Source organism: Pseudophryne corroboree, chromosome 9 (genome assembly GCF_028390025.1).
Source record: "Pseudophryne corroboree isolate aPseCor3 chromosome 9, aPseCor3.hap2, whole genome shotgun sequence".
Taxonomy (NCBI): domain Eukaryota; kingdom Metazoa; phylum Chordata; class Amphibia; order Anura; family Myobatrachidae; genus Pseudophryne; species Pseudophryne corroboree.
The window spans coordinates 49,945,763-50,067,843 of NC_086452.1; the positions used below are offsets into that span (position 1 = coordinate 49,945,763).

General features: G+C 47.7%; 2 protein-coding genes and 1 pseudogene across 9 annotated transcripts in view; 2 read left to right on the forward strand and 1 right to left on the reverse strand.

Moving 5' to 3' along the window:
- The first annotated feature begins 9,812 nt into the window (after positions 1-9,812).
- TMEM125 (transmembrane protein 125) lies at positions 9,813-98,656 on the forward strand. Of its 2 annotated transcripts, none has more exons than XM_063939319.1 (2): positions 9,813-9,909; positions 91,276-98,656. In XM_063939319.1, the coding sequence occupies exon 2, from the start codon at positions 91,686-91,688 to the stop codon at positions 92,340-92,342; it is 657 nt and encodes a 218-aa protein (XP_063795389.1). In that variant the 5' UTR covers positions 9,813-9,909; positions 91,276-91,685; the 3' UTR covers positions 92,343-98,656. The 2 variants fall into 2 exon arrangements, with proteins under 2 accessions (XP_063795389.1, XP_063795390.1); XM_063939320.1 differs by lacking the exon at positions 9,813-9,909 and adding an exon at positions 59,989-60,128.
- Positions 85,101-86,023, forward strand: LOC134958709 (basic proline-rich protein-like; annotated as a pseudogene).
- An 8,100-nt stretch (positions 98,657-106,756) lies between the features above and the next one.
- The window catches only part of C9H1orf210 (chromosome 9 C1orf210 homolog), a 542,874-nt gene continuing 527,549 nt past the window's right edge, over positions 106,757-122,081 (reverse strand). For all 7 annotated transcript variants that reach the window (XM_063939312.1, XM_063939313.1, XM_063939314.1 and 4 more), the window contains one exon: positions 106,757-107,262. In XM_063939312.1, the coding sequence (XP_063795382.1) occupies positions 106,925-107,262 (338 nt within the window). In that variant the 3' untranslated portion in view covers positions 106,757-106,924. The remainder of the gene's footprint in view (positions 107,263-122,081) is intronic.

Sequence of the window (122,081 nt, forward strand, 5' to 3'; positions counted from 1 at the left end):
GATTATGGGGTGACACAGGGGACAGATTATGTGGTGACACGGGGCGGCTAGTGACACGGAACAGATTATGGGGTGACACAGGGGGGCAGCTAATGGACTGACACAGGGGACAGATTATGGGGTGACACAGGTGCAGGACAGGTTACATGTAATGAAGTCGCACGGGTGCCAAGACTGGGGACAGATAATGGGGTGACACTGGCGCCAGGACAGGTTACAAGTAATGAGGTCGCACGGCTGTCAGGACTGGGGATAGATAATGGGGTGACACAGGCGCCGGGACTGGTTACAGGCAAAAGGGTGACTCTGGTTCCACAACTGGGGACATATAACAGGATGACAGGTCTGGGAAAAGATATGTGGGCGACACAGTGTCTGGGACTGGAGACAGACCTGGGGGGTGATAACTGGATGACACAGGAGATGGGGACTAATAATAGGGTGACACAGGTGCTGGGGATGGATAATAGGGTAACACAGGTCCCAGGCCAGGATACAGATAAGGAGGGGATACAGGGGCAACGCCTGGGGACAGAGAATATGTTTACAAAGGGTTCAGGACAGACTGTGTCCGGGCTCGTGCTGCGGCCTGAGAATGGGAAGACGCAGGAGCCCAGGCGTGGTGATGCCAGGCTACGTGCCACATCCAGAGTCAGGAGTACGAGCAGAGAGGCATCCGGGGACAGAGAGGGGCAGGTAGGATGTGCTGGGGGCAGGAGGTCTCCCTTTACCTGCCCACTTGCCACCACCAGAGAGTCTGAGTCCAGGGTGACTGCTGGCAGGGGAATGAGATCTCCAAATAAAGGGAAAAACAACGGGAGCCAGAAGAAGATGGATGGCAGGACACAGCGGAGACACGTCACTGTCGACAGCTCCAAAGCTAAGACATCTCTGGAGGCGCTGAAGATCAGCATCAAGCAGCTGAAGTGGAGAGAAGTGAGTGATCGGCGCTTTGTGTCGCTCAGAGGTGTGACCAGGGGTTTGTGCTATTAGTATGGCTGCTGCTGGAACTGCCATCGGTGCCCTGCAACCGTCTCCTATCACGGACAGTAATGTGACTGACGGACACTATTGTGCGTTGTAATGTGAATTGGTACTATTCTGTGGTCACGCCCCTTTTCCATGAAACCACACCCCTACATTTTTGCATCTCTCCCTTTGATATATATATATATATGAGGGAGGGCGCCAATTTATTGTTTGCAGGAGGGCGCCGAACACCCTAGCACCGGCCGTGCCTTGGGGTCCCCTTGAATTTTGGGGCACTGTACGGGTGTGCCCACCCCCCCTGTTGCCGGGCCTGCTCGCACCCCCTATTACACTCCTGCGAGGACAACACATTCTTTTAAGTTCACCAGAAACATAACATCAAGTATTTTGTATTTAAATAAGATTTGTAGGAGCCGCCTGTCGAAGTCAAAAATATTACATACACACCACATACAAACTCACGCCCAACACCATTAACAGCTGTGTCAGGCTCATATCCAGCTATGAGAATTAGAGATGTGCACCGGAAATTTTTCGGGTTTTGTGTTTTGGTTTTGGGTTCGGTTCCGCGGCCGTGTTTTGGGTTCGAACGCGTTTTGGCAAAACCTCACCGAATTTTTTTTGTCGGATTCGGGTGTGTTTTGGATTCGGGTGTTTTTTTTCAAAAAACCCTAAAAAACAGCTTAAATCATAGAATTTGGGGGTCATTTTGATCCCAAAGTATTATTAACCTCAATAACCATAATTTCCACTCATTTTCAGTCTATTCTGAACACCTCACACCTCACAATATTATTTTTAGTCCTAAAATTTGCACCGAGGTCGCTGGATGACTAAGCTTAGCGACCCAAGTGGCCGACACAAACACCTGGCCCATCTAGGAGTGGCACTGCAGTGTCACGCAGGATGGCCCTTCCAAAAAACACTCCCCAAACAGCACATGACGCAAAGAAAAAAAGAGGCGCAATGAGGTAGCTGTGTGACTAAGCTCAGCGACCCAAGTGGCCGACACAAACACCTGGCCCATCTAGGAGTGGCACTGCAGTGTCACGCAGGATGGCCCTTCCAAAAAACACTCCCCAAACAGCACATGACGCAAAGAAAAAAAGAGGCGCAATGAGGTAGCTGTGTGACTAAGCTCAGCGACCCAAGTGGCCGACACAAACACCTGGCCCATCTAGGAGTGGCACTGCAGTGTCAGGCAGGATGGCCCTTCCAAAAAATACTCCCCAAACAGCACATGACGCAAAGAAAAAAAGAGGCGCAATGAGGTAGCTGTGTGACTAAGCTCAGCGACCCTAGTGGCTGACACAAACACCTGGCCCATCTAGGAGTGGCACTGCAGTGTCAGGCAGGATGGCCCTTCCAAAAAATACTCCCCAAACAGCACATGACGCAAAGAAGAAAATAAAGAGGCGCAATGAGGTAGCTGTGTGACTAAGCTCAGCGACCCTAGTGGCCGACACAAACACCTGGCCCATCTAGGAGTGGCACTGCAGTGTCAGGCAGGATGGCCCTTCCAAAAAACACTCCCCAAACAGCACATGATGCAAAGAAAAAAAGAGGCGCAATGAGGTAGCTGTGTGAGTAAGCTCAGCGACCCTAGTGGCCGACACAAACACCTGGCCCATCTAGGAGTGGCACTGCAGTGTCACGCAGGCTGGCCCTTCCAAAAAACACTCCCCAAACAGCACATGACGCAAAGAAAAATGAAAGAAAAAAGAGGTGCAAGATGGAATTGTCCTTGGGCCCTCCCACCCACCCTTATGTTGTATAAACAGGACATGCACACTTTAACCAACCCATCATTTCAGTGACAGGGTCTGCCACACGACTGTGACTGAAATGACGGGTTGGTTTGGACCCCCACCAAAAAAGAAGCAATTAATCTCTCCTTGCACAAACTGGCTCTACAGAGGCAAGATGTCCACCTCATCATCATCCTCCGATTCATCACCGTGTACATCCCCCTCCTCACAGATTATCAATTCGTCTCCACTGGAATCCACCATCACAGCTCCCTGTGTACTTTGTGGAGGCAATTGCTGCTGGTGAATGTCTCCATGGAGGAATTGATTATAATTCATTTTAATGAACATCATCTTCTCCACATTTTCTGGAAGTAACCTCGTACGCCGATTGCTGACAAGGTGAGCGGCGGCACTAAACACTCTTTCGGAGTACACACTTGTGGGAGGGCAACTTAGGTAGAATAAAGCCAGTTTGTGCAAGGGCCTCCAAATTGCCTCTTTTTCCTGCCAGTATACATACGGACTGTCTGACGTGCCTACTTGGATGCGGTCACTCATATAATCCTCCACCATTCTTTCAATGGGGAGAGAATCATATGCAGTGACAGTAGACGACATGTCCGTAATCGTTGGCAGGTCCTTCAGTCCGGACCAGATGTCAGCATCAGCAGTCGCTCCAGACTGCCCTGCATCACCGCCAGCGGGTGGGCTCAGAATTCTGAGCCTTTTCCTCGCACCCCCAGTTGCGGGAGAATGTGAAGGAGGAGATGTTGACAGGTCGCGTTCCGCTTGACTTGACAATTTTCTCACCAGCAGTTCTTTGAACCCCTGCAGACTTGTGTCTGCCGGAAAGAGAGATCCAAGGTAGGTTTTAAATCTAGGATCGAGCACGGTGGCCAAAATGTAGTGCTCTGATTTCAACAGATTGACCACCCGTGAATCCTTGTTAAGCGAATTAAGGGCTCCATCCACAAGTCCCACATGCCTAGCGGAATCGCTCTGTGTTAGCTCCTCCTTCAATGTCTCCAGCTTCTTCTGCAAAAGCCTGATGAGGGGAATGACCTGACTCAGGCTGGCAGTGTCTGAACTGACTTCACGTGTGGCAAGTTCAAAAGGTTGCAGAACCTTGCACAACGTTGAAATCATTTTCCACTGCGCTTGAGACAGGTGCATTCCACCTCCTATATCGTGCTCAGTTGTATAGGCTTGAATGGCCTTTTGCTGCTCCTCCAACCTCTGAAGCATATAGAGGGTTGAATTCCACCTCGTTACCACTTCTTGCTTCAGATGATGGCAGGGCAGGTTCAGGCATTTTTGGTGTTGCTCCAGTCTTCTGTACGTGGTGCCTGTACGCCGAAAGTGTCCCGCAATTCTTCTGGCCACCGACAGCATCTCTTGCACGCCCCTCTCGTTTTTTAAATAATTCTGCACCACCAAATTCAAGGTATGTGCAAAACATGGGACGTGCTGGAATTTGCCCATATTTAATGCACACACAATATTGCTGGCGTTGTCCGATGCCACAAATCCACAGGAGAGTCCAATTGGGGTAAGCCATTCTGCGATGATCTTCCTCAGTTGCCGTAAGAGGTTTTTAGCTGTGTGCGTATTCTGGAAAGCGGTGATACAAAGCGTAGCCTGCCTAGGAAAGAGTTGGCGTTTGCGAGATGCTGCTACTGGTGCCACCGCTGCTGTTCTTGCGGCGGGAGTCCATACATCTACCCAGTGGGCTGTCACAGTCATATAGTCCTGAGTCTGCCCTGCTCCACTTGTCCACATGTCCGTGGTTAAGTGGACATTGGGTACAACTGCATTTTTTAGGACACTGGTGACTCTTTTTCTGAGGTCTGTGTACATTTTCGGTATCGCCTGCCTAGAGAAATGGAACCTAGATGGTATTTGGTACCGGGGACACAGTACCTCCAACAAGTCTCTAGTTGGCTCTGCAGTAATGATGGATACCGGAACAACGTTTCTCACCGCCCAGGATGCCAAGGCCTCAGTTATCCGCTTTGCAGCAGGATGACTGCTGTGATATTTCATCTTCCTCGCAAAGGACTGTTGGACAGTCAATTGCTTGGTGGAAGTAGTAAAAGTGGTCTTACGACTTCCCCTCTGGGATGACCATCGACTCCCAGCAGCAACAACAGCAGCGCCAGCAGCAGTAGGCGTTACACGCAAGGATGCATCGGAGGAATCCCAGGCAGGAGAGGACTCGTCAGAATTGCCAGTGACATGGCCTGCAGGACTATTGGCATTCCTGGGGAAGGAGAAAATTGACACTGAGGGAGTTGGTGGGGTGGTTTGCGTGAGCTTGGTTACAAGAGGAAGGGATTTACTGGTCAGTGGACTGCTTCCGCTGTCGCCCAAAGTTTTTGAACTTGTCATTGACTTATGATGAATGCGCTGCAGGTGACGTATAAGGGAGGATGTTCCGAGGTGGTTAACGTCCTTACCCCTACTTATTACAGCTTGACAAAGGCAACACACGGCTTGACAAATGTTGTCCGCATTTCTGTTGAAATACTTCCACACTGAAGAGCTGATTTTTTTGGTATTTTCACCAGGCATGTCAATGGTCATATTCCTCCCACGGACAACAGGTGTCTCCCCGGGTGCCTGACTTAAACAAACCACCTCACCATCAGAATCCTCCTGGTCAATTTCCTCCCCAGCGCCAGCAACACCCCTATCCTCCTCATCCTGGTGTACTTCAACACTGACATCTTCAATCTGACTATCAGGAACTGGACTGCGGGTGCTCCTTCCAGCACTTGCAGGGGGCGTGCAAATGGTGGAAGGCGCATGCTCTTCACGTCCAGTGTTGGGAAGGTCAGGCATCGCAACCGACACAATTGGACTCTCCTTGTGGATTTGTGATTTCGAAGAACGCACAGTTCTTTGCTGTGCTTTTGCCAGCTTAAGTCTTTTCATTTTTCTAGCGAGAGGCTGAGTGCTTCCATCCTCATGTGAAGCTGAACCACTAGCCATGAACATAGGCCAGGGCCTCAGCCGTTCCTTGCCACTCCGTGTGGTAAATGGCATATTGGCAAGTTTACGCTTCTCCTCCGACGATTTTATTTTAGATTTTTGAGTCCTTTTTTTACTGATATTTGGTGTTTTGGATTTTACATGCTCTGTACTATGACATTGGGCATCGGCCTTGGCAGACGACGTTGATGGCATTTCATCGTCTCGGCCATGACTAGTGGCAGCAGCTTCAGCACGAGGTGGAAGTGGATCTTGATCTTTCCCTATTTTTGGAACCTCAACATTTTTGTTCTCCATATTTTAATAGGCACAACTAAAAGGCACCTCAGGTAAACAATGGAGATGGATGGATACTAGTATACTTATGGATGACGAGCGACTGCCGACACAGAGGTAGCTACAGCCGTGGACTACCGTACTGCGTCTGCTAGTATAGACTGGATGATAATGATATAAAAAATATATATATATATCACTACTGCAGGACAGGTATATATTGTATAATGACGGACCTGCTGGACACTGTCAGCACTGCAGACTCCTAAACTACTAGTATGAAGAAGATAGAAAAAAAAACCCACCACAAGTAGGTATACAATTATGGACGAGCGACTGCCGACACAGAGGTAGCTACAGCCGTAGACTACCGTACTGCGTCTGCTAGTATAGACTGGATGATAATGATATAAAAATATATATATATCACTACTGCAGGACAGGTATATATTGTATAATGACGGACCTGCTGGACACTGTCAGCACTGCAGACTCCTAAACTACTAGTATGAAGAAGATAGAAAAAAAAAACCCACCACAGGTAGGTATACAATTATGGACGAGCGACTGCCGACACAGAGGTAGCTACAGCCGTGGACTACCGTACTGCGTCTGCTAGTATAGACTGGATGATAATGATATAAAAAATATATATATATCACTACTGCAGGACAGGTGTATATTGTATAATGACGGACCTGCTGGACACTGTCAGCACTGCAGACTCCTAAACTACTAGTATGAAGAAGATAGAAAAAAAAAACCCACCACAGGTAGGTATACAATTATGGACGAGCGACTGCCGACACAGAGGTAGCTACAGCCGTGGACTACCGTACTGCGTCTGCTAGTATAGACTGGATGATAATGATATAAAAAAAATATATATATCACTACTGCAGGACAGGTATATATTGTATAATGACGGACCTGCTGGACACTGTCAGCACTGCAGACTCCTAAACTACTAGTATGAAGAAGATAGAAAAAAAAAAAACCACCACAGGTAGGTATACAATTATGGACGAGCGACTGCCGACACAGAGGTAGCTACAGCCGTGGACTACCGTACTGCGTCTGCTAGTATAGACTGGATGATAATTATATAAAAAATATATATATATCACTACTGCAGGACAGGTATATATTGTATAATGACGGACCTGCTGGACACTGTCAGCACTGCAGACTCCTAAACTACTAGTATGAAGAAGATAGAAAAAAAAAAAACCACCACAGGTAGGTATACAATTATGGACGAGCTACTGCCGACACAGAGGTAGCTACAGCCGTGGACTACCGTACTGCGTCTGCTAGTATAGACTGGATGATAATGATATAAAAAATATATATATATCACTACTGCAGGACAGGTATATATTATATAATGACGGACCTGCTGAACACTGTCAGCACTGCAGACTCCTAAACTACTAGTATGAAGAAGATAGAAATATAATGAATGACGGACCTGCTGGACACTGTCAGCAGAATGCGTTTATAGAATAAAAAAAAAAAACACCACACGAGTGTTTAGCTTTTTCAGGCAGACAATATACTGGTGGTCACTGCTGGTCAGTCACACTGGCACTCTGGCAGCAAAAGTGTGCACTGTTAAATATGTACTCCTGCTATAACTGCTCCCCAGTCTCCCCCACAATTAAGCTGTGTGAGCAGTGAGCACTACTCAGCACAGGCAGATATACATAGATGATATTATCATGCAGCACACTGAGGCTGAGCACAGATATGGTATGTGACTGTGTATCGTTTTTTTTCAGGCAGAGAACGGATTATATTAAATAATAAATAAAACTGGTGGTCACCACTAGTATAACTATCAGCAAAACTCTGCACTCTCTGAGTACTCCTAATGCTCCAGTAAATCAAGTGTCTCACTCTCTATCTAAACGGAGAGGACGCCAGCCACGTCCTCTCCCTATCAATCTCAATGCACGTGTGAAAATGGCGGCGACGCGCGGCTCCTTATATAGAATCCGAGTCTCGCGATAGAATACGAGGCTCGCGAGAATCCGACAGCGGGATGATGACGTTCGGGCGCGCTCGGGTTAGCCAAGCAAGGCGGGAAGATCCGAGTCTGCCTCGGACCCGTGTAAAAAGCGTGAAGTTCGGGGGGGTTCGGATTCCGAGGAACCGAACCCGCTCATCTCTAATGAGAATGGCTTAATTGCACCATACATTCATTATGTAATATCTCTTAATAATTAATTACACATTGTCATTTAGTCTGGCAGATGTCCTGATCTGGGGTTGGCATTGGGCATGTATGTGTGAAAGTCTCCTTGGCTGGCAGAGAGAAGGTATTTTAGTTATCTGTGCAGCCAGTCTATTCACATTTATATGACATTCCTCATCCAGCTTGTTATGTTGTTATTTACAGAGCGTCTTATCTGATTCTATACTGCTCCACCCTCTGCACTTTATACAGTGTCCTGTAGCCATAATAAATCTGTGTCACATAAGTTTCTGTACAGTGAGATGTCTAGGTGAGAGAGGAAGGGAGGAGGGGGTTGAGGGGGGTGGGTAGAGGGCTACAGTGGGCAAGGGTAACGGGTGAGATTACATACAGAATAAGGTGGAGACATAAAAGGAAGAAGAGTGAATAGGACGAAAAAGAGGAGAGAGAGCAAGAGAGAGAACCTTCTAAACAGTGGAGACGTTGCCAAAATCAACCATGTTCTGGCTATCATTTATCACTTATATTGTATAAAATGCTAGCTAGAGTCTAATTGGTTCTATAGGCAACTTCTACCCCTGTCTTCTTTCGAAGGTTTGAACAGGACCATCTTAACATGTAGGCACACTAGGCAGCTGCCTATGGGCCCCACAATTCTGGGGGCCTCCGAGCAGGGACGGGTGGTGGTCACACAATCAGAGCAGCGAGGCGGCATTCTCTACCTGACTCCCATCCTGCAGCCAGACAGTGAATGGCAGTCACCATGCTGATTGGTGGATGTCTGGAGCTATCCACCAATCAGAGTGCTGGCAGCCCATTCACTGTATAGAAGCATGTGGATAGACTGCGCAAGACCGCTGCAGGGGTATGTTATGGATTTTTTTTTACTTGGTTCCCATGAATGGGCTGGTAAGGGCCCCAGTGCATTGCTTTGCCCAGGTCCTACACTGTTGTTAAGATGGCCCTGGGCTTGAGAAAGGAAAGAGGTAGATGGGAGAGAGTGAGAGAGAGAGAGATTGTTAGAGAGAAAGATGGAGACTGAGAGAGAGAGAGAAAGAGAGAGAGAGAGAGAGAGAGAGAGAGAGAGAGAGAGAACGAGCTCTGGGGAGACAGAGGCGTCTATTCATGAAGCAGTGAAAAGAGTGGAGAAGTGAGCCAGTGGAGAAGTTGCCCATGGCAACCAATCAGCTTTTGAAATAACATTTGTCAAATGCATTCTATAAAATTATACGTAGAAGCTGACTGGCTCACTTCTCCACACTTTTCACTGCTTCATGAATAGACTTGAGAGAGAGAGAGAGAGATGGGCAGAAAGATGGGGAAGAGAGACAGGTGGAACAAGAGAGAGGGATGGAAAGAGAGAATGAGAGGAACAAGGAAGAGTTAGTAGTAGTGAGACCTACAGTAGGCAGCAGTACACCGTGAGTCAGGGAACGCTGAGTCTCTGTGCTGCGTATTCATTGTACAGATGAGCAGGTGGAACAGATAGCTCACCTTGCATGTAATGTACCTGCCCTTCTCATGTCACTGCAGCCAATCAGTGCAGAGACGGCCGGGCAGGAAGAGATAGTGTTTCTACCTGTGAATAATAAACAAGTGCAGGGAATCCTGTAAACCAGAAAGGTGACTGCGGAGGAGGCGGCAGGAAGCGGCTTCCCACCTATCGTGCAGAGGCCAGTGCTGGCCGGACAGACCTGTCTCCAGGTAATGTGTGTGTATTACATAACATGTTGTATATGCCACAGCAGAGTGTTAACCCTTTCATGGTAAAGCACTGGGACAGGAAGGGCAGGACACCTGTGTGACTATTTGCAGGACTTGATGTGACTTGTAGTTCTACACCAGCTTGCCCCAAGCCTGTGGGATACAGCCAGGAGGGAAGAACAATTAGTGGTCTGTGCAATGCTGGAAACTTTCACACACAATACTCTATCACCGACTCTGTATAAACAAAGAACATTTTACTTGTATTTCCGATGGAACATTCAGCGGTAGATAGAGCACAAGATATATTTTGTTGGATTAATGTATCAGATTTTCCATCGGAATATTACTACTTCTCACTCGCTGTATATTTAAATGGTGGCTCCAAAAAAAACCCTGTACCTAGAGTTACTGTAGAAAGCTGTACAGTATACAGAACAGTCTGGGTGATCACTGGAAACCGACGTCACTGAAGGTGTAATTACAGATAATAAGGAACGGTACTAAGTCCAATTCCAGAGATGTAATTGTTAGACAAGGGCGCAGTCTTGGATAGTACTAAGCGCAGTCTCCGTTGTATCTGTGGACTGGTCTGATATATCGCACCTGATAACCTCCCATGTACTGAGTAGCAGTCACTACTGCAAGCATTATAGTTATTGTTAGAATGTATGTTTATGGCCTGACTCTGAATCCAAAGGCTTCGGAAACATCAGGAGACTGCGTATACTCTATGGAGAGCAATCGCAGACTGTGCATTATTAATAATAATATTATTATTATTATTATCCTTTATTTATATAGTGCAACAAGGGTTCCGCAGCGCTCAATTACAGAGTACATATGCACATAATCAAAACAGGAAAACAGTGACTTACAGTTGAAGACAATATAGGACAAGTACAGGGTAACTAATAGAGATGAGCGGGTTCGGTTTCTCTGAATCCGAACCCGCCAGAACTTCATGTTTTTTTTCACGGGTCCGAGCGACTCGGATCTTCCCGCCTTGCTCGGTTAACCCGAGCGCGCCCGAACGTCATCATGACGCTGTCGGATTCTCGCGAGGCTCGGATTCTATCGCGAGACTCGGATTCTATATAAGGAGCCGCGCGTCGCCGCCATTTTCACACGTGCATTGAGATTGATAGGGAGAGGACGTGGCTGGCGTCCTCTCCGTTTAGAATAGATTAGAGAGACACTTGATTTACTAATTTTGGGGAGCATTAGGAGTACTCAGTACAGTGCAGAGTTTTGCTGATAGTGACCACCAGTTTTATTTATAATCCGTTCTCTGCCTGAAAAAAGCGATACACAGCACACAGTGACTCAGTCACATACCATATCTGTGTGCACTGCTCAGGCTCAGGCCAGTGTGCTGCATCATCTATTATCTATATATAATATTATATATATCTGTCTGACTGCTCAGCTCACACAGCTTATAATTGTGGGGGAGACTGGGGAGCACTACTGCAGTGCCAGTTATAGGTTATAGCAGGAGCCAGGAGTACATAATATATTATATAGTGAGTGACCACCAGACACACAGTGCAGTTTATTTAATATATCCGTTCTCTGCCTGAAAAAAGCGATACACACAGTGACTCAGTCAGTCACATACCATATCTGTGTGCACTGCTCAGGCTCAGGCCAGTGTGCTGCATCATCTATATATATTATATATCTGTCTGACTGCTCAGCTCACACAGCTTATAATTGTGGGGGAGACTGGGGAGCACTACTGCAGTGCCAGTTATAGGTTATAGCAGGAGCCAGGAGTACATAATATTATATTAAAATTAAACAGTGCACACTTTTGCTGCAGGAGTGCCACTGCCAGTGTGACTAGTGACCAGTGACCTGACCACCAGTATATATAATATTAGTAGTATACTATCTCTTTATCAACCAGTCTATATCAGCAGCAGACACAGTACAGTGCGGTAGTTCACGGCTGTGGCTACCTCTGTGTCGGCACTCGGCAGCCCGTCCATAATTGTATATACCACCTAACCGTGGTTTTTTTTTCTTTCTTTATACATACATACTAGTTACGAGTATACTATCTCTTTATCAACCAGTCTATATTAGCAGCAGACACAGTACAGTGCGGTAGTTCACGGCTGTGGCTACCTCTGTGTCGGCACTCGGCAGCCCGTCCATAATTGTATATACCACCTAACCGTGGTTTTTTTTTCTTTCTTTATACATACATACTAGTTACGAGTATACTATCTCTTTATCAACCAGTCTATATATTAGCAGCAGACACAGTACAGTGCGGTAGTTCACGGCTGTGGCTACCTCTGTGTCGGCACTCGGCAGCCCGTCCATAATTGTATACACCACCTAACCGTGTTTTTTTTTTCTTTCTTTATACATACATACTAGTTACGAGTATACTATCTCTTTATCAACCAGTCTATATATTAGCAGCAGACACAGTACAGTGCGGTAGTTCACGGCTGTGGCTACCTCTGTGTCGGCACTCGGCAGCCCGTCCATAATTGTATACACCACCTAACCGTGGTTTTTTTTTCTTTCTTTATACATACATACTAGTTACGAGTATACTATCTCTTTATCAACCAGTCTATATATTAGCAGCAGACACAGTACAGTGCGGTAGTTCACGGCTGTGGCTACCTCTGTGTCAGCACTCGGCAGCCCGTCCATAATTGTATACACCACCTAACCGTGGTTTTTTTTTCTTTCTTTATACATACATACTAGTTACGAGTATACTATCTCTTTATCAACCAGTCTATATTAGCAGCAGACACAGTACAGTGCGGTAGTTCACGGCTGTGGCTACCTCTGTGTCGGCACTCGGCAGCCCGTCCATAATTGTATATACCACCTAACCGTGGTTTTTTTTTCTTTCTTTATACATACATACTAGTTACGAGTATACTATCTCTTTATCAACCAGTCTATATTAGCAGCAGACACAGTACAGTGCGGTAGTTCATGGCTGTGGCTACCTCTGTGTCGGCACTCGGCAGCCCGTCCATAATTGTATATACCACCTAACCGTGGTTTTTTTTTCTTTCTTTATACATACATACTAGTTACGAGTATACTATCTCTTTATCAACCAGTCTATATATTAGCAGCAGACACAGTACAGTGCGGTAGTTCACGGCTGTGGCTACCTCTGTGTCGGCACTCGGCAGCCCGTCCATAATTGTATATACCACCTAACCGTGGTTTTTTTTTCTTTCTTTATACATACATACTAGTTACGAGTATACTATATCTTTATCAACCAGTCTATATATTAGCAGCAGACACAGTACAGTGCGGTAGTTCACGGCTGTGGCTACCTCTGTGTCGGCACTCGGCAGCCCGTCCATAATTGTATATACCACCTAACCGTGGTTTTTTTTTCTTTCTTTATACATACATACTAGTTACGAGTATACTATCTCTTTATCAACCAGTCTATATATTAGCAGCAGACACAGTACAGTGCGGTAGTTCACGGCTGTGGCTACCTCTGTGTCGGCACTCGGCAGCCCGTCCATAATTGTATATACCACCTAACCGTGGTTTTTTTTTCTTTCTTTATACATACATACTAGTTACGAGTATACTATCTCTTTATCAACCAGTCTATATATTAGCAGCAGACACAGTACAGTGCGGTAGTTCACGGCTGTGGCTACCTCTGTGTCGGCACTCGGCAGCCCGTCCATAATTGTATATACCACCTAACCGTGGTTTTTTTTTCTTTCTTTATACATACATACTAGTTACGAGTATACTATCTCTTTATCAACCAGTCTATATATTAGCAGCAGACACAGTACAGTGCGGTAGTTCACGGCTGTGGCTACCTCTGTGTCGGCACTCGGCAGCCCGTCCATAATTGTATACTAGTATCCAATCCATCCATCTCCATTGTTTACCTGAGGTGCCTTTTAGTTGTGCCTATTAAAATATGGAGAACAAAAATGTTGAGGTTCCAAAATTAGGGAAAGATCAAGATCCACTTCCACCTCGTGCTGAAGCTGCTGCCACTAGTCATGGCCGAGACGATGAAATGCCAGCAACGTCGTCTGCCAAGGCCGATGCCCAATGTCATAGTACAGAGCATGTCAAATCCAAAACACCAAATATCAGTAAAAAAAGGACTCCAAAACCTAAAATAAAATTGTCGGAGGAGAAGCGTAAACTTGCCAATATGCCATTTACCACACGGAGTGGCAAGGAACGGCTGAGGCCCTGGCCTATGTTCATGGCTAGTGGTTCAGCTTCACATGAGGATGGAAGCACTCAGCCTCTCGCTAGAAAAATGAAAAGACTCAAGCTGGCAAAAGCAGCACAGCAAAGAACTGTGCATTCTTCGAAATCCCAAATCCACAAGGAGAGTCCAATTGTGTCGGTTGCGATGCCTGACCTTCCCAACACTGGACGTGAAGAGCATGCGCCTTCCACCATTTGCACGCCCCCTGCAAGTGCTGGAAGGAGCACCCGCAGTCCAGTTCCTGATAGTCAGATTGAAGATGTCAGTGTTGAAGTACACCAGGATGAGGAGGATATGGGTGTTGCTGGCGCTGGGGAGGAAATTGACCAGGAGGATTCTGATGGTGAGGTGGTTTGTTTAAGTCAGGCACCCGGGGAGACACCTGTTGTCCGTGGGAGGAATATGGCCGTTGACATGCCAGGTGAAAATACCAAAAAAATCAGCTCTTCGGTGTGGAGGTATTTCACCAGAAATGCGGACAACAGGTGTCAAGCCGTGTGTTCCCTTTGTCAAGCTGTAATAAGTAGGGGTAAGGACGTTAACCACCTCGGAACATCCTCCCTTATACGTCACCTGCAGCGCATTCATAATAAGTCAGTGACAAGTTCAAAAACTTTTGGTGATAGCGGAAGCAGTCCACTGACCAGTAAATCCCTTCCTCTTGTAACCAAGCTCACGCAAACCACCCCACCAACTCCCTCAGTGTCAATTTCCTCCTTCCCCAGGAATGCCAATAGTCCTGCAGGCCATGTCACTGGCAATTCTGACGAGTCCCCTCCTGCCTGGGATTCCTCCGATGCATCCTTGCGTGTAACGCCTACTGCTGCTGGCGCTGCTGTTGTTGCCGCTGGGAGTCGATGGTCATCCCAGAGGGGAAGTCGTAAGCCCACTTGTACTACTTCCAGTAAGCAATTGACTGTTCAACAGTCCTTTGCGAGGAAGATGAAATATCACAGCAGTCATCCTACTGCAAAGCGGATAACTGAGTCCTTGACAACTATGTTGGTGTTAGACGTGCGTCCGGTATCCGCCGTTAGTTCACAGGGAACTAGACAATTTATTGAGGCAGTGTGCCCCCGTTACCAAATACCATCTAGGTTCCACTTCTCTAGGCAGGCGATACCGAGAATGTACACGGACGTCAGAAAAAGACTCACCAGTGTCCTAAAAAATGCAGTTGTACCCAATGTCCACTTAACCACAGACATGTGGACAAGTGGAGCAGGGCAGGGTCAGGACTATATGACTGTGACAGCCCACTGGGTAGATGTATGGACTCCCGCCGCAAGAACAGCAGCGGCGGCACCAGTAGCAGCATCTCGCAAACGCCAACTCTTTCCTAGGCAGGCTGCGCTTTGTATCACCGCTTTCCAGAATACGCACACAGCTGAAAACCTCTTACGGCAACTGAGGAAGATCATCGCGGAATGGCTTACCCCAATTGGACTCTCCTGTGGATTTGTGGCATCGGACAATGCCAGCAATATTGTGTGTGCATTAAATATGGGCAAATTCCAGCACGTCCCATGTTTTGCACATACCTTGAATTTGGTGGTGCAGAATTTTTAAAAAAACGACAGGGGCGTGCAAGAGATGCTGTCGGTGGCCAGAAAAATTGCGGGACACTTTCGGCGAACAGGCACCACGTACAGAAGACTGGAGCACCACCAAAAACTACTGAACCTGCCCTGCCATCATCTGAAGCAAGAAGTGGTAACGAGGTGGAATTCAACCCTCTATATGCTTCAGAGGTTGGAGGAGCAGCAAAAGGCCATTCAAGCCTATACAATTGAGCACGATATAGTAGGTGGAATGCACCTGTCTCAAGTGCAGTGGAGAATGATTTCAACGTTGTGCAAGGTTCTGATGCCCTTTGAACTTGCCACACGTGAAGTCAGTTCAGACACTGCCAGCCTGAGTCAGGTCATTCCCCTCATCAGGCTTTTGCAGAAGAAGCTGGAGGCATTGAAGAAGGAGCTAACACGGAGCGATTCCGCTAGGCATGTGGGACTTGTGGATGCAGCCCTTAATTCGCTTAACAAGGATTCACGGGTGGTCAATCTGTTGAAATCAGAGCACTACATTTTGGCCACCGTGCTCGATCCTAGATTTAAAGCCTACCTTGGATCTCTCTTTCCGGCAGACACAGGTCTGCTGGGGTTGAAAGACCTGCTGGTGACAAAATTGTCAAGTCAAGCGGAACGCGACCTGTCAACATCTCCTCCTTCACATTCTCCCGCAACTGGGGGTGCGAGGAAAAGGCTCAGAATTCCGAGCCCACCCGCTGGCGGTGATGCAGGGCAGTCTGGAGCGACTGCTGATGCTGACATCTGGTCCGGACTGAAGGACCTGACAACGATTACGGACATGTCGTCTACTGTCACTGCATATGATTCTCTCAACATTGATAGAATGGTGGAGGATTATATGAGTGACCACATCCAAGTAGGCACGTCACACAGTCCGTACTTATACTGGCAGGAAAAAGAGGCAATTTGGAGGCCCTTGCACAAACTGGCTTTATTCTACCTAAGTTGCCCTCCCACAAGTGTGTACTCCGAAAGAGTGTTTAGTGCCGCCGCTCACCTTGTCAGCAATCGGCGTACGAGGTTACATCCAGAAAATGTGGAGAAGATGATGTTCATTAAAATGAATTATAATCAATTCCTCCGCGGAGACATTGACCAGCAGCAATTGCCTCCACAAAGTACACAGGGAGCTGAGATGGTGGATTCCAGTGGGGACGAATTGATAATCTGTGAGGAGGGGGATGTACACGGTGATATATCGGAGGGTGAAGATGAGGTGGACATCTTGCCTCTGTAGAGCCAGTTTGTGCAAGGAGAGATTAATTGCTTCTTTTTTGGGGGGGGTCCAAACCAACCCGTCATATCAGTCACAGTCGTGTGGCAGACCCTGTCACTGAAATGATGGGTTGGTTAAAGTGTGCATGTCCTGTTTTGTTTATACAACATAAGGGTGGGTGGGAGGGCCCAAGGACAATTCCATCTTGCACCTCTTTTTTCTTTTCTTTTTCTTTGCATCATGTGCTGATTGGGGAGGGTTTTTTGGAAGGGACATCCTGCGTGACACTGCAGTGCCACTCCTAGATGGGCCCGGTGTTTGTGTCGGCCACTAGGGTCGCTAATCTTACTCACACAGTCAGCTACCTCATTGCGCCTCTTTTTTTCTTTGCGTCATGTGCTGTTTGGGGAGGGTTTTTTGGAAGGGACATCCTGCGTGACACTGCAGTGCCACTCCTAGATGGGCCCGGTGTTTGTGTCGGCCACTAGGGTCGCTAATCTTACTCACACAGCTACCTCATTGCGCCTCTTTTTTTCTTTGCGTCATGTGCTGTTTGGGGAGGGTTTTTTGGAAGGGACATCCTGCGTGACACTGCAGTGCCACTCCTAGATGGGCCCGGTGTTTGTGTCGGCCACTAGGGTCGCTTATCTTACTCACACAGCGACCTCGGTGCAAATTTTAGGACTAAAAATAATATTGTGAGGTGTGAGGTATTCAGAATAGACTGAAAATGAGTGTAAATTATGGTTTTTGAGGTTAATAATACTTTGGGATCAAAATGACCCCCAAATTCTATGATTTAAGCTGTTTTTTAGTGTTTTTTGAAAAAAACACCCGAATCCAAAACACACCCGAATCCGACAAAAAAAATTCGGTGAGGTTTTGCCAAAACGCGTTCGAACCCAAAACACGGCCGCGGAACCGAACCCAAAACCAAAACACAAAACCCGAAAAATTTCAGGCGCTCATCTCTAGTAACTAAGCATAACTACACCAGTAAACAACATAGAGATAAGTTTCAAGGTGGCCAAAAAACTGCAGGAATTGGACAGTTGAGGATTATTGAAGTAAGAAAAGGATAAGCACATGAGGGAAGAGGGCCCTGCTCATGAGAGCTTACATTCTAAAGGGGAGGGGCAGACAGACAGGGATGACACAGATGGGGTAGACCGAGCATGGGACAGAGGGTTAGGATGAGATTTGGCTGGGTTTGGTAAAGAAGTGGGTCTTAAGAGCCCGTTTGAAGTTCTGTAGGGAGGTGGAGAGTCTGAGGGGGAGAGGTAAAGAATTCCAGAGAAAGGGAGCAGCACGAGAAAAATCTTGGAGATAGGAGTGGGAGGAAGTAATCAGAAGACAGGAGAGTCAGCGTGCATTAGCAGAGCGAAGAAGACGGGTGGGAGAGTAAAGGGAGATAAGGTCAGAGATGTAAGTGGGAGAGGAGTAGGTGACGGCTTTGTAAGTGAGTGTGAGAAGTTTGAATTGGATTCTGAAAGGGAAGGGAAGCCGGTGAACAGGACTGTCTTAACAGCAGTGTAGGCCCCTGGGCACAGCAATGCACTGGGGCCCCTACCCATCCTCCAGCGGTAGGGGTAGGGGGTGCAATCAGCGGCAGCTTTGATGTCCCGCGGGCGGTAGGGGGTGTTCTATCTTCCGCTCAGCATGTAGGACCTGGAGCAGTCATTTCTAATTACTCCTTTACTGTACAGATGGTGGAAGATGGGGCAGGAGGTGAACACTAAACTGTAGAAGGATGCACGGGGCTGAATGAAAGAACCCGGTACATGACTTCCAGGGTGGTAGGGGTTGTTTAATACGCAGGGGAGGGGCGGATAGTGGAGTGGGATTAATATTCATAATTTTGTGGTGGGAGGACAGCTTGCTTTACTGCAGATATTTTCCAGTTCCTGGAAACAGATTTAGTAGCTTTCAATGGGGTAAAACACTAGAGAGTCTGACCTTTCAGAAGGTGCTGGGGACTTGGGGGTTAGAGTTTAGGAGCCAGAGCAATCCACCAACGAACATATAAAACTGCATATTAGGTGCGTGGAGCTGGGGCAGGGACAGCTGGAAGGCTGATCTCTCTGGTTCTGAGCATAATAGAGACAAGCTGCCAGCATGTACCAAAAGGGAAGAGTCACAGATTTTGGAGTGTACCCTCAGAAAAACTCTACGTCAGACAGAACCCGAGATACAGTATCTGGCTGGGAAGAGAAATTAACAGGCTCGGATGGGGACCACCGCTTAGAAGTCAGATATCTCCTGTTCCCCAGGGACGATTTAAAAAAATATGGTACCCTTGGAAAGAGGGGACCCTCAGCTATCAGCTTAGGGCCCTTAGACTCCTGGGGCCCTTGGGCAAGTGCCCATTGAGCCCATACGAAAAGACAGCCCTGCCAGTGAAGGCCTTGTAGGAGAGGGGAGGTGGTTGTAGAGAGTTTGGTGAGGAAGATGAGCCGGGCTGCAGTACTGAGGATAGATTGGAGTGGAGAGAGGTAATTGTCAGGGAGGCCAGTTAGGAGGATGCTTAATGCACCGCATTAAGCATACGCACCATGACAGAGGACACGGATAGCTCCATGTGTGGCTGCTTCTCTCTCGTGATCTGTGCATTTACTGTGAGCACGCACAGATCAGATCCGTCCTGTGGGAGTATAGTGGGCCTATGGCCCAACTTCCGTGCTTGTTTGGGTCGTGCGGACGGAGATTGGACGCCTCTTGCAGGCAGATTTAGCTATGGGTACCGATACGAATGGCGGCGGCAACTGCGGAGGGAAAGACAGTGGACAGTGCGACCATAGGCAGGAAGACAGATACTTGCATTGGCGTAATGTGGTAAATATGGTTGCCGTGGGCTTTTGCACTTGCTGCCTCTTTGCGTCCAACTGAGAAACAGGCCCGTGGTCTATAGGTGAGCATAGTATCTTGGGCCTAATTCAGACTTGTTTGTAGATGTGCGAGAAAACATGCCGGATCCAGCCCCTCCGCAGACATGCGAGAGCATCCGATGGTGGCAAAGTTCTTGCATGTTTTGAGTAGCCCTCTGCCTGCACAGCCTAGCTGCGAAGGCAGACGGATACCCGCCATGTTAAGTCGTAAACGGTCCAGACACACCAGCGTTGTCTGGACCGCGCCCCTAAAATGGAGCATCGATGCTCACAAAGCGCGGCATCGATGCCGCGTTCCCGCCCCCATCCAGGTCTCGCAGTTTAGGACCTTACATAGCGATTTTTGCACATCAGCGACAGAGTCTGAATCGGCCCCCTTACTCGGTCAGCCCGAGGTCAGGTAAGAGTTCCATGATGACTAAAGGCCAGTACTCACGGCCCGATGCTGGAGAGATGTGTGCTGAGCGAACCGCTCAGCACACATCTCTCCCGGCGCTCAGCACAGCGCGATCTGTGCTGAGCGTGCGGGGGGAGACGGGGGGGGGGGGGGGGGGGGCGCTCACTTCACCCAGCGGGTGAAGTGAGCGACCCACTAGATTGGCCTGCATGCAGGCCAATCTAGCACCAGCGATAGCGATGCGCGGGGCTGCGCATCGCTATCGCTGTTAGGGCTACACACGGAGCGATCTTGCTGAAAATCTAAGCAATCTAGTCAGATTGCTTAGATTATCGCTCCGTGTGTACCCCCCTTAAGTGACAGTAGTCTCAGCAGTGTGGACTGCAGTTATCAGTGTTGGTTTAGGGTTTATGTTGGGTTAGAGTTTGTGATAAAACTGTGGTTAGTTTACTGTCTTAACTTTCCCAACTTTAACAAGCAAACGAAGCCACTAAATGGAGTTAATATACAGGGCCGGAAATGGGCTCTATGCCACCCTGTAATAGTCTCATTTCCAAACCCGTGATGTCATGACACAGCATCGGATCATCATTGCGACCAGTGCTGGCCTCTCCCTCCCCCCACCCAAACAACTTCAGCCTGTCAATCAAGCTGTCCTAGGACCATATCAGGCCTGTGCAATGCGGCTCCTGCACACGGCCAGATTACTAAACATGGGAGATTTACGTAAATATCGGGTTCACGTAAATCTCTGAATCAGGACGATAATACTAGATGTTTCTTTTTAATATAGAAATATAAAGTCCCCTTACTTTGTGCAGGGTTCACGTTTTCTGCCTGAATTTGTTGCAACTAAATATTTTGACCCCCTAGATATTTCAGTATTGAAAATGCATTTTTTTAGCCAAATGGAACCAAACACATGCGGAAAACCTTTATAAAACTGAACATCAAACAATTGTTTCTGAATGATTACGTCCTTAGTTATACAGTTTGTGCAACCAGGAAATCCGTGAATCAAAGTGTCTAAAAATAGCTCAGTGGTAGCGACAGAGACCAGATCTGTTGTGAAACAGTAAATAAGGGCAAAGGAGATGTCGTATCTGAACACATGGAAAACATAAGAGGACTAGAAGACCTCAAGATACAGGCGTAGTCATCGTCTACTGTACGTACAAGCCTGTGGCCAAAATCACATTACCAAAAATAATGATAGTATGAGTAGTCAACACTGATTTATGTGGGTGTGGTATGTTAGATAGACTAGACGTAGGTCGACAGTGTCTAGGTCGACCACTATTGGTTGACAGTAAGTAGGTCGACGTGGTTTCTAGGTGGACAGGGACTCTAGATCGACATGAGTTTTTTCGGTGGCGTTTTCTTCGTAGAGTGACCGGGAACCATGCTATGACCAGGTTATCGTTCCCAATTTTAGTCCACGTGGATCGTAAAGTATGAAAAAGTTAAAAAAAGTATAACATTTTTAAAAAAACCTCATGTCGACCTTTTGTCATGTCCCCGTCGACCTAGAAACCATGTCGACCTACTTACTGTCAACCAATAGTGGTCGACCTAGACATAGTCTTGTCGACCAAGAGACCGGATCCCCCTATGGATAGCCCTGTAGTCCGGATTGGTCGACCTAATTCTAGTCTATCTAACATACCACACCCATCCATAGGGCAGCCCTGCTTATACATCCAAACACATTAGCAGTGTCGGACTGGTCCATGAAGGGCCCACCAGAGAATGCAGTGGTAGGGACCCAAGCTTAAGGGGGTGGCTACTGGCTAGACAACAGAGAGAGTGTGGCCAGCCACCACAGAGGGACTTGGCCATCCATTATGGAGGACATACAAAGGACAGGGCCCCTTTATAAAGAGGGGGCAGGGGTGGGTGTGTCAGTACCACACACTTTGGAAGGTGGGCAAATTTTGGTGTAGTTCCATACAAATAAACCAAGCACCCAAGTTCATCCATGATCCTGCTTTACCAAGTTACTGAACCCTAGAGGAGTAGGTGGGCCACTCGAGCAGTGAGGCCCACCAGGGTTTTTTTCCTGTAGAGCTGTGGGCCAATGTGGCCCTGAATTGAGTCCCCAAAGTACATATGTCCTGGGTGCAGGCCTGTAATACAGCTACTATGCACCACAAAGGGGATAAGTCTCCTCCAAAGGCCAAAGCTTGCTGGGCCCCTAAAGCAACGCTGGGCCCAGATAAATAGCAGTCCTCCTCTTTCCTCCCACCCCTGGATATCTTTTATCTCTTACTGTATATCTGAATTACATAAGATGGCCTGATATAGTAAACTGTACCTACATAGACCTTACAGCTCAGTCTTCATATGTGGGGTAGATGAGTAGAAGGAAGCCTTTAGAACTAGATATGGATGCTTTAACTATACAAAAATGCTTCTCGGCCTTGGCAATGCAGTCTCTACTTTTCAACACAAATGTCTTATTCCAAATATGACAGCACAGTGGCTAACATTGCTGTCTCACAGCACTGCAGTTATGGGTTAATTTCTAAATGATAAATGTGGAGTTTGTACGTCCTCTCACTGTCTGAGTGGTTTTCCTCCGGGTACACCCCATTGTCCATCCACAATCCAATAAGGGGGGTCATTCCGAGTTGTTCGCTCGCAAGCTGCTTTTAGCAGCTTTGCACACGCTAAGCCGCCGCCTACTGGGAGTGAATCTTAGCTTATCAAAATTGCAAACGAAAGATTAGCAAAATAGCGAATAGACACTTCTTAGCAGTTTCTGAGTAGCTCCACACTTACTCGGCATCTGCGATCAGTTCAGTGCTTGTCGTTCCTGGTTTGACGTCACAAACACACCCAGCGTTCGGCCAGACACTCCTCCGTTTCTCCAGCCACTCCCGCGTTTTTCCCAGAAACGGTAGCGTTTTTTTGCACACACCCATAAAACGGCCAGTTCCTGCCCAGAAACACCCACTTCCTGTCAATCACATTACGATCACCAGAACAAAGAAAAAACCTCGTAATGCCGTGAGTAAAATACCTAACTGCATAGCAAATTTACTTGGCGCAGTCGCACTGCGGACATTGCGCATGCGCATTAGCGACTAATCGCTCCGTTGCGAGAAAAAAATAACGAGCGAACAACTCGGAATGACCCCCAATATACTGGTATTAGGTAAACGATGGTTCTGGGTGATATAGGCAATTTCTCCAGGGTTCCTCTTTAGAAGGTTCGATGCATCTCCCCCAACGTTTTCGACTATGGGTCCATTCTGCGAGCAAGACAGCAGTTCGGTGACCTATACGACGCTAATGGCCAAGATCATATCTTATTGATCTGGTGTCTCATATACCACTTGAAACATTTGTGTCCAGATCACTGATTTCGATGCCAATGTGCTACTCCAAAATACAATGTGGTGGATAGTGTACTATGACGTATTAAGCGGGGAGTATCCTGGACTGTAAAACTTAGAGACCAGTTGTGATTCTTGATCAGCAGGAAGGAAATTACTCTTAAGGTGCATGCACACTTGCCAAGAAAATGAGCGACGTCACTCGTTTTCCCCCTCCCTGAGAGACATCGCTCATTTTCTCGCCAACTGTGTATGCCACCAGCGATGAACAATGCCCCCCCCAATGATCGTAGCTGTCGGCAGTGCATGCGTGCTCAATCTGGACTGTCGTCCAGCAGTTGCACACACGGCCGGCCGCTGCGTGGCGTCACTGAGCGATGTCAACGATCATATCGCTCAGTGTGTACGAGTGGCTGCTTACCGCCCGCTCCGGGAGGGGAAACACTAGATGACGTCTAGTGTGTATGGACCTCTAGGGAGAGTTCCTTGGAACCGGCACATTTTGGGTTTAAGGCCCACATTGTTTTGTGCTTTCATGAATGGCGTATCTGCTGGCGCAGATAAATATCAGAGAGAACAGACTATTTCCAGTATCACCTTTTGGTTCTTCACTGCAACCTGAAGGAATCACTTTGGGAAAGATATTTGCAAGATTATTCCATAGTCCTTGTTACTAGAGGTGCTGGTTTTATATACAGTATATGTTATATAAGTAGGTAGGTAAGACAGTATGTATGTAAGTATGAGTATATGTGTGTATATGTGTGCAAGTTTTTAGGTATGTATGTATGCTGTTATGTAAGTAGGTATGTAGTTATAGGGAGGCAGGTTCAGGGGAAATTTAAGGAAAAATTACTTCACAGAAAGGGTAGTGGATAAGTGGAATAGCCTCCCATCAGAGGTGGTAGAGGCTAAAGGGGGGTACTCACGGAGCGATATTCTAAGCAATCTGACTAGATTGCTTAGAATTTAAGCTTGATCGCTCCGTGAGTACCCCTTACAGCGATGGCGATGTGCAGCCCCGCGCATCACTATCGCTGCTGCTAGATTGGCAGGCCAATCTAGCGGGTCGCTCACTTCACCCGCTGGGTGAAATGAGCGCCCCCCCCGTCTCCCCCCGCACGCTCAGCACAGATCGCGCTGTGCTGAGCGGCGGGAGCGATGTGTGCTGAGCGGTTCACTCAGCACACATCTCTCCTGCATCGGCCCGTGGGTACTGGGCTTTAGACAGTAGAGCAGTTTAAACATGCTTGGGATAGGCATATGAATATCCTTACAAAGAATTAAGGTTCAAAAAGGGTTGAGATTACCTAAAGGATAAAAAAAAAGGGGCAGACTAGATGGGCCAAGTGGTTCTTATCTGCCGTCACGTTCTATGTTTCTATGTGTCTATGTTATGTAAGTAAGTAGGTGTGTGTGTGTGTATCAATGTGTATGCAGAAATCTGTTTATGTAGCGCCTGATTCATGTTTGTAAGCAAAAAAACAACACCAATAACAACAGTTAACTTTGTGTCTGGAACAAACCATGTTGCAATGCAAGGGGCGCAAATACATTTCTCTTACGTCCTAGAGGATGCTGGGGACTCCGTAAGGACCACGGAGAATAGACGGGCTCCGCAGGAGACATGGGCACTAAAAAGAACTTTAGATATGGGTGTGCACTGGCTCCTCCCTCTATGCCCCTCCTCCAGACCTCAGTTTGATACTGTGCCCAGAGGAGACTGGGTGCATTACAGGGAGCTCTCCTGAGTTTCCTGAAAGAAATGATTTTTGCTAGGTTTTTTTATTTTCAGGGAGCCTGCTGGCAACAGGCTCCCTGCATCAGGGGACTGAGGAGAGAGAAGCAGACCTTCTTAAATGCTAGGCTCTGCTTCTTAGGCTACTGGACACCATTAGCTCCAGAGGGAGTCGGAACGCAGGTCTCTCCTAGCTGTTCGTCCCGGAGCCGCGCCGCCGTCCTCCTCACAGAGCCGGAAGATAGAAGCCGGGTGAGTATGAGAAGATAGAAGACTTCAGAGGCGGCAGAAGACTTCAGATCTTCACTGAGGTAACGCGCAGCAGTAACGCTGCGCGCCATTGCTCCCACACAGGACACACACGGCAGGCACTAATAAGGGTGCAGGGCGCAGGGGGGGGGGGGGCGCCCTGGGCAGCAATTTAAACCTCTGGGACTGGCAAAAAGAGTATATATTCAGGCTCTGCACGGTATATTAGAGATACCCCGCCAGTTTTTGAACGGAATCGAGCGGGACCGAAGCCCGCCGCTGAGGGGGCGAAGCTTGATCCCTCAGCACTCACCAGCGCCATTTTCTCCACAGCACACCGCTGAGAAGCTGGCTCCCCGGACTCTCCCCTGCTGAACACGGTGACAGAGGGTTTGAAAGAAGGGGGGGGGGGGGCACATAATTTGGCGCAGTGAATATAATATAATAAAAGCGCTATCTGGGTATATTTTCCAGGGTCATTGGCGCTGGGTGTGTGCTGGCATACTCTCTCTCTGTCTCTCCTAAGGGCCTTGTGGGGGAACTGTCTCCAGATAGAGAATTCCCTGAGTGTGTGGGGTGTCGGTACACGTGTGTCGGCATGTCTGAAGCGGAAGGCTCTTCTAGGGAGGAGGTGGAGCAAATGAGTGTGGTGTCTCCGTCGGCAACACCGACACCTGACTGGTTGGATATGTGGAATGTTTTAAATGCAAATGTGAATTTATTACACAAAAGGTTGGACAAAGCAGAGTCCAGGGAATGTACAGGGAGTCAAACCCTGCCTTTCACTATGTCGCAGGGACCTTCTGGGTCTCAAAAGCGCCCACTATCTCAAATAGTAGACACTGATACCGATACGGATTCTGACTCCAGTGTCGACTACGATGATGCAAAGTTGCAGCCAAAATTGGCTAAAAGTATTCATTGTATGATTATTGCAATAAAAGATGTGTTGCATATCACAGATGACCCCTCTGTACCTGACACGAGGGTGCGCATGTTTAAGGAAAAGAAACCTGAGGTAACCTTTCCCCCATCTCATGAGCTGAACGAGCTATTTGAAAAGGCTTGGGAATCTCCAGACAAAAAACTGTAGATTCCCAAAAGGATTCTTATGGCGTATCCTTTCCCGGCTAAGGACAGGATACGGTGGGAATCCTCCCCAAGGGTGGACAAAGCGTTGACACGCTTATCCAAAAAGGTAGCACTGCCATCTCAAGACACGGCAACCCTCAAGGATCCTGCTGATCGCAGGCAGGAGACTACGTTGAAGTCAATTTACACACATACGGGTACCTTACTCAGACCGGCGATAGCGTCGGCTTGGGTTTGTAGCGCTGTAGCAGCGTGGACAGATACCTTATCGGCTGATATAGATACACTGGATAAGGAAACCATTTTATTGACCCTGGGTCATATTAAAGATGCTCAGAGGGACGTTGGCCTACTGGGTTCCAGAGCAAACGCTATGGCGATTTCTGCTAGACGAGCCCTATGGACCCGACAATGGACGGGTGATGCCGACTCGACGAAGAGGCATATGGAGGTTTTACCTTACAAGGGTGAGGAATTGTTTGGGGAAGGTCTCACGGACCTAGTTTCCACAGCTACGGCAGGTAAATCAACTTTTTTGCCTTATGTTTCCTCACAGCCTAAGAAAACGCCACATTATCAGATGCAGTCCTTTCGGTCGCATAAACCCAAGAGAGTACGGGGATCTTCCTTTCTTGCCAGAGGTAAGGGCAGGGGGAAAAAGCTGCCAACCACAGCTAGTTCCCAGGAGCAGAAGTCCTACCCGGCCTCTATAAAATCCACCGCATGACGCTGGGGCTCCGCTGAGGGAGTCCGCCCCAGTGGGGGCACGTCTTCGACTTTTCAGCCACGTCTGGGTTCACTCACAGGTGGATCCCTGGGCAATAGAAATTGTTTCCCAGGGTTACAAGCTGGAATTCGAAGAGGTGCCTCCTCGCCGATTTTTCAAATCTGCCCTACCGGCTTCTCCCCCAGAGAGGGAGATAGTTTTAAATACAGTCGAAAATTGTGTCTTCAACAAGTGGGGGTCAAAGTTCCCCTGCTTCAGCAGGGGATGGGGTATTACTCCACCCTGTTTGTGGTCCTGAAACCGGACGGTTCGGTCAGACCCATTTTAAATTTAAAATCCTTAAACCTATACTTAAAAAGGTTCAAGTTCAAGATGGAATCGCTCAGAGCGGTCATCACCAGCCTGGAAGGGGGGGATTATATGGTGTCCCTGGACATAAAGGATGCATACCTTCATGTCCCCATATATCCGCCTCATCAGGCGTTCCTGAGATTTGCTGTACAGGGTTGTCATTACCAATTTCAGACGTTGCCGTTTGGGCTTTCCACGGCCCCGAGGATTTTCACCAAGGAAATGGCGGAAATGATGGTACTCCTGCGCAAGCAGGGTGTCACAATTATCCCGTACTTGGACGATCTCCTAATAAAAGCGAGATCAAGAGAGCAGTTGCTGAACAGCGTATCACTTTCCCTGAGGGTGTTGCAGCAGCACGGCTGGATTCTCAAGTCACGGTTGGTTCCGACGACCCGTTTGCCTTTCTTAGGCATGATTCTGGATACAGACCAGAAAAGGGTTTATCTCCCGATGGAAAAGGCCCAAGAACTCATGAATTTGGCCAGGGACCTCTTGAAGCCAAAAAGGTTGTCGGTGCATCACTGCACTTGAGTTCTGGGAAAGATGGTGCCGTCTTACGAGGCCATTCCATTCGGCAGGTTCCATGCGAGGACTTTTCAGTGGGACCTTCTGGACAAGTGGTCTAGGTCACATCTACAGATTCATCAGATGATCAGCCTGTCCCCCAAGGCCAGGGTATCTCTCCTGTGGTGACTGCAGAGTGCTCACCTTCTAGAGGGTCGCAGGTTCTTCATTCAGGACTGGGTTCTGATAACCACGGACGCGAGCCTCCGAGGTTGGGGAGCAGTCACACAGGGAAGAAACTTCCAGGGTCTCTGGTCAAGCCAGGAGGCTTGTCTTCACATCAACGTACTGGAATTAAGGGCCATATACAATGGCCTTCGTCAAGCGGAGACTTTGCTTCGCGACCTACCGGTTCTCATTCAGTCAGACAACATCACCGCAGTGGCTCATGTAAGAGCAGAGTGGCAATGGCAGAAGCCACCAGGATTCTTCGCTGGGTGAAAAATCATGTAAGCGCTCTGACAGCAATCTTCATTCCGGGAGTGGACAACTGGGAAGCAGACTTCCTCAGCAGACACAATCTACATCCAGGAGAGTGGGGACTTCATCAGGAAGTCTTCGCAGAGATTGCAAGTCAGTGGGGACTGCCTCAGATAGACATGATGGCGTCATGCCTCAACAAAAAACTACCGAGGTATTGCGCCAGGTCAAGGGACCCTCAGGCGGTAGCAGTGGATGCCCTGGTGTCACCGTGGGTGTTCCAGTCGGTCTATGTGTTTCCTCCTCTTCCTCTCATCTCCAAGATATTGAGAATCATAAGACAAAGAGGAGTACAGACAATTCTCATTGTTCCAGATTGGCCTCGAAGGGCCTGGTATCCGGACCTGCAGGAAATGCTCACAGAAGATCTGTGGCCTCTTCCTCTCAGAGAGGACCTGTTACAACAGGGGCCCTGTCTGTTCCAAGACTTACCGCGGCTGCGTTTGACGGCATGGCGGTTGAACTCCGGATCCTAGCGGAAAAAGGTATTCCGGATGAGGTCATTCCTACTCTGATAAAGGCTAGGAAGGAAGTGACAGCAAAACATTATCACCGTATATGGTGGAAGTATGTATCTTGGTGTGAGTCAAGAAATGCTCCTCCGGAAGAATTCCATCTGGGCCGTTTCCTTCACTTCCTAAGTTCCTACAGACTGGAGTGAATTTGGGCCTAACATTAGGCTCCATTAAGGTTCAGATTTCGGCCCTTTCCATTTTCTTTCAGAAGGAATTGGCTTCTCTTCCGGAAGTACAGACTTTTGTGAAGGGAGTGCTGCATATCCAGCCTCCTTTTGTACCTCCAGTGGCACCCTGGGACCTTAACGTGGTGTTGCGGTTCCTTAAGTCTCACTGGTTTGAGCCTCTTAAAACGGTGGAATTAAAGTATCTCACTTGGAAAGTGGTAATGTTGTTGGCCTTGGCATCGGCAAAGTGTTTGAACCTGACCAAGTAGCCGCTCGGCAAAGTTGTAATGCGGAGACACCTCGGGCAGCCGCCCAAGAAGAGCCCACCTTCCTAGTGGAATGGGCCTTAACTGATTTTGGCAGCGGCAATCCAGCCGCCGAATGAGCCTGCTGAAGTGTTACAGATCCAGCGAGCAATAGTCTGCTTTGAAGCAGGAGCACCAAGCTTGTTGGAAGCATACAGGATAAACAAAGACTCTGTTTTCCTGACCCTAGCCGTTCTGGCTACATAAACCTTCAAAGCCCTGACTACATCAAGCAACTCAGAATCCTCCAAGTCCGTAGTAGCCACAGGCACCACAATAGGTTGGTTTATATGAAAGGATGAAACCACTTTCGGCAGAAATTGTGGACGGTTACGCAATTCTGCTCTATCCACATGGAAAACCAGATAGGGGCTTTTATGTGACAAAGTGTTATGCACACCAGTGCCAGCAGGAAAGTACTGGTGTCAGAACTGTTATGCACTCCAGTGTCTGCAGGAATGTACTGGTGTTTGAACTGTTATGCAAAACAGATGGACTCACAGACAAACTGGGGGATATGACATAACGTACACAGAAGGTGATAGGGTAACAAAATACACACAAAGTGAACAGAGAAGCCCAGAGGCTAAGGAACTGGGTATCTCCCTTGTATTAGAACTGCTAAGATGGAAAAAGCAAGATGTTGTGTTTTAATACGTAGAGTACCCGAAATGCTGTTGCTAAGGGCAACAGCAAAACCCTAAAGGGTTACCAACGGGTGTGGCAGTAAACTCCTTGGTCAGAGATGGAATGATAGACACAAGGAGTATCTCCACAATCCAAATTCTCACTTGCAGTGCACAGGTTTTAGCTTACTGCCACTAAACTGACCCCTGACACCTAGCACAGTGAGACAGGATTAGACAGGCAAGTCTTAGAATACAGCCGCAAACTTGCTAAGTTCACAGAGTAGTAACAGAACCCCAGCAAGCTAAACGACTGACTCCAGTCTTACTGCTAGGTCTGGATTGGCAGAGTGTAATACCAAATTCCCAGGCCTATTTGCAGTAAGCAACAAACAAATACAAAGCTACACAGTACTGGCTAACGTTCATGAACTGACTAACCAACAAAGATTCAGCAGCATCTGCTTACCCTGAAAAGAGGCCTTATAAAGCAGGTGCTGTCCACGCCCCACTCAGACCTCACAGACTGTGAGCACAAAAACCAGCACCGGATCCCCTGCCGTGCACAGAGCCTATAACCACTGCACAGCAAAAGACCCGAACCGGAGTATCAGCTGCGCTCAGGTTACTCCACTAGCACTTGTCTCCCGGTTGCCATGACGACGTGGCAGCACAGGGCAGGAGACCCTAACAGTACCCCCCCTCTGACGAGGGGTCAAAGAACCCCTACCACCGGGTTTATCGGGGAACTGCGAGAAGAAAGAGCGTATCAGTCTGGGGGCATGAAGATCACAACTGCGCACCCACGACCGCTCCTCCGAGCCATACCCCTTCCAGTGCACCAAAAATGACAGCCGACCCCGAACCACCTTGGAGTCAAGAATCCTTTCAACAACAAACTCCCTCTGGCCACGTATCAGAAGAGGGGAAGGTCTTCCACTGGTAGAAGGATTACTAATCGCCCGTTTTAAAAGGGAACAATGAAATGTTTTATTGATACCCAAAGAACGGGGCAGATCTAACTGAAATGCCACCGGATTGATAACCCTGGTGATCTTATAAGGGCCGATGAACTGGGGCCCTAACTTATGAGATGGCTGTCTCAACTTCAAATTCTTGGTAGACAACCAGACGAAGTCTCCTAATTTGAAGCTGCAGGGTCTTTTCCGCTTATCAAAAACCCTTTTGGTCACTAATGACACAGACACAAGGGCTTTCTTCACTTTCCGCCAAATACCTCTAAGGACCGAAACCACAGAGGAACCACCAGGCGTGGAGTCCACGGGGTCAAAAGAATTGGCCTTAGGATGATGCCCATACACACAAAGGAAGGGAGAGATCCCTGTAGCAGAGTGAGCCGCGTTGTTATAGGCAAACTCCGCCATGGACAGATGAGCAACCCAGTCAGTCTGACACTTGGAGACATAACACCTGAGGAACTGCTCCAAGGACTGGTTCACCCTTTCAGTCTGCCCATTAGACTGCGGATAGTAGCCTGACGACAAGCTGACAGAAATCTGGAGATCGGAACAAAATGCCCTCCAGAATTTGGCCACAAACTGGGATCCGCGGTCAGAGACCACATCAAGTGGCAACCCGTGGAGACGCACAACATGCAGCATAAATAATTCAGACAGGCGTCTGGCTGATGGCAGCCCAACCAGTGGAACGAAGTGCGCCATCTTCGAAAACCTGTCAACGACAACCCAGATGGCTGTCATCCCCGAGGATTTGGGCAAGTCCACCACAAAATCCATTGAAATGTGGGTCCATGGCTTAGATGGGATAGAGAGTGGATGTAATGGGCCAACAGGAACCCCTCTAGGAGTCTTATTTCGGGCACAGATGTCACATGCCCGAACCCACTGATCCACATCCTTAGCCACCGAGGGCCACCACACCGCCCTAGATAGCAACTCCCGAGTTCTGGCAATACCCGGGTGACCTGCCGACTTCTTGGCATGGAATTCCAGGAACACTCGCTGTCTTAACCTAGGAGGCACAAACAAAAGACCAACCGGAAGGTCTGGAGGAGCCTGCTCCTGTGCTCTAAGGACTAATGATAAGAGGTCCTGGGTAATGCCCACTTTAATACATGATGGGGAAACAATGGGCAACGGCTCCTCGGTGGTCTCCTGGATTGGAGCAAAACTCCGCGAGAGCGCATCAGCCTTGATGTTTTTTGACCCAGGGCGATATGTTATCAAAAAATTAAAGCGAGCAAAAAACAAAGCCCATCGTGCCTGCCTGGCATTGAGACGCTTCGCTGACTCTAAATATGCCAGATTCTTATGGTCAGTGAGAATTGAGACCACAAACTTAGCCCCCTCAAGCCAGTGTCTCCACTCCTCGAGTGCATCCTTAATAGCCAACAATTCCCGGTTACCCACGTCATAATTCATCTCGGCAGGCGAAAATTTACGGGAAAAGTAAGCACAGGGATGAAGGCGATTATCAGACACTCCCATCTGAGAAAGCACTGCCCCAATACCCATCTCAGAGGCATCCACCTCCACCACAAAAGGACGCTCTGGATCTGGGTGTCGCAGCACCTTGGCCGAAACAAATGCCCTTTTGAGACGGGCAAAAGCCGCTTTAGCCTCACAAGACCAGTGAGCAACATCCGCCCCTTTCTTAGTGAGTGCCACCAAGGGCGCCACTATAGACGAAAATCCAGCGATAAATCGTCTATAAAAATTCGCAAAGCCCAGGAAACGCTGAAGCGCCTTCAAACTAGTGGGCTGCACCCAATCCAGGACTGCCTGTACCTTGGAACCCTCCATTTGGAAACCTTCTGGGGAGATAATATATCCTAGAAATGCGATTTGCTGAACTTCAAATTCGCACTTCTCCAGCTTTGCCCCAAGCCGGTGGTCTCTGAGTTTCTGGAGGACTAAGCGTACATGCTTCCGATGTTCCTCCAGGGAATGGGAGAAGATTAGGATGTCATCTAAGTATACAACTAAGAATCTATCCAAATATTCCCTGAGCACATCATTCATGAAATCCTGGAAGACTGCCGGGGCATTACAGAGCCCAAAAGGCATCACCAAATATTCATAATGCCCTGAGTGGGTATTAAAGGCAGTCTTCCATTCATCCCCCTCTCTTATTCGGATTAGATTGTACGCACCGCGTAGGTCAATCTTAGAAAAAATGGTGGCAGTACGAAGCTGGTCAAACAAGACCGAAATGAGAGGCAGTGGGTATGAGTTTTTAATCGTGATACGGTTCAATTCCCTGAAGTCGATGCAGGGTCGCAACGAACCGTCCTTTTTACCCACGAAGAAGAACCCCGACCCAACTGGAGACTGTGAAGGTCTGATAAATCCCTTAGCCAAGTTCTCCTGAATGTACTCTGCCATAGCCTGAGTCTCAGGACGTGACAGGGAGTACAACCTGCTCTTGGGAAGCTTAGCATTTGGCAACAAATCAATGGCACAGTCATAGGGGCGATGGGGAGGTAGTACCTCTGCAACTTTTTTGGAGAACACGTCCGCAAAATCTGCATAACACCCTGGCAATCCTGGCAAACTTAGCTGCGAGAGCCTGACTGGAAGGCTCAAGCAACTCCTGAAACAATCAGTACCCCAACTAAGAATCTCCCCAGAGACCCAGTCAAATTGAGGATTGTGGGCCCTTAACCAGGGTAACCCCAACACCAATGGGGCAAAAGTACAGACAGTCACATAAAAGGACAATTTTTCAGAGTGTGTGGCTCCAATAAACAAAGAAATCTGGCTAGTGCAAGAGGTAATTTTACCTTGGGATAATGGTTCCCCGTTTAACCCACAAATCTCAATTTCCGATGCCAAGGGTACTAAGGGAACAGAGTGTTTCAGGGCGAATTGGCGGTCCATAAAAACCCCGTCGGCCCCACTGTCCACAAAGGCCTCAGTCTTGACAGTTTGACCGAGGATCTTCAAGGTCACCGGAATGATAAAAGTCTTCTTGGGAAATTCTGACTTCTGGCCTGACAGGATATTTCCCATCACCCTCAGGCCCTGAAGTTTTCCGGCTTTTCTGGGCATGATACTACCACATGACCTTTATTCCCACAGTACAAACACAACCCCTGCTGTCTCCTCCGCGTCTTCTCACGCGAGGAGAGGCGGGTAGCCCCAATCTGCATAGGCTCCTCAGAAAATTCCTCAGAGTCTGAGGTTCCCTTGGGAAGGAAGGAAATCTCAGTCTCCCTTTCAAACCTACGCTCTCTCAGCCGTCTATCCACCCGGATGGATAACTGCATGAGCTGATCCAAGCTATCAGGCAAGGGATATTGTACCAGTTGGTCCTTTATCTGGTTAGAAAGACCTCTTCGGTACTGGTGTCTCAGGGCTGGGTCATTCCACTGGGTATCATGGGCCAACCTCCGAAACTCCGTACAGTAAACCTCAACTGGCCTGCGCCCTTGCTTAAGGATCGAAATCTGAGCCTCGGCTGAGGCCGTCTTGTCAGGGTCATCATACAACATGCCCAGTGCCGTAAAAAAAGCATCAACACTTTTAAGCGACGGACAGTCAGGCTGCAACCCATATGCCCAGACCTGTGGGTCTCCTTGTAGCAAGGAAATCACTATGCCCACCCGCTGAATCTCCGACCCAGAAGACTGAGGCCTAAGCCGGAAGTATAGCTTGCAGCTCTCCTTGAAACAAAAGAACTGCGAGCGATCTCCAGAAAAACGATCCGGGAGATTTACTTTCGGCTCCTTAACCCCTGCAGGTGCTGCTGCTGCGGGAGCTCCGCCAGCAGCCTGGGAGGTGTGCATTTTAATGGACAAATCATTAAATTGTCGAGTCAGGACCTGCACCTGATCGACCACCTGTTGCAACGTATTTTGAGGGGTATGCTCCATATTCCCACAAAATTTCAACAGGAGTATTAGGCTGCTGAATATGTTATGCACACCAGTGCCAGCAGGAAAGTACTGGTGTCAGAACTGTTATGCACTCCAGTGTCTGCAGGAATGTACTGGTGTTTGAACTGTTATGCAAAACAGATGGACTCACAGACAAACTGGGGGATATGACATAACGTACACAGAAGGTGATAGGGTAACAAAATACACACAAAGTGAACAGAGAAGCCCAGAGGCTAAGGAACTGGGTATCTCCCTTGTATTAGAACTGCTAAGATGGAAAAAGCAAGATGTTGTGTTTTAATACGTAGAGTACCCGAAATGCTGTTGCTAAGGGCAACAGCAAAACCCTAAAGGGTTACCAACGGGTGTGGCAGTAAACTCCTTGGTCACAGATGGAATGATAGACACAAGGAGTATCTCCACAATCCAAATTCTCACTTGCAGTGCACAGGTTTTAGCTTACTGCCACTAAACTGACCCCTGACACCTAGCACAGTGAGACAGGATTAGACAGGCAAGTCTTAGAATACAGCCGCAAACTTGCTAAGTTCACAGAGTAGTAACAGAACCCCAGCAAGCTAAACGACTGACTCCAGTCTTACTGCTAGGTCTGGATTGGCAGAGTGTAATACCAAATTCCCAGGCCTATTTGCAGTAAGCAACAAACAAATACAAAGCTACACAGTACTGGCTAACGTTCATGAACTGACTAACCAACAAAGATTCAGCAGCATCTGCTTACCCTGAAAAGAGGCCTTATAAAGCAGGTGCTGTCCACGCCCCACTCAGACCTCACAGACTGTGAGCACAAAAACCAGCACCGGATCCCCTGCCGTGCACAGAGCCTATAACCACTGCACAGCAAAAGACCCGAACCGGAGTATCAGCTGCGCTCAGGTTACTCCACTAGCACTTGTCTCCCGGTTGCCATGACGACGTGGCAGCACAGGGCAGGAGACCCTAACACAAAGCCGCCAACTCTGACACACGCCTAGCCGAAGCCAAGGCTAATAGCATGACCACCTTCCATGTGAGATATTTCAACTCCACCGTTTTGAGTGGGTCAAATCAGTGGGATTTCAGGAAACTTAACAGCACGTTAAGATCCCAAGGTGCCACTGGAGGCACAAAAGGGGGCTAAATATGCAGCACTCCCTTTACAAACGTCTGAACTTCAGGTAGAGAAGTCAACTCCTTTTGAAAGAAAATGGATAGGGCCGAAATCTGGACCTTAATGGACCCCAATTTTAGGCCTAAATTCACTCCTGACTGTAGGAAGTGAAGGAAACGGCCCAGCTGGAATTCCTCCGTAGGGGCATTCCTGGCCTAACACCAAGCAACATATTTTCGCCATATACGGTGATAATGTTGAGCTGTCACGTCCTTCCTAGCCTTTATCAGCGTAGGAATGACCTCCTCCGGAATGCCTTTCTCCGCTAGGATCCGGCGTTCAACCGCCATGCCGTCAAACGCAGCCGTGGTAAGTCTTGGAACATACAGGGCCCCTGTTGCAACAAGTCCTGTCTTAGAGGAAGAGGCCAGGGGTCCTCTGTGAGCATTTCTTGCAGATCTGGATACCAAGTCCTTCGTGGCCAATCTGGAACAATGAGTATCATTCTCACTCCTCTTTTTCTTATTATTCTCAGCACCTTGGGTATGAGGGGAAGAGGAGAAAATACATAGACCGACTGGAACACCCACGGTGTCACCAGGTCGTCTACAGCTATCGCCTGAGGGTCTCTTGACCTGGCGCAATACCTCAGTAGTTTTTTGTTGAGGTGGGATGCCATCATGTCCACCTGTGGCAGTACCCACCGACTTGCAGTCTGTGCGAAGACTTCCTGATGAAGTCCCCACTCTCCCGGGTGGAGGTCGTGTCTGCTGAGGAAGTCTGCTTCCCAGTTGTCCACTCCCGGGATGAACACTGCTGACAGTGCGCTTTACGTGATTTTCCGCCCAACGAAGAATTCTGGTGGCTTCCGCCATCGCTACCCTGCTCCTTATGCCGCCTTGTCGGTTTACATGAGCCACTGCGGTGATGGTGTCTGACTGAATCAGAACCGGTTGGTCGCGAAACAGGGTCTCCGCTTGACGTAGGGCGTTGTATACGGCCCTTAGTTCTAGGATGTTGATGTGAAGGCAAGTCTCCTGACTTGACCACAGACCTTGGAAATTTCTTCCCTGTGTGACTGCTCCCCACCCTCGGAGGCTTGCATCCGTGGTCACCAGGACCCAGTCCTGAATGCCGAATCTGCGGCCCTTGAGAAGGTGAGCACTCTGCAGCCACCACAGGAGAGACACCCTGGCCCTGAGGGATAGGATGATTAACCGATGCATCTGAAGATGTGATCCGGACCACTTGTCCAGTAAGTCCCATTGAAAGGTCATCGCATGGAACCTGCCGAAGGGAATGGCCTCTATGTTGCCACCATCCTTCCCAGGACTCGAGTGCAGAGATGCACTGACACCTGTTTTGGTTTTAATAGGTTCCTGACCAGTGTCATGAGCTCCTGAGCTCTCTCTATCGGGAGATAAACCTTTTTCTGGTCTGTGTCTAGAATCATGCCTAGGAAAGGCAGACGAGCCGTAGGAACCAACTGCGACTTTGGAATATTTAGAATCCAGCCGTGTTGCCGTTACACTTCCAGAGAAAGTGCTACGCTGATCAGCAACTGCTCTCTTGATCCCGCTTTTATGAGGAGATCGTCCAAGTATGGGATAATTGCGACCCCTTGCTTCCGCAGGAGTACCATCATTTCCGCCATTACCTTGGGAAATATTCTCGGTGCCGTGGAGATACCAAACGGCAACGTCTGAAATTGGTAATGACAATCCTGTACCACAAATCTGAGGTACGCCTGATGAGGTGGATAAATGGGGACATGAAGGTATGCATCCTTTATGTCCAGAGACACCATAAAATCCCCCCCTTCCAGGCTTGCGACGACCGCTCTCAGCGATTCCATCTTGAACTTTAACCTTTTCAGGTATATGTTCAGGGATTTTAAATTCAATATGGGTCTGACCGAACCGTCCGGTTTCGGAACTGCAACATGGTTGAATAATAACCCCCTCCTTGTTGAAGGAGGGGAACCTTGACCACCACCTGTTGAAGATACAATTTGTGAATTGCAGTTAACACTATTTCCCTCCCGTGGGGGGAAGCCGGCAGGGCTGTCAGTGAGGGGGCATCTCCTCGAAGTTCAGCTTGTATCCCTGAGAGACAATATCTATTGCCCAGGGATCCAACAGGGAGTGAACCCACTTGTGGCTGAAATTTCGAAGACGTGCCCCCACCGGGCCTAGCTCCGCCTGTGGAGCCCCAGCGACATGCAGTGGATTTTGTAGAGGCCGGGGAGGACTTCTGTTCCTGGGAACTAGCTGTGTTGTGCAGCTTCTTTCCTCTGCCCCTGCCTCTGGCAAGAAAGGACGCACCTCGGACTTTCTTGTTTCTTAGTGATCGAAAGGACTGTGTTACGATCCTGATGCTCAGGACAGGGGAGATCTTATGTAGTGAGTCCTGAGTACCAAGACGGAATGCTGGGATTGGGAAATGGGAAGGAAATAGCCCCTAGCACCCTACCTCCGTTGTCTTACCCGTGTTATCAATTCACGCCTGAACGACTATGGTTTCTTGGGCTCATGGCAGCCGCGTTTGAAGGGCGGATTAGGTCTGCCCAACTCCGATGCCCCCTCAGGTCTTAAAGAGAGACAAGGCGTGAACTGAGACAGGGTAATAACAAGGGGACCTCTAACTGAAACAACCACGCTAGGGGCTATAAACTACCTAAAAACTAAACGTATGTGCGGCACGCCGCCAAAGGAAAAGAACTACAAAGAAACCACTGTCCACTCCCCTACATGGCACCGCCGAGTTCCGGGGAGGACAGTGAAAGCGGAAACCTCCGCAAATGCACCAATTCACAGTAAAGTAAACACTAAGCGGCATAGGCCGCAACACGCGGCAGCAGCCGCTACTCACGAAACCGGGCGAGAACCCCAGATGACAAACAGGTTCGCAAGGACTAGAAGGATTCCCAGGACCGGCTTCGGACCTCCAAAGTACCAAAGGGCAGGGAGCAAGATCCACCAAACACGGCTGACAGGAACAGAGTTCTGCAAGGCAGGAACAGCATACAAGAAGCTATCACCGGCGGGGCTGCAGTGTGCTGGCTCACATAAAAAGGCCCTGCTGGCCAATAACAGGAGGGCCAGCAGGACCAGCCCCCAGACCCTAATTACTAGTTGCCGTGCAGCTGCCCTGCTGCACGAGCAACCTAATAAACTATTCTTAGCAACGGGGAACGCAGTCCACCTGTGGCGTCCCCGTTGCTATGCACCCGGCGGCCCTGCACGCACGGCGTGCTGCGTTGCCAGGGACCCGGCGGCTATCGTGCGCACGGCGTCCTGGCGTTGCTAGGCGCCGTGCATGGGACAGGGAAGGAGAGAGGCGCAGCGGCCGTGACCGCTGCTCAGTCAGGGCACGGCCGAAGACCGCCGCGCCTAACAGTACCCCCCCCCCTTGAGGAGGGGTTAAAGAACCCCTAGAGCCAGGTTTCTGAGGAAACTCCTGAAAGAAAATCCTTTTCAGCTTGGGAGCATGTAAATCTTTATTCAACACCCAAGATCTTTCTTCAGGACCATAACCTCTCCAGTGAACAAAAAAATAGAGCTGACCCCGAGAAAGCTTAGAATCTAAAACCTTCTCCACCAAGAACTCTTGTTGCCCCTGAACATCCACCGGAGATCTACCCTGGGAAGTCCTCCGAGGAAATCTCCTGGAAGAAAAATACTGTTTCAAAAGAGAATAGTGAAAAGTATTGCCAATTTTGAGAGATCTAGGCAAGCGTAGCCGAAAAGCAACTGGGTTGACCTTCTTAATGATAAGGAATGGTCCAATAAATTTGGGTCCCAATCTTGCCGAAGGTTGTCGGAGCTTGATGTTGCGAGTTGACAACCATACCTTATCTCCCACCTTAAAAGTGCAAGGACGTCGGAGCCTATCAGAAAATGTCTTTTCTCGGAAGGCAGCTTTTCTCAAGGCAAGGTGCACCTTTCTCCAAATTGTTCTGGGATGGGAGGTTAAGGTCAACGAGGAGACTGGAGAATGAGGAAAAAAAGAGTTGGCTCTAGGATGAAAGCCAAAAACTGAAAAGAATGGGGACTCCTTGGTGGAAGAATGACAAGAGTTATTATAAGCAAATTCGGCTAACGGAAGAAATTCAGACCAATCATTCTGGAGTTTGGCCGAATACAACCGTAAATATTGTTTTAATGACTGGTTAACTCGTTCGGTTTGTCCGTTAGATTGTGGATGGTACCCAGATGTTAAAGAGAGTTTCATATTTAATGAGGCACAAAAACGTTTCCAGAAACGAGCAATGAATTGCGGACCCCGATCAGAGACAGTATCCCTGGGCAACCCATGGAGCCTGAACACATGACGGAGAAACAAGACTGCCAACCCTTGAGCAGAGGGTAATTGGGGAAGAGCAATGAAATGAGCCATCTTACTAAAACGATCTACTACCACCCAAATGACTCGAAATCCGGCTGAAAGAGGAAGGTCCACCACGAAATCCATGGATATATGTGACCATGGCCTGAGAGGAACGGCTAAAGGTACGAGTTGCCCGATCGGCAATGAACGAGGAACCTTATGCCGTGCACAAACCTGACAGGAATGGACAAATTCCCTTACATCTTTAGAAAGACTAGGCCACCACACCGAGCGAGAGACTAACTCCAAGGTCTTAGTGATACCTGGATGACCAGAGACTTTGTTGTCATGAAACTCAGCTAAAACAGTGCCTCTCAGAAATTCAGGGACAAAGAGACGATCAGCAAGAGTCGGTTTAGGAGCCTGCTGATGAAGCTGGACTAACTGAGTAAATAAATCCTGTGTGAGGCCTGCCCGGATGACAGATGATGGAACTATGGGGGTAGTAGCAGGATGGTTATTGTGAACCGGAAGAAAACAACGTGACAGGGCATCAGCTTTAGTATTTTTGGAACCGGGCCTGAAGGTGATAATAAACCTGAAACGAGTAAAAAACAAAGCCCAACGTGCCTGCCGAGCATTAAGCCGTTTAGCTGACTCAATATACTGCAGGTTCTTATGGTCAGTAAATACTGTAATAGTATGCCTAGCTCCCTCCAGCCAATGCCTCCACTCCTCGAAAGCCCATTTAACTGCCAGCAATTCTCGATTACCAACGTCATAGTTGGATTCTGCGGAGGAGAATTTCCTGGACATGAAGGCACAAGGATGTAATTCCTGAGACTCCGGATCTTCCTGAGATAGGATAGCCCCCACTCCAACCTCTGAGGCATCTACCTCGACTATAAAGGGGAGCTCCGGGTTAGGGTGCCTGAGAACAGGAGCCGAGACAAAGGCCTGCTTTAAGGCCCGAAAGGCAGACTCGGCTGCAGGCGACCAATTGGAAGGGTCCGCTCCTTTTTTAGTCAATGCTACTATAGGAGCGACCAAATCAGAAAAGGTATGAATGAACCGCCTATAATAGTTTGCAAACCCTAAAAAGCGCTGAATTGCTTTTAAATTTGTGGGTTGCGCCCAATTAAGGATGGCCTGGAGTTTTTTCGGTTCCATGAAAAATCCCTGGGGAGAAATAATATACCCCAAGAAGGACACTTCCGTGATGTGAAAATCACATTTCTCTAGTTTTGCGTATAAATTATTCTCCCGTAGTTTTTGAAGAACCAGACGCACATGGGTAATATGTTGTTCCATAGACTCAAAATGTTGTCTAAATAAACGACAACGAACTTTCCAAGAAAGTCACGAAGAACATTATTGATGAGGTCTTGAAATACCGCAGGAGCATTTGACAGCCCAAAGGGCATCACCAGGTATTCATAATGACCCGACTGTGTGCTGAAAGCCGTCTTCCACTCATCCCCAGATCTTATTCGGATGAGATTGTAAGCTCCTCTAAGATCGATTTTTGAGAAGATAACGGCAGAGCGTAACTGATCAAAAAGTACTGAAATCAAAGGCAAAGGGTAGGTGTTTTTAACAGAAATTTTATTCAGAGCCCGAAAATCAATACATGGTCTGGGCGACCCATCTTTTTTCTCAACAAAAAAGAATCCTGCACTCAAAGGAGATTTCGAAGGCCTAATGAAGCCTTTTTTCAGGCTTTCGTGGATATAATTGTCCATAGCCGTGGTTTCTGGCCCGGAGAGGGCATATAATCTCCCCATAGGTAAAGTGGCCCCGGGAACGAAATCTATAGTGCAGTCATAGGACCGATGGGGAGGCAGAACGTCCGCATTACCCTTGGAGAACACATCAGCAAAATCCTGATATTCCAGAGGAATAAGTTCTGGGGTAACTGCCACAACCCGGACAGGATGGGAAATACACTACTTAACACAAAAAGGACCCCATTGGGAAATCTCCCCAGACCGCCAATCTATGGTGGGATTATGAAAGGCAAGCCAGGGGTGACCCAAAACTACTGGAACTGCTGGACAATGTGTAAGGTAAAATTCTATTTCATCTGAATGTAGGGCCCCCACTGTCAGCAATACTGGAGGTGTGCGGTGAGTAATAACCCCATTGGAAAGCGGACCCCCATCCAAGCCGTGCATGGTGATACGTCTATCTAAGGGTATCAGTGGAACGCCTAAAGCCTTAACCCAAGCTAAATCCATAAAATTTCCTGCAGCTCCACTGTCGACGAAGGCCGACACCAACGAACTGAGGCTGCCAAAGGAAATCTTTACCTGAACTAATAGAGAATTATTAGAGGAGATTAACTGCAGACCCAAGTGAACCCCCTCACAATTCACTTGGTCAGAGCGTTTCTCGACTTGTTCGGGCAGTTACGTGCGATATGTCCCTTGCCACCACAATACAAACAAAGACCAGAACTTAACCTTCTGGTTTTTTCCTCTGGGGACAGCCGGGAGAGACCCATTTGCACGGGCTCCTCGACGTCCTCAGGAAAAGTATATACACATGGATTAGGCCTAAAAGTTGTTCCTCTTTCAGTCCTCCGCTCTCGGAAACGACGATCAATTTTAATAGCGAGCTCCATGAGTTTGTCTAGAGTCTCAGGAGCGGGGTACTGAAGGAGACTGTCTTTAATCACTTCCGACAGACCGAGGCGAAACTGACTGCGCAGGGCCGGGTCATTCCAGCCACAGTCGTTCGACCAATGGCGAAATTCAGTACAATACACCTCTGCTGGATTTTTGCCTTGCTTAAGGGCACGCAGGTGACTCTCAGCTGATGTTTCTCTATCTGGGTCGTCATATAAGAGGCCTAAGGATTTAAAAAAGGTGTCTACTGAATTGATAACAAAGCAGCATCATCCGCTCTTAGCCCAAACGCCCAGGTCTGTGGATCACCCTGAAGTAGAGACATCACAATCTCAACCCGCTTAGACTCAGTACCAGCGGAACCGGGCCTTAAACGAAAATAAAGCTTCCTTAAAATTAAAAAAATCCTTTTGGTTACCCGAAAAACGGTTAGGTAAATGCATCTTTGGTTCTGGAACCATACTCGGGGAGGCTCGCAAAAGATCTTCCTGCGATCTCACCCGAAGAATAAGGTCCTGAACCATCTGAGTTAATTCCTGTATTTGGTTAACCAAAAGCTGACTGGGGTTTGGCCCTAAACCTGCCGGATTCATGAGGCCGAATTTCTAGGCCCACCAATACAACGGAAAAAATTAAACCCCCTTTTTTTATGTGGGCCGGTGATAATGTTACGATCCTGATGCTCAGGACAGGGGAGATCTTATGTAGTGAGTCCTGAGCATCAAGACGGAATGCTGGGATTGGGAAATGGGAAGGAAATAGCCCCTAGCACCCTACCTCCGTTGTCTTACCCGTGTTATCAATTCACGCCTGAACGACTATGGTTTCTTGGGCCCATGGCAGCCGCGTTTGAAGGGCGGATTAGGTCTGCCCAAATCCGATGCCCCCTCAGGTCTTAAAGAGAGACAAGCCGTGAACTGAGACAGGGTAATAACAAGGGGACCTCTAACTGAAACAACCACGCTAGGGGCTATAAACTACCTAAAAACTAAACGTATGTGCGGCACGCCGCCAAAGGAAAAGAACTACAAAGAAACCACTGTCCACTCCCCTACACGGCACCGCCGAGTTCCGGGGAGGACAGTGAAAGCGGAAACCTCCGCAAATGCACCAATTCACAGTAAAGTAAACACTAAGCGGCATAGGCCGCAACACGCGGCAGCAGCCGCTACTCACGAAACCGGGCGAGAACCCCAGATGACAAACAGGTTCGCAAGGACTAGAAGGATTCCCAGGACCGGCTTCGGACCTCCAAAGTACCAAAGGGCAGCGAGCAAGATCCACCAAACACGGCTGACAGGAACAGAGTTCTGCAAGGCAGGAACAGCATACAAGAAGCTATCACCGGCGGGGCTGCAGTGTGCTGGCTCACATAAAAAGCTGCCCTGCTGCACGAGCAACCTAATAAACTATTCTTAGCAACGGGGAACGCAGTCCACCTGTGGCGTCCCCGTTGCTATGCACCCGGCGGCCCTGCACGCACGGCGGCCTGCGTTGCCAGGGACCCGGCGGCTATCGTGCGCACGGCGTCCTGGCGTTGCTAGGCGCTGTGCGGGGGACAGGGAAGGAGAGAGGCGCGGCGGCCGTGACCGCTGCTCAGTCAGGGCACGGCCGAAGACCACCGCGCCTAACAGACTGCATTTGATAATACGGTGCTTTCCTAGGCTGTGCTGGAATATAAGGTAAAAGATCAGAATTACCAGCTATAGCTGTGGAGACCAGGTCCGAGATCCCTTCTCCACACAATCCTCAGCCTTGTAAGGTAAACCCTCCATATGCCTCTTAAGTCGGCATCACCTGTCCCGAAATAATAATGACATTTTCTGTGTGTTTGGGGTCGTTATCTATGATGGATAAGTACCCGCCTGTATTTCTCAGCATTGAAGCACAAAGAAACGGGCAATGATGAGGGCCATAGATGCAGTGGCTGGCCAAGGAAACTTCACGCATCAGATGAAAGACACATCATGCTTACTTCCCTTCAAAATCGGAAGATACCCAGCAGTGCCATCAGCTCAGAACTGGCAGAAACCAGTGGGACCCAGGTACACCCATCTACTGTTCGGAGAAGTCTGGCCAGAAGTGGTCTTCATGGAAGAATTGCAACCAAAAAGCCATACCTTTGACGTGGAAACAAGACCAAGCGTCTCAACTATGCATGAAAACATGGGAACTGGGTGCAGAGACATGGCAGCAGGCGCTCTGGACTGATGAGTTAAAATGTGAAATATTTGGCTGTAACAGGAGGCAGTTTGCTCGCCTAAGGGCTGGAGAGCGGTACAATAATAAGTGTCTGCAGGCAACAGTGCAGCATGGGGGAGGTCCCTGGCCAGTATAGGGCTGCATTTCAGCAAATGGGGTTGGGGATTTGGTCAGGATTAATGGTGTCCTCAATGCTGAGAAACTGTATTGTTAATTGTGGAAACTGAAATCCCACGATACAAGAAAGTGTCCCAGCAAAGAGGCAACTTATCTGTTACTGCTCTGGGCCATATCACCGGAGCACCCAACCATCAGTCAGAATGATTTTATTAAATGACCACAATTCGCATTATCAGTAACGTATCGCTCTGTAGTCCTCTGAATGAGCCAATGGCTTTGTTCGATAAAGACACATTGGGGTTTATTTACTAAGATTCGTAATTTCCGTAAAAAGGTCAAAGTTCAATCACGAATGACATCGACAGTGTAAAACTGCAACTTTTTGAATTGATTACGATGGATTTACTAAGCTGTCATATTCGGGTTTTTCTTTGCTTCCGATGTCGATGTCATTCGTGTTTTTTTACCTAATTTTACGGCAGTGATTAGCAAAACACTGCCGTTTTTTTTTACAATCAATCTCGGCTGGATCTGTGTGATCCGTGCTGGGGTTCGTATTTTTTTAAAAAAAAATTAAACAATGTAAAATTCCCAAAAAAAATGCGTGGGGTCCTCCCTCCTAAGCATAACCAGCCTCGGGCTCTTTGAGCCGATCCTGGTTGCAGAAATATGGGAAAAAAAATGACAGGGGTTCCCCCATATTTAAGCAACCAGCATCGGGCTCTGCGCCTGGTCCTGGTCCCAAAAATACGGGGGACAAAAAGAGTAGGGGTCCCCCGTATTTTTAAAACCAGCACCGGGCTCCACTAGCTGGACAGATAATGCCACAGCCGGGAGTCACTTTTATACAGCGCCCTGCGGCCGTGGCATCAAAAATCCAACTAGTCACCCCTGGCCGGGGTACCCTGGGGGAGTGGGGACCCCTTCAATCAAGGGGTCCCCCCCCCCAGCCACCCAAGGGCCAGGGGTGAAGCCCGAGGCTGTCCCCCCCCATCCAATGGGCTGCGGATGGGAGGGCTGATAGCCTTTGTTGTAAAATAAAAGATATTGTTTTTAGTAGCAGTACTACAAGTCCCAGCAAGCCTCCCCCGCATGCTGGTACTTGGAGAACCACAAGTACCAGCATGCGGCGGAAAAACGGGCCCGCTGGTACCTGTAGTACTATCACTAAAATAATACCCAAAAAAAGACAAGACACACACACCGTGAAAGTATAATTTTATTACTTACATACACACATACATACATACATACTTACCTATGGCCCCACGCAGGTCGGTCCTCTTGTCCAGTAGAATCCAAGGGTACCTGTTGAATAAATTATACTCACGAGATCCAGGGGTCCAGGCTCCTCGGCAAATCCAGGGTTAATCCACGTACTTGCCAAAAATAAAAAAACGGTGTCCCGACCACGAACTGAAAGGGGACCCATGTTTGCACATGGGTCACCTTTCCCCGAATGCAAGAAACCCACTTTGCCTTCTGGCTAAGTGGGTTTCTTCAGCCAATCAGGGATCGCCACGTTGTAGCACTCTCCTGATCAGCTGTGTGCTCCTGCCTTCACTGACAGGCAGCACACGGCAGTGTTACAATGTAGCGCCTATGCGCTACATTGTAACCAATGATGGGAACTTTCTGCCCTGCGGTTGACCTAAAGTGACGTCACCGCTGAGCAGAAAGTTCCCATCATTGGTTACAATGTAGCGCATAGGCGCTACATTGTAACACTGCCGTGTGCTGCCTGTCAGTGAAGACAGGAGCACACAGCTGATCAGGAGAGTGCTACAACGTGGCGATCCCTGATTGGCTGAAGAAACCCACTTAGGCAGAAGGCAAAGTGGGTTTCTTGCATTCGGGGAAAGGTGACCCATGTGCAAACATGGGTCCCCTTTCAGTTCGTGGTCGGGACACCGTTTTTTTATTTTTGGCAAGTACGTGGATTAACCCTGGATTTGCCGAGGAGCCTGGACCCCTGGATCTCGTGAGTATAATTTATTCAACAGGTACCCTTGGATTCTACTGGACAAGAGGACCGACCTGCGTGGGGCCATAGGTAAGTATGTATGTATGTGTGTATGTAAGTAATAAAATTATACTTTCACGGTGTGTGTCTTGTCTTTTTTTGGGTATTTTTTTAGTGGTAGTACTACAGGTACCAGCGGGCCCGTTTTTCCGCCGCATGCTGGTACTTGTGGTTCTCCAAGTACCAGCATGCGGGGGAGGCTTGCTGGGACTTGTAGTACTGCTACTAAAAACAATATCTTTTATTTTACAACAAAGGCTATCAGCCCTCCCATCCGCAGCCCATTGGATGGGGGGGGACAGCCTCGGGCTTCACCCCTGGCCCTTGGGTGGCTGGGGGGGGGGGACCCCTTGATTGAAGGGGTCCCCACTCCCCCAGGGTACCCCGGCCAGGGGTGACTAGTTGGATTTTTGATGCCACGGCCGCAGGGCGCTGTATAAAAGTGACCCCCGGCTGTGGCATTATCTGTCCAGCTAGTGGAGCCCGGTGCTGGTTTTAAAAATACGGGGGACCCCTACTCTTTTTGTCCCCCGTATTTTTGGGACCAGGACCAGGCGCAGAGCCCGATGCTGGTTGCTTAAATATGGGGGAACCCCTGTCATTTTTTTCCCCATATTTCTGCAACCAGGATCGGCTCAAAGAGCCCGAGGCTGGTTATGCTTAGGAGGGGGGACCCCACGCAATTTTTTTAGCAAAAATAAGCACTTTCACACCCCTTCCCACTGATATACATGCACGGATCTCATGGATCCCTGCATGCATCTCAAATCACGGATAAAAAAAGCAGGTCTGTTTTTTTTTAGGACTTTTTTACGAGTTGTAATTTTTCACGGCAGTGTTTTGTGTTTTTTTGCTTTGCACTTCTTAGTAAATGACCGAGATTCATACTTAAACAGCCGCGTTTTGACCGATGGTGTATTCATTCGTAATTTTTTACCTGAACTAGCAAAAAATTACGAATGCCCTCATCACTGCCGTGATTAGTGTTTAGTAAATGACCGAGATTTACCGAGATGACACTTTGATGAAAAAACGGCATCTCGGTCAAAATCGGGAGCTTAGTAAATATACCCCACTGTCGTTAATTCGTTCACTTCTGCAGAGTTTCAGATACATAGGGCCAAATGTATAAATATCTGGCTTTCCTCTGTGCTGAGGCATCCTGCGTCGCCACTTACCACTAAAAAGAGGGGCGTAACGGAAACTCACCCCTCCTTCCATCTCTACGCTGCCTGTTTTGCACCATCCTAGTGCTGATGTCATACAGACTGACTCCCGCTGGGCACGCTGCGTAAGATTTTGCCAGAAACATGTTGGGCCAAATGTAATAGAGGGAGAGTTTCAAAAAGTGAGAGATTTGGTAAGGTTTTGGTGGTTTTTTTTTTTTAAAGTGGCAATCATTTACACAGCAAGATCAACCTGGTTTTGCAGTGTAAATGATTGCCACTTTAAAAAAAAACACTGAAAAACCTTACCAAATCTCTCACTTTCTGAAACTCTCACTCCATTACATTTGGCCCGATATCCAGAGCCGGCCATAGGCATAGGCAAACTAGGCAATTGCCTAGGGCATTTGATATGCCCAGGGGGCATCAACAGCTTCTGCTGATTAAAATGATATGCGGCATGCCTATATTCTGTGTGTAGAATTTTGTATGCAGATACAGCCACAGTCTCACACAGTATATAGGCATGCTGCATATCAGTTTAATCAGCAGAAGCTGCTTGTGCATCCTAGCCACATAGCAATGCAAATAAGATGCATTTTCATAAAAAAAAGGTATGCCCTGCGTTAGCATTGAGGCAAGATTTATGAGGACACATCTGTATCTAGGCAGACGCAGAGGTCACAGTGTTAGTGGAAGTGTGAGTGCTGTGTGCATGTGAGTGGGTTGGTTGTGCAGTAGTGTTCAGAATATGTGTAAGGAGCATTATGTGTGTCATGTAAAAATGCATTAATAATGTGTAACATATGTGTAAGGGGCACTATGTGTGTCATTATGTGTATAAGGGCATTAATAATGTGCGGCATATGTGTAACAGTACTACTGCATGTGTGTCACTATGTGTATAGGGGGACTAGTAATGTGCAGCAAATGTGTAGGGGGCACTATGTGTGTCATTATGTGTATAAGGGCATTAATAATGTGCGGCATATGTGTAAGGGACATTATGTGTTAAAGGGCATTAATAAAGGTTGTCACAATGTGTAAGGCGCATTATGTTTATAAGGACATTAATAAGGTGTCTCATGTGTAAGAGGCATTACTGTGTGGAATTAGATGTATAAATGCATTACTAATGTGTGGCATTATGTGTATAAGGTGCTCTACTATGTGGCGTTGCGTATAAAAAGGGCACTACTGTGTCGTCTTATGTGAAAAAAGAGCAATATGGTGTGGTGTAATGTGAATAAGGAGCAATTCAGTGTGATGTAATGTGAATAAGGGGCTCTACTGTGAGGAGTAACGTTTATAAGGTAAAGTGATATTACTGTGGGATGTAATATGAATTATAGACACTATCGCATGATCAATTGTGTATAAAGTTGCAGTACTGTGTGGTGTAATTTGAATTGGGGGTACTATTGTGTGGCCATGCCCCTTGCCAGCAAAAACACAACCCTTTTTAGGGCTGTGCGCCAAATGTGTGAACTGTTCCTATTTAAAATATAGGGGGTACAAACACCAAAATAAGGACTGCTGTGGGTGAGGGGTGATGGTGCTGGGAAAGAGGTGCAAGGTCAGAGGCGGAACCAGCGGTGGGGCTAGGGGGCACCAGCCAAAATCTTGCCTAGGGCATCATATTGGTTAGGGCCGGCTCTGCCGATATCTTAATGCCAGAGAAAGTGCGCATGCGAGGAGATGTTAGGAGCTGGTGGCAGGACTGGTAAATAACACACAGCGCCATCACCAGCTTTCCTCGTTTATTAGAAGACCAGCATTGTAAAGTTCTGCATTTCACCGCTTACTATGGGTCCATAGCGACGTTATAACAGAAGGTGAAGATGCAACACTGGTGAAATCTCTGATTCCTCCACTACCTGCCTCTTTATACACTAAGGGGGGAAGGGGTTGTGTAACTGCCTAATTCTGCAATCCTGTACGCAGTTACAATGGCTCCGGTGTCTCAGTTCCATCGGCCAGTCTGCATGGGTGTAGGGTTACTCGGAAGTAATTTGCGTTCGATGGATGTGATTTCCTGCACTAGCGGCAGATCTGCAATGCCTTCAGCAGGCGTCTTAATTAGAGATGTGCACTTGAAATTTTTCGGGTTTTGTGTTTTGGTTTTGGGTTCGGTTCCGCGGCCGTGTTTTGGGTTCGACCGCGTTTTGGCAAAACCTCACCGAATTTTTTTTGTCGGATTCGGGTGTGTTTTGGATTCGGGTGTTTTTTTCAAAAAACACTAAAAAACAGCTTAAATCATAGAATTTGGGGGTCATTTTGACCCCAAAGTATTATTAACCTCAAAAACCATAATTTCCACTCATTTTCAGTCTATTCTGAATACCTCACACCTCACAATATTATTTTTAGTCCTAAAATTTGCACCGAGGTCGCTGGATGACTAAGCTAAGCGACCCTAGTGGCCGACACAAACACCTGGCCCATCTAGGAGTGGCACTGCAGTGTCACGCAGGATGGCCCTTCCAAAAAACACTCCACAAACAGCACATGACGCAAAGAAAAAAAGAGGCGCAATGAGGTAGCTGTGTGAGTAAGATAAGCGACCCTAGTGGCCGACACAAACACCTGGCCCATCTAGGAGTGGCACTGCAGTGTCATGCAGGATGGCCCTTCCAAAAAACACTCCCCAAACAGCACATGACGCAAAGAAAAAAAGAGGCGCAATGAGGTAGCTGTGTGAGTAAGATAAGCGACCCTAGTGGCCGACACAAACACCTGGCCCATCTAGGAGTGGCACTGCAGTGTCACGCAGGATGGCCCTTCCAAAAAACACTCCCCAAACAGCACATGACGCAAAGAAAAAAAGAGGCGCAATGAGGTAGCTGTGTGAGTAAGATAAGCGACCCTAGTGGCCGACACAAACACCTGGCCCATCTAGGAGTGGCACTGCAGTGTCACGCAGGATGGCCCTTCCAAAAAACACTCCCCAAACAGCACATGACGCAAAGAAAAAAAGAGGCGCAATGAGGTAGCTGTGTGAGTAAGATAAGCGACCCTAGTGGCCGACACAAACACCTGGCCCATCTAGGAGTGGCACTGCAGTGTCACGCAGGATGGCCCTTCCAAAAAACACTCCCCAAACAGCACATGACGCAAAGAAAAAAAGAGGCGCAATGAGGTAGCTGTGTGAGTAAGATAAGCGACCCTAGTGGCCGACACAAACACCTGGCCCATCTAGGAGTGGCACTGCAGTGTCACGCAGGATGGCCCTTCCAAAAAACACTCCCCAAACAGCACATGACGCAAAGAAGAAAAAAAGAAAAAAGAGGTGCAAGATGGAATTGTCCTTGGGCCCTCCCACCCACCCTTATGTTGTATAAACAGGACATGCACACTTTAACCAACCCATCATTTCAGTGACAGGGTCTGCCACACGACTGTGACTGAAATGACGGGTTGGTTTGGACCCCCACCAAAAAAGAAGCAATTAATCTCTCCTTGCACAAACTGGCTCTACAGAGGCAAGATGTCCACCTCATCATCATCCTCCGATATATCACCGTGTACATCCCCCTCCTCACAGATTATCAATTCGTCCCCACTGGAATCCACCATCTCAGCTCCCTGTGTACTTTGTGGAGGCAATTGCTGCTGGTCAATGTCTCCACGGAGGAATTGATTATAATTCATTTTAATGAACATCATCTTCTCCACATTTTCTGGAAGTAACCTCGTACGCGATTGCTGACAAGGTGAGCGGCGGCACTAAACACTCTTTCGGAGTACACACTTGTGGGAGGGCAACTTAGGTAGAATAAAGCCAGTTTGTGCAAGGGCCTCCAAATTGCCTCTTTTTCCTGCCAGTATAAGTACGGACTGTGTGACGTGCCTACTTGGATGCGGTCACTCATATAATCCTCCACCATTCTTTCAATGGGAAGAGAATCATATGCAGTGACAGTAGACGACATGTCCATAATTGTTGTCAGGTCCTTCAGTCCGGACCAGATGTCAGCATCAGCAGTCGCTCCAGACTGCCCTGCATCACCGCCAGCGGGTGGGCTCGGAATTCTGAGCCTTTTCCTCGCACCCCCAGTTGCGGGAGAATGTGAAGGAGGAGATGTTGACAGGTCGCGTTCCGCTTGACTTGACAATTTTCTCACCAGCAGGTCTTTGAACACCAGCAGACTTGTGTCTGCCGGAAAGAGAGATCCAAGGTAGGTTTTAAATCTAGGATCGAGCACGGTGGCCAAAATGTAGTGCTCTGATTTCAACAGATTGACCACCCGTGAATCCTTGTTAAGCGAATTAAGGGCTCCATCCACAAGTCCCACATGCCTAGCGGAATCGCTCCGTGTTAGCTCCTCCTTCAATGTCTCCAGCTTCTTCTGCAAAAGCCTGATGAGGGTTAATGACCTGACTGAGGCTGGCAGTGTCTGAACTGACTTCACGTGTGGCAAGTTCAAAGGGCAGCAGAACCTTGCACAACGTTGAAATCATTCTCCACTGCGCTTGAGACAGGTACATTCCACCTCCTATATCGTGCTGAATTGTATAGGCTTGAATGGCCTTTTGCTGCTCCTCCAACCTCGGAAGCATATATAGGGTTGAATTCCACCTCGTTACCACTTCTTGCTTCAGATGATGGCAGGGCAGGTTCAGGCGTTTTTGGTGTTGCTCCAGTCTTCTGTACGTGGTGCCTGTACGCCGAAAGTGTCCCGCAATTCTTCTGGCCACCGACAGCATCTCTTGCACGCCCCTGTCGTTTTTTTAAAAATTCTGCACCATCAAATTCAAGGTATGTGCAAAACATGGGACGTGCTGGAATTTGCCCATATTTAATGCACACACAATATTGCTGGCGTTGTCCGATGCCACAAATCCACAGGAGAGTCCAATTGGGGTAAGCCATTCCGCGATGATCTTCCTCAGTTGCCGTAAGAGGTTTTCAGCTGTGTGCGTATTCTGGAAACCGGTGATACAAAGCGTAGCCTGCCTAGGAAAGAGTTGGCGTTTGCGAGATGCTGCTACTGGTGCCGCCGCTGCTGTTCTTGCGGCGGGAGTCCATACATCTACCCAGTGGGCTGTCACAGTCATATAGTCCTGACCCTGCCCTGCTCCACTTGTCCACATGTCCGTGGTTAAGTGGACATTGGGTACAACTGCATTTTTTAGGACACTGGTGAGTCTTTTTCTGACGTCCGTGTACATTCTCGGTATCGCCTGCCTAGAGAAGTGGAACCTAGATGGTATTTGGTAACGGGGGCACACTACCTCAAGAAATTGTCTAGTTCCCTGTGAACTAACGGCGGATACCGGACGCACGTCTAACACCAACATAGTTGTCAAGGCCTCAGTTATCCGCTTTGCAGCAGGATGACTGCTGTGATATTTCATCTTCCTCGCAAAGGACTGTTGGACAGTCAATTGCTTGGTGGAAGTAGTAAAAGTGGTCTTACGATTTCCCCTCTGGGATGACCATCGACTCCCAGCAGCAACAACAGCAGCGCCAGCAGCAGTAGGCGTTACACGCAAGGATGCATCGGAGGAATCCCAGGCAGGAGAGGAATCGTCAGAATTGCCAGTGACATGGCCTGCAGGACTATTGGCATTCCTGGGGAAGGAGGAAATTGACACTGAGGGAGTTGGTGGGGTGGTTTGCGTGAGCTTGGTTACAAGAGGAAGGGATTTACTGGTCAGTGGACTGCTTCCGCTGTCGCCCAAAGTTTTTGAACTTGTCACTGACTTATGATGAATGCGCTGCAGGTGACGTATAAGGGAGGATGTTCCGAGGTGGTTAACGTCCTTACCCCTACTTATTACAGCTTGACAAAGGCAACACACGGCTTGACAAATGTTGTCCGCATTTCTGTTGAAATACTTCCACACCGAAGAGCTGATTTTTTTGGTATTTTCACCAGGCATGTCAACGGCCATATTCCTCCCACGGACAACAGGTGTCTCCCCGGGTGCCTGACTTAAACAAACCACATCACCATCAGAATCCTCCTTGTCAATTTCCTCCCCAGCGCCAGCAACACCCATATCCTCCTCATCCTGGTGTACTTCAACACTGACATCTTCAATCTGACTATCAGGAACTGGACTGCGGGTGCTCCTTCCAGCACTTGCAGGGGGCATGCAAATGGTGGAAGGCGCATGCTCTTCACGTCCAGTGTTGGGAAGGTCAGGCATCGCAACCGACACAATTGGACTCTCCTTGTGGATTTGGGATTTCGAAGAACGCACAGTTCTTTGCGGTGCTTTTGCCAGCTTGAGTCTTTTCAGTTTTCTAGCGAGAGGCTGAGTGCTTCCATCCTCATGTGAAGCTGAACCACTAGCCATGAACATAGGCCAGGGCCTCAGCCGTTCCTTGCCACTCCGTGTGGTAAATGGCATATTGGCAAGTTTACGCTTCTCCTCCGACAATTTTATTTTAGATTTTGGAGTCCTTTTTTTACTGATATTTGGTGTTTTGGATTTTACATGCTCTGTACTATGACATTGGGCATCGGCCTTGGCAGACGACGTTGCTGGCATTTCATCGTCTCGGCCATGACTAGTGGCAGCAGCTTCAGCATGAGGTGGAAGTGGATCTTGATCTTTCCCTAATTTTGGAACCTCAACATTTTTGTTCTCCATATTTTAATAGGCACAACTAAAAGGCACCTCAGGTAAACAATGGAGATGGATGGATACTAGTATACTTATGGATGGACGAGCGACTGCCGACACAGAGGTAGCTACAGCCGTGGACTACCGTACTGTTTCTGCTGCTAATATAGACTGGATGATAATGAGATGAAATTAATATATATATATATATATATATATATATATATATATAATATCACTAGTACTGCAGCCGGACAGGTATATATATTTATTATGTAATGACTGATGACGGACCTGCTGGACACTGTCAGCTCAGCAGCACCGCAGACTGCTACAGTAAGCTACTATAGTAGTATGTATCAAGAAGAAAGAAAAAAAAAAAAAACACGGGTAGGTGGTATACAATTATGGATGGACGAGCGACTGCCGACACAGAGGTAGCTACGGCCGTGGACTACCGTACTGTGTCTGCTGCTAATATAGACTGGATGATAATGAGATGAAATTAATATATATATATATAATATCACTAGTACTGCAGCCGGACAGGTATATATATTTATTATGTAATGACTGATGACGGATCTGCTGGACACTGTCAGCTCAGCAGCACCGCAGACTGCTACAGTAAGCTACTATAGTAGTATGTATCAAGAATAAAGAAAAAAAAAAAATCACGGGTAGGTGGTATACAATTATGGATGGACGAGTGACTGCCGACACAGAGGTAGCTACAGCCGTGGACTACCGTACTGTGTCTGCTGCTAATATAGACTGGATGATAATGAGATGAAATTAATATATATATATATATAATATCACTAGTACTGCAGCCGGACAGGTATATATATTTATTATGTAATGACTGATGACGGACCTGCTGGACACTGTCAGCTCAGCAGCACCGCAGACTGCTACAGTAAGCTACTATAGTAGTATCTATCAAGAAGAAAGAAAAAAAAAACCCACGGGTAGGTGGTATACAATTATGGATGGACGAGCGACTGCCGACACAGAGGTAGCTACAGCCGTGGACTACCGTACTGTGTCTGCTGCTAATATAGACTGGATGATAATGAGATGAAATTAATATATATATATATAATATCACTAGTACTGCAGCCGGACAGGTATATATATTTATTATGTAATGACTGATGACGGACCTGCTGGACACTGTCAGCTCAGCAGCACCGCAGACTGCTACAGTAAGCTACTATAGTAGTATGTATCAAGAAGAAATAAAAAAAAAAACCACGGGTAGGTGGTATACAATTATGGATGGACGTGCAACTGCCGACACAGAGGTAGCTACAGCCGTGGACTACCGTACTGTGTCTGCTGCTAATATAGACTGGATGATAATGAGATGAAATTAATATATATATATATAATATCACTAGTACTGCAGCCGGACAGGTATATATATTTATTATGTAATGACTGATGACGGACCTGCTGGACACTGTCAGCTCAGCAGCACCGCAGACTGCTACAGTAAGCTACTATAGTAGTATGTATCAAGAAGAAAGAAAAAAAAAACCACGGGTAGGTGGTATACAATTATGGATGGACGAGCGACTGCCGACACAGAGGTAGCTACAGCCGTGGACTACCGTACTGTGTCTGCTGCTAATATAGACTGGATGATAATGAGATGAAATTAATATATATATATATAATATCACTAGTACTGCAGCCGGACAGGTATATATATTTATTATGTAATGACTGATGATGGACCTGCTGGACACTGTCAGCTCAGCAGCACCGCAGACTGCTACAGTAAGCTACTATAGTAGTATGTATCAAGAAGAAAGAAAAAAAAAAACCACGGGTAGGTGGTATACAATTATGGATGGACGAGCGACTGCCGACACAGAGGTAGCTACAGCCGTGGACTACCGTACTGTGTCTGCTGCTAATATAGACTGGATGATAATGAGATGAAATTAATATATATATATATATATAATATCACTAGTACTGCAGCCGGACAGGTATATATATTTATTATGTAATGACTGATGACGGACCTGCTGGACACTGTCAGCTCAGCAGCACCGCAGACTGCTACAGTAAGCTACTATAGTAGTATGTATCAAGAAGAAAGAAAAAAAAAAAACGGGTAGGTGGTATACAATTATATATATATTATATACAATTATATATATATATATATATATATATATATTAAACTGGTGGTGATTAATTAAACTGGTGGTTAGGTCACTGGTCACACTATCAGCAACTTGCAAGTAGTACTCCTAAGCAGACAATCACAATATATACTGGTGGTCAGTGTGGTCACAATGGCAGTGTGGCACTCTGGCAGCAAAAGTGTGCACTGTACGTTAAAATATGTACTCCTGCTCTCAGACTCTAACTGCTCCCCACTGTCTCCCCCACAAGTCAGATATACAGTCACACTATCACTTCAGCAAGTAGTAGTACTCCTCCTAATGCTCCCCAAAATTACTAAAGTAAATACTGTGTCTCTCTCTACTCTAGTCTCACTCTCTTCTCTATAAACGGAGAGGACGCCAGCCACGTCCTCTCCCTATCAATCTCAATGCACGTGTGAAAATGGCGGCGACGCGCGGCTCCTTATATAGAATCCGAGTCTCGCGATAGAATCCGTGCCTCGCGAGAATCCGACAGCGGAATGATGACGTTCGGGCGCACTCGGGTTAACCGAGCAAGGCGGGAAGATCCGAGTCGCTCGGCCCCGTGTAAAAAAACCTGAAGTTCGGGCGGGTTCGGATTCCGAGGAACCGAACCCGCTCATCTCTAGTCTTAATGCAAATCTCTGCGGCTACGCCGTTTGCACAGTTTCGCACAGCCGCTGCGTAGACATGTTGCAGCTGTGAAAACATTTGCGTCTATCAGTGAATCAGGCCCATGGTGTCCTAGGTACTTAGATTTAGCATTTTTGCCGCAGGTGACTTGGTATAAAGGTGGTCATTCCGAGTTGATCGCACGTAGCTGCCCATGCAATCAACTAGACGCCACCTATGGGGGAGTGTATTTTAGCATAGCAGGGCTGCGCTCAGACCTACTTACCCTGTGCGACGGATCCAGCAACGAAGGTCCTGCATTGACGTCAGACATCTGCCCTCCAAACGCCTGGACTCGCCTGCGTTCGGATCTCCATGCCCGGAAAACGGTGAGTAGTTGCCCCGGAACATCTCCCCGCTGTCAATCTTCTTGCGATTGCCGCTCTGCGATCACTTCCAGCGCTGGCGGCGGCGCTGCCCGGCGACGACCGTTGCCAGGCAACAATGCGTGTGCGCATTGCGGGCGCCGCGCAGCCGCAGTCCCGACCCGTTCGCACCGCTGCGTGCGAACGGGTCGGAATGACCCAATAAAGTCGCAGAATAAGCAAATCAGCTTGTGGCACGATACGTTTTGCGTATCATTCTCCATCTTTTCCTTTTTGCCCAGGTTAGTGCCTGAGTCGCACACAGCTGTTGCATGCAGTGCCAGCGTCTGTGCCCAGTTTCCCGTGCTTTGTACATTTGTCGCGTTAGTGGTGCGAATAGGTCGCATATTTTATGAAAAAGTGTGTAGTGACTAGTGAGACGCATGGCGTGGCTTAGTTGCTAGTCCATGGCGCGCCAAACCGGGCTGCTTGGCGCAGTTTGAGGATAAGTGTGCGCGGACACATCTGTATACAGCGCCTGCAATAATACATGTAATCATATTCTGATCGGACACTTGGGAGCTGGTCGCACAGATCTGGGAGGTCATGTATACAGATATATGGAGGGAGAGGGATGTGCGTGTATTTGTGGGACAGTCTGGAGGTTATCATTATCCTTACAGCCACCCAGAGCTATTCCCCACGGGTGTGGTTCGTTTTATCGACAGTGTCTAGGTCGACAATGTTTAGGTCGACCACTATAGGTCGACAGTCACTAGGTCGACATGGATGGAAGGTCGACGGGGTTTCTAGGTCGACATGTGCTAGGTCGACAGGTCTAAAGGTCGACATGAGGATTTTTTATTTTTTTTTGGTGTAGTTTTCTTCGTAAAGTGACCGGGACCCCAAATTAGTGCACCGCGTCCCCTCGCATGGCTCGCTTCGCTCGCCATGCTTCGGGCATGGTGCCTTTGCTCCGCTACCGCTTCGCTCGGCACACTTTACCGTTCCAATCGTAGTCCACATGGATCGTTAAGTATGAAAAAAGAAAAAAAATGAAAAATGTGAAAAACTCGTGTCGACCTTTAGACCTGTCGACCTAGCACATGTCGACCTAGAAACCCTGTCGATCTTCCATCCATGTCGACCTAGTGACTGTCGACCTATAGTGGTCGACCTAAACATTGTCGACCTAGACACTGTCGATCTTCAGACCGGATCCCATTCCCCACAGAGGATCCATCACACTTGTATTACGTAGACTGTAAGTTTCCTGCTGACAGGCCGTATCCTGCAGTGTGCGACTCCTGCCCCCAGTAGTGGGATACGAAGGGTTACAGGCAGCGCCTCCCCTCCTTTGTATGGCTGCACTCAGAGTAACTTGGTGACAGGAAGAGCAGCTGGTGACAAGAGTCACATTCTGTGACAGCAATGAGACAGGGCACATCACTGCTCCCTCTCAGAGCGCTCTCCTGCGCTCTGGCTGTCTCTCTGTCACCCTGTGCTGCTGTGATTCACTATGTACCTCATGCCTCACCTCAGCTCTGCACACCTGGCAGCTCCCAGGGCAGGTAAGGTGTATAGGGGCTCACGGGTTATCACCATCACATGATCAGTATCAGCCTGTAGTGAGTGGGGGTATCAGTGGGGTATCTCACAAGGACTTGCACTAGTAGGTGACGGAAGTGAGTGGGGTTGGAGTGCCCGGATTACTGTGCACAGTGGCCAATATTTACCTTATATGCAAATATTACCTGCTAGCTGTACCTTGTATTATGTAATGGCTGGCAATTTGCCTGGAGTCTGTGTGTATGTGCACAGGTGTTGTGTTGTGTCAGTCACTAGGTGAGTGTGTGTCTGTATACAACCCTGTATATATATGTAAGTAACGCTGCATCCGTGTATACATGTGAGTGTGTCTGTCATTGTGTGGCAGTGTCTGTCCCCCTGTAAACGTGTATTTGTATCTCTGTATACTTGTGATCATATCTAACCCTGTGTTTACCTGTGATTGTGATTAACCCTACTATTTACATATATATAGAGGGATGTAGTTATGTTATACCGACGCCGGAATCCCGAGCGCTCCACACTCCCGACAGTCGCCATGCTGACTTACAGGGACTATTCCCATTGTCCACGCCACCCATAGAGTGGGAATAGAACCTGTAGCGAGCGCAGCGTCATTGCGTGCGACATTACCACTGCATGCACCTCGTTACGCTCCTCCCCCCTCATTCCCCCCCCCCCCCCCCCCCCCCCGCCAGCAATCTGGAGCCCAGGATCCCGGCGTTGGTATGGTGACCAGCGGGATCCCAAAAGCCGGTCACCTGAACCCAACCCTATATAAACACTGGAATCAGAGAGCTGGCCATGCCCCAAAAGTAACGAAGCCACGCCCCATTTACTACAGGCCACACACCCTTTTCGGGCGGCCGCGCCTTAGTGTCCCTTTTTCTTTTCTCCCAATGACTTTGCACCGGCTCTGGGTGTGAGAATCAGAAAGTGAGAGATAAGATACACATGGCAAAATCAGGTCATCATGAGATAAGGTTTTGAAAATGTATTCTATGGTACGGGTTCACTCTTAGGGCCTAATTCAGACCTGATCATGGATCAGCACATCTACGATCAGGCACACTGACATGCGGGGGGACGCTCAGCACAGGGCTAGTCCACCCCGCATGTCAGCCCCCCCCCCAAGAACAAAAGCATTGCACAGCGGCGATGCTTTTGTACTGGAAGAGTAGCTCCCAGCCAGCGCTGCTCCTGCGTGCTGGCAGGGAGATACTCGTCACTGCCCGGGGTTGCAGTGGCTGCGTGTGACGTAACGCAGCCGCCGCAGTCCACTCCCCACACGGTCCAGGCACGTCTGCGTTGCCCGGATCATGCCCTCTAAACGGCGGGCCAACGACGCCGGCCCGCCCCCTCCCGCCCAGCGACGATCGCAGGGCTAAGACAGCCGTCGGCTGTCGGCCATGCGCCGGTGCACTGCGGCGCCGGCGCAGTTCAGACCTGATCGCTAGTGTGCGAACACGCACAACAGGGATCAGGTCTGAATTAGCCCCATAAGTTTTATTTGGCACAAAAGTGTTGTTGTTCCAATTACTGCACTAGAAGGCGCTCATTGTTCTTATTATATATACGTATGAATATACAGTATATACACACATACAGTGTTTGCTTCTCATGCATGTGATTGTGTCAGTCGCAATGGAAATGTATATATCTGTGATTGTGTCTCACCCTGTGTAACTGTATGCGTGTACATATGTATTATTGAGTCTGTGAGCACATATGTGTGTGTCTCTCTGTATAAGTCAATGTGTCAGCTCTGTGTATACATATGTATCTATCCCCGTGTATACATGTGAACGAGTGTACCATGAATACATGTGTGTCTCTTTCTGTATATATGTACTGGTCTATGGGACATGGGCCTGACTATAGGCATAGTGCAGAGCGGTATGTAGGCCCACTTGCGGAGCTTTTGTTGTAGAAATTGACACTGCGCATGCTGCAGAAATGAGCGCGTGGCCGCATGCAGTGGCGTACAATGCTGGGGCGTGCGCATTTCCATCACAGCTACACTCATGACTGAGACTGTGTATCTGGAGGTTCTACCATTGGCAGAGCTTAGTGAGGGAGGGTAATGTAACCGCGGGCTGTGCAGAGCTGTATGAGAGCAATAATGTTCTGCACACAGTGATGCTGATTCTGAGGTGCATGCAGATGCAGATGCGTCTTTTGCTGCAGCCATGTCAGTGTCTTTATGCTGCAGCCGGTGCTGAGCCTACTGATATGCACACTGGCATCGGCTATTCCATGTACGCACCATCGGTCATAAACATCGAAGCTTGCGCTAGCCCTACGGCAGGTGCAGTTTTGCCGTTTGAACATGGCAGGATTACAGCGCTCTGAGAGGCAGCCGCAGTCAGCTAGCCAACCCGTTACCTCCACTGAAAATCACTCTCTTTGCATCCAAATGCGATCTGCGTCCCTGCGCGGTAAACATATCGGTAGCCTGCGCCCGCTTGCGTGCGACATTGCCACTGCTTGCACTTCTGAAATCAGGCCCTGCGCTGGGTAAGTGTAAGTCTGTCCTGGCAATGACTAGTCGCAATCCTGGTGCACATGGAGATGAGGCCCCAATTGTATACAGCCCTGCGTATGGCGGTATATACCCATGTTCCTTTTCTGCTAGATATGCCCAATTTACACTCTGGTGTGTGTGTGTGTTTGTTTGTGTGTGCATGTGTGTGTACCGGCCCCTGGGTATGTGTCACAGGTTACTGTTGTGTATACCTGCTCAGAATGATTTTTCTTTGAATTATTATTCTACACATACATTAGATAACGCTGACATGTTACAGACAATATATACAATAGATAATGCTGACATGTTACAGACAATATATACAATAGATAACGCTGACATGTTACAGATAATATATACAATAGATAGCGCTGACATAATACAGACAATATATACAATATATAACACTGACATATTACAGACAATATATACAATATATAGCGCTGGCATGTTACAGACAATATATACAACTAGGTGCTTCATCGCGCCCTACGGGCGCTCTTCACACCGTCGCAAGGGGCTACGCCCCCTTAACCCTTGCATGCCTTTCTGGGGTTCAATATTTGTATTATATAAAGTATTACCTGCATTCCTTTGTTAGTGGTTAAATATTGCACAATGAAAGGGCGTGCGATGGTGTAGGAGGCGCAGCCCCTTGCGACGGGGTGAACAGCACCTGCAGGGCACGATGTACAGAATGTAGCGGGTGCGGGGGGGACTGCGGATGGTGTCTGTAGATGCTGCAGGCGGAGGGGGGGCAGAAGTGGGGGTGGGGCCCGGATGGGGAAGAGTCGGGAGGTGCTGCGGGTGGGGGAGGGGCAGAGGAGTGGGGGATGCAGATTGGGGAGGGGTCCGGAGGCACTGCAGGTGGGGGAGGGGCAGGGGTGCCATGGGTGGGAGAGGGGTAGGTGTGGGGATGTTGTGGATGGGTGAAGGGTTCCGGAGGTGCTGTGGGATGGGAAGGGGCGGGAGTGCCGGGGGTGGGGTAGGGGTCCGCAGGCGCCATGGGTAGGGGAGGGGCAGGTACGGGTGGTGCGGCGCATAGGGAAGGAGGTCCGGAGGTGCTGCTGGTGGTGGAGGGGCAGGTGCGGTGGTGCCATTGGTGGGGGAGGGGTGGGTGAGGGGGGGACCGCGGATGGAGGAGGGTGTCTGCAGATGCTGCGGGTGGAGGGGGGCAGGTGTGGGGGGAGACATATAAAGGGGGTGGATGGTGGAGGGGGCCTGGAGGTGCTGTGGGTGGTGAAGGGGCGGAGGAGTGGGAGCCGCGGGTGGTGTAGGGGGTCTGGAGGCACAGCGTGTGGGGGAGTGGTGGAGGGGAAGGTGCGGAGGTGTGGTGCATTGGGGAGAGGTCTGGAGGCGCTGCGGGTACTGTACCTGCCAAAAAGGTAGTTGGAGGGTATGCAGTAACAGGGCCAGGACAGGGGTGACAGGGTCAGAACAGGGTTGATGGGGCCAGGACAGGGGTGACAGGGTCAGAAAAGGGGTGACGGGGCCAGGACAGAAATGACAGGGACAGGATAGGCGTGACAGGCCAGGGTAGGGGTGGCAGGAACAGGACAGGGGTGACAGGGCCAGTATAGGGTTGACAGGGCAAGCACAGGGGTAACAGGGCCAGGATAGGGGTAACAGGGCCAGCATAAGGGTAACAGGGCCAGCATAAGGGTGACAGGGCCAGCATAAGAGTGAAAGGGCCAGGATAAGGGTGAAAGGGCCAGGATAAGGGTGACAGGGCCAGGATAAGGGTGACAGGGCCAGGATAAGGGTGAAAGGGCCAGGATAAGGGTGGCAGGGCAAGGCCAGGGGTGACAGGGACATGACAGAACACAGGGCACGGGAGAGATTGGTATTAGGGACAAAACAGTGGTGACAGACAGATGTGTCTTACCGGAGTCACTGCTGCTGGCTGCTGCTGTTCCACTCCAACCTGTTGGGATCTGCTGCTGGTGGAGACTTGGCATGGCTGACTCTCTTAGGCTGGAGTCCTGCTTCCTCTGCCCGTCCGCATCCCTCCCCCCCTCCTCAGTCACACACCGCAGACCTCGCACAGCTGCCGGGCACTGTGGTAAGGGGAGACTGGGAGTGACTGGTTAGCCCCCAGGAGATGCTGCGGCAGGAGGGAGGAGGGGGTCGGAGCCTGCAAGCAGCTCGGACTTCTGCAGCGTTACCCGCCGGCTAAAGTGTGTGAAGGAGCTGGGCGCACCTCACTGTGGGTGGCAGCGCTGCAGCTAGCTGTGGGGTTGCCGGGGCTTGAGATAACAGAGGCAGTACGGAACCTGCACAGCGGCAGGTGCCCCACAAAACTGCAGCTAAGAAGCGTGGAGTGTGCCAGAAAGTGACGCTCCCCTGCGCCAGAGAGGGGGGGGGGGTCAAGCACACAGTGAGCCGGTGCCCGTCTGTCTGTACGGCATACCCCCTCACACACCCCCATACCTCCCAAATGTCCCGATTTTCGCGGGACAGTCCCATTTTTTTGGGTCTGTCCCGCTGTCCCCCCCCGCGGGTCGCAGTGTCCCGCGGTAGCGGGGGGGTCAGTTGGAAAGCTCCTGTACTCGCTGTTCTACTTAGCAGAGCAGCGGTGAATAGTGGAGACAGAGGGAGAGGGGGCATCAGGGGGTATGGATTAAGGGGGGTTCCAGCAGCAGAGCCGGATTAAGGGGGGGGGGGGCAGGGGGTACGTACCGTTGGCCCCACAGTTTTAGGGGGGCCCCCGGCTCCAGTAGCTCTGTCCCAGCTCAGAAGCCCCCCCCCCCCCCCCCCCCCGTCCTGCCAGCAACAACGGCAGCATTGTGCTACTGTCAGCACACGCTGCTGCGTGTTGGCAGGTCTGTGGTGTTGCAGGGAGGCAGCAGTCTCCCTGCTTTCTTCTGCCTGTGCGGGTGTGTAGGTGGGAGCGACCACCTCCTCTGGATTTACCCCTAGCTGAGGGGCCAAAATTCCATAAAAAAAACAAAAAACGGAATTTGTGTAAGGGGGCGTGGCCTCGCGTCCCGCGATTAGGCCACGCCCCCAACCCACAGCAGGCACAGCAATGAGATAGGGCTCCCCTGTCTCAAGTACCCTGGCCCCCCCGGACTCATAATCAGCCCCTGGGGGCATGCCAGCAGCTCACAGAGCGCTGGGCGTGCCCCCTCATTAAAGAAAATGGGGCCCTCCCGTGAAGCCACGCCCCCTTTTCGCCGAGTGTGTGTCCCTCCTTCTGTCTGAAGAAAGCTCCTGCAGAAAGCTGGGAGGTATGCACCCCTGCCTGTGCCATGCTCATACTATCCATACTATCAGTCTCCTGTAAATTTGGCCAGATATGTGACTCATTTGACTAACTCCACCCACTGTTGTGACTCCGCCCAGCGTTAGCAAATGAATCACAAAGTCACAGATCTGGGCTATTATATAGGAGATATTACACTGACATATTACAGACAATATATACAATATTTAAAACTGACATATTACAGAAAATATATACAATATATAACGCTGACATATTACATACAATATATAACGCTGACATATTACATACAATATATAACGCTGACATATTACAGACAATATATACAATATATTACACTGACATATTACAGTCAATATATACAATATTTAAAACTGACATATTATAGACAATATATACAATATATAGCGCTGACATATTACAGATAATATAAACAATATATAACTCTGACATATTACATACAATATATACAATAGATAACGCTGACATATTACAGACAATATATACAATATATAGCGCTGACATATTACAGATAATATATACAATATAACACTAACATATTACAGACAATATAATATATACAATATATAACACTGCATATTACAGACAATATATACAATAGATAACGCTGACGTATTACAGACAATATATACAATATATAAAACTGACATATTACAGACAATATATACAATATATAAAACTGACATATTACAGACAATATATACAATATATAACGCTAACATATTACATACAATATATAACGCTGACATATTACAGACAATATATACACTATATAATGCTGACATATTACAGACAATATATACAATATATAACTCTGACATATTACATACAATATATACAATATATAACGCTGACATATTACAGACAATATATTATATACAGTATATAACTCTGACATATTACAGACAATATATACAATAGATAACGTTGACATATTACAGACATTATATACAATATATAGCGCTGACATATTACAGATAATATATAGCACTGACATATTACAGACAATATATACAATATAACACTAACATATTACAGACAATATAATATATACAATATATAACGCTGCATATTACAGACAATATATACAATAGATAACGCTGACGTATTACAGACAATATATACAATACATAACGCTGACATATTACAGACAATATATACATAGAACTTAACTTTTAATTAAAATTTTTATATTTCAGCCTAAAACAGGCACACATAACATATATCTTTAGGAACCACAGTTCCAAAAGGGGGTGAAATATGGACAAAGACAATACCAACACATAAAGAGTTAAAATACACAAAATTAAAAAGTAACACTGACATATTACAGACAATATATACAATAGATAACACTGACGTATTACAGACAATATATACAATATATAGCGCTGACATATAACAGATAATATATAGCACTGATATATTACAGACAATATATACAATATATAAAGCTGACATATTACAGACAATATATACAATATATTACGTTGACATATTACAGACAATAAAAACAATATATAACTGACATATTACAAACAATATATACAATATATAACACTGACATATTACATACAATATATACAATATATAACGCTGACATATTACAATCAATATATACAATAGACAACGCTGATGTATTACAGATAATATATACAACATATAGCGCTGACATATTTCCGATAATATATACAATATATAAAACTGACATATTACAGACAATATATACAATATATAAAACTGACATATTACAGACAATGGCCCTCATTCCGAGTTGTTCGCTCGGTAAAAATCTTCGCATCGCAGCGATTTTCCGCTTAATGCGCATGCGCAATGTCTGCACTGCGACTGCGCCAAGTAAATTTGCTATGCACTTAGTAATTTTACTCACGGCATTTTCATTGTTCTGGCGATCGTAATGTGATTGACAGGAAATGGGTGTTACTGGGCGGAAACAGGCCGTTTTATGGCGTGTGGGAAAAAACGCTACCGTTTCCGGAAAAAACGGAGGAGTGGCTGGAGAAACGGAGGAGTGTCTGGGCGAACGCTGGGTGTGTTTGTGACGTCAAACCAGGAACGACAAGCACTGAACTGATCGCAGATGCCGAGTAAGTCTGAAGCTACTCAGAAACTGCTACGAGGTGTGTAATCGCAATATTGCGAATACATCGTTCGCAATTTTAAGATGCTAAGATTCACTCCCAGTAGGCGGCGGCTTAGCTTGAGCAAATCTGCTAAAATTCACTTGCGAGCGAACAACTCGGAATGAGGGCCAATATATACAATATATAACGTAGACATATTACATACAATATATAACGCTGACATATTACAGGCAATATATACAATATATAACACTGACATATTACAGACAATATATACAATATATAGCGCGGACATATTACAGATAATATATAGCACTGGCATATTACAGACAATATATACAATATAACACTAACATATTACAGACAATATAATATATACAATATATAACACTGCATATTACAGACAATATATGCAATAGATAACGCTGACGTATTACAGACAATATATACAATATTTAAAACTGACATATTACAGACAATATATACAATATATAACGCTAACATATTACATACAATATATAACGCTGACATATTACAGACAATATATACACTATATAATGCTGACATATTACAGACAATATATACAGTATATAACTCTGACATATTACATATAATATATACAATATATAACGCTGCATATTACAGACAATATATACAATAGATAACGCTGACGTATTACAGACAATATATACAATACATAACGCTGACATATAATAGACAATATATACAATATATAGCGCTGACATATTACAGGTAATATATAGCACTGACATATTACAGACAATATATACAATATAACACTAACATATTACAGACAATATAATATATACAATATATAACACTGCATATTACAGACAATATATGCAATAGATTACGCTGACGTATTACAGACAATATATACAATATTTAAAACTGACATATTACAGACAATATATACAATATATAAAACTGACATATTACAGACAATATATACAATATATAACGCTAACATATTACTATAACGCTGACATATTACAGACAATATATACACTATATGTTGCTGACATATTACAGACAATATATACAATATATAACTCTGACATATTACATACACTATATACAATATATAACGCTGACATATTACAGACAATATATACAGTATATATAAATCTGACATATTACAGACAATATATACAATAGATAACGTTGACATATTACAGACAATATATACAATATATAGCGCTGACATATTACAGATAATATATAGCACTGACATATTACAGACAACATATACAATATAACACTAACATATTACAGACAATATAATATATACAATGTATAACGCTGCATATTACAGACAATATATACAATAGATAACGCTGACGTATTACAGACAATATATACAATACATAACGCTGACATATTACAGACAATATATACACTATATAGCGCTGACATATTACAGGTAATATGTAGCACTGACATATTACAGACAATATATACAATATAACACTAACATATTACAGACAATATAATATATACAATATATAACACTGCATATTACAGACAATATATGCAATAGATAACGCTGACGTATTACAGACAATATATACAATATATAACGCTAACATATTACATACAATATATAACGCTGACATATTACAGACAATATATACACTAAATAATGCTGACATATTACAGACAATATATACAATATAACACTAACAAATTACAGACAATATAATATATACAATGTATAACGCTGCATATTACAGACAATATATACAATAGATAACGCTGACTTATTACAGACAATATATACAATACATAACTCTGACATATTACAGACAATATATACAGTATATAACTCTGACATATTACAGACAATATATACAATATATAACGCTGACATATTGCAGACAATATATACACTATATAATGCTGACATATTACAGACAATATATACAATATATAACTCTGACATATTACATACAATATATACAATATATAACGCTGACATATTACAGACAATATATACAGTATATAACTCTGACATATTACAGACAATATATACAATAGATAACGTTGACATATTACAGACAATATATACAATATATAGCGCTGACACATTACAGATAATATATAGCACTGACATATTACAGACAATATATACAATACAACACTAACATATTACAGACAATATAATATATACAATGTATAACGCTGCATATTACAGACAATATATACAATAGATAACGCTGACGTATTACAGACAATATATATTATACAGTATATAACTCTGACATATCACAGACAATATATACAATAGATAACGCTGATGTATTACAGACAATATATACAACATATAGCGCTGACATATTTCCGATAATATATACAATATAAAAAACTGACATATTACAGACAATAGAAGATACAATATATAACGCTGACATATTACATACAATATATAACGCTGACATATTACAGGCAATATATACAATATATAACTGACATATTACAGACAATCTATACAATATATAAAGCTGACATATTACAGACAATATATACAATAGATAGCGCTGACATAGTACAGACAATATACAATAGGTAACGCTGAAATATTACATACAATATATAACGCTGACATATTACAGGCAATATATACAATATATAACTGACATATTACAGGCAATATATACAATATATAACACTGACATATTACAATCTATACAATATATAACGCTGACATATTACAGACAATATATACAATAGATAATGCTGACATATTACAGACAATTTATACAATATATAGCGCTGACATATTACAGATAATATATAGCGATGACATATTACAGGCAATATATACAATATATATAACGCTGACATATTACAGACAATATATACAATATATAACAGTGACATATTACAGGCAATATATACAATATATAACGCTGACATATTACAGGCAATATATACAATATATAACACTGACATGTTACAGACAATATATACAACATATAGCACTGACATATTATAGACAATATATACAATATATAACAGTGACATATTACAGGCAATATATACAATATATAACGCTGACATATTACAGGCAATATATACAATATATAACTAGCTAAGACTAACTAGCTAAAGGTCCATACACACGGAGCGATATAGCTGAGCGATTTTGACTATATAGTACATATATGTAGTACATATCGCTCTGTGTGTACACAGCCAGCGATAGCGATGCGCGTCCCCGCCAGGTCGCTATCGCTGCTAAAAATAGACTGTGCAGGCAAGTCAATTTTGGCTAGGTCGCTGGAGTAGAAAAATCATCCCCTTGCTTAAATGAGTTAGCCAAAATCGCTCATAGCCAAAATCGCTGTAAAAGTTAGTCAAAATCTCCAACTGCCAGTTCAAGGGAAATCGCTCAGTCAAAATCTCTCATAGACAAAATCTCTGTAGAGCAATTTAAACATGCTTGGTACAGGCATATGAATATCCTTACAAAGAATTAAGGTTCAAAAAGGGTTGAGATTACCTAAAGGATAAAAAAAGGGGCAGACTAGATGGGCCAAGTGGTTCTTATCTGCCGTCAAATTCTATGTTTCTATAACAGTGACATATTACAGGCAATATATATAATATATATAACGCTGACATATTACAGACAATATATACAATATATAATGCTGACATATTACAGACAATATATACAATATATAATGCTGACATATTGCATACAATATTTCTCTAACGTCCTAGTGGATGCTGGGGACTCCGTAAGGACCATGGGGATAGACGGGCTCCGCAGGAGACATGGGCACTTTAAGAAAGAATTTAGGTTCTGGTGTGCACTGGCTCCTCCCTCTATGCCCCTCCTCCAGACCTCAGTTTGATACTGTGCCCAGACGAGCTGGGTGCTTTTCAGTGAGCTCTCCTGAGTTTGCTGAGAGAAAGTATTTTGTTAGGTTTTTTATTTTCAGGGAGCTCTGCTGGCAACAGACTCCCTGCATCGTGGGACTGAGGGGAGAGAAGCAGCCCTACTCTCTGAAGCTAGGTCCTGCTTCTTAGGCTACTGGACACCATTAGCTTCAGAGGGATTGTACGCAGGATCTCACCCTCGCCGTCCGATCCCAGAGCCGCGCCGCCGTCCCCCTCGCAGAGCCGGAAGACAGAAGCCGGGTGAGTATGAGAAGCAAGAAGACTTCACAGGCGGCAGAAGACTCCGTGGTCTTCACTGAGGTAACGCACAGCACTGCAGCTGTGCGCCATTGCTCCCACACACCTCACATACTCCGGTCACTGTAAGGGTGCAGGGCGCAGGGGGGGGGGGGGCGCCCTGGGCAGCAATATAAACCTCTTATTTGGCAAAAGGAGCATATATACAGCTGGACACTGTATATATGCAGGAGCCCCCACCAATTTTACACTTTTAGCGGGACAGAAGCCCGTCGTCGAGGGGGAGGGGCTTCTCCCTCAGCACTCACCAGCGCCATGTTTTTTCTCCACAGCACCACTGAGAGGAAGCTCCCCGGTCTCTCCCCTGCTTATACCACGGTAGAAGAGAGGGTTTTAAAGAAGAGGGGGGGCACATAATTCGGCGCAGATAATAACAGCGCTACGGGGTAAACATTAAATTGCTGTGTTTTTTCCTGGGTCATATAGCGCTGGGGTGTGTGCTGGCATACTCTCTCTCTGTCTCTCCAAAGGGCCTTGTGGGGGAATTGTCTTCAGATGAGCATTTCCTGAGTGTGTGGTGTGTCGGTACGTGTGTGTCGACATGTCTGAGGTAAAAGGCTCCCCTAAGGTGGAGATGGAGAAAATGTGTGTGTGTGTGAGTGGTGTCTCCGTCGACAACGCCGACACCTGTTTGGATATGTGAAATTAAGTGCTAAGGTAAATTTATTGCACAAAAGATTAGAGAACAGACAGGGAATCTACCCATGTCTGTCCCTATGTCGCAGAGACCTTCAGAGTCTCACAATGCTCACTATCCAAAATAATAGACACTGATATCGACACGAAGTCTGACTCCAGTGTCGACTACGATAATGCAAAGTTACAGCCAAAATGGCAGGAAAGTATTCAATATATGATTATTGTAATAAAAGATGTTTTGCTTATCACTGCTTACCCATCTGTCCCTGACACGAGGGTACACATGTTTAAGGGGAAGAAAGCTGAGGTAAATTTCCCTCCTCTCATGAAGAAAAAGAGCGGGAATCTCCAGACAAGAGACTGCAGTTTCCCACAAAGAATTCTCAGGGAGTATCCTTTCCCTACTAGGGCCAGGATACGATGGGAATCTTCCCCTAGGGTGGACAAAGCTTGTCACGTTTACCCAAAAGGTAGCGCTGACTTAACAGCTATCCTCAGGGATCCTGCAGATAGCATGCAGTAAAAGTACTTTGAAGTCCATTTACACACATTCTGGTACACTACTCAGACCGGCGATTGTGTCGGCATGGGTTTATAGCACTGTAGCAGCGTGAGCGGATACCTTATCAGCAGAGATTGAGACCCTAGTATGTATATATATATGTATATATATATATATATATATATATATGAAAGATGCTGTCTTATCTCCTATATATTAGGCCAAATCTGTGACTCTGTGCCTGCCCGTAACGCTGGGTGGAGTCACAGCGGTGGGCGGAGTCAGCAAGTCTCTGCTCCTGCTGCCTGTCCATCTCTCTCTCCCCCCTCCCCACACCCATCAGCAGCTCTGACTCCCCGGCCGCGGCGACGGGCGAACAACAACGGCTGATGCCGCCCCCGGCATAGACATTAGGAGGGACGGGTGGCGCAGGAGAAGGCTTTCATAGCCCTCCCTGTGCCGTGTACACACACCCGCCGCCTCCTCCACACACATCCAGCTGTCAGCTCTCCTGCTGTGACAGGAGCCGAGTGCTGCAGTGAGATAAACTCCTGCAGCACTCGCCTCCTGTCACAGAGAAGAGCCAGCACACACACTCTCCGGGGGCTGCCAGCATCAACAGGCAAGCTGGAAACACCCCCGGAGCGAGAGAGAACATACCCGCGAGGCCATGCCCCTTTTACAGAAGGTCACGCCCCTTTTCATCCACCGGGGGGGGTTTGAGAGATGTGTGTAATAGAACAGACTGCGCTCCGACACCCAGTGACGCCTCTGGACACTACCGTTTACCAGCCTGCAGCAGCCGCCCACAGCCTCAATGGTGAGTCCCTCCGGCCATCTTCACGGGTGGTCTTCTGTTTGCCGGCGGTCGGGCTCCCGGCGCTCAGTATACCGGCGCCGGGAGCCCGACAGCCGGCATACCGACACTTATTTTCCCTCGTGGGGGTCCACGACCCCCATAGAGGGAGAATAAAATAGTGTGGCGCGCGTAGCGCGCCACCGTGCCCGTAGCGTGGCGAGCGCAGCGAGCCCGCAAGGGGCTCATTTGCGCTCGCCAAGCTGTCGGTAAGCCGGCGGTCGGGCTCCCGGCGCCGGGATGCTGGTCGCCGGGAGCCCGACCGCCGGCCAGCCGTAGTGAACCCCATCTTCACCACTGATTCTATGTCTGGTCGCCACTTTACACAAGTCTCCACTTCTGGTGCCCTCCCTCTCCACTACTTTCCCCCCTCTCTTCATCAGCTTCCTCACTGGGGACCCTCCCTGCCGCCCCGCGTCTCTATATCCCCTCCCTACCGCCCCGCATCTCTCTATCCCCTCCCTACCGCCCCGCGTCTCTCTATCCCCTCCCTACCGCCCCGCGTCTCTATATCCCCTCCCTACCGCCCCGCGTCTCTCTATCCCCTCCCAGCCGCCCCGCCTCTCTGTATCCTCTACCTGCTGCCCCGCGTCTCTGTATCCCCTCCCTAACACCCTGCATCTCTGTATCCCCTCCCTACCGCCCCGCGTCTCTCTATCTCCTCCCTACCGCCCCGCGTCTCTCTATCCCCTCCCTACTGCCCCGCGTCTCTCTATCCCCTCGCAGCCGCCCGCCTCTCTGCATCCTCTACCTGCTGCCCCGCGTCTCTGTATCCCCTCCCTAACACCCTGCATCTCTGTATGCCCTCCCTACCGCCCCGCGTCTCTCTATCTCCTTCCTACCGCCCCGCGTCTCTGTATCCCCTCCCTACCGCCCATGTCTCTCTATCCCCTCCCTGCCGCCCCGCGTCTCTATATCCCCTCCCTACCGCCCCGCGTCTCTCTATCCCCTCCCTACTGCCCCGCGTCTCTCTATCCCCTCGCAGCCGCCCGCCTCTCTGCATCCTCTACCTGCTGCCCCGCGTCTCTGTATCCCCTCCCTAACACCCTGCATCTCTGTATGCCCTCCCTACCGCCCCGCGTCTCTGTATCCTCTCCCTACCGCCCACGTCTCTCTATCCCCTCCCTGCAGCCCTGCGTCTCTATATCCCCTCCCTACCGCCCCGCGTCTCTCTATCCCCTCCCTACTGCCCCGCGTCTCTCTATCCCCTCGCAGCCGCCCGCCTCTCTGCATCCTCTACCTGCGGCCCCGCGTCTCTGTATCCCCTCCCTAACACCCTGCATCTCTGTATGCCCTCCCTACCGCCCGCGTCTCTCTATCCCCTCCCTACCGCCCCGCGTCTCTGTATCTCCTCCCTACCGCCCCATGTCTCTATATCTCCACCCTACTGCCCCATGTCTCTGTATCTCCTCCCTATGCCTCTGTATCCCCTCCCTACCGCCCCGCGTCTCTGTATCTCCTCCCTACCGCCCCACGTCTCTGTATCTCCTCCCTACCGCCCCGCGTCTCTGTATCTCCTCCCTACGCCTCTGTATCCCCACCCTACCGTCCCACGTCTCTGTATCTCCTCCCTACCACCCCGCTTCTCTCTATCCCCTCCCTACCGCCCTGCGTCTCTCTATCTCCTCCCTACCGCCCTGCGTCTCTCTATCCCCTCCCTACCGCCCTGCGTCTCTCTGTCCCCTCCCTACCACCCCACGTCTCTGTATCCCCTCCCTACCGCCCCATGTCTCTCTATCCCCTCCTCCCTATGCCTCTGTATCCCCACCCTACCGCCCCCCTTCTCTCTATCCCCTCCCTACCGCCCCCCTTCTCTGTGTCCCCTCCCTACCGTCCAACGTCTCTGTATCCCCTCCCTACCATCCAACGTCTCTGTATCCCCTCCTCCCTACGCCTCTGTATCCACTCCCTACCGCCCCGCTTCTCTCCATCCCTTCCCTACCGCTCTGCATCTCTGTATCCCCTCCCTACCGCCCTGTGTCTCTGTATCCCCTCTCTACCGCTCTGCGTCTCTGTATCCCCTCCCTACCGCTCTGCGTCTCTGTATCCCCTCCCTACCGCCCCGCGTCTCTGTTTCCCCTCCCTACCGCCCTGCATTTCTGTATCCCCTCCCTACCGCCCTGCGTCTATCTATCCCCTCCCTACTGCCCTGCGTCTCTCTATCCCCGCCCTACCGCCCCGCGTCTCTCTGTCCCCTTCCTACCGCCCCGCGTCTCTCTATCCCCTCCCTACTGCCCCGCGTCTCTCTATCCCCTCGCAGCCGCCCGCCTCTCTGCATCCTCTACCTGCTGCCCCGCGTCTCTGTATCCCCTCCCTAACACCCTGCATCTCTGTATGCCCTCCCTACCGCCCCGCCTCTCTCTATCCCCTCCCTACCGCCCCGCGTCTCTGTATCCCCTCCCTACCGTCCCACGTCTCTGTATCTCCTCCCTACCGCCCCGCGTTTCTGTATCTCCTCCTCCCTACGCCTCTGTATCCCCACTCTACCGTCCCACGTCTCTGTATCTCCTCCCTACCACCCCGCTTCTCTCTATCCCCTCCCTACCGCCCTGCGTCTCTCTATCTCCTCCCTACCGCCCTGCGTCTCTCTATCCCCTCCCTACCGCCCTGCGTCTCTCTGTCCCCTCCCTACCACCCCACGTCTCTGTATCCCCTCCCTACCGCCCCATGTCTCTCTATCCCCTCCTCCCTATGCCTCTGTATCCCCACCCTACCGCCCCCCTTCTCTCTATCCCCTCCCTACCGCCCCGCGTCTCTGTATCCCCTCCCTACCATCCAGCGTCTCTGTATCCCCTCCTCCCTACGCCTCTGTATCCACTCCCTACCGCCCCGCTTCTCTCCATCCCTTCCCTACCGCTCTGCATCTCTGTATCCCCTCCCTACCGCCCTGTGTCTCTGTATCCCCTCTCTACCGCTCTGCGTCTCTGTATCACCTCCCTACCGCTCTGCGTCTCTGTATCCCCTCCCTACCGCCCCGCGTCTGTTTCCCCTCCCTACCGCCCTGCATTTCTGTATCCCCTCCCTACCGCCCTGCGTCTATCTATCCCCTCCCTACTGCCCTGCGTCTCTCTATCCCCGCCCTACCGCCCCGCGTCTCTCTGTCCCCTCCCTACCGCCCCGCGTCTCTGTATCACCTCCCTACCGCTCTGCGTCTCTGTATCCCCTCCCTACCGCCCCGCGTCTCTGTTTCCCCTCCCTACCGCCCTGCATCTCTGTGTACCCTCCCTACCGCCCTGTGTCTCTGTATCACCTCCCTACCGCTCTGCGTCTCTGTATCCCCTCCCTACCGCCCCGCGTCTCTGTTTCCCCTCCCTACCGCCCTGCATCTCTGTGTACCCTCCCTACCGCCCTGTGTCTCTGTATCCCCTCCCTACCGCTCTGTGTCTCTGTATCACCTCCCTACCGCTCTGCGTTTCTGTATCCCCTCCCTACCGCCCATACCACTGGCTCCTTGATACCTCCCTGACAAACCCTCACCAGGAGTACAGGAGCCATAACCCCCTGCTGTGCCCCCCATAGTTACCGGTATATCGGTGATGCTCCGCTCTGCCGCCTCCTCCCTATCCCTCACACAGCAAGCGCAGGGCGCAAGCCCAGCACCGAGCACATGACCGCGCTGTCCATGCCCATTGGCCCTGGTACCAGCTCCAGCCATCGCCCCCTCCTCCTACTGCACCTGAGGGGGGCGCGCACATAGCGCATGCAGAGGGGACTGGTGCACCTGCGGCCGCGTGGAGACCTTGCGTGCGCAACATGTCCGTGTTGCTACACCTGAAGGATGGTACGGTGTAGAGAGAGGACACAGCTGCCCCTGCTCCGCATTGTACCAGCACTCCCCTCTGTGTCTAATGACACCATTTACCTCTTCATGCGGGTATGTCTATATCACATACATCCTTATCCGTGTCCTATATATTGTTACAAATAAAATGACATAGGTATAGGTCCCACACTCCCTCCCCCCCCACACCTGCATCCACCTCCCCCTCCACTCGCAGCATCTACATACTCCCTGTCTCATCCGCGGTCCCCCCCGCACCCGCTACATTCTGTACATCGTGCCCTGCAGGCACTGTTCACGCCGTCGCAAGGGGCTACGCCCCCTTCACCATTGGAAGCACTTTTGTCGTGCAATATTTAACCACTAACAAACCTAGGAATGCAGGTAATACTCATACAAATATTGAACTGCAGCAAGGCGTGCAGGGGTTAAGGGGGCGTAGCCCCTTTCGACGGTGTGAAGAGCGCCCGTAGGGCACGATGAAGCACCTAGTATATATATATAAAACATGCCCAAAGAGACATTAGTCTACTGTCAACGCTATGTCGATTTCTGCTAGACGTGTCTTGTGGAACATGCAACATGGAACATGAACATGCAATGGACAGGTGATGCCGACTAAAGAGGCATATGGAAGGTTAACCTTACAAGGCTGAGGAATTCTGTGGAGAAGGCTCTTGGACCTGGTCTCCACAGCTATAGCTGGTAATTCTGATCTTTTGCCTTATATTCTCGCACAGCCTAAGAAAGCACGACATTATCAAATGCAGTCCTTTCGATCACAGAGGAACAAGAAAGTCTGAGGTGCATCCTTTCTTGCCAGAGGCAGGGGCAGAGGAAAGAAGCTGCACAACACAGCTAGTTCCCAGGAACAGAAGTCCTCCCCGGCCTCTACAAAATCCACCGCATGACGCTGGGGCTCCACAGGCGGAGCTAGGCCCGGTGGGGGCACGTCTTCGAAATTTCAGCCACAAGTGGGTTCACTCCCGGTTGGATCCCTGGGCAATAGATATTGTGTCTCAGGGATACAAGCTGGAATTCGAAGAGATGCCCCCTCACTGATACCTCAAATCGGCCCTGCCAGCTTCTCCCCACAAGAGGGAAATAGTGTTAACTGCAATTCACAAATTGTATCTTCAACAGGTGGTGGTCAAGGTTCCCCTCCTTCAACAAGGAGGGGGTTATTATTCGACCATGTTTGTAGTCCCGAAACCGGACGGTTCGGTCAGACCCATATTGAATTTAAAATCCCTGAACATATACCTGAAAAGGTTCAAGTTCAAGATGGAATCGCTTAGAGCGATCGTCGCAAGCCTGGAAGGGGAGGATTTTATGGGTCTCTGGACATAAAGGATGCATACCTTCATGTCCCTATTTATCCACCTCATCAGGCGTACCTCAGATTTGTGGTATAGGATTGTCATTACCAATTTCAGACGTTGCCGTCTGGTCTCTCCACGGCACCGAGAATATTTACCAAGGTAATGGCGGAAATGATGGTACTCCTGCGGAAGCAAGGGGTCGCAATTATCCCATACTTGGACGATCTCCTCATAAAATCGGGATCAAGAGAGCAGTTGCTGATCAGCGTAGCACTTTCTCTGGAAGTGTTACGGCAACACGGCTGGATTCTAAATATTCCAAAGTCGCAGTTGGTTCCTACGACTCGTCTGCCTTTCTTGGGCATGATTCTAGACACAGACCAGAGAAGGGTTTATCTCCCGATAGAGAAAGCTCAGGAACTCAGGACACTGGTCAGGAACCTATTAAAACCAAAACAGGTGTCAGTGCATCACTGCACTCGAGTCATGGGAAAGATGGTGGCATCATACAAGGCCATTTCCTTCGGCAGGTTCCATGCGAGGACCTTTCAATGGGACTTACTGGACAAGTGGTCCGGATCACATCTTCAGATGCATCGGTTAATCACCCTATCCCCCAGGGCCAGGGTGTCACTCCTGTGGTGGCTGCAGAGTGCTCACCTTCTCGAGGGCCGCGGATTCGGCATTCAGGACTGGGTCCTGGTGACCACGGATGCAAGCCTCCGAGGTTGGGGAGCAGTCACACAGGGAAGAAATTTCCAAGGTCTATGGTCAAGTCAGGAGACTTGCCCTCACATCAACATCTTGGAACTAAGGGCCATATACAACTCCATACGTCAAGCGGAGACCCTGCTTCGCGACCAACCGGTTCTGATTCAGTCAGACAACATCACTGCAGTGGCTCATGTAAACCGACAAGGCGGCACAAGGAGCAGGGTGGCGATGGCGAAGCCACCAGAATTCTTCGCTGGGCAGAGAATCACGTAAGCGCACGGTCAGCAGTGTTCGCCCTGGGAGTGGACAACTGGGAAGCAGACTTCCTCAGCAGAGAACTGCCACAGGTGGACATGATGGCATCCTGCCTCAACAAAAAGCTACAGAGGTATTGAGCCAGGTCAAGAGACCCTCAGGCGGTAGCTGTGGACGTCCTGGTGACACCGTGGGTGTTCCAGTCGGTCTATGTATTTCCTCCTCTTCCTCTCATACCCAAGGTGCTGAGGATAATAAGAAAAAGAGAAGTGAGAACAATCCTCATTGTTCCGGATTGGCCATGAAGGACTTTGTATCCAAATCTGCAAGAAATGCTCACAGAGGACCCGTGGCCTCTTCCTCTAAGACAGGACCTGTTGCAACAGGGGCCCTGTCTGTTCCAAGACTTACCGCGACTGTGTTTGACGACATGGCGGTTGAACGCCGGATCCTAGCAGAGAAAGGCATTCTGGATGAGGTCATTCCTACGCTGATATAGGCTAGGAAGGACGTGACAGCTCAACATTATCTCCGTATATGGCGAAAATATGTTTATTGCTGTGAGGCCAGGAATGCTCCTACGGAGGAATTCCAGCTGGGCCGTTTCCTTCACTTCCTACAGTCTGGAGTGAATTTGGGCCTAAAATTGGGTTCCATTAAGGTCCAGATTTCGGCCCTATCCATTTTCTTTCAAAAGGAGCTGGCTTCTCTACCTGAAGTTTAGACGTTTGTAAAGGGAGTGCTGCATATTCAGCCTCCTTTTGTGCCTCCAGTGGCACCTTGGGATCTTAACGTGGTGTTAAGTTTCCTGAAATCCCACTGGTTTGAACCACTTAAAACGGTGGAGTTGAAATATCTCACCTGGAAGGTGGTCATGCTATTAGCCTTGGCTTCGGCTAGGCGTGTGTCAGAGTTGGCGGCTTTGTCACATAAAAGCCCCTATCTGGTTTTCCATGTGGATAGAGTAGAATTGCGGACCCGTCCACAATTTCTGCCGAAAGTGGTTTCATCTTTTCATATAAACCAACCTACTGTGGTGCCTGTGGCTACTCGTGACTTGGAGGATTCCGAGTTGCTTGATGTGGTCAGGGCTTTGAAGGTTTATGTAGCCAGTACGGCTAGGGTCAGGAAAACAGTTGTTGTTTATCCTGTGTGCTTCCAACAAGCTGGGTGCTCCTGCTTCAAAGCAAACTATTGCTCGCTGGATCTGTAACACGATTCAGCAGGCTCATTCTGCGGCTGGATTGCCGCTGCCAAAATCAGTTAAGGCCCATTCCACTAGGAAGGTGGGCTCTTCTTGGGCGGCTGCCCGAGGGGTTTCGGCATTACAACTTTGCCGAGCGGCTACTGGGTCAGGTTCAAACACTTTTGCAAAGTTCTACAAGTTTGATACCCTGGCTGAGGAGGACCTCTTATTTGCTCAATCGGTGCTGCAGAGTCATCCGCACTCTCCCGCCCGTTTGGAAGCTTTGGTATAATCCCCATGGTCCTTACGGAGTCCCCAGCATCCACTAGGACGTTAGAGAAAATAAGATTTTACTTACCGGTAAATCTATTTCTCGTAGTCCGTAGTGGATGCTGGGCGCCCGTCCCAAGTGCGGACTTCTTCTGCAATGCTTGTATATAGTTATTGCTTCAATAAGGGTTATGTTATGGTTGCATCAGGGATTGACCTGATGCTCTGTTGTTGTCATACTGTTGACTGGTTGTTATAAACTCATGTTATACGGTGTGATTGGTGTGGCTGGTATGAGTCTTGCCCTGGATTACCAAAATCCTTTCCTTGTACTGTCAGCTCTTCTGGGCACAGTTTCTCTAACTGAGGTCTGGAGGAGGGGCATAGAGGGAGGAGCCAGTGCACACCAGAACCTAAATTCTTTCTTAAAGTGCCCATGTCTCCTGCGGAGCCCGTCTATCCCCATGGTCCTTACGGAGTCCCCAGCATCCACTACGGACTACGAGAAATAGATTTACCGGTAAGTAAAATCTTATTATCAGGGCCGTAACTATGTGTGTGCCAAGTGGGCCTGGCACACAGCGCAGTTGCCCTGAGGGCGCACGGCCAGCGGCATGTAATGAGTCAAATTGACTCATTACATGCCGCCTCTGAAGTGTGCGCCGTGCGCCGCCGCCGCACTGGGGAGGAGAGCTGCAGCGCCGGGCAGCAGAGAAGGAGGAGGAGGGAGGGGGACTGGAGCAACAGCAGCGCTATTTCATTGGTAGTAAGCGCCGCTGCAGCAGCCCCCTCTCCTTCCGTATTGGCTGCCCGACGCTGCTGTGGATGCTGGGATGCGGTTCCTCCATCCCAGCATCCACAGCAGCGCCGGGCAGCCAATACTGAAGGAGAGGGGGCTGCTACAGCGGCGCTTACTAGTTACTACCAATGAAATAGCGCTGCTGCGGCTCCAGTCCCCCTCCCTCCTCCTCCTTCTCACCTGCCTGCACCGAGGGAGCTGCACTAGGAGCCTGACTGCCAGCGGGGAGATGGTAAGTATCGCGCTCTCTCTCTCTGTCTCTTTCTCTCTCTCTCTCTCGGGGACACCATCTGCCATAATGTGTAAAAAGGGGGACTGGCTGCCGCAATGTGTAAAAAGGGGACCTGGCTGCCGCAATGTGTAAAAAGGGGGACTGGCTGCCGTAATGTGTAAAAAGGGGGACTGGCTGCCGCAAAGTGTAAAAAGGGGGACTGCCTGCCGCAATGTGTAAAAAGGGGGACTGGCTGCCGTAATGTGTAAAAAGGGGCACTGCCTGAAGCAATTTGTAAAAAGGGGGCCTGGCTGCCGCAATGTGTAAAAAGGGGGACTGCCTGTCGCAATGTGTAAAAAGGGGGCCTGGCTGCCGCAATGTGTAAAAACGGGGACACCGTCTGCCGTAATGTGTAAAAACGGGGACGCTGTCTGCTGTAATGTGTAAAAAGGGGACGCTGTCTGCCGTAATGTTAAAAAAGGGGACGCTGTCTGCTGTAATGTGTAAAAAAGGGGCCGCTGTCTGCCGTAATGTGTAAAAAAGGGGACGCTGTCTGCTGTAATGTGTAAAAAGGGGACGCTGTCTGCTGTAATGTGTAAAAAGGGGACGCTGTCTGCTGTAATGTGTAAAAAGGGGGACTGTCTGCTGTAATGTGTAAAAAGGGGGACTGTCTGCTGTAATGTGTAAAAAGGGGGACGCTGTCTGCTGTAATGTATAAAAGGGGGACGCTGTCTGCTGTAATGTATAAAAGGGGCTCTACCTGGTGTAGTGGCGCTACTGTGCAGCGTAATTTGAATAATGGAGACTACTGTGCACCGTAGTATGAATTGCTATTATTTTGTGGCCACGCCCCTTCCCCATGAAGCCATGCCCCTATATAATTTTCGCGTGCCAGCGGCGCGCACTGCCCCTGTCTTACATGAGGGGGGGGGGGGGGAGGGGCGCCAATGTAATTTCTTGCACACAGCCTAGTTACGGCACTGCAATATATACAATATATAATGCTGACATATTACTGACAATCTCCTATATATTTGCCCAAGTCTGTGACTCTGTGCTGGCCGTAACGCTGGGCGGAGTCACAGGCACAGATCTGGCCAGGAACAGTCCCCTCCCTCTCTCCGACCAGTCCCCTCCCGATCTCCGCCCAGTCCCCTGTCTCCCTTCTCCCCGTACTGCCCCTGGTGAGTGGTGACACCGCAGCCGCTGACTGTGAGCGGAACTCACATTACCCGCCTCACAGTCTTGCGGCTGCCACTGAGTCAGGGAGACATGCTGAACGGTGACTCGCCCCCCCCCCCCCTCCCACCCGCGGCAACCACCCGCATCTGCCCCCCTCCCGCGGCACTCCTGTCCCCTCCCCCTCCCGCGGCACCAACATCCGCAGCACTCCCACCCAGAGTCTTCACTTTTCTAACACCCGCTGCGGTCGCGGGCGAAAAAGGGGCGTGGCTTCGCGGAAGGAGGCGTGGCTTCGCGTCCCGACCCCCGTTTTCGGCACGTTGTGGTTCGGGGGACACTGCTGAATCTGCAGTGCTGGCTTCTGCGCTGTGACAGAAGCCGGCACTTTGGTGTCACCCCTCAGAGGGTAACACCCGGGTGCGGCCCGCACTCCCCGCACCCACGTTGTGGCGCCACTGCTCCTGCCCCCTCCCCCACCCGTAGCACAAACATCCACCGTCTCCACCCACCACCCGCGGCACTCCCGTCCCCGCCCCCACCCAGAGCACAAACACCCGCGCAACCCACCTGCGGAACTCCCGCCCCCTCCCCCACCCGTAGCACCAACACCCGCGGTAACCAACCGCTTTCGCCCCCTACCCGCTGCACTCCCACCCTCTCCCCCACCTGCAGCACCAACACCCGCGCCACCTACCCGCAGCACCCACCGCATCCACCCACCACCCGTGGCACTCCACCCCCTCCCCCACCCGCAGCACCAACACCCGCGGCACCCACCGCATCCACCCACCACCCGTGGCACTCCCCCACCCGCTGCACCAACACGCGCACCACCCGCGGCACTCCCGTCCCCTCCCCCACCCAGAGCACAAACACCCGCGCCACCCACCCGCAGAACTCCCGCCCCCTCCCCCAACCCGTAGCACCAACACCCGCGGCAACCAACCGCATTCGCACCCCACCCGCGGCACTCCCACCCTCTCCCCCACCCGCAGCACCAACACCCGCGGCACCCACCGCATCCACCCACCACCCGTGGCACTCCCCCCCTCCCCCACCCGCAGCACCAACACCCGCGGCACCCACCACATCCACTCACCACCCGTGGCACTCCCCCCCCTCCCCCACCCGCTGCACCAACACCCGCGGCACTCCCGTCCCCTCCCCCACCCAGAGCACAAACACCCGCGCCACCCACCCGCAGAACTCCCGCCCCCTCCCCCACCCGTAGCACCAACACCCGCGGTAACCAACCGCATTCGCCCCCCACCCGCTGCACTCCCACCCTCTCCCCAACCCGCAGCACCAACACCCGCGCCACCTACCCGCAGCACCCACCCACCACCCGTGGCACTCCACCCCCTCCCCCACCCACAGCACCAACACCCGCGGCACCCACCGCATCCACCCACCACCCGTGGCACTCCCCCCCCCCTCCCCCACCCGCTGCACCAACACGCGCACCACCCGCGGTACTCCCGTCCCCTCCCCCACCCAGAGCACAAACACCCGCGCCACCCACCCGCGGAACTCCCGCCCACTCCCCCAACCCATAGCACCAACACCCGCGGCAACCAACCGCATTCGCCCCCCACCCGCGGCACTCCCACCCTCTCCCCCACCCGCAGCACCAACACCCGCGCCACCTACCCGCGGCACCCACCGCATCCACCCACCACCCGTGGCACTCCACCCCCACCCGCAGCACCAACACCCGCGGCACCCACCGCATCCACCCACCACCCGTGGCACCCCCCCCCTCCCCCACCCGCTGCACCAACACCCGCGGCACTCCCGTCCCCTCCCCCACCCAGAGCACAAACACCCGCGCCATCCACCCGCGGAACTCCCGCCCCCAACCCGTAGCACCAACACCCGCGGTAACCAACCGCATTCGCCCCCCACCCGCGGCACTCCCACCCTCTCCCCCACCCGCAGCACCAACACCCGCGGCACCCACCGCATCCACCCACCACCCGTGGAACTCCCCCCCCCTCCCCCACCCGCAGCACCAACACCCGCACCACCCGCGGCACTCCCGTCCCCTCCCCCACCCAGAGCACAAACACCCGCGCCACCCACCCACGGAACTCCCGCCCCCTCCCCCAACCCGTAGCACCAACACCCGCGGCAACCAACCGCATTTGCCCCCCACCCGCGGCACTCTTACCCTCTCCCCCACCAGCAGCACCAACACCCGCGGCACCCACCGCATCCACCCACCACCCGTGGCACTCCCCCACCCACAGCACCAACACCCGCACCACCCGTGGCACTCTGCCCCCTCCCCCACCCACAGCACCAACACCCACTGCCCCCCCCAGCGGCACCCAACGCATCCCCCACATCCGCTCCCACCCGCGGCACTCCCACCCGTAGCTCCCACACCTGCAGCACCCCCGCCCCTCCCCCACCCGCTGCAACCCTGCCCCTCCCCCATACCCACCCTCTCCCCCACCCGCAGCACCAACACCCGCGCCACCTACCCGCGGCACCCACCGCATCCACCCACCACCCGTGGCACTCCACCCCCTCCCCCACCCGCAGCACCAACACCTGCACCACCCGCGGCACTCTGCCCCCTCCCCCACCCACAGCACCAACACCAGCGGTAACCAACTGCATTCGCCCCCCACCCGCGGCACTCCCACCCTCTCCCCCACCCGCAGCACCAACACCCGCGCCACCTACCCGCGGCACCCACCGCATCCACCCACCACCCGTGGCACTCCACCCCCTCCCCCACCCGCAGCACCAACACCCGCGGCACCCACCGCATCCACCCGTGGCAATCCCACCCGTAGCTCCCACACCTGCAGCACCCCCCGCCCCTCCCCCACCCGCTGCAACCCTGCCCCTCCCCCATACCCACCCTCTCCCCCACCCGCAGCACCAACACCCGCGCCACCTACCCGCGGCACCCACCCACCACCCGTGGCACTCCACCCCCTCCCCCACCCGCAGCACCAACACCCGCGGCACCCACCGCATCCACCCACCATCCGTGGCACCCCTCCCCCACCCGCTGCACCAACACCCGCGGCACTCCCGTCCCCTCCCCCACCCAGAGCACAAACACCCGCGCCATCCACCCGCGGAACTCCCGCCCCCAACCCGTAGCACCAACACCCGCGGTAACCAACCGCATTCGCCCCCCACCCGCGGCACTCCCACCCTCTCCCCCACCCGCAGCACCAACACCCGCGCCACCTACCCGCGGCACCCACCCACCACCCGTGGCACTTTACCCCCTCCCCCAACCCGTAGCACCAACACCCGCGGCAACCAACCGCATTTGCCCCCCACCCGCGGCACTCTTACCCTCTCCCCCACCAGCAGCACCAACACCCGCGGCACCCACCGCATCCACCCACCACCCGTGGCACTCCCCCACCCACAGCACCAACACCCGCACCACCCGTGGCACTCTGCCCCCTCCCCCACCCACAGCACCAACACCCACTGCCCCCCCCAGCGGCACCCAACGCATCCCCCACATCCGCTCCCACCCGCGGCACTCCCACCCGTAGCTCCCACACCTGCAGCACCCCCGCCCCTCCCCCACCCGCTGCAACCCTGCCCCTCCCCCATACCCACCCTCTCCCCCACCCGCAGCACCAACACCCGCGCCACCTACCCGCGGCACCCACCGCATCCACCCACCACCCGTGGCACTCCACCCCCTCCCCCACCCGCAGCACCAACACCCGCACCACCCGCGGCACTCTGCCCCCTCCCCCACCCACAGCACCAACACCAGCGGTAACCAACTGCATTCGCCCCCCACCCGCGGCACTCCCACCCTCTCCCCCACCCGCAGCACCAACACCCGCGCCACCTACCCGCGGCACCCACCGCATCCACCCACCACCCGTGGCACTCCACCCCCTCCCCCACCCGCAGCACCAACACCCGCGGCACCCACCGCATCCACCCGTGGCAATCCCACCCGTAGCTCCCACACCTGCAGCACCCCCCGCCCCTCCCCCACCCGCTGCAACCCTGCCCCTCCCCCATACCCACCCTCTCCCCCACCCGCAGCACCAACACCCGTGCCACCTACCCGCGGCACCCACCCACCACCCGTGGCACTCCACCCCCTCCCCCACCCGCAGCACCAACACCCGCGGCACCCACCGCATCCACCCACCATCCGTGGCACCCCTCCCCCACCCGCTGCACCAACACCCGCGGCACTCCCGTCCCCTCCCCCACCCAGAGCACAAACACCCGCGCCATCCACCCGCGGAACTCCCGCCCCCAACCCGTAGCACCAACACCCGCGGTAACCAACCGCATTCGCCCCCCACCCGCGGCACTCCCACCCTCTCCCCCACCCGCAGCACCAACACCCGCGCCACCTACCCGCGGCACCCACCCACCACCCGTGGCACTTTACCCCCTCCCCCACCCGCAGCACCAACATCCGCGGCACCCACCGCATCCACCCACCACCCGTGGCACTCCCCCCCCTCCCCCACCCGCTGCACCAACACGCGTACCACCCGCGGCACTCCCGTCCCCTCCCCCACCCAGAGCACAAACACCCGCGCCACCCACCCGCGGAACTCCCGCCCCCTCCCCCAACCCGTAGCACCAACACCCGCGGCAACCAACCGCATTCGCACCCCACCCGCGGCACTCCCACCCTCTCCCCCACCCGCAGCACCAATACCCGCGGCACCCACCGCATCCACCAGAGCCGGCCCTAACCAATATGATGCCCTAGGCAAGATTTTGGCTAGTGCCCCCTAGCACCACTGCTGGTTCTGCCTCTGACCTTGCACTTCTTTCCCAGAACCATCACCCCTCAGCCATAGCAGTCCTTATTTTGGTGTTTGTACCCCCTATATTTTAAATAGGAACAGTTCGCACATTTGGCGCACAACCCAAAAAGGGGTGTGTTTTTGCTGGCAAGGGGCATGGCCACACAATAGTAACCCCAATTCCAAATACGCCACACAGTACTGCACTTTATTCACATTTGATCATGCGATAGTTTCCATAATTCATATTACATCCCACAGTAGTATCACTTTACCTTATAAACGTTACTCCTCACAGTAGAGCCCCTTATTCACATACATCACACTGAATTGCTCCTTATTCACATTACACTACACCCTATTGCTCTTTATTCACATTAGACGACACAGTAGTGCCCTTTCTATACGCAACACCACATAGAAGAGCACCTTAAACACATAATTCCACACAGTAATGCCCCTAACACATATGAGACACATTATTAATGTCCTTCTAAACATAATGTGCTTACACATTATGACAACCTTTATTAATGCCCTTTTACACATAATGTCCCTTACACATATGCCGCACATTATTAATGCCCTAATACACATAATGACACACATAGTGCCCCCTGCACATTTGCTGCACATTGATAGTGCCCCTATACACATTATGACACATACAGTAGTACCCTGTTACACATACAGTATGCCACACATTATTAATGCCCTTAAACACATAATGACACACATAGTGCCCCTTATACATATGTTGCACATTATTAATGCATTTTTACATGACACACATAATGCTCCTTACACATATTCCGAACACTACTGCACAACCAACCCACTCACATGCACACAGCACTCACACTGCCACTAACACTGTGACCTCTGCCTCTGCTTGGACACAGATGTGTCCTCATAAATATTGCCTCAGTGCTAACTTCTGGCAAATTTTTTAATGAAAATGCATCTTATTTGCATTGTTATGTGGCTAGGATGCACAAGCAGCTTCTGCTGATTAAAATGATATACAGCATGCCTTTATACTGTGTGAGACTGTGGCTGTATCTGCATATGAAATGCTACACACAGAATATAGGCATGCCGCATATCATTTTAATCAGCAGAAGCTGCTGATGCCCCTGGGCATATCAAATGTAGTTTGCCTATAGCTATGACCGGCTCTGGCATCCACCCACCACCCGTGGCACTCCACCCCCTCCCCCACCCGACCCTGCAACCATAGCACCCTCACACCCACCCACCCCCAACCGCACCACCCCGGCTAACTGCCCCCTCCCCCACCCGCGGCAAAGCCGTGCAGAGGTTAACGGGGCGAAGCCCCTAACGACGGTGTGAAGAGCGCCCGTAGGGCGCGATGAATCGCCTAGTATATACAATATATAACACTGACATTACAGACAATATATACGATATATAACACTGACATTACAGACCATATATACAATATATAACACTGACATTACAGACAATATATAACGCTGACATACTGTATTACAGACAATTTATAAGGAAGGTTTACTCATTTACATCAGTCCTTGTCGATGGAGCTTACACTCTTAAATTTTCTAGCATGAGATATACAATTTTTTTTTTTTTTGGTAAGGGGGGGGGAAGGGGGTAGCTGGAAGGCTCTAGCTGAACCTCTCAGCCCGATTTTATCTTCAGTATTCAGGACGTTGCCACATTTGGGTTCACACTGGATAGAAATGTATCTGTGGCTTTGGCTGTATTTGGCACTTAGTGGGAAGCAATTTATGGCATTAATAAATTAGGTCACGCGTGTACCCAGCTTCTTTGTTTCACTATGAGAACGCTAACCAGGGAGCTAATTAGCAGGGATTGCCTATCATCAGGTTACTGTGTATGTAGCTTTTTCCAGAATATTTAAGTTATTGAGAATTGTGTTGTATTAATGTAGCAGTTTAAGTGAAAAATAAATAACTTTTATCCAATAGGATTTGCTTTTGGTAATTACATTATTGAAGTTCCTACATAAATGATTCCAGTTACTGGTAAGAATTTGAAGACATATGGAGTAGTTCATTTAGGGTTTTGATTCAGGCTGATATTAATGATTTGCGGCTTGCTAAAGTCACCATGGCAACCACAGTCTGGTGACCTGAGATGCTTTGGAATATTTTTATGCTTAAAACCTCACACTCATCTTTCCCAACTATTACATGGCCACTGAGGAGCTTCCTGGCTGATTAGCTCAGAAGAGACTCTTATCCCAGTGACAGCCGTATAAATCTCTCCCTCTAAGTAATTGTGCAGAGCATAATGAGGTATAAGAGTACTTCCTGGAAAAAAAAATTACAGCCAGAATCCTCTGGTGTTATGTTTCATAACTGTGCTTATTATTAGCGTTCGTTAACCTAATCCTTCAAATGGCACCTGGTCCATTACACAGAATCATTTCATCTACATATGTATCAAAGAAAGAGTTCGCTAGAACTAGAATTAAAGTTTCAATTCATGTTAGTTCGTTTAACATTTGCCAGAATGTTTATGTGAATAATAATTAAATCATGTTATGTGTTTTTAGGTGACACTAAACTCTGAAGATTGAAGGGAGAGCCCACTATCGTGGCTAAAAGAGGAACATGCTCCTCTAGATCAACAGGAAAGGAATTGGTATCTTTGAAGACATAGAACCACTGACATATTTATGTGACCCTTGTTTGCTGTCCTTTGTCTTCCTGTCATTGTGTGCATGAACTACAACTACCAGGTTTTTATCGCTGCATAATGATTATCTTCTAATACAATCTCCTGCCTGGGGTGAGTCCTCGGGAGCCTGGAATGAAACATCCTATGGACGTCTTACCTCTGGTTATAAACTCCTAAGACCCTTCTTCGCAACCATGACAGACAGTTTGGAACCTTCTACTTGAAACTCGGCCTTCAATTTGACTATTCCCCAAATTTAACCCTCTTTATTCCTCTGCTGTAAGGATGTCAGCAATCGATGAGCTACCTCCACCAAGGGCCCGACCCAACCAAGACCAGATACAGGATGACGCTTTGGAGGAACACACGGAACTTTGGTGGTCTAGGGAGCCGGTCAAGTCGATACTGTGCTACTGCTTGGCGGTGGTCCTGATCCTGGCAAGTGGGGTCGGTGGCATTGTGCTTCTCTCCACCACCACCAGTCGATCGGGAGAATGGAGACTGGGTGTTGGTTCAACTCTCTGTATACTTGCTCTACTGATTTTGCTCAAGCAACTTCTCAGCTCAGCTATCCAGGACATGAACTGCGTGAGCAGACGTGAGCAAATCAATATGCTGAAGAGTGGCGGCCTATCGGATATAATAGTTTTCCTTGTCAGCTCCATCATTATCTTGATATGTGGAATTGTCCTTCTGGTTATTTCCATCTCAGGAGAAGCTCCAGGCTACCCTCCCATACTGGTCACCATGCACACTGTGGGGGTCTCCTTGGTGGTTGTGGGAGTGGTCATCCTTGTTGGTGTTTTAATATTTGTACTAGTGATGTTGTGTAGGTCTTGTGCCACCAGCCGCTTCCATCCTAGGAACATGAGTATATTCTCCATCTCTGGGCAGCTGTACCAGAGACAGAGCACCACCTCCAGCCTGGCCAACCTCATCTAAGTCCATCTTGCACCAGCAGAGTTGAGCTCTTCTGCATCTTAACACATTCTGTAGACCTGAGCCAAAATTAGCTTGATCAGTGGGACCTACAAGCTATGTCATGGAGAAACGCAACTCCCATCCAACTAGAATCTCTGATCCAGGGTTATTTACTTGAAGTGGACATTTCTTTGTAGCATAAAATGCTATTAATAACAAGACAACAGTTCTGAGTACATTGTACATCTGTAACATTTATCCGCTTTAATTTCTTACAACAATCAGAAAAACAATTATGAGAATTTCAATTCTCCCAACAGCAGAGTCACTTAATTTGCAGATCTGTATAAGGTAGGCCAGTAAGTCTCACTTAGGAGAATCAGGTTCATCTGAGGTCAGTATGGACAGTCCGATATACCACTGGGAATGTGATAGCTGAAGTTAAATGAATGACAGCATATAGACATTCCTGGTAATTGCAAAACATTTCCTTTCATATACATCTTATCAGTGTTTCTCAACCCTAACAGTGCATATTTTCCATATCTTCTTACTGGTGCACAGGTGTATCCATTACTGACTGACACATTTTAAATCTAAAGGTGGTGCTAATTGTTCTACTTGTGAGTCTGCGGGGAGACCTGGAAAACATGAACTGTTAGAGCGGCCCAAGACTGGAGTTGGGAAACACTCTCTAATATTATAGAGATTTAATATATTGATTCATAAATATGCCCTCTATGGTAATAATAAAAAGAGCCTATTGCTCCCTGAAGCTGAAAAATAACAATACCTCTCTAACATTAAGCCTTAAAAGTCATTCTATGTAAAATAAGAACCTACCTGACTTTTCTTTCGCTCAGTATTAGATCACATTTAGCAGCTCCTCCCCCCTAAATATTAACAATGGTTTTTATGGAAACTGCAGTGGTAGCAATCTACAAAATGCCCCAATGCCGCTATTCTTGGTGTAGGAAACTCCAGTGATGTAGTCCACGCTGAGAGTCCACTGTAAGCCTTGAGGAGCCAAAACGGAAGCTGCATCAAGCCCTGGAGAGAGATAAAGTGGAGTAGTTGCCCAAAGCAAACACTGCGCAAGATAAATGATAACTAGAAGCTCAATGGTTTCTATGGGCAACTGCTCCACTTGATCTGTCTCCAGGACTTGATACGTCTGCCCCATAAGCTGTTGGATGCATAGAAACATAGAACTGTAAGACAGAACATGACGATTCCATCTAATCTGCCCATGTGTCTTCCTACTAGCACCTCATCCTATACAGCTATGGGGGAGATTTATGGAAACCTTCTAAAGAGGACAAGTGAAGGTTTTGCCCATAGTAACCAATCGGATTCTAGCTATCAATTATATAGTACATACTACAAGATGATAGCTAGAATCTAATTGGGTGCTCTGAGCAACACCCCTAGTAGTCCACTTTAGAAGGTTTAATAAATCTCTCCCCAGGTACCCTACCTGCTCGTTACCTTCATGTCATCTGATACTAGAACTCTGAGGTCCCTTTCTCTGTTGTTGTGGGTGTTATTCTACCCAGGGGCGTTTTAACAGAAGAGGGGGCCCCTGTGCAAACTCCAGGTGGACCTGGCGGGCCCACACCGCACACACTGCACATTGAATACCTCCTCTGTATTCTTCTCTGGCATTGTGCCAAAGTCTACTGCACATGCACAGGTCTCCGGAAACATGGCGCCTGCCATGTTCCAGAGACCAATTTCACTACTGTTCATGCACGGCGGCCATTTTGGGTGAGATTTTCACTGCGGCTGCAGTGCGCAATGCTGGACTCCGGAAAGGTAAGTATTCAAATATGGGTGCAGTGTGTGCGGTGTGGGCCCGCCTGGACCCAGGGGCCCGTGTGCACCCATATTGCATACATTATAAAAACGCCAGTGATACTACCGTTTATTTTGTATATTCCACACTTTCTTTCATTCCCCTTTTTTTCTTTTATGTTTCCAAAGTCACTGATGGTTTTAATTACTCATTTCTTACAAGATCTGATGTATTCCTCAGATAATGTTCACTAACCGGTCATACATTGGGAGTCAGTCTATCCTAATAGCCACACGTCAATAATCACACAGTCCAGACATAACATAATTACTCAGCAGGAACTGCAAAAAATATACACTCAGCTGTCCTGAAAACAACACTAAATCTAACAGTGAGCCGTAAAGAAAATCAAAAACAGTCAGCAAACAAATGTTACAGTATCTAACATATACAACCAGGGTCGGACTGGCCCACAGGGGTACAGGGGAAACCACCGGTGGGCCCCACTGCCTGGGGGGCCCTCCTCCTCCTCTAGTGATAAGGTTCCAGACTGTGTTCTTGAATTATACATTATACATATGTTACCTTATACTGCACAGGACTATGGTGTATTCTCTACAGTGCATTGCCAATATTTATCTGGTACATTATATCATGCACGCACCATCAGTATTTATATATTTGTCAAGGGGCCCAGCTCATGCACTCACTAATGGTTCGGCAAACCAATGTAGTGACTGACCAGACCCCTAAACATGGGCCCCTACCACGGCATTCCCTGGTGGGCCCTTCATCCCCCAGTCCGACACTGTATATAACACTTTCTTATTGACTTTCATTATCTCCTCTCCTGGAGAATCCCAAGGAGGAGATGCAGGCGAGAGCGGATGGGGCTGGAACCTAACTATGGGGCTGATTTATCAACAAATTTTATCATACACAACGAGTATTAAAACCTGTTGCATTACATATGATAAATGCTGCTCCAGCCAATCAGCCCCCAACTGTCATGTGTTTAAAAAAAAAAAAAAAAAAAAGACAGTTGGAAGCTGATTGGCTGGAGCACCACTTATCATGCGTTACCAGTTTGAAAACTCATTGCGTATGATAAAACTCATTAATAATTCAGCCTCTACAATGCTGTAAATCTGGCATCTAACAAGAGGTGGCAGGGCTAAATGATCCAATTATCATAGAATTACATCATATTGCCCCCGCCCTCCCCCCGCAGACTGCGATTCCAGACATTATTCTACCCTACGGCTTTTTCATTAGAAAGTGGGTGGGATGTGGCAGAACCACTCTTCTGGGATCTTGGAGCTCCATGAAACTTCTTGAGTCTTTCGGAGGTTCCAAGAGAGTAGGAATGCATGATACAACAACAGGATGAAGTGGTCAATTCTGAGCTGGGAGCAAAACAGAAAAGGAGTAACTTATCACCTTGACAGACTGTGCTGCATTACAAGGGGTACAATTACTTTTATTGTTTTTGCACGCAGGGCAAATACTGGCTGATTTTGCATGTAGCCCACAAACAGTGCTGAACAGGGCTCTATGCTGTCCTGTGACGGTCCCGCCCACTAAGCGCATAATGCCATGATGTCACACTCAGGGGGCAAGGGCCACCAAGAACCATGATATGCATTGGAGGACGCTCCGAGCGGCTGTGCAGATGGCAGGCTGAGAATCCACAGGACACTGTGGGGGGCACTGCTGCGCTGATACTGCACTCTGAGCTTGTGGGCAGGGCCTTCTTACCTTCGCGCATTTGCGTTAATAGCCAGCCTCATTATACTACTGTGCTTGTCTCCATTGTACTGCACTACAGAATATGCTAGCACCATATGAACACATTAATACTAGTAAAAATCCAGAGCAATATATTTTTTTAAATCTATGCATCCCTGTTCTCATTGCACTTCCATTGTAATTGCTCCCTAAAATTACTGTAATAGAAACTGTGTCTTTCTCAACGGTTCCCAAACTTTTTTGAATCACTGCGCTCTAGAGTATCAGAATTTTTGTCACGGCACCGCTAGGCCTAAAATATCTTACTGAGAAATTCAGAAAAGATATGAAATTAAATAAATTGTGTTTATGTCATCCTTAGGGTCAGTTATGTGGTGAAGAACCGGCTTCACTTCTGTTTGTCCACATATTTTATGATTGGACACTGGTTCTGACTATTACATGATGATGAACACCATAAATAGTTTTAAATTGGTCCTGGACCACCAACCCAGAGCACCCATGCAAGTGTTCCGAGGCCCCCCAGGGTACCACGGCACCAGTTTGGGAACCACTGGTCTAACTATCAACAACTGTAATAAAACTGTTTCGTGCCATCAACAACTGTAATTTAAATTGTACCTAACCAACAATAACTGTAATAGAATCTGTACCTAACCACGGATAAAACACCCAGATAGGACACTCGTTTATATAAATGACCCCTCAGGCCCAGAGTTTTAAATACATATTATTTTTTCATTTTAGACTGTCGCGTGAGAACTCCTCAGCTGATCTTTAGGTTATTTACCGGAAAGTGAATAAACTTTTTATAGGCTGAATCCGGGACACTTATGTTTAGAAAACTAAATATAGAAATGATCTGTAAAGTAAGGTTATTTATATTTTTCATACTCGTTCATTTTATCCAAAGACAAACAACTTTGCAATAATGTTATCACTTTAGGTATATATAGATAGTGCCTGCGTATGTTTCCGTTATCTGCATTATACGGTCGGCTTCCAGAGTCCTTGGGGACTTCAGTATTCAGCATTGTAGGGTGGTTTGTGCAGCATACTTTTTGTTGATGACATCATATATTTCCATTTCCGACTCTGCCCACCTATGACAGTTACGTGTGTCCTCTAGACCCTCTGGTCGCAACTTACTGTCACAGAGGAACCATTTGTGTCTTTAACAGTGTCTGTCTAGGGCATGAAGGGCTCACCGGGGGAGAGGGGGGGGGGGCAATTATAGGGGCCCATACTTAAGGGTGTGGCCATTCTACAAAGGGGGTGTGGCCAGCCTCCACAGAGGCTTGAAATACACAGATTAGTGCAGTGTAATGCAACATATCCACCATGTATAATACAAGTGCACAGTCTGGAACCTGATCCCTAGAGGAAGGAGTGGGCCCTCAGGCAGTGGGGCGTACCAGTGATTTCCCTGGTACCCCTGTGGGCCAGTCCGACCCTGGTCTTTATTTAAAGAGGACATCCGTTTCCTAACAATTATTCAAATCCTTCGCTCTCCAGTAGTTAAACGTTGAGGTTGGAGAATATAATGTATGTGGGTAAGGAATACAAGGGGTCATTTATTTTACATATCTGGCATGGTTTTACCACTTTCTTGGATGGTAGAATTTGGAAAATAAACAATAGGATACTTTAATTCTCTTCTAAAAGTATGTGGAATGACAAAACAAAGTTGAAGTTTTCGTAGTTTGTCCAACATTCTAGTCAGTTGCAAGGAACTTTTTATAAAGCACTTGTACTTCTGCCCTGCAAAAGCTCCACTGACGGGAAAAGATTTCTTTTTATACTGCTAGAACAGCTGCTTAATCTGCCCCTTACCTCTCATTTGCACATAATGACACAGCGGTATTGGGTTTACATGAAAGGAAAATATAAAGGACAGGAATACTGTTAGATCAAAAACATTATTAATGCTCACAGATCTCCCAAGATATATTCCTACATCAATAGAAAATGAAACACTCACTGATGAAATTAAAATGAATCAACTGTGAACACCTCCTTTATTTCCCATAATCATGGGGTAAATGTATCAAGTCCTAAGGAGTGGAGAAGTGGACAGTTGGAGATGTTGCCCCTAGCAAATAATAAGCTTTTTAGGTAGCATTTATCAAGTCCATGTTATAAAATGATAGGTAGCAGCTGTAGGCACGGCTGCCAACAGGGGGGGACTGCTGGGACAGCAGCCCCGGTCCTGGATACTTTGATGCAGAAGGGAGGCCCAGTCTGCTCTTTCAGCTGCCTGTCTGCCAGTGCTACTGCCAGTGCTGCATGAATTTGATGGGGGCCCTGGTCCTGCAGAGAGTGAGTGTGCATGGCTTGAGACAGTGGCGGGGAAGCCCTGTCTATTTTGTCAGTCTCGGGCCCCACAATTTCTGATGGCAGCCCTGGCTGTAGGCAACTTCTCCACTTACCCACTTGTGCTCTCTTTAGAAGGCTCGCTACCTCTCCCATAATAATCTAATCATATTCGATACATAACGACTATACATAACTGCATCTTTATGTACTGTTAGGCGATTGGCTTCCTGTGTGTAAATGAATAATAATAATGCAAGTCCTGAGCGGGGGGATAAATCAGTACACAGTGTATTATCACAGAGAATGCAATGTAACATGAAACGTCACTATCTTGATGCATCTGAGATGCTCATATTTTAATAAGACATGGTACAAAATATATTTTTTCACTACAAATGAATGATGATTATTTAATGAGAAGCTAATATATTACAGATTTCCGAATGACACATTAATAAAGATGCGTTTACAATTTGGCCAGTCTTATCTGTATTTTTCAATTTACCTTGTATTTTATATATATATATATATATATATATATATATGTATTTTTTTTTTAAGAGATAACTTTAGAAGTAATATATCATAAATAATAAAACAATGTTCGCTAGGGAGAAAAAAACATATTACCTGACTTTTCCATGTTATGTCCCTGCAGGACTGGTCAGGGGTGGAGTAGCGCATTGCTGGGCCCCATAGAATAATCTAGATAAGAAGGGCTCAGTGATGCTGCTAGGGCAGCACGGATGGTGTCATGGTTAGTATTACTGCCTCACAGCACTGAGGTCATGGGTACGATTCCCACCATGGCCCTAAATGTGTGGAGTTTGTATGTTCCCCCCGTGTTTGCGTCGATTTCCTCCGAGCACTACCGGTTTCCTCACACAATCCAAAAATATACTGGTAGGTTAATTGTCTCGCAACAAAAAACTAACCATAGTGAATAAGTATGTGTTTAGGGCAGACTAGATGGGCCAAGTGGTTCTTACCTGCCGTCAATTTCTGTGTTACCTTCCCCAACTTTTGCAAGCAGAGAATGGGGCCTCCAGGGATTACTGCAGCTCTGCCTTTGGGGCTTACCAAGGAAAAGGTACTTTGTATTTTTGCAACTATGTAAATGAGTCATCATGAAGAAGCTGCTGTCATTCAAGAGTGATGAAGAATATTTTTGGGTGCCAGGGGTCCACAAAAAAAGCCTAAAGAACCAATTATAAATTTGTACAATAAGTTTCTGTCTTAAGGTTCATACACACGGTGCGATTCTGCCTGAAGGCCGATTTTGACTTTGCAATTCCCCTTAAACTCCCCAGAGCCCAGAACCACCTATATTGACTATACACACGGTAACATTTTGGCTTATGTATAATGTTGACTATAGTAGAAACTAGATTGTACTGTACACTTTCTAGTCAAAATTAGAGTGTGCATCGGTATCACAAGCTGTATACACACGTCGCGATATTGACTATATAGTCAAAATCGTAAGCACACATCGCACCGTGGCCCTCATTCCGAGTTGATCGCACCAAGCCACTTTTTGCTGCTGGTGCGATCAACTAATCTCCGCCTATGGGGGAGTGTATTTTAGCATAGCAGGGCTGCGATCGCTTGTGCAGCCCTGCTATGCTAAAAAAGTTTCCTGCAAAACAAGACTTACATACTGGACATACTTACATACTGGACAAACTTACCCTGTGCGACGGACCCAGCGATGATGGGGCCGGCTTTGACGTCACACTTCCGCCCTCCGTTCATCTGGATATGCCTGCGTTTTACTTACCACTCCCCGAAAACGGCAGCAAAAGGTAAGTTGACGCCCCGGAACGCCCTCTTGCTGTCTATCTTCTTGCGGTTGCCGCTGCAACCGCTTTCTTCTCTGTCAGCGTCGTTGTCACCAGGCAACGACGTGCATGCACAATGCACACAACGCGCATGCGCATACCAGACCCGTTTGCACAGCAGCGAAGAATGGGTCAGAATGACCCCCCGTGAGTATGCGCTAGACCTAAATGATTGTTCCTGCACTGGGAATAAATCGGTGAAAATGTACAAAGTGACGACAATATGGCATAGTGCGATATACAGTATATGGATATCAGGTCTTACAGGGCAGCACTGTGACTATATACAGTACAGCATGTGACCAGGGGCTGGAACTGAGGATGCACTTGGCACAAGGGTTAGTGATTGGCTGTGAAATATTTTATCTTATGTTAGTGTAAGGATGGCTGCTGCCTGTATCTCTCTGCCCTGTCAATAGAATGTAACAGATAACTTATCTTGAATCCAAGATATACTGGGATGACTACAGCTGCACTGTGTTGTATGTAGGTAACAGTGGCGTAACTACTGCCCCCGCAGTCCTCGCGGTGGCTTGGGGGCGAGGGGCTGCGGGGGCGCCACTGATTTACAGCAGACTGACATGCGGACGAGCGTCCGCATGTCAGTCTGCGGTCTCCTTCCCTCCGCCGCTTGTTGGAGGGACACGGAGGGCACAGCGCGCCTCCCTGTGTCCCTCCTGCTGCATCATTTCCGGCGGCCGCGGGTCTAATAGGGGGAAGTGCCGTCCGTGAGCTCTAATTGGCTCACGAACCGGCACTTCCCCCTATTAGACCCGCGCCCGCGGCCGCCGGAGATGATGCAGCAGGAGGGACACAGGAGAGACGAGCTGTGCCCTCCGTGTCCCTCCAAAAAGCGACGGGGGGGTAAATATCTGGCACTGGGGGCATATATGGCACGGGGGGGGGGGAGGGAGGAATATCTGGCACTGGGGGGCATATCTGGCACTGGGGGGGGGATATCTGGCACTGGGGCATATATGGCACTGGGGGGGAATATCTGGCACTGGGGGCATATATGGCACTGGGGGGGGGGGGATATATGGCACGGGGGGCATATATGGCACTGGGGGCATATATGGCACTGGGGGGAATATCTGGCACTGGGGGCATATATGGCACTGGGGGGGGGATATCTGGCACTGGGGCATATATGGCACTGGGGGGAATATCTGGCACTGGGGGGGGGGATATCTGGCACTGGGGCATATATGGCACTGGGGGGGAATATCTGGCACTGGGGGCATATATGGCACTGGGGGGGAATATCTGGCACTGGGGGCATATCTGGCACTGGGGGGGGGGATATCTGGCACTGGGGCATATATGGCACTGGGGGGGAATATCTGGCACTGGGGGCATATATGGCACTCGGGGGGGGGGGGGTATCTGGCACGGGGGGCATATATGGCACTGGGGGGGAATATCTGGCTCTGGGGGCATATATGGCACTGGGGGGGGATATCTGGCACTGGGGCAATATGGCACTGGGGGGAATATCTGGCACTGGGGGGAATATCTGGCACTGGGGGCATATATGGCACTGGGGGGGAATATCTGGCACTGGGGGCATATATGGCACTGGGGGGGAATATCTGGCACTGGGGGCATATATGGCACTGGGGGGGGGGGATATCTGGCACTGGGGCATATATGGCACTGGGGGGAATATCTGGCACTGGGGGGGGGATATCTGGCACTGGGGGGGGAATATCTGGCACTGGGGGCATATATGGCACTGGGGGGGAATATCTGGCACTGGGGGCATATATGGCACTGGGGGGGATATCTGGCACTGGGGGCATATATGGCACGGGGGGAATATCTGGCACTGGGGGGGAATATCTGGCACTGGGGGCATATATGGCACGGGGGGAATATCTGGCACTGGGGGGGAATATCTGGCACTGGGGGCATATTTGGCACTGGGGGGGAATATATGGCACTGGGGGCATATCTGGCACTGGGGGCATATGTGGCACTGGTGGGGAATATCTGGCACTGGGGGCATATGTGGCACTGGGGGGGTATATGTGTACCTGGCACATGGGGACGACGACTATATTTGGCACTGGGGCATGTAAGTACCTGGCACCGTGGGGGAATATCTGGCACTGGGGACATATGTGGCACTGGGAGCACAGCCCTAGCAACAAGGACTACCTCCTAGCAACGAGCATGACACCCAGTGCATGAAACACCTGGCAACGAGCATGACACCCAGTGCATGAAACACCTGGCAACGAGCATGACACCCAGTGCATGAAACCCCTGGCAACGAGCATGACACCCTGAGCATGAAAACCACTGGCACCGTGCATGGAACCAAGAGCATGAAACCCCTGGCAACGAGCATGACACCCTGAGCATGAAAACCACTGGCACCGTGCATGGAACCAAGAGCATGAAACCCCTGGCAACGAGCATCACACCCAGTGCATGAAACCCCTGACAACGAGCAGGTAATTGAAAAGTAATTAGAAGCCTTACTGTAGGACTTAATGTGTAATGGGCATTACGGTGTGTGGCATAATGTATCACGGACATTGCGGTGTGTGTCATAATGTGTCACAGGCATTACGGTGTATGGTATACTATATCGCGGGCATTGTGATATGTGGTATAATGTCTCAGGGTCATTGCAGTGTGTGGCATAATGTATCACGGACATTGCGGTGTGTGTCATAATGTGTCAGGCATTACGGTGTGTGGTATACTATATCACGGGCATTGTGGTATGTGGTATAATGTCTCAGGGTCATTGCAGTGTGGCATAATACATAACGGGCATTGCGATGTGTGGCATAGGGTATAACGGGCAGGGCATTGCGGTATGTGTCACAGGCATTACGGTGTATGGTATACTATATCACGGGCATTGTGGTATAATGTCTCAAGGTCATTGCAGTGTGTGGCATAATGTGTCACAGGCATTGTATGTGCTATAATGTATCGGGCATTGCAGTGTGTGGCATAATGTATCACGGACATTGCGGTGTGTGTCATAATGTGTCACAGACATTGTATGTGCTATAATGTATCAGGGGCATTGCAGTGTGTAGCATAATGTATAACGGGCATTGCGATTCCTGTCATAATGTGTCACAGGCATTACGGTGTGTGGCATAATGTGTCACAGACATTACGGTGTGTGGCATAATGTGTCGGGGGCATTACAGTGTGTGCATATTGTGTCATGCATTATTGTGTGCGGCATAATGTCTAAGGGCCATTGCAGTATGTGGCATAATGTATACTGGGCATTACTATAAGGAGGAAAAATTACAAATAATGTAAGGGGCATGAATCAGGATTATTTTTCTTTCCTGTGGTGGCCAACGTATGGGCGTGCAGGTTGCAAAACTGGGGTATAAGGTAGTCTTTTCCTGCAACGCCACGGCCCTTTATGCGAAACCACGCCCACTCCAACAAAACCACGCCCTTTTTTTGGCGCGCGCGCCTTCGGCGCGCACATATTTATCCCTTTCTTGCTCCCAATTATGGAGCATGAAAGGGGGGGGGGGGGGGGGGGGGGCGCCGAAGAATTTTTTGGCTTGGGGGGAGAAAAATTTCTAGTTACGCCACTGAGGTAACAGCATGCTGCAGCACTGCTGGGCTGGAACTGTACTTTGGCTGCAAATTACAAGGTTTAATTTAATTCCATTTAAAGTGAGTAAATGCTGCAGTCAGTAAGATGACTATATATGCTTGTGATTGCTTGGTATGTACAGGTTTTACATAGCTCTTTGTTCACCAGGCAGATGCTCTGGAGCTCCAGCAATTAGTATGCTAATGAACCTGGCTAACATGCAAAATAGCCCGTCCAGTACGCTAATCGCAGGCAGTAGCTTTCACTTTCTCCATGCCAGTATTGGGGTATAGCAGGAAGTTCCGCAATTATCCAATAGTTCAGTCCCATTTCTGGGAATGGCCCTACCTACTGCAAGAATGAGCTGTGGAGATCTTGAAGATGAGCCTCTGCTGGTCTTCAACACTCAGAAAAGGATTACATGATAGATTACATGACTGACCACATCAGTGTTTTTTTCCATAGTCTGTGCCTTTATGCTAAGGCTAGTATAAGCCCTTCCTCCGGTGTGCATCCGTGTGCCTGGAGGGGCCAGGGGCGCCCACTTTGAGCGGATGGAGTTGCACTTGCAACCATTGGAAGCAGCATCATGCTTCCACCAGCCCCATGCTAAGTGCAGAATCTCTACAGGTCAACTGAAAATAGATACACCAGATCAGTGTCAGACTGGGGCATGAAGGTCCCACCAGAGAATGCAATGATAGGGGCCTAAGCTCAAGGAGGGGGGGGGGGGGTCCAGCCACCAGACATGGTGTGGCTAGTCACTACAGAGAGACTTTGGCCAACCATTAGAGAGGACATTGAAAGAACAGGGATCCTTTATAAAGGGGAAAGGGATGTGCCAGGACCAACCAAGTTGATTGGCAGGAGGGCTAATCTTGGTGTAGATTCCATAGAAACAGACCAAGCACACATGTTCATCAATGATCCTGCTTCTCCAAGGTAATGACCCCTAGAGTAGGGGGTTTGGCCACTAAGGTAATGGGGCCACCAGGGATTTCCCCTGTACACCTGTGTTCCAGTCTGACCCTGACCAGACCTAAATGCCAGAAAATATCCCCCAACCATATGTACAGTACTTTCTTGGGAACTGCTATTGATCATATCTATGGTCCTTTAGATCCAAGAAACCTTTGCGAATGTCACCACACGACTAAAGGTCGATTTAAAACACATTTACTAACATTTAAAAAGTAATATAAAAAATCATCTGCTAGTAAATGTGTGTTTTAACCCTGGAAGCCCAACATCGATTAAAATTGATTTAACATTGATCTAAAAGTGAACAAAAACAAACAAAATCGACCTTTAGTAAATATACCATACCAGGAGTAAAAGTGCCTCTTTTGATTTCAACACTTTCATTTATCTCATAAAATGACTCTTTATTGTGTAAAATAAATCATAAGCATAAGAGGACATTTAGTAACTATTTACAGTTTTTATTACACTGGTGGAAATACACCAATAAATGCTCTTTCCTGAACAAAGTGCTTTTGGTCGATGCCTTCCACTGAATGCCCACCCAGCCTGGTAGACACCATGTCTACCACCTCTGAGCATGTACAGTATTGATCCATCCACTAAACCATCAGGCACACCAGTCAGGATACGCAATCTCCCTGAAGATTATTGTTTTTGCATACTGAATTCTGCAACCTTCCTAGCTCCTCCCATTAGATGACGCAGAACTCCACCCTTGGCGCACAACACTATGCACTTACCCACAAAAACAGGTGCAATCATGCATACCAGGACCTTTAATTAGTGCGTTGCAAGGCCAGACACTGTTTTGCGGAGGCGTGTGCATCAGTACAGTGGGAATGACTCTGCGGGAGGTCAAAGCTTGCAAAGAGAGATAATATGGGGAGTGATAAAGTACCAGCCAATCAGCTCCTTACTGTCATTTTAAGGCTGCGCCTGATTGGTTGGTACTTTATCTCTCTCCAAGCTTTGATAAAGCTCCCCCTTAGTATTGTAATGTAAATGTAGTGTGTTATGTAGGTCAGAGACCCGGAGACTTCTAACCAAACCATAATGGTAAAGAGTAGAGTATAAACATTAATTTAGAGAAGAAAGGACTGATTCAGAAAGGTGCACACAAGAATACTGTGTATCTGTACATTTATAGAGGGGTACACATCTCCAGTTGCCTACACCCCTCTATCGGCAGCATATGTGCCTAGTTTACTACCGGCCATCATCATCCATGAGTCATTGCCCTGTAGCAGGTGCCAAAGACATGCCCCCTAACTAGCGCATAGGCGCAGGGGCATACAGAGCCACACCGGGCCCCGGTAAGGGGGCATGGGTTAAAAGATGGGTGTGACTATGCCTGTTAATATTAAATAATGTACAAAATAATTAGGATGGACGCCATTTTAACACAGGAAGGTGGTGGGTGGTTGGCTGGCATAGGAGGCACGGAGGAAGGCACTAACTTCCTTGATCAGGAAGCAAGTCCCTTCTCGCCGGCCAAGGCCATCATCCCAGTGACATTTGGGAAGATGACGCTGGCCACTAGAGAGTAAAGACTCTGGTACAGAGTTTTTTTTTTAATGTTCGGCGCCATCTTCCCGAAAATATCACCGGGAAGATTGCGCTGGCTACAGGTAGGGGGGAAGCAGATCCGGCTGGGTTCCTGCAGCAGCCAAGGCCCAGGTAACTGGTACCTGCCCCCCACCCCACTCTTGCATATTTGCACCAACATGCTCGTACTGAACTTTGTGCACACAACACCCTTCCCACCCTGTTCCGCCTCTCTAGTCATGTGGGTTTGAGACACGCAAAATGTGCACGGATTTGCATTGCTGCTATGCATGCGTCTGCTTTCCGAGCATGCGCTGTGTGAATTCACGTAACATACACTACGCAAACTTGCGTACATTTGCACCAGTTCCTAAGCGTATACGTGGGTGGCGTGTTCCTAATAGTAAGTGATGCTACTGGTGTTATATCATCTGAATAGTGAGGGGAGTGTGTGAGTGTATGGTGTTGGTGGTTGGGTCTGCCAGTCTGGCCAGTGCGGTGCTAGCGGGTTATTTATAGTGGCCAAGTAATCATTCTCATGGCTCTTACCATTACCAAAGAATTCCTAAATGCAAATTATGAACATAGCCTATACATCCTCGGACACTGGGGTTCAAAGTCAGAGCCATCATCTTTATAGGTGGCCAAACTGTATCAGTGCTTGTGTTGTGAGATAAGACCATCAACGATCGTCAGAAGATGGTCAGTATAACACGTTCCCTGACTCACAACGGTCTGTAGGAAGCAAATGACCTTAAAGTGCTGTTGTAGATGGAAGTTCCGAGTTTCAGCGAGCCATGTCTTGCAATTCATTGGATGCAATACTAATGTCCTCCTCATCCAGCTCTTCATGGCGGTCCCCTGGCTGGATATAATTGTCCTCTATAAAGCCATCCTCGTCTTCCTGTGGTGGGAGAGGTACCCCAGGCAGGTCACCTTCGGACTCATTTATCCACTCATTGTCTGGCAAGGGACGATGCCGGTAACTGCGGAAATACCGGTGGAAGACCTTGCACTTAGCAGCAAGAGCGATAAGGAGAGACAGGCAGGCGGCAATCACCACAAATCCCACCAGATAAGGCCAACTTCTGCCGTGTGACACCTCTGTGGTTGCCAAGGGAGTAGCTGGGCAACAAAGACAAAGAGATCAAAGTTAAATTTTTCCCTACGGTGTACTGTATGTTATACTTGGGATACGGTCTTTAGGTCGACACAGCTTAGGTCGACAGTCATTAGGTCAACCACTGAAGGTTGACATGCATTAGGTCGACATGGTCATTAGGTCAACATGTACTAGGTTGACAGGTCAAAAAGTCGACATGAGTTTTTCACTTTTTTTCTTCATTTTTTGGATTTTTCCATACATGACGATTAACGTGGGCTACGATTGGAACAGTAACCTGTCCAAAGCATGGCGAGCGAAGCTAGCCATGCGAGGGGACAAGGTGCACTAATTGGGGTTCACCGTCACTTGACGAAGAAAACGACATCAAAAAAGTCCAAAAACCCATGTCGACCTTTTCACCTGTCGACCTAGTATATGTCTACCTAATGCCCATGTCGACCTAGTGCATGTCGACCTAATGCCCATGTCGACCTTCAGTGGTTGTTTCGTTTCGGAGTTATGTGGCAAAACGTCTGCCTGACATTTACAATGCATCACCATTGTGACCTGGAAAATGTGACAGTTGGTGAACTCTGCCTGTGCGCCTCCCAGGTGACCTGGAATATGTGACCTGCAATATGGTCTGAACACTGTGACAGTTATTTGCAGCCATCCACTAAGCAGGGATTTATTTTAAATTTGACTCCTAAAATGGTAAAATGTTCTGTAAAACAAACCTTGTATAACAGACGTCTTGCACACGAACAACCACGTGGACACAAAGACACAAGCCTTAGGGGGGGGGGGGGGTTCATGCACACTTTCGGTACTTTGTTCCTTTTGAGCAACAATATTTATTTATTGCATATTAGTAATATAATACTGACATAATCTAAAGATTTTCAAATTGTAAACAATTTGCAGTGAGCTGCATTTATTATAAATTAATTCCCTCTGTTACCTTCATACAGAAATGCACCAAGTCAGTGCATCAGAATGGACAGCAGGGCCATCATTTTTTAATTGGTTTCCATGAATGGGGGCAGGATGCATCAATGCTGTTGTTGCGGTCAAACCTCCGAAAATGCAGTTTTCGCTGGTGTGGTCACTTTTCTCATATGCACCAAGCTCAGGACTGCAATACATTCCGGCAGTGGCGTAAGTTCGTCTCAGTTGCCCGGAGGCTAGATAAATATTGGCGCCCCCCCATGTTTATATAAATATGTGTGTGTGTATATATATTGAGTGTTCTGAAAAATTTGTATATACCATATACATATATTTCATTGTCATTTATTTTAAATCACACATTTCTTAGCAGTCATACCCAGCATTAGAAGCCATGACCTGTTACACTGACAGCAGACACCTTACTGATGGCGTTATTTGCTCCTGTATAGGAAGCCTGAGAATTCTAACTATATGAAATTACGTGTAATTGTCAGAGATGTAACTTCATATAGTTAGAATTCTCATGCTTCCTATACAGGAGCAAATAGCTTCATCAGTACGGTGTCTTCCTCCAGTGTAATAGGTCGTGGGTTCTAACCCTGGGTATGACATTTGTAAAATGTGTGACTTGTAAGGTGCAGGGAGCAGCGAGGAAGTCGGCCACTGAATAGATAGCGGAGGCTATCAGTTAACTTAACCGAATGGTGTCACAGAATGGGAGGCGAGGTGCCCCCCTTCAGAGCAAGAGCCCGGCGGCAGATGACTCCATTGCCTCCCAGAGTTACGCCTCTGATTATAGATATAGGATATATATAGAAGAAGCTTAATACATGCAGCAGGAATAAATGTTATTTTTATTTAATTAGCATAAGAATATAGTACAAATAGTGTTTAATAAATACATACAGTAGTGTATAATAAGTACATACAGTATTGTGTAATAAGTACATACAGTAGTGTATAATACGTACATACAGTAGTATATAATAAGTACATACAGTAGTGTAAAAAGTTCATACAGTAGTGTAATAAGTACATACAGTAGTGTATAATAAGTACATACAGTAGTGTAATAAGTACATACAGTAGTATATAATAAGTACATACAGTAGTATAATAAGTACATACAGCAGAGTAATAAGTATGTACAGTAGTATATAAGTACATACAGTATTGTAAAATAAGTACATACAGTAGTGTATAATAAGTTCATACAGTAGTGTATAATAAGTACATACAGTAGTGTATAAGTACTGTCAAAGTCAAAAATATTACATAGAGAGAACATACAAACCACACACACATTTAAGTCGATATACTTGCAAATATGCGCAGCGAGCACAGCAATATATGGAAACACACGCATTTGCTCGGACATGGCACGGAGATGGATTCGGCGCTTGTTTCATACAGTACATGGTTATAATAATGTCAAGCACCAGACATCATGGAGATTTAGAATTGGCTGATGAATTGATGTCATGAATATGTATTATCTGAACAGAACCAGATGCGCCCATCATGTTTGGTATTGAAGCAAGCAGAATGATGTGTGGGTTAGTTTGATGCTGGTTGTGAAGTTGTGGGACATTGCAGCGGATAGATATGATTATATGTATAAAAGCTGAGATCACTTTGTTGAGAACAATGGATGATCAAGCCAACCTTTTACTAAGATTTTCAGGGCTGAACCTGATTAACATATACAAAGGAGAGATAGACCCCTCCCCTAGGAACAGACACACAGGAGGATAGTTCCTGTCTGGGGGGGTTGGGGGTCAGTTTTTTTGTAGGTGGCCTCAGAGAACAGATGTAATGAAGCTACACTCAGAACAAAGCTCCCAGAAGCATGGCTGGATCATCACCAGGCACCAAAGGCTAAGTATTGAATTCACATGGCTAGATAAGGAAATATAGACAGATTGCTTTCTGGTTTAAATAGGATATTGTAACTTGGTTGTGTGATTGTTGGGTGTTTGTGTGATAGATCTGGGAATCTGTGATGGTAGCTGGGACATTAGACAACCTGTAGCATAGCATTTGTGGTATTTGTTTGCCTATGGTGATTTAAAATAGATTGTGCTGGTTAGTTATAATATATCTTGTTAATCATAAATACCACCATGCAGTTACGTTTGAACATGTGCTGGAAGCAATGGCAGGCTGAGATGTGTGGTTACATTGTGATCTGGTCTTGTGATGAATATGCTCTGGTTATTGAGATACTGAAGTTGTTTGGAATGTGAAAGTGAATAAGATGGTTCTAGGAAGTTGGATTGAAATTGTGAAAGGTGATTTAGATGGTTTGGAATTGTAAAATCAGAACATATGCATTGTTCTGAGGCTTGGACATTTTGGAATAAAATGGAGTCTTGTGTCTTCTGCTATGTGATTGTGGTGTAGTAGAGAGTGCCATGTGTTTGGACCTGCAAATCTAAAATGGCTGCTGCCGGGTGTTTTCCCCTCCCCCTTTCAACCATGTGTTGCAGTCTTCATAGGAGTTTTCTCAAAATGGAGTCTAGCTTCTGTCCCATGCGGTATTGTAGGGTTGTGTATATAGGGACAGCCAGTATGGGTAAGGTCAAGTATTTTCTCCACAAAGATTCTCAGCATTGAATAACTGCGCAGCGAGTGTTCCTCACATGTGTAAGCTTCTCTGCAATCATATTGATCTTCTTGTTATTGTGAGCCAATCTCTCTCTCTCCCTCTCTTCTCCTCTTTCTCTCTTATTTTCTCTTAAATAGTAATTGTATTATATTTCCTGTGTAGTTATCTGGTTAGGTAGTCTATGTTATATTGTAGTGTATGATTTGTATTTGTATTAATTCTTTTGCAAGTATATCATTCATAATATATATATTAGGCGTTGGACCCTGAGCACGGTATCTGTGTATTTCTTATAGTGTTAAGTATTCTCAGAGCGTCGGTGACGCTAGAACAGCTTTAAAGGTAATAAGGTTATACTGTGTTGCATTTACACTCTACCACTACACAGAGGTTTACAGTATAAGTACATTCCTTAAGGTATAGTTAAGGGAGTACCCTTGCGGTACTTTTTGCGCCAATTGCGTACTGTGTTCTTTAACCTTTAACGTGTTTTTAATAAGATAAATATTTAGCTTTGTTAGATGGGGGCTCTGGTCCGGGATATCACGATCTTAATGATGCACTGTACATTACAAACGCGGCTGTAATTGACCGGCTAATGATGGACATCTCGCAAAATGCTGAAAAAAAAAAAAAAAACATCCACGTTAATGTATTGTGGTATCAGTAAGACGCTGATAGGAAATTTTAAGGGACAAGGCGTTTCTCATAATATTTAAGATGCTAAAATGTATTTTTATTGTCGCAAAACCAGGTTCAAATGGATCATATCGTGTTTGATTAAGATTAGATTGTTTATCTGTTTAAGTAGGTTTAAAAGTACATTTAAAAGTTACTTTGGGAGCTAGCATGGTCTGTCCACCATTTTGTGTGACCCTCATGGAGGTGGAAGGGGGAGGAGCAGCGGCCATTTTGGGAAGGTCAAATTTTTTTTTTTTTTGAACGGCTGATTTTCAGTTGACTCAGGAAATAATCAGCCATCCATTGTCAAAAAGAAATCATCATTTAATGAGTTTTTTAATGCATTTATTTAATCTATATCATAGTCAATCATAAGTAATAGTGATTGGTACTTATATGTAAAATCTATATGCGTGTGCTTACATCAATGTATGTTATTAGATTAAATTTAGAATTGCATTTTCATCTGTGTACTTTCACATATCTCACCTTCCTGTTTGCCATTAGAATTGATAAACGTGCTAAGAGAGATTTGTCGCTATTTAAATAGTTAAAGTGTAAAAGTAATACATTGAGGGGTAAATTGTAAGACACACGCACAGCTTTACCTGAGATACAAGGAAAGACCTGTGTGGTGCTTGGTAGATGATTACAGTTAAAGATCATCTACATTGATAAACGTGCTAATTGTATTTTTGTGGCCAGCGTACACGTGTCTCTAACAAAAGACTGAGACTCGCGAACGCAACACAAAGGCCGACGCACGCAGCGTATATTACGCAACGGAGCGTACGGGTACGCCCACGTAACTCAAATCACAAGTGTTAATTTTTTTCAACGCGATAAATAGCGCAACGCGGTAAATAACGCAAGGCGATAAATCGCGCAAATCTATTCTAACATTCGAAATTTAAATTAACAGATCCTTCTCCTAATTGGTAACACATCTGGTCTAAAGAGAAATTTCTGCGCAGAAATAGAAATAGAAACAAAAGTGTATATGTGGTGAGTGAGTGTTTGTTTTTACAATTTTTGAGGTTGAACCACAAGAAAAGTCGAGTTCTCGTGAGGTACATGCGTGTAAGTGACGTACATGGTGGCTAGGGAGGCATCCCTGGTTAAAACATACAATTTGAGCATTAGAGTGTAGCAGACCAGGAGGTCATACTGTAACAGACCAGGAGGTCATAGCAGACCAGCAGGTTTAGGTACAGCAGACAAGGAAGTCCGCTATACAGTCCACAGGCACAACACCAAGAAAGGGTTGGTGCAACACCCATATAGGCCATACAAGCTCTGGCTGAAGGAATTCACAGCCGTAATTTTCGATTCCACTGGTCGCTCCGTACATAAGATTAGTTGCTTATGTGCTGAACGATTGGACCGCACGTAATTGTGTACATTAGTAAACCTGAGCGGTACTATTTGTGTACGAAGGTCATAAACGCTATTTGTACATTCTAACGTGATTTGTGTAATTTTTTTTATTTTAAGGGAGGTTCGCTGCTCACTCAGGAACTATCCAACAACCAATAGTTACTGGAAAGAGTAAGTGTTCTTCGGATCACCCTCACAGGTTCCAGTAAATAGAGGTTCAGGTCGCAGGGGCCCTGGGTCGAGTACGCCAGCACCATATCGGTGTGATCAGGTCGTATTGGTCGGCGTGGGCGAGTGAGTGGGGTACTCAGTAAACCGCCACCGTCAGCCTATTTTGAACATTTTGGTTTGCGTAAGGGTTGGCTGAATAAAGCAACACCTTCGAACTATGGGGGCCACTTGTTCAGGTAGGGGGCGATCAACCTCGGTTCGGGTTGATTCAGTGAACCGACCAGTCGGGTCGGCAAGGTATATAATGTGTGAGAAATACGGAAGTCACACAGAAGCTTTATGTGATGAATGGGAGAGAATGACAGTACATGACGGGGAGAAATTCCCAAGAGTAGGTAGCTTCAGCACAGAAGTGTTAACGAATTTAAGGAGAAGGATATGTCTCATTAAATCAGCAAAGAGATGAATCAAGCATTATGATTGTTTGCAGTTATGGCAACAGGAAAGTGAAATGCAAAGAAATGTAACTTACATACCTAACTTTCATCTTGAGAGGAGAGACATGGCAATGGAGAGGATTATGGTTGCAGAGAAAAGGCACAATGTTGAACAATAAAAACGCACTTAGCAACTGTAGTATAGATGATAAGAATAAGTGTAATAAACATAACAATGATAATTGTAATGCTGTTAAATGTACAACTATTAACCCGTGCAAGTTGCACCCCATGTCAAACTTCCCTCAGGAATACGAGCAAGAAAGTGAACCCAACACGATGTCGGCACCTCTTCCAGCAGCCATCACACAAGACATCCAGGTGGACGCGACCAAATCGGTAAAGGCAATAATCAAACCCCCTAACGGAGGGTCAGGTGAGGTCGTGTCCACAGGTACGTACAATGTTTTATATCACGCACAAACAAATGTACCCCATATTGTAAGACCAAAACAAGGTGATGTAATTGAGTTTATTCCTGTCAGGGTGATCACAGTCCCCAATGGGAAGACTGACGATCAGGGAATCATTCCCATCAAGGACAGTGCAATGCGCCATCCCTGGTCCCGGACAGAATTGAGATCAATCATGTCTGATTTCCCAGATCCTAGGAAAGATCTAAGTGTATGATCAAAGATTCACAGAAGGTATATCAACGCCCTAGACAACGACATAACCATGATACCCAAGGAAGCAGGGAAGCACAGGGAAAGCGGTTGATGGCGATGAGCATCCGAGCGTTTGAGGAGGCATCAAATCAACCAAAACCTCAGGTCATTGACACTTGGAGGAAACCCAGGGTTTGTTATCATTGTAGAAGAGAAGGGCATTATGCCAGTAACTGCAACAGCCCACATAAAGTCAGACCCCCTAGACATGAAAATGAGCAAAAGTTAGGACACACCAAGTTATAAACAGGGATCATATAGGAAGAATTTTGGGCCACACCCATAATATATAGTCAGGAAAGGTGATCATTAGGACTGATGGTAAGCCTGAGGTAACGGTTAATAAATTGGGAGGTCATTCCCTGAAGACACAGGAATGACCGGGTGAAACGTTGTAAATGTATCTGTGAAATGTTTTCTTTTTCTCTCTCCCCACCTCTGACGATTATTGGTAGGATTCAAACATTGCATATATACTTGGTCTTTGCAGAAGTCTACCAAACCCCAGCATGACCTATCCGCACCAATGTATTCTGGCCAGATACAGACAATGGAATATGGAAGTGCTGGGGGGAGGGACTGCGCAAGGAAACCATGGGACATGTAGATATGACAGCCTGATGATCTGACAATGTTTTAGAAAATGTTTATGTTTGAAAAATGTTTCTTTTTTTTCCTGTTGTTTATTGATGTGTTATGTTATATATGCATATAAATTGTTCTCTCTCTCTTTTGTTTTTTTTTGTTTCCTCTCTCTTCTCACTCATGTTTTCATGTTTAAAAGATGGTATGTCACACATCAGTTAGACAAATGGTAATGCAAGATTTTTGCTCCTTACAGAGAGATCGCTGATTTGGAAGGAATATTGCATCATCGGAATGTTCGTTTGGAAGACTGAGAGACAGCACCTTTGAGATGACAGCAGAACAAGAAGAACAACAAGACTAGAGAACTTAATTATCGTGACAAGTTTCTCTCCCCCTCAAACTGTTTTCCTGTACCCCCATTACAAATTTCTTCTTTTCTCCTCCTGTAAGATGGACTTGCCCCAAGAGACTGTGACCCGGATTTTCCTGTTGACCATGATGTTAACAAGAACAGTCTGTTCCGGCGAGAGTACCAGTGAGGTCGAGAAAGGATCCAGAAAGGTTCCGATGACTGAGACGGAGGTGTAAATTTCCAATAGCAACACAACCACCAAGCAAAGGCGAGTACCGGAAACAATCTAGCAGCCATGTTATTTGTAAACATTGTGAAGGATTGTTAGTTGAAGAAAACTGTATCTGTAGGCTCTGTGACAACGTAGTGGAGGATGGGTGCATTAAGAAATGCCAATCCAGTTTTAATATCCATATGGACCGGCATCCATTGAGTGACTATCACTCCTTAGTGGGTAGTGTGTTAAATAAAACAGATTGTTGGGTATGCTCTCAAGTACCTCGAGGTCATAGCAAACCAGGGCTAGTACCATTTCCTTTAACGTTAGGGGAGGTACTTGAGTTAAGTGGTGGGAGACCGGTGGACAGGAGGTTTAATATCTCCAGCCCTCCTAGTTTGAAGCTCCACCAATACCATGTGGATAGGTCCCTATTATGTTTTAACATCTCCAATCCCCGAAAGCCGGGAAATTGGGAAGTGTCATGGAGTAACCAAACCATGACCTTTTCGCATAGAGCAGATAGAATGCCCACAGATACAGAGCTTATACGCCACATAGCCAGTAGAGGAAAATCTTTCCGATATAGGTATACCCTAGGAAATAGGATCACGAGAGTTGGAGAGGTATCACTAGGATACAGTGCACAGATCGTACAAACTGATAGGTGTACTAAGCAGATGGAAGAATTAGGGTTAGGAGAGTTCACATGGAAAATGTGTAACATGGTAATGACATATTCAGTCCCATATGTTCTCCCCGATGATGCATATTTCACATGCGGGAGAAAGGCGTATGAGCGGCTTGCCCCAAACTCAGAAGGATTGTGTTATATTGGAAAAGTACTACCTGAGGTAATGAGTCTAAGGAGTGGGGAAATTGTAATTCCAATGGATTTGATTTATGACCCAACGGTAGAAACAATGATGTGATGAAAATGCGATTTCTACGGTCCGTTTCTTTCACCTGTTTTTCCGTTTTCTCCAAGGAAAAAAGACCCACTTGGACGAGGAGTTTGATGAGCCGATATACAGACAACAGATGGATTAAAGAAGAAGTTTTGACAACCTGATACACAGATTTTTGATGAACTATGCCATGGATCCCCAGTTTCCCTAGAAATTTTAAAATTACGCTAGCCCAACACTTTTGTAAATCTATGGACATTGACAGCTTTTGCTCGCACCTTATGGGCAAAAGCACAAAGAAGACTGCATTCAACAGACACCGAACAAGACCTCAATCGACGAATGTTCATTAACCTGACATAGAATACCACTGCATTTACCATAAGTGTTCTTTATCTTCATTTCTACAACCCTCAGGTAGTGACACACATAGTCGATAGGGAATACAGGCACAGATATCAGCAATCACATATTCCCCCATTCATGTATCATCAACTAAAATGTGCTCCCCCATTTTGTTGCAACCAAAAGCCGAAACGAGCTCGGTAAAGTTTGACAGCCCATCCACAGACCCGTACCACGGGATAAGAAGGAATTCAAATGTATACTTCGCAATACCTCGAAGCTTGATTTAAAACACGTACGGCACGATGATACATGACCCCCAAGCACGGATTCATACACACATGCTTCTGCTATCTCACTAGGTCATACCCTTTTTCTACCTTCTCCTCTCCTCCCCTACCCAACCATGTAAATGTATTAACCCCTGACATATATTTTTCTCTTTTTGAAATGTTTTAGGAAGTGGCAGTTATTGGTGACTGCCAAAGGGTGGACTGTCAAAGTCAAAAATATTACATAGAGAGAACATACAAACCACACACACATTTAAGTCGATATACTTGCAAATATGCGCAGCGAGCACAGCAATATATGGAAACACACGCATTTGCTCGGACATGGCACGGAGATGGATTCGGCGCTTGTTTCATACAGTACATGGTTATAATAATGTCAAGCACCAGACATCATGGAGATTTAGAATTGGCTGATGAATTGATGTCATGAATATGTATTATCTGAACAGAACCAGATGCGCCCATCATGTTTGGTATTGAAGCAAGCAGAATGATGTGTGGGTTAGTTTGATGCTGGTTGTGAAGTTGTGGGACATTACAGCGGATAGATATGATTATATGTATAAAAGCTGAGATCACTTTGTTGAGAACAATGGATGATCAAGCCAACCTTTTACTAAGATTTTCAGGGCTGAACCTGATTAACATATACAAAGGAGAGAGAGAGAGACCCCTCCCCTAGGAACAGACACACAGGAGGATAGTTCCTGTCTGGGGGGGGTTGGGGGTCAGTTTTTTTGCAGGTGGCCTCAGAGAACAGATGTAATGAAGCTACACTCAGAACAAAGCTCCCAGAAGCATGGCTGGATCATCACCAGGCACCAAAGGCTAAGTATTGAATTCACATGGCTAGATAAGGAAATATAGACAGATTGCTTTCTGGTTTAAATAGGATATTGTAACTTGGTTGTGTGATTGTTGGGTGTTTGTGTGATAGATCTGGGAATCTGTGATGGTAGCTGGGACATTAGACAACCTGTAGCATAGCATTTGTGGTATTTGTTTGCCTATGGTGATTTAAAATAGATTGTGCTGGTTAGTTATAATATATCTTGTTAATCATAAATACCACCATGCAGTTACGTTTGAACATGTGCTGGTAGCAATGGCAGGCTGAGATGTGTGGTTACATTGTGATCTGGTCTTGTGATGAATATGCTCTGGTTATTGAGATACTGAAGTTGTTTGGAATGTGAAAGTGAATAAGATGGTTCTAGGAAGTTGGATTGAAATTGTGAAAGGTGATTTAGATGGTTTGGAATTGTAAAATCAGAACATATGCATTGTTCTGAGGCTTGGACATTTTGGAATAAAATGGAGTCTTGTGTCTTCTGCTATGTGATTGTGGTGTAGTAGAGAGTGCCATGTGTTTGGACCTGCAAATCTAAAATGGCTGCTGCCGGGTGTTTTCCCCTCCCCCTTTCAACCATGTGTTGCAGTCTTCATGGGAGTTTTCTCAAAATGGAGTCTAGCTTCTGTCCCATGCGGTATTGTAGGGTTGTGTATATAGGGACAGCCAGTATGGGTAAGGTCAAGTATTTTCTCCACAAAGATTCTCAGCATTGAATAACTGCGCAGCGAGTGTTCCTCACATGTGTAAGCTTCTCTGCAATCATATTGATCTTCTTGTTATTGTGAGCCAATCTCTCTCTCTCCCTCTCTTCTCCTCTTTCTCTCTTATTTTCTCTTAAATAGTAATTGTATTATATTTCCTGTGTAGTTATCTGGTTAGGTAGTCTATGTTATATTGTAGTGTATGATTTGTATTTGTATTAATTCTTTTGCAAGTATATCATTCATAATATATATATTAGGCGTTGGACCCTGAGCACGGTATCTGTGTATTTCTTATAGTGTTAAGTATTCTCAGAGCGTCGGTGACGCTAGAACAGCTTTAAAGGTAATAAGGTTATACTGTGTTGCATTTACACTCTACCACTACACAGAGGTTTACAGTATAAGTACATTCCTTAAGGTATAGTTAAGGGAGTACCCTTGCGGTACTTTTTGCGCCAATTGCGTACTGTGTTCTTTAACCTTTAACGTGTTTTTAATAAGATAAATATTTAGCTTTGTTAGTACATACAGTAATGTAATAAGTTCATACAGTAGTGTATAATAAGTACATACAGTAGTATAATAAGTACATACAGTAGTGTATAATAAGTACATACTGTAGTGTAATAAGTACATACAGTAGTATATAATAAGTACATACAGTAGTGTAATAAGTACATACAGTAGTGTATAATAAGTACATACATAAGTGTAATAAGTACATACAGCAGTGTATAATAAGTACATACAGCAGTGTATAAGTACATACAGTAGTGTAATAAGTACATACAGTAGTGTAAAATAAGTATATACAGCAGTGTATAATAAGTACATACAGTAGTGCATAATAAGTACATACAGTAGTATATAATAAGTACATACAGTAGTGTAATAAGTTCATACAGTAGTGTATAATAAGTACATACAGTAGTGTAATAAGTACATACAGTAGTGTATAATAAGTACATACAGTAGTGTAATAAGTAGATACAGTAGTATATAATAAGTACATACAGTAGTATAATAAGTACATACAGTAGTGTATAATAAGTACATACAGCAGTGTATAATAAGTACATACAGCAGTATATAATAAGTACATACAGTAGTATAATAAGTACATACAGCAGAGTAATAAGTATGTACAGTAGTGTATAATAAGTACATACTGTAGTGTAATAAGTACATACAGTAGTATATAAGTACATACAGTAGTGTAATAAGTACATACAGTAGTGTATAATAAGTACATACATAAGTGTAATAAGTACATACAGCAGTGTATAATAAGTACATACAGCAGTGTATAAGTACATACAGTGGTGTAATAAGTACATACAGTAGTGTAATAAGTACATATAGCAGTGTATAATACGTTCATACAGTAGTGTATAATAAGTACATACAGTAGTGTATAATAAGTACATACAGTAGTATAAGTACATACAGTAGTGTATAATAAGTTCATACAGTAGTGTATAATAAGTACATACAGTAGTGTATAAGTACATACAGTAGTGTATAATAAGTACATACAGTAGTGTATAAGTACATACAGTAGTGTATAATAAGTACATACATAAGTGTAATAAGTACATACAGCAGTGTATAATAAGTACATACAGCAGTGTATAAGTACATACAGTAGTGTAATAAGTACATACAGTAGTGTAATAAGTTCATACAGTAGTGTATAATAAGTACATACAGTAGTGTAATAAGTACATACAGTAGTGTATAATAAGTACATACAGTAGTGTAATAAGTAGATACAGTAGTATATAATAAGTACATACAGTAGTATAATAAGTACATACAGCAGTGTATAATAAGTACATACAGCAGTATATAATAAGTACATACAGTAGTATAATAAGTACATACAGCAGAGTAATAAGTATGTACAGTAGTGTATAATAAGTACATACTGTAGTGTAATAAGTACATACAGTAGTATATAAGTACATACAGTAGTGTAATAAGTACATACAGTAGTGTATAATAAGTACATACATAAGTGTAATAAGTACATACAGCAGTGTATAATAAGTACATACAGCAGTGTATAAGTACATACAGTGGTGTAATAAGTACATACAGTAGTGTAATAAGTACATACAGCAGTGTATAATAAGTTCATACAGTAGTGTATAATAAGTACATACAGTAGTATATAATAAGTACATACAGTAGTGTAATACGTTCATACAGTAGTGTATAATAAGTACATACAGTAGTGTAATAAGTAGATACAGTAGTGTATAATAATAATAATAATAATAATAATAATAATAATAATAATAATAAGTGCATACAGTAGTGTATAATAAGTACATACAGTAGTGTAATAAGTACATACAGTAGTGTATAATAAGTACATACAGTAGTATAATAAGTACATACAGTAGTGTATAATAAGTACATACAGTAGTGTGCACACTGTTAAGATTATATTTATTCACTATAAATCTCAACAATACAGATCTATAATGATTGCATAACATCAGTGCATGCTCACCTACTCCTACTAATGTAAGTTCCTGGCTGGGCTTCTAGAAGAGTAGGCGGCTCTCCGTCATTCATCCCATTTTCTACTGAAGGTACAGTAGCAGGATGGGGGGCATAATGCTCGGAATCAGGGAACCATGGGCAGGGGGTGGGGCCAATATAATGTATTTCTATGAGAAACGGGTACTTTTGTCTTCAGTTACCAGCAATATACCCCAGACTCTCAAAGAAGAGTATAATTAGGAGCTGAGACCGCCAATGGCCAGAATCCAGATAAACTGGAAATTTTCAGGGCTGTGGTCCTCTGCACCAAAACTGTTTAACCTTAGCATAGAACCCATACCTCTGAAGAGACCACCCCATCTCACCATTGGGCAAGAAGGTGCCAAGCAGGCCAATATTTACCTGATCCACTGATCAACATATAACATATAGATCAACTGTCATTACAAGTCTTGTGATGGTTCTATATATAAAGTAAATTCTCAGCAACGGACTTATAGAAACATCCGGCTAAACATGTGCTTCTGAAACTATTACATAGAGCACTTGTGAATATTTCTAACTCATATAAAGCCTGCAAAGGGGCCCTTTAACCACTGACCAGGGAAAAGCAATAGGGGAAAATCACAACACTATGGCTGGACTGGACATAAAAATGTCAGCAAAAGAGAAGTGTGAATAATAAATGAACAGAAACACTACTTCCCTTCTAGTACTGCTACACCGTGCCGCCGTGACAGGCCCCTCCCCTTTTCAGATTATGCCCAGTACATTGTCTGATACACAGGGGATCGGCGTTGATTATCTCCTGTGCGCCCTGCGTTATGGGTGTGTGACTCTCCTGAGCGCCTTGTAAAATAATTATTTGCAAAGTGCTTTCACAAATAGACGTCGGATAAGTTTGCTGAGTATTTTGCCAACAACGGTTTATATGTCTGACTCACCCTAAGTGCTCTCTGTTTATGGCACAATCACTCCCGGATCATTTGATTGTCAATAAACTTTGAGTTCTCTACTTTGAACAATTTAATAATCCAGCAATGTAAACAGTTCCAGCTAACACCCATTGTCCTCTCCTGTGATGCTGCATCTTCTTCACCCATTGTTCTCTC

Excerpts from the sequence above, each read along its gene's own strand:
- TMEM125 (XM_063939319.1), top strand. The coding sequence starts at position 91,686 with ATGTCAGCAATCGATGAGCTACCTCCACCAAGGGCCCGACCCAACCAA.